At 44.3% G+C, this 137185-nt stretch overlaps 1 protein-coding gene across 5 annotated transcripts; it reads right to left on the bottom strand.

Moving 5' to 3' along the window:
- Positions 1–39598: 39598 nt before the first annotated feature.
- Positions 39599–119472, bottom strand: RHOBTB2 (Rho related BTB domain containing 2). 5 transcript variants are annotated; one of them, XM_073622302.1, is made up of 11 exons: positions 119415–119472; positions 119268–119331; positions 64682–64883; positions 64458–64561; positions 64054–64239; positions 62608–63512; positions 57123–57241; positions 52078–52228; positions 49240–49328; positions 48998–49103; positions 39599–45431 (listed from the first exon to the last, which is right to left on the bottom strand). In XM_073622302.1, exons 2-11 carry the CDS (start codon positions 119318–119320, stop codon positions 45226–45228), a joined length of 2121 nt encoding a protein of 706 aa, XP_073478403.1. In that variant the 5' UTR covers positions 119321–119331; positions 119415–119472; the 3' UTR covers positions 39599–45225. The 5 variants fall into 5 exon arrangements, with proteins under 5 accessions (XP_073478403.1, XP_073478400.1, XP_073478401.1 ...); XM_073622299.1 differs by lacking the exons at positions 119268–119331; positions 119415–119472 and adding exons at positions 74426–74592; positions 75292–75901; XM_073622300.1 differs by lacking the exons at positions 119268–119331; positions 119415–119472 and adding an exon at positions 75255–75901.
- Positions 119473–137185: the final 17713 nt, after the last annotated feature.

Genomic DNA, 137185 nt, shown 5'->3' with positions numbered 1-137185 from the left:
AACAAAAAAAAACAAAACATGTTTTTTTTTCAAAATTTTCGGTCTTTTTTTATTTGTTGTGCAAAAAATAAAAACCGCAGAGGTGATCAAATACCACCAAAAGAAATCTCTATTTGTGGGAAGAGAATGATAAAAAATGTGTTTGTGTACAGTGATGGATGACCGCGCAATTGTCATTTAAACTGCGACAGCGCTGAAAGGTGAAAATTGTCCTGGGCAGGAAGGTATCCAAGTGTCGGGTATTGAAGGGGTTAAAAATACACTTTACAAGTCCCTTAAATCTCGGGGGGTCCTCCTCCTGCACACAACGCAGAATTTATGTCATGACACAAAAGCGCCATTCTGTGGCGGTGTAATAAGAGCCCCTTACGATCCAAATATCGGACGAAAACGGTCGTCCGAGGAAGAATCGCGTGATTTTCGAATCATGTGTACACTACTTTCGAGAGCCGATCATGACAACACATCCGATATTATTCAATCGGGACAAGCACAAAAATTTTCCTCGTATGATACCAGATTTCCGTTTAGTCGGTATAGTTGTCGTCCGAAAATACCTGTTGTTTTTTTTCCTGTTGTACGAGAATTTTCGTGACTTTTAGTAACCTATTCAATCTCTATGTGCGACTATTAAGCGGGAAAAAAAGTTGCACGATCTGTCGTACGATATTCGGGTCGTGGGTACGGGCCATTAGGCTGGGTTTAGATATGTGTGAATTGGATGCGTTTTTCACCACATCCAATTCACATGACAAGTGAGTTGTGACCGGCTCTCTATGGAGCTCTCTATGGAGGGGTTCACACAGGTCTGGGGTGGCCGCGATCCGCATACAAAAAGGGTCCCGTGTGTCTCTTCGGTCTGGTTCTGGAGCGAATTCAGACCCGATTTGCTCCTGAACCAGAGAACAGACACGTCCGGACCCCGCGAGCAAAACACGCGGCCGCACGTATGTGAACCCGGACTCAGGGGTTGTACCTTTCACAGCCGGGGCTCAGTGGGGTGAATGATGCTCTGGGTGTCAACTGTCATTTTTTTCATTACAAATAAAGCTTTATTGGTTAAAGCCCAAAAACCACTTAAATACCGGACACCTTTCACCGGACTCTAATCTAATGGGGGTCTGTAAGTGGTGGGTGCTGATATAAGGTGACTCTGATATAATGGGGGGCTCTAATGGGGGGGGGGGGGGGCTGACTGCTGATCTAATGGTTGCTCAGCAACCACTAAATTGTCAGTCGGCATTCCCCATTAGTTCATCTTATATCAGCACCAGAGGTGACTATAGTGTGAATGAGCCCCCCTGTAGTGACACCACTGATCAGCACCCCTCTTTACAGAGTGACCCCCATTAGATTAGTGTCCCTTTATATTACCAGCATAGACCACCTCCCCCGGCCCCCCCTTTATATTACCAGCATAGACCACCTCCCCCGGGGCCCCCCTAATATTACCAGCATAGACCACCTCCCCCGGGGCCCCCCCTTATATTACCAGCATAGACCACCTCCCCCGGGGCCCCCCCTTATATTACCAGCACAGACCACCTCCCCCGGGGCCCCCCCTTATATTACCAGCACAGACCACCTCCCCCGGGGCCCCCCCTTATATTACCAGCATAGACCACCTCCCCCGGCCCCCCCCTTTATATTACCAGCATAGACCACCTCCCCCGGGGCCCCCCCTTATATTACCACCATAGACCACCTCCCCTGGGGCCCCCCCTTTGTATTACCACCATAGACCACCTCCCCCGCCCCCCTTTATATTACCACCATAGACCACCTCCTCAGAGACCTCCCATAGAGGAAGACACGCCCCCCTTACCTTCCAGGAGCCGTTGTTGTTCTGATGTGAAGTGTCCTCGTATCGGATAGTGTCCGCCCCGTACTGCGCAGGCGCAGCGCTTGCGCAGTACGGAGGAGAAGGAGCTGCCGAAAATGTCCGAATTTGATCAGCTGACCCCGGACCCGGGGAGGGGGAGAGAGAGAGGGGGGAGGGGGTTACTTTACCACATGCCGACCGGGCCAAAGATGGCTGCAGTGCGGTCGGCTTATTCTGGGGGGGCGTCCATGGACGTCCTCCAAGAATCCCGCGCGCCCCCTGGCATAACTCCCAACCGTCCCTGAATGGGCGGGATTGTCCCGCAAAGGGAAGGCTTTCCCGCTGTCCCGCCCCCCGCACGGCGCAGGATTTCACTGTGTGAAAATGTTTTCTTTGATTGGACCTCCCTTCTTCTTGTCCTCATGGTGATTGGCTGCAGCTCATGGCAATCGCCCTCCTGTCATGGCCACTCACTCTGCGCGTGGGGGCGGGTTCAGTTGCCGATCTGTGCTGAAGAGGGGGCGGGGCTTTCACAGGGAGGAGGGCGGAGCTCAGTGTGTGAGAGGAAAGTTCTGTCCTGACAGATGACAGGCGGATCTCTGGTGAAGTGTGTGCCCAGAATCTCATCACATCATTGGGAGACACCGAACACCACTAGATCTGTCTGCTTCATCTGTACAGGACTCTGCAGGAGGAGAGGAGAGCCGAGAACGGGGGAGAGGAGAGCCGGAGAGGAGAGCCGAGAACGGGGGAGAGGAGAGCCGAGAACGGGGAAGAGGAGAGCCGAGAACGGGGGAGAGGAGAGCCGAGAATGGGGGAGAGTTCTGTGTCCCAATCTGAATTCTACTGGTTATGGTTCCCGAGCTCTCCGTCCACCACCATTCATCCTGAACCCTGAGGTCTTCCCGTCCAACCCCCCCCCATCCTGTGACCCCCCCTGCCCCCCCATCCTGAGACCCCCCCGTTCCACCCTGCAACCCCCCCGTCCCCCCATCCTCTGACCCCCCGTCCCCCCTCGTCCCATCCTCTGACCCCCCCCGTCCCCCCTCGTCCCATCCTCTGACCCCCCCCGTCCCCCTCGTCCCATCCTCTGACCCCCTCGTCCCATCCTCTGACCCCCTCGTCCCATCCTCTGACCCCCTCGTCCCATCCTCTGACCCCCCCGTCCCCCTTGTCCCATCCTCTGACCCCCTTGTCCCATCCTCTGACCCCCCCCGTCCCCCCTCGTCCCATCCTCTGACCCCCCCCGTCCCCCTCGTCCCATCCTCTGACCCCCTCGTCCCATCCTCTGACCCCCCCCCCGTCCCCCCTCGTCCCATCCTCTGACCCCCCCCGTCCCCCTCGTCCCATCCTCTGACCCCCTCGTCCCATCCTCTGACCCCCCCGTCCCCCTTGTCCCATCCTCTGACCCCCCCGTCCCCCTTGTCCCATCCTCTGACCCCCCCGTCCCCCTTGTCCCATCCTCTGACCCCCCCGTCCCCCTTGTCCCATCCTCTGACCCCCCCGTCCCCCTTGTCCCATCCTCTGACCCCCCTGTCCCCCCTTGTCCCATCCTCTGACCCCCCGTCCCCCTCGTCCCATCCTCTGACCCCCCCGTCCCATCCTCTGACCCCCCCGTCCCCCCTCGTCCCATCCTCTGACCCCCTCGTCCCCCTCGTCCCATCCTCTGACCCCCTCGTCCCATCCTCTGACCCCCCCGTCCCCCTTGTCCCATCCTCTGACCCCCCTGTCCCCCCTTGTCCCATCCTCTGACCCCCCGTCCCCCTCGTCCCATCCTCTGACCCCCCGTCCCCCTCGTCCCATCCTCTGACCCCCCCGTCCCATCCTCTGACCCCCCCGTCCCCCCTCGTCCCATCCTCTGACCCCCTCGTCCCCCTCGTCCCATCCTCTGACCCCCTCGTCCCATCCTCTGACCCCCCCGTCCCCCTCGTCCCATCCTCTGACCCCCTCGTCCCATCCTCTGACACCCCCATCCACCCTCGTCCCATCCTCTGACCCCCCCGTCCCACCCTGCAACCCCCCGTCCCCCTCGTCCCATCCTCTGACCCCCCCGTCCCATCCTTTGACCCCCCCCGTCCCATCCTTTGACCCCCCCCGTCCCATCCTTTGACCCCCCCCTGTCCCATCCTTTGACCCCCCCTGTCCCATCCTGCGACCCCCCTGTCCCATCCTTTGACCCCCCCTGTCCCATCCTGCGACCCCCTGTCCCATCCTGCGACCCCCCCGTCCCATCCTGCGACCCCCCCGTCCCATCCTGCGACCCCCCCCGTCCCATCCTGTGACCCCCTCCGTCCCATCCTGTGACCCCCTCCGTCCCATCCTGCGATCTCTCTGGCCCCATCCAGTGTGCTGTGTGTTTTCAGAGGTCAGGATGTTGCAGAAACATAAGAGAGTTTCTCAGTCCAACTGTATATAACTACATGACATTCTTCTATTAAACTTTAAGCAAAATACTCTAAAAATAGTCTAAACAGCACCCTGAAAAAGACAGACTTTTGTTAAATTGAGACAGAGATATATTTTTGTCATATTGCTAATGAAGCAAAGTTCATAAAAAAAAGCAACAGGCAATGGAAATGTGCAGCATTGGGAAGGGAGCAGCGGGCCGCCAACAACGCAGGGCACAGGGAAGTGTTATTCACAGCTGGATCGGTACCTCCAGTCACTCGGTCTTTTCTGTCTTGTATTGGAGCTCTGCCGTCTCTCACTAGGAGAAATGATTTCCCTCAATGGAACTTGGGAAGGTAAAGCCTTTAGATCTGGCTGCATGTTAGTCTGATTGTACCCTATGCGACACAGGGGGAAGCCTAGGCAATTTTGGGTAATCGGCACCGCACACAGTGATTAGGGTGTGCCCAAGCACCCCCTGCGCACACCTATGTTTGATATGCAGCCATGAGATTGGAAAAGGGTGTTTTCCTTTTATGTGCAAAAATAAAAATAGATATAAATATAGTCACCCAGCATTCCCTGGGGGCACATCCCCATCTAATTGGCCAGGGCTGTATTTACATCCATGCTCTCATCTGCTAGCTTTCCTCCCACTGTCCAATAGGCCTTCTTGCTATTGGATCCGTGTGAAACCTCAAGAGAGCATGAGCAGCACCAGAGCACACTGAGCGACCTCACTAATCAATCACTGCCCTCCTGTAGTATGTCCGCAGCCTCTGCCCACCTCCTGTAGTATGTCCGCAGCCTCTGTCCACCTCCTGTATTATGTCTGCAGCCTCTGCCCACCTCCTGTATTATGTCCGCAGCCTCTGCCCACCTCCTGTAGTATGTCCGCAGCCTCTGTCCACCTCCTGTATTATGTCTGCAGCCTCTGTCCACCTCCTGTATTATGTCCGCAGCCTCTGCCCACCTCCTGTATTATGTCTGCAGCCTCTGCCCACCTCCTGTATCATGTCTGCAGCCTCTGTCCACCTCCTGTATTATGTCTGCAGCCTCTGTCCACCTCCTGTAATATGTCCGCAGCCTCTGCCCACCTCCTGTAGTATGTCTGCAGCCTCTGCCCACCTCCTGTAGTATGTCCGCAGCCTCTGCCCACCTCCTGTAGTATGTCTGCAGCCTCTGCCCACCTCCTGTAGTATGTCTGCAGCCTCTGCCCACCTCCTGTAGTATGTCTGCAGCCTCTGCCCACCTCCTGTATTATGTCCGCAGCCTCTGCCCACCTCCTGTAGTATGTCCGCAGCCTCTGCCCACCTCCTGTAGTATGTCCGCAGCCTCTGCCCACCTCCTGTAGTATGTCCGCAGCCTCTGCCCACCTCCTGTAGTATGTCTGCAGCCTCTGCCCACCTCCTGTAGTATGTCTGCAGCCTCTGCCCACCTCCTGTAGTATGTCTGCAGCCTCTGCCCACCTCCTGTATTATGTCCGCAGCCTCTGCCCACCTCCTGTAGTATGTCCGCAGCCTCTGTCCACCTCCTGTAGTATGTCTGCAGCCTCTGCCCACCTCCTGTAGTATGTCTGCAGCCTCTGTCCACCTCCTGTAGTATGTCCGCAGCCTCTGCCCACCTCCTGTAGTATGTCTGCAGCCTCTGCCCACCTCCTGTATTATGTCCGCAGCCTCTGCCCACCTCCTGTAGTATGTCTGCAGCCTCTGCCCACCTCCTGTATTATGTCCGCAGCCTCTGCCCACCTCCTGTAGTATGTCTGCAGCCTCTGCCCACCTCCTGTAGTATGTCTGCAGCCTCTGTCCACCTCCTGTAGTATGTCCGCAGCCTCTGCCCACCTCCTGTAGTATGTCTGCAGCCTCTGTCCACCTCCTGTAGTATGTCTGCAGCCTCTGCCCACCTCCTGTAGTATGTCTGCAGCCTCTGCCCACCTCCTGTAGTATGTCTGCAGCCTCTGCCCACCTCCTGTAGTATGTCTGCAGCCTCTGTCCACCTCCTGTAGTATGTCTGCAGCCTCTGCCCACCTCCTGTAGTATGTCTGCAGCCTTTGTCCACCTCCTGTAGTATGTCTGCAGCCTTTGTCCACCTCCTGTAGTATGTCTGCAGCCTTTGTCCACCTCCTGTATCATGCCTCTGTCCTTCTGTATTATGTTCGCAGCCTCTGACCATCTCTTTTCTTTTATCATGTCTGCAGTCTCTGAGGGGATCCTAGAAAGGAGTCAAGAGTGGGAGCACCGCTGGGATGGGGGTTACGGGAAGAGACAGACATGTGTGGACTGTGAAGAGGAGACTATAGAATAGCCGCCAAGCTGGAGCCGTCTGACTAAGCCTTGCAAGGTGCACCTGAGGGGAGGTCAGTGACAGCGCCGCCAGACCAGTCTGGGGGGGTCACTAATGTAAGGGTGGAGTGAATACAATAATGTAAGAGGGCACTGGTATAAAGGCTCCCCCCTATATTAGTAACCCCCCTTACCTTAGTGTATTCATTCTCCGGAAGGTGGTCTCTGGTCACCATCCTGCACACTCTGATGTAAGGGGGAACGCTCTGCTGGCCGGGTTATAGTATCCTGGCCTTCATGTAAATTGAGAAATATGTTTTTTGACTTTTGTTTAACTTAAACACATTGCTAATAGCACTAGCTATGTGTTCATAGTTCAAATATTGATATTTTCACTGTTTAGCACTAAGAACAGTAATTTTAGGTACTTTTTTGCAGTGCCAGTAAAGAATGTGGATCTGCCAGTAAATGTCATGATTTTTTTGCCAGTAAAAAAAAATTGGTGCCCTTTGTAAATTTTGGCGTTCTGCCAGTAAATTTTACTTGGGGGGTTGGCAACACTGCTCCATGGACAGGTAAGTGTCCTAATATTAAAAGTCAGCAGCTACAGTATTTGTAGCTGCTGACGTTTAGTTTTTTTCACCCAGGCTGGACCTCCAGTATTTATCTTGTTATGTGTAGATAAAACATCTTAAGTGGACTAGACTAGAGCATCGCATACAAAAGGGAATCTGTACAATGCCTCAGTCACAGTGACATCTAGAGGTGGGCTAGTGTATTTACCATCTCTAAATAATATTCATCACAATACATTTACACACTCTACAAACATTGAGAATAAAAGATGGGTCATAGACATGGATCTTAAGCATACCTACATCCAACTCCAGCCAAAAAAGTCGGGACCTCTGTAATGTTTTATTGCTCACTTTGGGAAGACTTCTTCTATTTTCCCCTCTACTTTGAATGATGTCAAAATTAACAAAAAATGAAGGAGAAATTTCCCAACAAAGATACTGACAGCAAAAGCATATATTTACCTAGTAGCATTTCCTCCTCTTCCTCCACCCCCACCCCCCACCCCAAAAGTCAGCACAAGCTGGAAGGGCTGATCACGGGATACCTGTGGACCAATGACTAGTGGGCACTAGTGTAAATAAATAATATAAAGACTCCTGCACCACCAAAAAAAAAAAGAAAAATCAGCTTAATCCTGAAAATCTGATCATCAGTGCCCTGATTACAATGAAACGCCACCAGTGCCAGCAATCAGTGCTCACCAGTGCCAGCAATCAGTGCCCATTAGTGATGCCAGTCAGTGCTGCCCATCAGTGCCATCTATTAATGCCCATCAGTGACACCTATCAGTCCCGACACAATGCCACCTATCAGTTGCCCATCAGTGCCACCCATCAGTGCTGCCTATCAGTGCCACATATCAGTGTCACCTATCAGTGCCCATAAGTGTGGCATATTAGTGCCTCCTCATCAATGCCACCTAATCAGTATCCATAAGTACCCCATTGACAATGCCCATAAGTGCCACCTCATCTGTGCCCATCAGTGCAGCCTATCAGTGCCCATCAGTGCAGCCTCATCAGCGCACATCAGTGAAGGAGAAAAAAATTACTTATTTACAAAATTTACTGACAGAAACTAAGAAAACTTAATTTTTTTCAAAATTTTCTGTCTTTTTTTTTTTTTTGTAAAAAAATAAAAAACCCAGCATTGATTAAATAAAACCAAAAGAAAGCTCTATTTGTGTGAAGAAAATTATTGTCATTCAAAATGTGACAGGGCTGAAAGCTGAAAAATGGTCTGGGCAGGAAGGGAGGGGGGGGGGGGGTCAAAGTGCCCTGTATTAAGGTGGTTAAGCTCTGTCAGATTGGATAGAGAGCATCTGTGAACAGCACTTTTCAAGTCTTGCCACAGATTCTTAATTTGTTTTGGATCTGGACTTTGACTGGGCCATTCTAATGCCGCGTACACACGGTCGGACTTTTCGTCTACAAAAGTCCAACGGACGCCGACGGACTAAAGCTGGCTGGTAATCCGATCGTGTGTGGGCTTCTCCGGACTTTCAGCAGACTTTTTCAGCCTCAAATCCGACGGACTTTAGATTTGAAACATGCTTCAAATCTTTACGTCGTAACTACGACGGACCCCGAAATCCGCTCGTCTGTGTGCTAGTCCGACGGACAAAAACCCATGCTAGGGCAGCTATTGGCTACTGGCTATGAACTTCCTTATTTTAGTCCGGTGTACGTCATACGAATCCGTCGGACTTTTGTGTGGTCGTGTGTAGGCAAGTCCATTCGTTAGAAAGTCTGCTGCAAGTCCGCCGAAAGTCCGCAGGAAGTCTGTCGGACAGGCTGTCGGACTTTTGTAGACGAAAAGTCCGACCGTGTGTACGCGGCATAACACATGAATATGCTTTGATCTAAACCATTCCATTGTAGCTCTGGCTGTATGTTTAGGGTCCTGCTGGAAGGTGAACCTCCGCCCCCAGTCTTTTGTAGACTCTAACAGGTTTTCTTCTAAGCTTGCCCTGTATTTGGCTCCATCTACCTTCCCTTCAACTCTGACCATCCTCCCCGTACCTGCTGAAGAAATGCATCTCCACAACATGATGCTGCCACCACCATGTTTCATGGTGGGGATGCTGTGTTCAGGGTAATGTGCAGTGTTGGTTTTCTGCCCCACGTTTTGCTTTTAGGCCAAAAAGTTCAATTTTGGTCTCATCTGACCAGAGCACCTTCTTCCACATGTTTGCTGTGTCCCCGACATGGCTTCACGCAAGCTGCAATCAGGACTTCTTATGGCTTTCTTTCAACAATGACTTTCTTTTTGCTAATCTTCCATAAAGGCCAGATTTGTGGAGTTCACGATTAATAGTTGTCCTGTGGACAGATTCTCCCACCTGAGCTGTGGATCTCTGCAGCTCCTCCAGAGTTACCATGGGCCTCTTGGCTGCTTCTCTGATTAATGCTCTCCTTGCTTGGCCTGTCAGTTTAGGTGGACGGCCATGTCTTGGTAGGTTTGCAGTTGTGCCATATTCTTTCCATTTTCGGATGATGGATTGAACAGTGCTCCGTGAGATGTTCAAAGCTTGGGATATTTTTTTATAACCTAACCCTGCTTTAAACTTCTCCACAACTTTATCCCTGACCTATATAGTGTGTTCCTTGGCCTTCATGATGCTGTTTGTTCACTAAGGTTCTTGAACAAACCTCTGAGGGCTTCACAGAACAGCTGTATATATATGTATATGTGAAACAATACGTGTCACAAATGTGCTCTCAAAACTTGTACCTCCAATCAAAAAAAAATGTGTCTGTATGTAATCAAACAAGGTAATCCCAATCTGTGGATACTCCAAAGCCTCCTCTCCCACTAGGGCAGGGGTCTCAAACTGGCGGCCCTCCAGCTGTTGCGAAACTACAAGTCCCATGAGGCATTGCAAGGCTGACAGTTACAAGCATGACTCCCTCAGGCAGAGGCATGATGGGGCTTGTAGTTCCGCAACAGCTGGAGGGCCACCAGTTTGAGACCCCTGCACTAGGGACTCTCCTACTACCATGCACACTCCCAGCCAACAGATGACGGTATGGTTCCTTTAAGACTCTGAATTCCTTATGTGGCCATTTTCATGTCAAGTAAGATAAAATAGCCACATTTATTATAGAGGAAATGCACTCACAGTTTAAAAACGTGCATACAACCATAAAAAAACATAAGCTTTCATAACTTCTTCCCTTCTACATCATTTCTAGTCCACATCTGCTCACACCCTACGCGTTTAGTCATGGAGGTGACTTCATCAGGGAACTTCTGTACAGGTCCAGGTCATTGCAAATTGGTATCTCCCCCCACCTCCTCACCTCCAGCTCATAAGTCAGCACAAGCTGAAAGGGTTGATCACGAGATACCTGCGGACCAATGACTAGTGGGCACTGGGCACTGACATCATGAAACCCAGACACAGCTGGGAGCTAGTGCATGCACTCCTTTCTCCTCTTCTTCTAGGCAGATGACTGCTTGCTGTAAAAAGGAGACCCCTATCCCAGCCACAGAATGCAAAGAAAGGGGTGGGGTCTCCCAGCTGACGTCTTTGACCAAAAATGGATATAATCATTTTTGGTCAGTGACGTCACTGGGAAACGTCAGCTCATCCCTAGTGATAGGAAATAGTTTTAGTTTGCTTGGGCTGGTTGTTTTTGCTTTCACTTAAACACAATTAGATAGCTAAATATTTAGAGTGTGATTTAACAACATTTTAGTTTAAAATTATTTTATTGGAGAAATCAAGTACCTAGGATGCACACCAGAGAACACTTGCCATACACACAAAGGTGGCGTAGCACATAGGCATTCAGCATTTGAGTGTGGAGGTTAGGGAAGAAAATGTTTCAACAAATTGCCTTTTTCTTTGTTTTATATCACATATTTATGAACTGTAAAAAAATCTCAGCATCTTACTAAGTATCTTATCAGGAATAAAAGCCTTTGGGTTTTGGCCCCCAGGCCCATGTCTCCATAGTGGTCCAGCCAGAGTTATCAGGGTTTTAAGGAGGTCTCTCTAAATTAAGTTTGTATTAAACAGTATTGAAGTGTACTATGGGTAGTTTGCGGGGGCCTAAAGACCAATTTACAACTGTAACACCCTCCTAGGTAGGCCTGAAGTTAGAGAGAGCTTGCTGAAGGGGCTGTCTATTGAAGATCTGGTCTGCTATCACTGGTGTCGAGTGTAACTTGGAAGTTAGAAGCAGGCTTCCAATTGTCCCTGGACATTTTGTGAGTAGATACAACATAAAGGATCCATAGACTTTTGCTCTTAAAGTGGTAGTAAAGTCCTCCTGGACACTTCTACCTACAGGTAAGCTTATAATAAAGCTTATAATAAAGCTTAGCTGTAGGTACAAGGAATATCTCCTAAGCGTGTAGCTGGTGACGTCACAAGGCGAATGCGCGCTGAAGTAACAACATACCTGGGCCGTTCCTTCAGAGCCATGTGATGTAAACAGTGACTCCCGCGCGCATGTGCATCATTGCAGTTCAGCCTCTGAAAGGACCACAGCCCGTGAACCCGGAAGGAGTTTCAAGATACTAGCACATTATGACTTTACCTTGCGGGGAGATTTTTTTTTACTTTTACTTCTACTTTAACCCCTTCTAGCGTTCTATATAGTCGGCTAAGGGTCCAGACAAGGGAACACTGGCTAATGTTCTGAAGAGCTTTGTCCAGCTATTACTGGTACTACGGGACTTTGCTCAAATTTGAAACTCCTTTTTTGCTACTGCCAAGGAGAAGTCCTCTGTCTGAAGTCCTCTATCTGCTATCAGCAAGGACTTCACCAGAGCTTAACCAAGAGATCAGTTAGATGTCCTCAGTTGTGGATAGTTCTATTTCTGGAGTATCTCACTCTAATCCCCTTACCTATCCAAGTTCTCCAAGAATAAAACAACAAAAACTTCTAGAATGGTCATTGAAGACAGCAAGTGGAAGTGTGTTTGCACCTGGCTGTGTGAATCCACCTTGTTCCTAGCTGCAGGGCAAAAGAGGGGAAGACCTGGGCAAGATTCCAGCGGCTCCTACTGGGGTAGCGCTCAAAAAACTGAACTGTGTATGGCCGGCCTAAGTTACCAGCCTTCATGGTGGGCATAAGACATAGAAAAAAAAGGGAAAGGGACAGACAGTGCCACTGCTCTGATGTCGTATATCAGTGTAAGCCTTTATTAAAACAATGTAAAAAGATCCTACCCACAAAGGTATATGCATCAAGAGCAATTAAGGGCAAAACTGTGTGCCGCTGTCAGTGTACTTTTCCGAGCTGCACAGGGAATCAGTCCATTACCCAGCAACTGAATCACTGAGAATGTGCCCGCTCTTCCTAGGCGCTAAGCCGCCGCCTAATGTCCCATTCCCAAAAAGGTCCAGGCAGCAACAGGATGCATTTCAAGGAAATATTATCTTCTTCAGCTGACCTATACTAGGCTACCCGCTCAGAAGTTCGAGCTGTCCCCGCTGGGAGAACAGAGTAACTATAACAGCCGCTAGAAATAATTGCATGTAAAATCCAACAGGCTGGTTATATCCAAGTTGATCGATCAATCAACTTGGATACATTCAGCCTGCCCATACATGATTCGAATCTCAGCCGGTTCCTGCTGAACATCATTTTGCTTTATAAGAGCCAGGAATTTTTAAAGGAGATATTTTATCAAGAGATCTTCTGGAAAATACATAAAGCCAACACTTGATTTAACCTTTGAAGAGCTTTTATATAATATTTAATAAAGAACGCCGTCCAAAGAGCCCAAACTGCTTGTATCTTACTTTCTAAAAATACAGGAAACTGGGGGTGTTGGTTTTCTAGTCCTTGTTTTCCAGTTTGTGTGTTGCATTTACAGTATTTAGCTCAGCAGAAGCAGATAAGGACTACTATTGTGTTTGAAGTATGAAATGTGAGGTCAGATAACACTTAATCTGTAATGGAAATAGAATAAAGATATCGTAATGTGGAATATTTTCCACTAAAGCAGGAAAAGCTGTCTGGAGGAGTGCAAGTTTTCCAAGACCCATCCACATCCTCCCTACTTCCATCTGAAGACAGGATTTCCCCTGTTCTACATGTGTCCATGATACTACTTTACAAGTCTCTGAACACAGTGCAGAAAATATATTCAGTTTAAATACTGAGAACAGACCTGCCTTATGGTTTCCAGGCTAGAAAGATTAACTATAACATAATAAAGAATATTTAAAAACACAGTTGTCCGGTATTATCATATGTCACTGGGTTGCTCCTTGGCTTCTAGCCTGCAAGAAGATCCCCACTATGCTCTGAAAGAGTAAGTGAACAGGAGGCAGTCCTGCCCTGCCAGCATGTATATGTGGAAATGAACAATGATTGTCAGACATTCACTAAGAGAGAAGAACAGTCCAGGTGAATGAAAGATATGATCACATATAGTTGGTGGGTTTGTAGTTGGTAAGCAATGCTTGTCCAAATGATGATAGAGAGGGCAGATGGTTGCCCCTCTCAAAGCGGATGTTCTAAGGGTGGCCTGCTGGTATTTACCTGATTGTCTAATTACACACACAGAAAAACCCTATATATGAAAATACATATCTTTTATTGTACAGAGATTAAAAATTCCCAAAAAACATATCATTGGATCCACATATGAAACCATACAGAAAAAAGGCAGAATTACTGTCCGGTGCAATGGTTCAATTACACGTTTTGTGGTAACGTGGCACTTCTTCAGTTTGACAAATATGCTTGTGACAGTTAATTCAATACAAAATTCATATATCTAAAAAATAAAACATATATCAATATTCATCATATCAGGGGCAGATCCAGAGTCTAGTCTCGGGAGGGGAACTACCAGAAGATAAGGTTTTTCGCGGGCAGTTTGTCGGGACAATGGCTGGTGTTGGCACTTCAATCATCCCGGCACCATGGTTGTAATGGTGTCAGGATGATTGAAGCGCATTATTTCTATTATTACATTGTAATATAAAATGAAATAGTTCAACTCACCATAATGCAGAATCAGTGGGAGCCCTGAGCGTGTCACTTGCCACCGTCACCTACCACCAGATGCGGATTGTCACTTGCCACATTGCCTACCACCAGATGCAGATTGTCACTTGCCACGTTAATTGCCACCAGATGCAGCTTGTCACTTGTCACGTTTATTGCCACCAGATGCTGATTGTCACTTGCCACGTTAATTGCCACCAGATGCGGATTGTCACTTGCCACGTTAATTGCCACCAGATGCAGCTTGTCACTATCCTGCAACAACAGTGACAGCAGAGAAACAGGCTTCTCTCCCCAGTTTTTCAGCACATGTGAGGGCGGGCAGTGAGAGATGATGTCATCTCTCTGCTCCCACATCCACCCGCTCACTGTATTGCCTTCCAGTTCACCCAGCAGCCCGTTTACTTGTCTACTCGCCTGCTTCGCTCACTTGCCGGCCGCCTACTGACCTTACTGCCTGCCAGCTCACCCGCCGGCCACCCGGCCCGCTCACTATTTTCTCGGGGGGAACAATTGCCCCATTGCCCCCCCCCCCCCGGATCCGCTCCTGCATCATATCCATAAGCATTACATTGTAAAACTTTAAAAAAAAAAAAAACACTATCCCCTTACAGAAAAGAAATTTTTTTATACATATATATATGTATATGTGTATATATATATATATATATATATTTTATATATATATATATATATATATATATATATATATATATATATTATATACAGTATTTCACAAAAGTGAGTACACCCCTCACATTTTTGTAAATATTTTATTTTATCTTTTCATGTGACAACACTGAAGAGATGACACTTTGCTACAATGTAAAGTAGTGAGTGTGCAGCTTGTATAACAGTGTAAATTTTCTGTCCCCTCAAAATTACTCAACACATGGCCATTAACCACCTCAATACTGGGCACACTTACACTCCCTTCCTGCCCAGGCCATTTTTCAGATTTCAGCGTTGTCACACTTTGAATGACAATTGCGTGGTCGTGCTACACTGTAACTATGTGAAATTTTTATCATTTTCTTCACACAAATAAAGCTTTCTTTTGGTGGTATTTAATAACTGCTGTTTTTTTATTATCTACAAAAAAAAGACCGAAATTTTGGGAAAAAAAATACGTTTTTCTTAGTTTCTGTCAGTAAATTTTGTAAACAAGTAATTGTTCTCCTTCACTAATGTGCGCTGACGAGGCGGCACTGATGGGCACTGATGAGGTGGCACTTATGGGCACTGATGAGGCAGCACTTATGGGCACTGATTAGGTGGCACTGATGAGGAGGCACTAATATGCCGCACTTATGATAGGTGGCACTAATATGTGGCACTGATGAGCACTGATAGGTGGCACTGATAGGCGGCACTGATGGGCACTGATAGATGGCACTGGTGGGCACTGATAGGCGACACTGATGGGCACTGATAGGCGGCACTGGTGGGCACTGATAGGTGGCATGGGTGGGTGGTACTGATGGGCATTGATGAGTGGCAGTGATGGGCTTCGATGGGCAGCACTGATAGGCAGCACTGATAGCCAGCATTGACTGGCATCACTAATGGGTACTGATTGCTGGCACTGGTGGGGAGTGATCGCTGGCACTGGTGGGCACTGATCACTGGCACTGATTGCTGGCACTGGTGGCGCTATTGTAATCAGGGCACTGACGATCAGTGCCCTGATTACATATGTACATGTCTCCTGCGAGGAGAAGCCGCTGATTGGCTCTCCTCGCCACATACTCTGTCAGTGTGAGGCGAGGAGCGCCGATTACCTGCATCTCCGTGTTTACATGTGACCGGCTGTGATTGTACACAGCCAATCACATGGTTAAAGAGCCACAGCTCTTTACAGAGATCGGGGTCGCGCCGTGTCCTAGGAACATGGTGCGGCCGCGATCGCCACGCTGCGCGCCCCGTGGGCGCCCCCATGGGCTCCCCCATGAACGCATGAGATCGGCCATTCTGGGACGTCATCCCAAAAGGAAAGCTGCACCGCCCCTCCGTCATTTGACGGTGGGCGGGCGGCAAGTGGTTAATGTCTAAACCGCTGGAAACAAAAGTGAGTACACTCGTAAATGTCCAAATTGGGCCCAAAGCGTCAATATTTTGTGTGGCCACCATTATTTTCCAGCACTGCCTTAACCCTCTTGGGCGTAGAGTTCACCAGAGCTTCACAGGTTGCCACTGAGTCCTCTTCCACTCCTCCATGACGACTTCACGGAGCTAATGGATGTTAGAAACCTTGCGCTCCTCCACCTTCCATTTGAGGATGCCCCACAGATGCTCAATAGGGTTTAGGTTTGGAGACATGCTTGGTCAGTCCATCACCTTTACCCTCAGCTTCTTTAGCAAGGCAGTGGTCTTAGACATGTGTTTGGGGTTGTTATCATGTTGGAATACTGCCCTGCGGCCCAGTCTCCGAAAGGAGGGGATCATGCTCTGCTTCAGTATGTCACAGTACATGTTGGCATTCATGGTTCCCTCAATGAACTGTAGCTCCCCAGTGCCAGCAGCACTCATGCAGCCCCAGACCATGACACTCCCACCCCACCACCATGCTTGGCTGTAGGCAAGACACACTTGTCTTTGAACTCCTCACCTGGTTGTCGCCACACATGCTTGACACCATCTGAATCAAAAAATTTTATCTTGGTCTCATCAGACCACAGGACATGGTTCCAGTAATCCATGTCCTTAGTCTGATAGTCTTCAGCAAACTGTTTGTGGGCTTTCTTGTTCATCATCTTTAGAAGAGGCTTCCTTCTGGAACAACAGCCATGCAGACCAATTTGATGTAGTGTGCGGCATAGGGCCTGAGCACTGACAGGTTCACCCCCCACCCCTTCAACCTTTGCAGCAATGCTGGCAGCACTCATACATCTATTTCCCAAAGACAACCTCTGGATATGACGCTGAGCACGTGCACTCAACTTCTTTGGCCGACCTGTTCTGAGTGGTACCTGTCCTGTTAAACCGCTGTATGGTCTTGACCACTGTGCTGCAGCTCAGTTTCAGGGTCTTGGCAATCTTCTTATAGCCTAAGCCATCTTTATGTAGAGCAAGAATTATTTTTTTTAGATCCTCAGAGAGTTCTTTGTCATGAGGTGCCATGTTGAACGTCCAGTGACCAGTATGAGAGAGTGAGAGCGATAACACCAAATTTAACACACCTGCTCCCCATTCACACCTGAGACCTTTTAACACTAACGTGTCACATGATACTGGGGAGGGAAAATGGCTAATTGGGCCCAATTTGGACATTTTCACTTAGGGGGAGGTACTCGCTTTTATTGCCAGCGGTTTTGACATTAATGGCTGTGTGTTGAGTTATTTTGAGGGGACAGCAAATGTACACTGTTATACAAGCTGTACACTCACTACTTTACATTGAAGCAAAGTGTCATCTCTTCAGTGTTGTCACATGAAAAGATATAAAATATTTACAAAAAATGTGAGGGGTGTACTCACTTTTGAGAGATACTGTATGTGTATATATATATCTTCTGAGGGTAAACATCTGCTGGGTATCTGGTACATGATGTGGGATGTTGTGTAGCACTCATCTCTGGAGGGCCCACTGAGAATATGCCTAGGTCTCCATTGTTAGTGCAGGTCTCCCTTGTTAGTACAGGTCTCCCTTGTCTAGTACAGGTCACCCTTGCCTAGTACAGGTCTCCCTTACCTAGTACAGGTCTCCCTTGTCTAGTATAGGTCTCCCTTGCTAGTATAGGCCTTCTTTGTCTAGTACAGGTCAACCTTGTCTAGTATAGGTCTCCTTTACAAATACAGGTCTCCCTTGTCTAGTACAGGTATCCCTTGTCTAGTACAGGTCTCCCTTGTCTAATACAGGTCTCCCTTGCCCAGTACAGGTCTCCCTTGTCTAGTATAGGTCTCCCTTGCTAGTACAGGTCTCTCTTGTCTAGTATAGGTTTCCCTTGTTTAGTACAGGTATCCCTTGTCTAGTACAGGTCTAGTACAGGTCTCCCTTGTCTAGTACAGGTCTATCTTGCTAGTACAGGTCTCCCTTGTCTAGTACAGGTCTCCCTTGCCTAGTACAGGCATCCCTTGTCTAGCATAGGTCTCCCTTGCTAGTACAGGTCTCTCTTGTCTAGTACAGGTCTCCCCTGTCTAGTACAGGTATCCCTTGTCTAGTACAGGTCTAGTACAGGTCTCCCTTGCCTAGTACAGGTCTCCCTTGCCTAGTACAGGCCTTCTTTGTCTAGTACAGGTCAACCTTGTCTAGTACAGGTCTCCCTTACTAGTACAGGTCTCCCTTGTCTAGTACAGGTATCCCTTGTCTAGAACAGGTCTCCCTTGTCTAGTATAGGTCTCCCTTCCTAGTACAGGTTTCCCTTGTTTAGTACAGGTATCCCTTGTCTAGTACAGGTCTAGTACAGGTCTCCCTTGTCTAGTATAGGTCTCCCTTGTCTAGTACAGGTCACGCTTGCTAGTACAGGTCTCCCTTGTCTAGCACAGGTCTCCCTTGCCTAGTACAGGTCTCCCTTGTCTAGTATAGGTCTCCCTTGCTAGTACAGGTCTCTCTTGTCTAGTATAGGTCTCCCTTCCTAGTACAGGTCTCCCTTGTCTAGTACAGGTATCCCTTGTCTAGTACAAGTCTATCTTGTCTAGTACAGGTCTCCCTTGCCTAGTACAGGCATCCCTTGTCTAGTATAGGTCTCCCTTGCTAGTACAGGTCTCCCTTGTCTAGTACAGGTCTCCCTTCCTAGTACAGGCCTCCCCTGTCTAGTACAGGTATCCCTTGTCTAGTACAGGTCTAGTACAGGTCTCCCTTGTCTAGTACAAGTCATCCTTGCCTAGTACAGGTCTCCTTTGTCTAGTACAGGTCTCCCTTGTCTAGTATAGGTCTCCCTTGCTAGCACAGGTCTCCCATGTCTAGTACAGGTCTCCCTTCCTAGTACAGGTCTCCCTTGTCTATTACAGGTATCCCTTGTCTAGTACAGGTCTAGTACAGGTCCCCCTTGTCTAGTACAGGTCTCCCTTATTTAATACAGTTCTCCCTTGCTGGAAAAGGTCTCCGTTGTCTAGTACAGGTCTCCCTTATTTAATACAGGTCTCCCTTGCTAGTACAGGTCTCCCTTGTCTAGTACAAGTATCCCTTGTCTAGTAAAGGTCTAGTACAGGTCCCCCTTGCTGGTAAAGGTCTCCCTTGTCTAGTACAGGTCTCCCTTGTCTGGTACAGGTCTCCCTTGTCTAGTACAGGTCTCCCTTGCTGGTAAAGGTCTCCCTTGTCTAGTACAGGTCTAGTACAGTTATCCCTTGTCTAGTACAGGTCTCCCTTGCTGGTAAAGGCCTCCCTTGTTTAGTACAGGTCTCCCTTGCCTAGGTTTGTTAAAGGTTTAGAGAGCATTTCCTGTCAATAGGTAAGGCTACATTCATATTAGTACTTTAGGGGAATGTGTGGAAAATTGTGTGCTTTCCCACAACAGAAAGAAACATGTGCCCCTTATCAAGATGCATAGCTGTGCCATTAGTTCTTAAAGCGGGGTTCCACCCAAATTTTGAACAATATCTGTATGTATTCTCTTCCTTGCCTAGATGCTGACATGCCGTTTAAAAAAATTTAAATCGCCGTAATTACCTTTTATTTTTCTATTCTTCTTTGCACTTTCTGGTTCTCCTCCCGTGGGAGTAGGCGTGTTTCTAGCCTCTCCCAGACTCCTGGGAGCTAGTCTCAGGCTTCCTAGGATGCCACTGAGCATGTGCGGGAACGAGCGATGAATGCTGGGAGCACAGCATTCACCACATCCAGGAAATAAATGCTTGTGGGCTTCAAATGCCCACAATGAAGATGGAAACCACCTGCAGTGAATAATATAAGTTATTCTTTCCGACGAAATCTGACACAGGCGGACATATTACACACAATATGTGAGTATGTAATGCTGAGAAGAAAAGTTTGTGAATGAACTCAAAAAAAAAAAAACGATAGGTGGACCCCCGCTTTAATAGCAGCCCCCACGCATTTGCAAATGTGTGTGCCCTTCTAACCCTCTTGTTTTGAATTGCATTATTGCTGTATTGTCTCCCTTTATATTTTAACCACTTCCCGACCGCCGCACGACTATATACGTCCTAAGTTTGAACGGGGATATCATTGTTATGGCAGCAGCTAGCTGCCATAACCCCGGTATCCCCGTTTTCGTGCGGCGGCCGGCTTTCAGATAAAAGTGGTCCCTGCGGCAGATTCGCCGCGAGATCACTTTTATCGGTGGCGGGAGAGGGGCCCCCCCCCTCCCGCCGCGATCCGGTGCCCTCCGCCGCTTACCGGAGCCGTCGGTAGCGGCGGAGGCGATCGCGTCCTTCTGCGTGGTGTGTCTGGAGACGAGTGAGGCCAAGATGGCGCTCACTCGTCTCCATGATACTGCTGGGCGGAAGCGACGTCAAAACGTCACTTCCGTCCACGCCTCTTAAAGGCATATTTTTTCAAATGTCATTTTTCTAAATGACTTTTTTTTTTTTTTTTTTTTTTTTTTATTGCATTTTAGTGTAAATATGAGATCTGAGGTCTTTTTGACCCCAGATCTCATATTTAAGAGGTCCTGCCATGCTTTTTTCTATTACAAGGGATGTTTACATTCCTTGTAATAGGAATAAAAGTGACACAATTTTTTTTTTTTTTTAAACAGCGTAAAAATAAATAAAATATTTTAAAATAAATAATAATAAAAAAAAAAAAATGTTTAAAACCCCCCTGTCCCGACGAGCTCGCGCGCAGAAGCGAACGCATACGTGAGTAGCGCCCGCATATGAAAACGGTGGTCAAACCACACATGTGAGGTATCACAGCGACCGGTAGAGCGAGAGCAATAATTCTAGCCCTAGACCTCCTCTGTAGCGTAAAATATGCAACCTGTAGAATTTTTTAAACGTCGCCTATGGAGATTTTTGAGGGTAAAAATTTGACGCCATTCCACGAGCGGGCGCAATTTTCAAGCATGACAGGTTGGGTATCAATTTACTTGGCGTAACATTATATTTCACAATATAAAAAAAAATTGGGATAACTTTACTGTTGTTTTATTTTTTTATTCAAAAAAGTGAATTTTTTCCAAAAAAAGTGCGCTTATAAGACCGCTGCGCAAATACGGTGCAAAAAAAAGTATTGCAATGACCGCCATTGTATTTTCTAGGGTGTTAGAAGAAAAACCATATATAATGTTTGGGTGTTCTAAGTAATTTTCAAGCAGAAAAACCTGTTTTAAACATGTAAACACCTAAAATCCAAAACGAGGCTGGTCCTTAAGTGGTTAAAGTGTTGTGCAAACTGTTAGCGCTATATAAATCCTATATAATAATAATAATAATAATAATAATAAAAATAAAAAAGGTATATGCCATATATCGCATATAGAGTTAAAACAAGCTTGTTTTAATTCTAGACATTTTATGACCGAGCTCCTGACCACAATGTACTGTACAGTAGATGTAATCTAGGTTGCCCAATCCTTTCTTGGTAATATGACCCTCATATCTCACTGTTTATATCCTACTACAGTCATTCAGCCAGTGGTAATGCGGTTTTAAGAAGAACATTTATATATAGTATCTGTACATTGCAAAGGTTAACCTGTACCTGGCAAGACAATAGAATTGCACCATTGTGTTTACCAGTATATCTGAAATCTGTTTCTTTGGAACAGGTTGAGTCAGACCAGACGACGTCAGCAGTAGTCATTTATATTCTGTACATTTTTTGGATACTTTCAATAATACCCACTTCAATGGTTTAAAACTGATCTGCAAAAAACAAAAAAGGCATTTAATGTGCTTGTGTATGCCCTAAAAAAAAAAAAAAAAATTTTTTTACAACTAGCATAAGTGCCTGAATTTGTCCTAATATTAGCCTCATGCCATCCCTTGCACAGCAGCACTCAGACTAGGAGTAGGAGGGACAATACTAAGGGCCTATTCAGTTCTCATACATGCGCATGTGATGAAGAGATCATGCTGACAGGAGGAAAGAGCAGACTGAGCAGAGCTGACAACTTATCAGTGTGTCGCCGTTCCTTCATTGTCCAATCAACTAGTTGTGGGGCGGGGAAGAGGGGGTGGGTTTGGTGGATGATGACACCACTGTATTCTTTAAAGTAGTATTAAACCCAAAAGCAATAATGCTTTTAAATCTGATGGCTGCGTTCCTTTTCTTTTTTTAGCCTTTCTTTGTTTTTTGTCATCTGGTGATCCGTCCAGTGAGTCTGTTGTTTTTCAAAACAGCAAGCTTTCTTCCAGTTTTTTTCAGTTTACAGGGATGGGGCAAACCATTTAAGAGCCATTTAATTTTACAGCAGTGCTTACAATGGTCAGCTTTTATTTATTTATGTAAAAACTTTATTCCAAAAGGAAAAAAAAAAACTTTGCTGTAACTGATTAAATAGTTTTTTCTATTGGGAGAGCATGCAACAAGTGTTACAATGCAGCAGTACAGTTGGAAGACAGGGGCAGAGCATTGTCCCAAGATAGCAGGAAGTGCCTGGACAAGGACTTCCGTGGCAGGATCATCAGGATTTATTGTAATGAAAGCTGCAGAATTAAAAATACTCAACATGACTTTTACATCGTCTCCCTTTACATGCAAATACATCTCGGAAACTTTCTGTATCTTTTTTTTAAACATTTCTGTGAGGGGAATTCAATAAGTCTACATTGATACTTTTCTGGGGCTAGTTTCCTTAACCACTTGCCTACAGGGCACTTTTACCCCCTTCCTGCCCAGGCCAATTTTCAGCTTTCAGCGCTGTCACAATTTGAATGACAATTGCGCAGTCATCCTACACTGTACTCTAATTCATTTTTTATCATTTTCTTCACACAAATAGAGCTTTCTTTTGATGGTAATTATTCACTCCTGGGGTTTTTTTATTTTTTACAAAAAAAAGGAAAAAAGACTAAAAATGTTGAAAAAAAATAAGTTTTTCTTCTGTCAGCAAATTCTGTTAGTAAATTTTGTAAATAAGTAATTTTTCTCCTTCACTGTTGAGCGCTGATGAGGCTACACTGATGGGCACTGAGGAGGCGGCACTTATGGGCACTGTTGAGGAGGCACTAATATGCCGCACTGATAGATGGCACTGATATGTGGCACTGGTGGGCACTGATAGGTGGCACTGGTGGGCACTGATTGGCAGCACTGATGGGCATTGATGGGCGGCACTGATGGGCATTAATGGCAGCACTGATGAGCAGGCACTGATGGACACTGCAAGGCAGCAGTGACTGGCATCACCAATGATGTTCAGTGCCCTGAATTCATGTCCGGCTGTTCCCTGCAAAGAGATGCTGCTGATCGGCTTTATCCCAAAAGAAGAAAACTGTTGCTATAACTGCTTGTATAACTACAGTGTGAGCTGGAGTGTAGCTTCAATTTGTTAGTGTATCTAAATCTGCTAGTACATCTAACGCTCCCCTCCCCCTTGGTGTAGTCTCTGACAGGTACATAAACTGTGTCAATATTCTCATTGCACACGTTCCTGGATTAGGTTTAGAAGTGGTGGGTGCTGCATCAAGCTGGAGACTGGTGGCATTGCAGGTCAGTTTTCATCTTTGCCAGCACACCATGGATCAGCAAGTACCGTCTGAAAGTTTTATTGTAGAATAATCACATCATAATGGACAAGGTGCAACGTTTCGGAATTGTGCAGGACTCCAAAACACTCCACCTTGTCCATTGTGCTGTGATTATTCTACAATAAAACATTTGGACGACACTTGTTGATCCATGGTGTGCTGGCATACATTGAGATACATGAATCAGGCGCTACCACCAACACTTTGTGTGCTGCGCCCTGACAAAATTATAATGGGTGTCTATTACACCCTTCACGTTTTGCATTGTGTATCTTTTAATGATCTGCCTGAAAGTACCCGGATATAAAAGAGAAATCTCTTATATTCTATTGTGGGTCATCTGCACGGCACAGCAGTTTTTATCCACCACCGACTTTCACACTCTAACCTTCTAAGTGGCAGATTAACTTTCTATGTCAATATTAACAACCAAAGTAGGTAAACCTCAGCTGAGTAAACAGATATATCTTCATTAATAAAGGTGCATAAAGGAGATTCCTCCTTTCATTCTCCCATGCTGAAAAAATGTAGAATCTCATTGGCTGTTGAAGGGCAGCATGGACTGTCTGAGACAACGATTTTCTAATTGTGCTAAAAAAAGAAAACTGTTTTCACCCAACAATACTTTGAGCCCACAGTCATGTTAAATAAAAAATGTGATCTTCATTTATCATTTATACCCAACAGGGATAAGTACAGACTAATGCAAGATCATTTACAAGAATCATTTGTTCTATATTGCCAAATATGCATTAATAGCTTTGTCCAGGGCGCAGAGCCAAAAGAGAAGGACGAATGATGATGACAAGGGATACAAAAAAGAATATGGAAGAATAAAGAGAGAGATGGAGGAAGGAGTGGAGAAGTCACTTAACGCTTCCTTGCAAGAAATACACACATAAAACTCATACAATTAACACTACTGCGGACTTATATACAAAATATAGTACATTTAATGATAATTATTTAAAATTAACAACTTCAATAAATCTATTAACTCACCAGTTAACTTGCTTAATCACCTACTCATCTGCCACTGCTGCAATCCCATTTGTTAAGAAGCCCATAAAAAGCTCTGGTGCAACCAATTACCTTCAGAAGTCACATAATTAGTAAAATGATGTAAACCTGTGTGCAATCTAAGTGTCACATGATCTGTCATTACATATACACACCTTTTTGAAAGTCCCCAGAGGCTGCAACACCTAAGCAAGAGGCACCACTAACCAAACTCTGCCATGAAGACAAAGGAACTCTCCAAACAAGTAAGAGACAATGTTGTTGAGAAGTACAAGTCAGGGTTAGGTTATAAAAAAAAATATCCAAATCTTTGATGATCCCTAGGAGCTCAATCAAATCTATCATAACCAAATGGAAAGAACATGGCACAACAGCAAACCTGCCAAGAGACGGCCGCACACCAAAACTCACGGATCGGGCAAGGAGGGTTTTAATTAGAGAGGCAGCATGGAGACCTAAGGTAACCCTGGAGGAGCTGCAGAGTTCCACAGCAGAGACTGGAGTATCTGTACATAGGACAACAATAAGCCATACCCTCCATAGAGTTGGGCTTTATGGCAGAGTGACCAGAAGAAAGCCATTACTTTCAGAAAAAAACAAAATGGCACGTTTTGAGTTTGCGAAAAGGCACGTGGGAGCCTCCCAAAATGTATGGAGGAAGGTGCTGTGGTCTGATGAGACTAAAATTGAACTTTTTGGCCATCAAAGAAAATGCTATGTCTGGCGCAAACCCAACACATCACATCACCCAAAGAACACCATCTCCACAGTGAAACATGGTGGTGGCAGCATCATGCTGTGGGGATGTTTTTCAGCAGTCAGGACTGGGAAACTGGTCAGAGTTGAGGGAAAGATGGATGGTGCTAAATACAGGGATATTCTTGAGCAAAACCTGTACCACTGTGTGTGTGATTTGAGGCTAGGATGGAGGTTCACCTTCCAGCAGGACAATGACCCCAAACACACTGCTAAAGCAACACTTGAGTGGTTTAAGGGGAAACATGTAAATGTGTTGGAATGGCCTAGTCAAAGCCCAGACCTCAATCCAATAGAAAATCTGTGGTCAGACTTAAAGATTGCTGTTCACAAACTCAAACCATCCAACTTGAAGGAGCTGGAGCAGTTTTGCAAGGAGGAATGGGCAAAAATCCCAGTGGTAAGATGTGGCAAGCTCATAGACACTTATCCAAAGCGACTTGGAGCTGTGATAGCCGCAAAAGGTGGCTCTACAAAGTATTGACTTTAGGGGGGTGAATAGTTATGCACACTGACTTTTTCTGTTATTTTGTCCTATTTGTTGTTTGCTTTACAATAAAAAAAAAACATCTTCAAAGTTGTGGTCATGTTCTGTAAATTAAATGATACAAATCCTCAGACAATCCATGTTAATTCCAGGTTGTGAGGCAACAAAACACGAAAAATGCCAAGGGGGGTGAATACTTTTGCAAGGCACTGTACTATAGGGACATACCAGCTTTTACAATTTTTAAGATATTTTTTTCATTTACAAAACAGAAGCATTTCAAGTAGGGTTGCACCAATAACAGTATCGGTATCAGTGTCGATACTAAGCATTTGCACGAGTATCGGTACTTGTGCAAATGCTCCAATATCTGAAACCAATACTTACAGGTTCAATTTTTTCAGCTGTCAGCAGGATTCCCCCAAGCCAGCATTTATTGGTTGTTATGGAGCAGGGCCGCCGTGTCCTTAACAACGGATGACTCATTAAGCTGTCAGTGAGGTTTTTGTATCTTTCTGTTTATTCATCTACAGATCAAAGGTATGAACTTTAATCTGCAGATGAAGTCAGTTTAAAGCAACCTTTCAAGTAAAAAAAAAAAACATTGGGACACAGGGACACAAGCTGCGTTTAAGAATTGTAAGCCTTCGGTGTTGTGCCCCAAGAATCTGACCAGCAGAAAACCCAGCCAGTTTTGGGACCCCGGCGGTGGGGTTCTAAGCCAAACTCCAGACCTTGGCAGTGGGATACCCAGTCGGCCTGCAGACCCCAGTGGTGGGGCCCTATGGCGCGTCCTCCTTAGGGGGGGAATATGTTAGGATTGAGTTCACCTGCTGGTGGCACTGTGCTGCTCTGGGCTGTTTGCTGAATTTCCAGAGTCCACCAGCAGGTGTCCGTAATAATCAGCCACACCTTCATTCAGCCATTAGGTGGATATGTAAGGCTGCTCCTCCCTTACACCGACGCGTCACTATTCTGTTCGCCTCCTTGCTGCCAGAGATCCTGAACCTTCCTGTACCCCTCTGCCTAGCTCCTGCCTCCATCTGCCTTTCTCCTGCTCGAGTACCCAGTCGTACCCCCCCCCTTCCCCTTCCTGGCATCCTTGCTTCCCCTGTACCCTTGTCAGTACCTTGTATATAGTTGTACTTAGTCCGTAGCCATCAGAGCCGGTGAACACCCCAGAACAATCAACATACCTACATATTGCACAGTGACAACATGGGTACATCCCCTTTAATTCTGGAAGATCTGTTAGCCAGTTTCTATTCAGTGTCCTCACATACTCAGATTGGACTAGTGTATCATTCAAATTACTTCCTCGATTAGCTACAAGAAAAGGCCTTGGGCCCACTATGGTTTTCAAATCACTGGACTGTGTAAGTGGCAATGGTTTTGTAAGATTTTTCCCACTTCTTCCCACTGAGCTCCAAACTTAGTAATGATCCTCACCGGACCATCTGGGATTTCTGGTGAAGTCCCTCTGATTTTGAAAAGGTCACCTCTCATTTTTTCCCCTGTGATTTTTTTAGCTCTCCTCAGGGTATGATGTGAATACCCCCTTTCCCTGAAACGCCTATAGAGTTCATCTGCTTCACGTCGATAGTCACTCTCCGTCTAACAATTTATTTTAATCCTTTGAAACTGGCCAACCGGGATCCCCTGGACCAGAGATCTTGGATGGTGATTACTAGCATACAACAAAGTATTAGCGGCAGTTTGTTTCCTTAAGGTTTTGGTAAAAAGATTACCATTTTCAACCCTTATTGAGAGGTCTAGGAAAGAAATTTCCCGTGGATCCACTACATAGGTAAGGTGGATATTCTGTGTATTGCAATTCAACTCTTCAATGAATCATACCCAATATTTTATGGAACCATCCCATAGCATAAGTACATCGTCGCTGTACCTCAGCCACAACCAAGGGTGGCCAAGGTACATTGAAGAGGCATATACTATCTCCTCCTCCCACCAGCCCAGTTGCAGACATGCATAGGCTGGCGCCCATTGAGCTCCCATTGTGGTGTCTCTTTTTTGTTAGTAATTGGAGCCAGTGAATTGAAATAAATTATTCTTAAATGCTAACGCCAATAACTCAATGACAAACTCATTTTGTGCACCCATGGCCGGGAACCTGGCATCCAAAAAATGAATTCATGTGGTATAGATGTATAGAGAGACTCCATGTCTATACCTACAAGGAGCATTTCTCCCCGGGAAGGTAAAGGCAGATATTTTATTGAGGACATCTCCAGTATACCTGGCATAGGATGGCAACTCAGGCACCAAGTCTTTGATGAGAGAGTCAATATATTTTCCCAACCTTTTCACTGGGCCTCTTATTGCTGACACAATCGGCCTTCCAGGGGGATTAGTCTTGTCCTTTTGTATCTTAGGGATGATATGAAAAGTAGGGATATTGAAATCATCCACTCTCAAGTAGCCAAGTTCTTTGCTAGTCAATAGATCCGCTTCAAATGTGAAGTGCAGCTTCTCATTAACCAGAGCGACAAGTTGGGGGAACGGGTTAAAATCTGTTTTTTTTATAAGTCAGCTTATCAGCCAGGAGGCGCCTTACTTCTTTTTCATACATGTCCTCCGACAACAAAACCACGTTTCCCCCCTGTCGATCTTCTTAGTCACAAGCCTTTCTGCCTCCTTTAGTTCACGTAATGCCTTTCATTCATCAGGGGAAAGATTGTCTAGCATGCCCTTCTGCCATTGTATCTTTTGAAGATCTCCTTGCACTGGATCTAGGAAAACCCCCAACCATCTGCTATTTCTAAACTGAGGCAAAGATGTAGACCTGATTTTAAGGTTTGACTTTCTTTTCCAGGGGTTTGTTTCATTTATTTCCTCATCCTCAGATATTTCTCCACCCTCCTCAAGCAAGTGATTCAGAGCTTCCCCATACTGTGTATTTGCAAGCTCATCCTGTTAATCTATCATATCTCTCTCAGAATAGATTTGTTTGTAATAGACCCATTTGAGGAAAAGACAGAGGTCTTTATAGACCTCAAAGTGGTTAATTTGTTATACTGGTGGAAAAGACAGACCTTTGTCTAATAAGGCAATATGCCTCTCTTCCAATTGGAAGTCTGACAAATGTATTACTTTTTTATAGTTTTTCTGGTCATTTCTATCATCAAGGTTCATATTTCCCCCTAAATGAATTCCCAGTGTTTCTAGTCGTTGTATCTCTGACTCCTGTTTGATCGCCTCGTCTGGCTTTTCCGGTCTCTTCGGGCTTTCCCTTTACCCTGCCTTTTCCTCCTTCTATGCCTTCTATTTTGCTTCCTTTTAGGATTGGGTGAGGGGGGGGGGGGTGTCCTTCGCCTGATGTGTTTCCTGATCCTGGTGTGGGATCAAACATCTCTCCCTTTGCCTAATCCTCGAGATCACAATTGAACTTAGATTGTTTTGTGAACTGAAAGTCACTCTGATTTCCAGTACAAACGCCATTCCCCAATGTGTAAAAAGTCTATCACTCTTCAAAAAAACACACACTTCTACAAATTTCAGGTGTCTGGAGAAACCTCTTTATTACCACTAGACGGCCCTAAATGAATGCTCCAGACTGGTTGGTATGGAAACAGGCATTGTCCTCCTTTAAATAGCATGACCAGGGAGCGTTCGTACGTCCTGACGAAGCATACGTGGGCACTTGCGAAACATGTTGACGTAGGCTGCGCAGCGGGGCACTGCATTCCACCATGCGTACCATCTGACTAACGTTGTTTGACACGCGGTCCCATGCATACCTAGATGGTTAGGAGCTGTGACTTGGCAGAGCCACCGAAGCACACACACTCCACAGTGTGAACAGCAACACGGATACGGACAGTGGCACCTGAACCTCTTCATACAGGCCGCCATTACAACAGCGATCTGCAATCACTGCATATTGGCAAGTGATCAGAGGAACAGACAAATACAGAGAGCCAGTACCCCGGAGTGGTGAGAGCCTCCGGCCAGCCCTGTCATTACATGTCTACCTCATCTACCTCGTGTATCAGTTCAAGATACTGCTAGAATTGCAACATAGTGAACTCTGCTGTAGTGGTCATTCAAGTTGGCCCATTCAGAGTGGGATCAAGGTCTTCACTTACATCAGGGCCCCCAGAGAGCCTCCCTTACATCAGGGTCCCCAGAGAGTCCCCCCTTTACATCAGGGTTCCCAGAGAGCCCCATCCATACATCAGGTTCCCCAGAGAGCCCCCCTTACATCAGGGTCCCCAGAGAGCCTCCCCTTACATTAGGGTCCTCAGAGAGCCTCCCCCTTACATCAGGGTCCTCAGAGAGCCCCCCCTTACATCAGGGTCCTCAGAGAGCCCCTACTTACATCAGGGTCCTCAGAGAGCCCCCCCACTTACATCAGGGTCCCCAGAGAGCCCCTACCTACATCATGGTTCCCAGAGAGAGGGCAGGCAGAGGAAAGATGATGTTATCTCTCTCATGCTGCGCCCACTCTCCGGTTCTTCCTTGTCTGTGTCTGGCTGGCTCTCTCATGCTGCCACCTGCTCTCTGGTTCTCCTATGTCTGTCTGGCTGGCTCTCTCATGCTGCCACCTGCTCTCCGGTTCTCCCGTGTCTGTGTCCCTGTGCTGCCCGCCGGCTCTGTCATGCGGCCCGGTGGTTGGGGACCCCTGCAGAGACACGGGGCTATGGGCCTCAGATTCGGGTCTATAGCCCCAGAAGCCACCCCCTAGCGATGCCACTGAACGTCTATCTGCTTGGGATGAGGACTGAATGTCATATCACCATCCACATGTTGGGCAGTTCAAGTAACTAGCCACGTGATCCATTATTTAAGCATTTTCCAAGGACTGGCCGTGGTATTCAATCAACTCATTAATTCTAATCTATATACCATAGCAGATATTGCATATACCAACTGGAGAACTATGGAGGGAATACACAATTATGGACAGACATGCTATCAATTTTGACAGTTATACTCAGTGTCAATTCTGTATTAGTCCATTGCAGCCTGCAGCCAGGCTATGTACTATGAGCCTACTGTTTATATACTTCTTATATGTATATTTATGCAATTTTGTCTTAGTCCAATGCAGCCTATACCTATATACTTCATATAGGTATATTTAGGCATAGAGCAAAGGACTTTCAGGAACTACAATTCCCATCATGCCTAGTCATGTCTGCGAATGTCAGAGTTTTACAATGCCTCATGGGATGTGTAGTTCTGCAACAGCTGGAGGGCCGCAGTTTGAAGATCCCTGCCCTACCCAGTCCTCCCTCTGCTTTGATACCTGGAAGTACTATTGTGGTTTACTGTGGTATGCTTGCATGTGTGGAAGGGGCCCTGCTGTGCCGAATGTATGTGATAACGTTGTCCATTCTTTTTAACCTTTTTTATTGGTGTTTGGAGGTGTTGGCCGTATGTGCCATATTTTTATTTTTATCAAATTTTTCAATAAAGTCATTTATATTCATTTTCACTTTGATATAATCAAATTGTGGTTGGTCCTCTTTATGCAACTTCTTTTCTGTGGGTTAGCCACTATAGCTTTCAGAGTTGAGGTCAGGACTGCAGGCAAGTCAAGTTCCTCCACCACAAACTCGCTCATCCATGTCTTTATGGACCTTGTTTGTGCACTGGTGCGCAGTCATGTTGGAACAGGAAGAAGCCATCCCCAAACTTTTTCCACAAAGTTGGGAGCCTAAAATTATCCAAAATGTCTTTGTATGCTGGCACCTTAAGACTTACATAGTTACATAGTAGCTGAGGTTGAAAAAAGACACACGTCCATCAAGTCCAACCCATGTGTGTGATTATATGTCAGTATTACATTGTATATCAATGTATGTTGCGGTCGTTCAGGTGCTTATGTAATAGTTTCTTGAAACTATCAACGCTCCCCGCTGAGACCACCGCCTGTGGAAGGGAATTCCACATCCTTGCGCTCTTACAGTAAAGAACCCTCTGCGTAGTTTAAGGTTAAACCTCTTTTCTTCTAATTTTAATGAGTGGCCACAAGTCTTGTTAAACTCCCTTCTGCGAAAAAGTTTTATCCCTATTGTGGGGTCACCAGTATGGTATTTGTATATTGAAATCATATCCCCTCTCAAGCGTCTCTTCTCCAGAGAGAATAAGTTCAGTGCTTGCAACCTTTCCTCATAACTAATTTCCTCCAGACCCTTTATTAGCTTTGTTGCTCTTCTTTGTACTCGCTCCATTTCCAGTACATCCTTCCTGAGTACTGATGCCCAGAACTGGACAGCATACTCCAGGTGCGGCCGGACCAGAGTCTTGTAGCGCGGGAGAATTATTGTTTTATCTCTGGAGTTGATACCCTTTTTAATGCATGCCAATATTCTGTTTGCTTTGTTAGCAGCAGCTTGGCATTGCATGCCACTGCCGAGCTGATCATCTACTAGGACCCCCAGGTCCTTTTCCATCCTAGATTCCCCCAGAGGTTCTCCCCCCAGTGTATAGATTGCATTCATATTTTTGCCACTCAATTGCATTATTTTACATTTTTCTACATTGAACCTCATTTGCCATGTAGTTGGCCACCCCATTAATTTGTTCAGATCTTTTTGCAAGGTTTCCACATCCTGTGGAGAAGTTATTGCCCTGCCTAGCTTAGTATTGTCCGCAAATACAGAGATTGATATGTTTACTCCATCCTCCAGGTCATTTATGAACAAATTAAATAGGATTGGTCCCAGCACAGAACTCTGGGGGACCCCACTACCCTCCCCTGACCATTCCGAGTACTCCCCGTTTATTACCACCCTCTGAACCCGCCCTTGTAGCCAGTTTTCTATCCACGTACTTACCCTATGGTCCATGCCAACAGACCTTATTTTGTACAGTAAACGTTTATGGGGAACTGTGTCAAATGCTTTTGCAAAATCCAGATACACAATGTCTACGGGCCTTCCTTTATCTGGATGGCAACTCACCTCCTCATAGAAGATTAATAGTTTGGTTTGGCAAGAATGATTCTTCATAAATCCATGCTGATTACTGCTAATGATACCGTTCTCATTACTAAAATCTTGTATATAGTCCCTTATCATCCCCTCCAAGAGTTTACATACTATTGATGTTAGGCTAACTGATCTTTAATTCCCAGGGATGTATTTTGGGCCCTTTTTAAATATTGGTGCTACATTGGCTTTTCTCCAATCAGCTGGTACCATTCCAGTCAGTAGACTGTCAGTAAAAATGAGGAACAATGGTCTGGCAATTACTTGACTGAGTTCCCTAAGTAACCTCGGGGGCAAGCCATCTGGTCCCGGTGATTTATTAATGTTAAGTTTCCCAAGTCTAATTTTACTTCTGTCCTCTGTTAACCATGGAGGTGCTTACTGTGTTGTGTCATGAGGATAAACACTGCAGTTTTGGTTGCTGAAGCCCCCCGATTCCCTTGTGAAGACTGAGGAGAAGAATACATTCAATACCTTCGCCATCTCCCCATCCTTTGTAACCAGATGTCCTTCCTCATTCTTTATTGGGGCAATATGGTCTGTCCTCCCTTTTTTACTGTTTACATACTTAAAGAATTTCTTGGGATTTTTTTTGCTTTCCTCCGCTATGTGTCTTTCATGTTTTATCTTAGCCGTCCTTATTGCACCCTTACATTTCTTGTTGCATTCTTTATAAAGTCTGAATGCTGATGATGATCCCTCAATCTTGTATTTTTTGAACGCCTTCTCCTTTCCTTTTATATGCATTTTTACATTGGAGTTAAGCCATCCAGGACTTTTGATCGCTTTTTTAAATTTATTACCCAATGGGATGCTGTCAGGGCTGGGCTCAGCCCTTCCTTCTCTGAGCTGGCCACTCAGCTGTTGGCTAATTGCCAGCTCCTTTCTCTCCACAGTGACTCAGCTGTTGTTGATCTACTCGTCAGTCCTGCCTACTTAAAGCCGTCCAGCTCACTTCATCTCTGCCTTCGCCTTTGGTCACATCTCAGAGACCTTTCTCCTGCGTTCCTGTTGAAGACTTGCTCGGCTGACGTCCCTTCTGGCTCCTGATCCTGCTTGCTGTACTACTACATTGATCTCTGGCTCTCTGACATTGGCATTGGCATTGGCTTACTACCCGATCTGGTTACTGAACTCTGGCTATGTATTGACTACGCTTACAAGTGTGATTAACTGTACTTCTGTCTCGGTCTGATTCATGGTTTCTGACAGATGCATTGGCTAATGCCCTTATTTAATATGCTCTTAAAGAAAACCCATCTCTCCTCCGTGTTCTTTGTTCCTAAGATTTTATTCCAATGTATGCCTTCTAGCAAGGCTCGTAGTTTAGGGAAGTTGGCTCTTTTGAAATTCAGTGTCTTTGTATTCCCCTTATGTTTCCTATTTGTGTGATTTATACTAAAGCCAATTGACCTGTGATCGCTGTTACCTAAATTGCCCCGTATTTCCACATCCGTGATCAGGTCTGTATTGTTGGTAATCAGTAGATCCAGTAACGCTTTATTTCTAGTTGGTGCGTCTACCATCTGACCCATAAAATTATCATGCAAGACATTTAGGAACTGGCGAGCCTTAGATGAATGCGCAGTTCTATGTCTGGATAGTTAAAATCCCCCATGATAACACTTCCCATCCTTGCTGCTAATTCAAATTGTGATAGGAGATCTGTCTCCCCTTCCTCCCTCAGGTTAGGGGGCCTATAGCATACTCACAGTATTATTTTCCCCTTAGCTTCATCCCTTTGGAGCTCCACCCATAAGGATTCCACCTCCTCCCTAGCTCCCTTAGTGATGTCATCTCTCACATTCACTTGTACATTATTCTTGATATATAGGCATACCCCTCCCCCTTTTTACCCTCTCTATCCTTGCGATAAATGGTATACCCTTGAATGTTTGCCAGCCAATCATGAGAGCTGTTGAACCAGGTCTCTGAAATTCCCACAAAATCCAAATCCTCCTCGTACAACAGTATCTCTAGTTCATCCATCTTGTCCGTCAGGCTCCTGGCATTGGTGAACATGCCACGTAGTTTAGACCAGTCGCATATTATTAACACCATTGGGTGTTCTGAGATTGCAACTAGGACTTGCTACTATACTTACCTTGGGTTTATGTGCTTTGGTCAACCTACCACTAATGCCCCCAATACTACCCTCTGGAATATGTTCTGCGCTGACTATCTCTACCTCTGGACCCTCCCCCCCATCGCCTAGTTTAAAAACCCCTTTTTTTGGCCATCTTCATTCCCAGTTGATCTGCACCCTCCTCATTAAGGTGCAGTGCGTCCCTTCTATAGTACCGGTTATTGACTGAGAAGTGGGCCCAGTCCTCCAGGAACCCAAACCCCTCCTTACTTTAAGAAGTTTCAGGTCTTGACCTGAAACTTCTTAAACAGGAGGAGGAATTCCGCAGTTGCCATTCTCATGCCATACAGTTGAATGAAAGGCAGCTATGTCATTGAGGAACTTTTTATTCCTGGGTGGAGATCCATCACCTCAAAGCATAACTGTATGTTGTGTAAGGTTATCCCTAAATACTCTCTTCTACCTTAGCATACCTCCAGTGTCTTAGACTTACATGTCCCCACTCCTCTAAGATCTTCATTGTGTGGCCTACTCAAGAATTACACAACCTCTTCATCAAAAGTCGCCCAGCTACACATTCCTTGTGTCCTTGTATTAAATGATAGTCCTTTGCGACTTTCTATATATAATGATATTTCAAGTGCAACACAAAGATTGCAAATTTTTCTTGTTCCAATGTTTTCTCACCTGTAAAATGTTGAAAACTCAAAAAAAAATGTTTGTGTTAACTGCTCTTTTTTGTCTAGGGGAGAGGAAAGCTGAGATATACTCACCTAATCTGCTGATCTTTCCAGCGCAAGACCAGTCTCTGCCACTCCTGCCCCTCTCTGTGGTCTAGCAGTCTTGTGCGGTGGACTGTTCCTGACATCCTCATGCCCATAGACCAGCTCTAGACGTGAGGACAGCAGGAACAGTCCACTGCTGGATGTGGGGCAGCGTCGTTTTCCGAAGGATCAGGTGAGTATAGGCTCTGTGTTCACCCCTAGACAAAAAGGAGCAGTTAACCCATGCAGTATGGACACAGGCCCACTGCATGGGGATTTTTTGCCTCCGGAGTTCTGCTTTAAATGAAACTATTAAAGAAAAAAGTCCCCCAGCCAGGTTTTTGATGCATCCACGAGTGGAAGAACTTCCATTTATTCCTATGAAAACACAGTTTGGAGACAATGCAGGCACAAAAACACTTCACAATGGGGGGCCAGTGCCTGTTTGAATAAAGCCCAAGGGACCCCAGGGGAAAAAAATAAGGGGTATGGGTCACAGAGACAGGAAGGTACCCACAGCAATAATAACTTTAAAAAGGGCTGTAACCTTTCCCTCTCTGCACTAAAAATGTGTTTTTTGTTGCTTTCTCACATTGGTGAGATTTCCCATCACTTCCTGTTCACTGATTTTCTCTAGGCAGGCAAGAAGTGAGAAGTCGTCTGCAATCAAAATCTTAGCAAATTTAAACTGCTTTCTACTGTATGAAAAACAAGAAGAAACATTTAGGCTGGATTTGGGCTTTGTATGGCTATGGAAGTGCATTGTAAGACATCTACAAAGTGTTTGGTAGTTTTGTCATATTATTGCTTTGCCTCCTTCCCTACTAAGGTACAGAAAATTGGTCACCATATTAAAGTCAAATTTTAATGCAGAAACTCAAGGATGGGGAGAGATGAACAGTAACATTTATTTTTGTTGTTTGGATTTCTAATGAGGTTTTCTTATGCTGATCCACTATACATATTGTGACTAGACTTTATAAGCAGCAATGAGGATTAGCAATATACTGCATGTTGGCTCAGGCTGTGCTGCCAATGGAAGAAATGTCATCCATCCATGATAGTTGCAATAAGGATTAAAACTCCTCCAACTGTGAATTATGAACCACAGTCATAACATTTCCTATTTAAATAAGTTTATGTTCATTTTGATTTTTCTCATGATTGTGTGATCCTAAGGAAATTTTTCTTGCAAATGTTACATTTTGGGAGATAGATGGACATTTATTTTGATGCCTGCATGTTTTCTTGAGTTCCTAATTTTGGGTTTTGGTTGGGGTGATCTTTGAGCCTCTAAGTTCTGGGTCTTTGTCTGTCTGGATGTCCTTATATACACACACACATTCGTTTATGTGTTGTGCCAGATGAGTTTTTTTTCCCTTCAAACCATACGCTTTTGTCGATAATGGAACTCTAGAAATTGTTTTTTAAATGTTAACTGGGCCATCGGGTAATAGTGAGCTTGCATTCCTTAATTTGTCCACTGGGTGTCACTTATATTATCATGGGAGTGACCCCTGTGTGAATTTGGGCTGCATTTCTGGCTCTTCGATTTATATCTGATGGCTGTAAATGATTTGGAATTTTACCATTATGGTTTGAGCATTTTTAATTAGATGCTTAATAGGAGTTTTAGTTTTTAGTGTCCTTTTAGATTATCTCAGTGCGTGAGATTGAGATTATGAGCTCTGTAAGTTTTGTCACTGGACATTGGCTTCAGCTCCTAAATATCTCAATGTGATTCATGGTTTGACCACCAGGTGGTGCACGGCATAGTGGCTGCAGGTGACACTGGTGTGAACATCTAACCCATTTACGACCAAGTCGAGTGGTGTAAGGCATTCCGAATGTTTTTTTTATATTTATTTTTCATATATATATTTTTCCCTGTGTCCCTGCCTTTTGGGTTCGGTCAGCAATCGGATGCCTTTGTGTTTTAGAATTTTTATTTTATTTTATTATTCACAATGTTGTGATTTATTACAATTACGGATCCCGACCCTGACCCGTTATTATGTGGCATATGGACCTTCCATAGCGCTATTGCGCATGTCTGTCGGCGGACTAGGGCCCAGGTCGAGGCTTGCTTGGGTTGCCAGAGTACAAAGGGAGGTGACGCAGCGCGCCGCCCGTGCCCCTGGACGATGTAATCTATTATGAAATGCGCAGGGCAGAGCGACGCGCTGACATCACCTTGTGTCTTTGTTGATGGTTCCAGGAGGACGGGTTTGTCTGAGTGTTACCGACCGGCGCACCAAACATAAAGGCGGTTTGTCTGCTTTTTAAATGTAAGTGCGATACTGTGTTTTATTATTCAATAAACTCTGAAGGTTTTACACTATTGGAGCACTTATATCTTTACATGCCATGCACATCCACCCATGAGCTGGGAACAAAATGAGGAGATTTGAGGTGTTATGAGTTATGTTTGGAGTCTCCGAAGACCGCATTATCACCACTAACGTATCAATGTCATTAGATGTATCCGATATGCCCTGGAGGCAGGGCCCGATTTCCCACAAGGCCACCGATGCCAGGCCTGGGGGGGGGGGGGGGGGGGCGGTGGTGCAGGGGCGGCGCCGCTAGGATTGCCACCTGTCCGGTTTTGGACACGTGCCTGTTTTTCAAGCCGCCTGAAATCCGGGCACATATAGCAGCAGTTCAGCATCCTGATTCCCGTGCCATCACTGTTACACATTTATTACTGCCTGTGCGCTCCGCATCCGAACCGAGCTCAGCGATGGGCAGCAGGCGTACCTATTCAGCCTGTGATTGGCTGAATAGGTCACATGCGGGTGGTGGACACGAGAGTCTGTGATTGCTCACATGTGGAGGCGGGGCTGGACTGTGGGTGACCGCGGCCGCCCGGAGTCCCGCCTCCTTGCCTGGTGTGTGCTCTGCTGTGTCTCCTGGAGTCCTCACTGAGGTATCTTTCTCATCTGCCCTATCGCCCCCCTCTGTCAGCAGCTCCCCCTCTCTGTCGGCTACTCTCCCCTCTCTGTCGGCTACTCTCCCCTCTCATTGAAGGACCCGGCCTTGGGGCGGCAAAGGGATTAAATCTGGGCCTGCCTGGAGGGCATTTCTCTATACAGGCTTCCCTTGATCCTCTGTAGCGGGGGATCATGGGCTTCCAGTAAGCAGTAACCCTCTACTTAACGGTGGTGGACTGTGCACAAGTTCTCACAAACTCCGAAGATTCCACTATTTATGGATGGACATTACAATCTATTAATTTTTTAGTTCACGGGTGATACGGTTTAGGTTTTTGGATACAATTATATCACATTTTTCTATTTTGGCCAATTGTTTTTGTTATGCACTTACTTTTGGGCAATATATATAAATTTTTCAGGTGTCATGTCAATTTGAGATTTAGGATTTTCTTTCACAATTTATATGGTTGCACATATGTGGACATTTGACCATTTAAATATCGGGTTGGTGTATGAGAGTACACTCACTTTATGCAAATATTTTGACATGTTTAGCGTGATTCTATGTTTTTCTATTTTTGATCACTGTATTTATGTTGTGCAGGAGAATTGCTGCTCTAATAATTTTTCACATGTCGTTCCACTGGTATTCTTTGGGATTAGGTGTATGTGTTTAGTTGTTTTTACTTTCCCTTAGCGCAGTTTTTATCCCTTTTTTCGTATTTAAATAAGTGATTCGCTGAGTCTCAAATATAAACTGTGTTCTAGGATGCCCACAGCAGCCAATCCGATTTCAGGAATCATGTTTCTAATGCAAGTTACACAAGAAGCAAGCATTGTATTGGCTGGATAGGCCACACCTTAACAATATTTTGTCTTAAGTCTTCAAATTTCAGCTCCATAACTAGTACATTATAGAAGCAACTCACAGATATAATAATAATTAAAACAAACTGATGCTGTTTGTAACTTTATTTAAAAAAAGGAAACATTGCCTTTCTGTAAACAGAAATATCAGTCCAAGTAACCCAAAATATACAATAAACTTTATATATATTTATTTATACAGAAGCAGCCCTCCTGGATACAGCAGCCAGTGACTCCAAGGGAGGCAATATAACTATAACAAACACACTCACACATACAGCTTAACTGTACTCAAAGTATGTACATTCCCAGAATTTCATACACCAGATCGGTACATACTGAATGGACCTGACCTGTACGACCCAAACAAAGAAGTAGACAGACTGCATTTTCTGTATATGTATTTCTGTAGCAAAGGTAGATCTATAACCTTTCAAAGAGACTGGACAGACAGAACCCTAAAGGCTACTTTCACACGGGCGTTCCATATATCCATTTTTCATCCATCCATTGATGGATGAAAAACGTTCAGCAATGCATTGCTATGGGCAGACAGATGTGAACGGATGATCATCTGTTTACATCCTAAAGAGTAAGTCCAGTACAAGCTACTAATTCTGTTATGGGTGGAAGCAAATAGTCTGAACCACACATTGCCTGAGTAATACAATTTCCGATTCTGCAATTTAGAAATATGGATGTATTAATTGACAGTAAGGCAGCCAATATGTAATAAAAGCAGTGATCGGCTGCCTCAAAACTGTCCATGCCTGAATGCATCCCAATGATCAGCATCACTAGACATGCTATTGGCTAGCCAATAGCTATAGTCCAATCCATACTGTCCATTTGATTTTCTGTTATTTAATTAGAATGCAGCATAAGAAGACCCTATAGTGGACATGCTAGATGTGCTACCAGCTGGTCAATAGCTATAGTCCAATCCATACTTTCCATTTGATTCTCTGTTACTTAATTAGAATGCAGCATAAGATGTAAGGCCCTATAGTAGACATGCTAGACGTGCTACCAGCTGGTCAATAGCTATAGTCCAATCCATACTTTCCATTGGATTCCCTGTTATTTAATTAGAATGCAGCATAAGATGTAAGGCCCTATAGTGGACATGCTAGATGTGCTACCAGCTAGCCAATAGCTATAGTCCAATCCATACTATCCATTGGATTTTCTGTTATTTAAATTAGAATGCAGCATAAGTAGTAAGACCCTATAGTGGACATGCTAGAAATACTACCAACTGGCCAATAGCTATAGTCCACTCCATACTTTCCATTGGATTCTCCATTATTTAATTAGAATGCAGAATAAGTAGTAAAACCCTATAGTGGACATGCTAGATGTGCTACCAGCTGGTCAATAGCTGTAGTCCAATCCATACTTTCCATTGGATTCTCTGTTATTTAATTAGAATGCAGCATAAGTTGTAAGACCCTATAGTGGACATGCTACCAGCTAGCCAAAAGCTATAGTCTAATCTATACTTTCCACTGGATTCTCTGTTATTTAATTAGAATGCAGCATAAGAAAACCCTATAGTGGATGAAGTAGAGCCTGAAGCTTCTGTATGCAGTGCTTGAGAGACACAAAATGCTAATCAGTGCTTTAGCCTACCAGTGTCCACTCACTAATTTATCAGTTCTGGATTACATGGACCACATGAGGGCAACCTATGTAGCAGCATGTCCTACCATCAAGTATATTCTTGCTTCACATAATAGTTTGACTGGAATCACAGGAATGCAATAAGGCCTTTAATAAAGACATCATTAACATAATTATGTGATATATGGAACTAATTGCACTACACTGTACAAATATAGTGTATTTGTTAGCCATTTGCTGGTGTATGTCCACTGAGTAAATCTGTAATGCTGGAATGGGGAAACGATCGTAAGTACAATATTTGCACATTTATCAAACATCTTTGGTAAGAACTTTTAATGGATCTTCCAGCAACTCATGAGGTTTAACTTACCTCATCATACACTATGCCATTTTAGCTGAGCACTGCAAGCAACCAACCAAGAGATTTAAGTAGTATAATAATATTAAACCCCCTGGTGTTCGGCACAGAGAATCTCAAACATCCTTAGAAACCTCAGTATAATCTCTTGAGATGAACAGTATTTGTGAGAAGAATCAAAGCCCAGAGTTTGAACCTACAGCCCCAGGATGCACATAGCAATAAGGAAGATGTTAAAGGTTGCTGAATTTGATAAAGGACTTGCCTTTCTATATTAGGTATCTTGCTATCACCACTCACTATGCCTGAAAGATTTTCCAAATCATGTCCTATTACAGCCATAAACACATACACATATACTGTATATTAGGAAGAGTTTTAGGTAGAAGTCAATTTACCTGCCAGTACATTTTTGAAGGCCATCACAGCACACAGAAATTTGGAAAGGATGCACAATCACCATCTAGATAATAAATAGGATGCTACTAAAAATACAGCTTTTTTCTAAGTCTGTTTTTCTTTTTATGACTGTGTCACCCAGTGTCAAATTTAGTAACGAGGTCCTTTATGTTTAAAATGAGATTGCATGATGCAAGTATTCTTGTGATCCCAAAGGCCTGCTACAAAATCACAGCTAGTACTTGGGATGTTATAAATGTTATTAATGTGTAAGAATTATGTGATCACCAATAAAATAGATAAAATGCTAATAAGAAACAAGTGATCACTGTGTATTAATCTCACATGGAATAATGTGCCAAGTTACAGAATCATATCTAGAATTTTGGAACACTGGAGATCCATCAGATTAAAATTTTAATTATATTAAGAACATTGTGTTTGTTAGCTGGTGGCACTTATCTTTTTCTGTGCTAGGATCTTAGGATCATTTCCAATATGGAAAATATCTGCATGGAATAGGCACTATCTTCACATTTGCATGAGTTTTCTCCACTTAATTAAAAAATACAAAATATACAGGCAGAATAATTTCCACTTCTACCCAAATAACCCTACTGTGTTGGTATGCAGAAAGGCAGGGTTGTGTAAGGGCAAGCTTCCCTAGGGCTGGGACTACTATGATTGGTACTTTGCAAAGCTCTGCAGCAATTGTATGGTACTGTAAAAGAGAATAAAATATCTTAACTTCTGTCTTTCCATGAATGCAGCCTGGCCATCCTTTAAAAGTCAAGAAACACTGCCAGTATGTACCATCCACATACAAGGTTTTCACTTTTCATTTACTAATCTGTACACACATTTTTTCTGTACATTTATTTTCAAAGTTGTGCACCTATAGTGATAGGTGTGCAAGAAACCCTGTATTAGTAAAGGTTAGGTACTGAGGGGATGGAAATTTGTGACCGATGATGAAAGGAAGGTCCCAAGAGGCTCTGTAAGTCCATACCATGGCCACCCTGTGACAGAGAGGACAGGTTGGGACAAGCCACAGGCTAGGCTTCTGTAAAGGACGAGCCTTACACCTAAGAATCCTAAGTTAACAAAAAATGCCATAGCAACGTATTCAGGCCCTCATCTTCCAACTGCAGTTGGAGAATGAAAACATGAATGATATTTGTTGCTGCAGGCAACACCTTCACTTTCCCTTTGTTAAAACCGTCATGCTTGAATCAATCCATCTTCCATCCTTACAAGGCAATATGGCTGATTTGTCTTAACTTCAGATACAAATATCAATGCTGTAAAAGAAAATTGATAATGATCAGGTGTCTGGATCCTTCTTTTTACAAGAGTATGGATTCAAATGACACCATAAATCTCGTGTTCATATTTGGATTAAATTTCACCAGCCATTGCCAGAAGTAGGAAAGCTGCATGCATGTTTGGCTAGGGACATCATTATTAAAAACTGTAACTGTAAATATATAAATTACTTGTCATGGAACTTATTTTTGGAATGCAAATCCTGCTACCCTCTGATTGCACCAACTTGCTGGCACAAAGAGTTGGTGTGACCAACCATCCAGATGGCAAACTAAGCCATGATCAGAGGTCCAAGTGTAATTACATTTTATATACCTCCAGTCTGGGTAATTGACTAATGATAGGTTAGTGGTCTCCAAACTGCGGCCCAGGGGACAGATGTGGCCCTTTGCTTGCCTTTATAAGGCGCTTAGGACACATTTCCTCCAACTGACACCAATTATGAGGCACCATTCCTCCCACTGACACAATCAACGGAGCACTATTCCTTCCACTGACACCATCAATGGGGTATTAGTACACCCACTGACACCAACAATGGGGCACCATTCCTCCCACTGACACCATCAATGAGACACTATTCCTTCCACTGACACCAACGATGGGGCACTATTCCTCCCACTGACACCATCGATAGGACACTATTCCTCTCGCTGACACCATAGATGGGGCATTATTCCTCGCACTGACACCATCGATGGGGCACTATTGCTTCCACTGGCACCAACGATGGGGCACTATTCCTCTCGCTGACACCATTGATTGGGCACCATTCCTCCCGCTAAAACCAATGGTCATGGTTTACCCCCCTAAAGCCTGAAAGACCGTAAACTGTCCCTTTATTTAAAAAGTTTGGAGACCCCTGCAGTAGGCCATTAACCACTATAATCCTGGCTGATAGCTTTATATCAAATACAGTTCACCTTCATTTTGCATTCTAGGATGTCAAACTCAGCTGACCATTCTTGGGGTGACCTTTTAAGGAAAAATCATAACTGAGTAATATATAACCCTATATAAGTTGCAGCACAGTTTTAGGCAACAGTGCTTTCAGTTATAAGTTTTACCTACATCAGTTGACCCCTGCTCCCCCAATGTGTTGGCATCATTCTAGCCTATTTTTCAACGCAGGTAAAATGCTTCAACAAGGTTCACCCCAAAGATGCACTGCGTACTAGTGTGCTGAAAAACAATTCCACATGCTGCAATTTGGGTGTGTGACCTGCACCAGCCAGTAAAATCAATTTAAAAGGAACTTCTCCAAAATAAATTTAGTACCATTCTGTACATATAAAAAAAAAGTAGCTTATGAAAATGTTTGGTGTCAGCAATCCCTACAAATTGCTGTAATTACATTGGGAATACAATTTAAAGAGAAGCAAAATAAGGTGAAATTGGTCATATTGCAAAGTTTTATCTTACCAAGTTAACTATAGAAATATAACCTTACACTTATGGTTTGTGGGCTGAAAAGATAAAAATGATGGCATCTGATGAAGGAGAATGGCACCCCAAAACTTTGCTTCATCGTTTTGTACTTCTCACATTTTGAAAGAATCCAAAAGGATTTACACTGCTAAATTAAGGCTTGTTGTTTGTCATTTGTAATCACAGTATGTCTCTGGAGTGGTTGGGCGATCAGCTTTTATCAGATGTGTTTGATTGGGACTTGCCTTCTTCATTATGGTCTATAGACAAGTGATGATACTGTGCAAGTTGGGTTAATCTGGGAAAAGTGGCGTTGTAATACAGATAATGTAAGGTGTGTGTATCGGAAGAGGAACATTCCTGATAATCTAGCTGTGGTTGCATTGCTCAGGCATTCTATTTACAGATAGGGACTTATTTTAGTTAAATCCAGATATGTATTGTATAAATGTCCCCATGTATTTAGTAGGAGAAACAATTGTTCACAATCACACAGAATTAGACACAAGGTACACAAGCTCTCATCCCAGCTTGCACTCATAGCTGCCAGAGGGAGATAATGGAGCCGCAGTAGCAGGCCCTAACCCACCGCGGAGGAGGAAGTAGTAGATGATGCTGGGGATCCTGTATTGGAGCTGTTCCAGAACAACCAGCGTCTCTTGGGCTGTCTCTTCTGGTGCAGAGCTGTCTCCTTCTCACGTTCTCTCTGAGCCCTCTGAAAGTGGTCTTCCTCCTTAAGGTACCATACGGGGGGCCATCGCTGAGCCTCTAGAATCTGCTGATTCTCTGAACATAAAAAAAATAAAAATAATGCAGTGTACATAAAATACAGTTTATATATGTATATTTTTAATGCATTTCATATTTCCTTTCTACTTTATCTCTCCATTTGTCCAATTTTGTCATGTCGCAGTGTGAGAGAAGAAGCCTGTGTCCCGAGGTAAACAGGGCAGTAGACAGGAGAAGAGAAAGCCTTTGGATCTGATGCACCCGGCCTCAATTAGTTCTACTGACAAGATATACAAATAAACTACAAACAAAAAAACAAACCTAGGATGTATAATAAATGGTAGAAACTACCAACCCACGCAAATGGAAGCTAGTTAAATGAATGTAAAATTGATTAAGGAGCAGCAGGTTATAAAAGTAAATAAAAAAGACAATAGTTAACTAATTAATTACAAACCGCGCTCCCTGTAAAGTGCAAGTGCAGATATCACACACTAGTGTAAAGCAAAGTAAAATATGGTGTGAAAAATAATGGGGATACTCATAAATAGCTTTCAACTAAGTGAAATCAGCAAACAATCAAACATCAAAAATTAAAAAATCAAAAGACAAAAACAAGTGAAAACAGTTCAAAATTCAAAATTTAAATTAAAAAAAAAATATTCAAAAATTGTATGTGTTCAAATAGTGTTGAAAACAGACTTCTGGATAAATCCTCCTAGGGTTCAGAAAGGCATCAGACCACAGTAATCCACCATCACCGGCCACACAGCCTACTCACCAGATTGTGGTGACTCCCATGACAGGAGTCAAAAACTCTTCAAGAACAGCCAAAGAAGTTTCACACGATCACGGCTTTGTTCAGGTGCTGGAACTCAGGTGACTCAGGTAACAATGTAGCTGCTTGGATGCATGCAAACTAACTCCCAAATGAAGATGGGTCATTGGAGACCATTAGTGCCATGAATGGGGAGAAAATGGATGGAAAACTCCCATCGTGAAGTATGCCAAAAATGTATTGAACAAGCTAAAAGCAAGCTAAAAACCGCATCACCCACATGTGGGTTCGTGCGGACAAACAAAACAAACTGCGTTACGAACAGAAGTGGCGTGTCACGTTCGGTACGTCCGACCGGTTTCGTCAGTGCATTCTGACATCATCAGGACGCATGAACCCACACGTGGGTGATGCGGTTTTTAGCTTGCACTGACGAAACCGGTCGGACGTACCGAACGTGACGCGCCACTTCCGTTCGTAACGCAGTTTGTTTTGTTTGTCCGCACGAACCCACATGTGGGTGATGCGCCTTTTAGCTTGTTCAATAAATTTTTGCATTCTTCACGATGGGAGTTTTCCATCCATTTTCTCCCCATTCATGGCACTAATGGTCTCCAATGACCTTGGAGACCAATGAAATCTTAATTCGGGAGTTCGTTTACATGCATCCAAGCAGCTACAGTGTTACCTGAGTCACCTGAGTTCCAGCACCTGAACAAAGCCGTGATCGTGTGAAGCTTCTTTGGCTGTTCTTGAAGCGTTTTTGACTCCTGTCATGGGAGTCACCACAATCTGGTGAGTAGGCCGTGTGGCCGGTGATGGTGGTGGATTACTGTTGTCTGATGCCTTGCTGATCCCCGGGAGGATTTATCTAGAAGTCTGATTTCAACACTATTTGAACACTTTTTTGAACACATACAATTTTTGAATATTTTTAGAATTTAAATTTTGAACTGTTGTTTTCACTTGTTTTTGTCTTTTGTTTTTTTAATTTTTGATGTTTGATTGTTTGCGGATTTCACTTAGTTGAAAGTTATTTATGAGTATCCCCATTATTTTTCATACCATATTTTACTTTGCTTTACACTAGTGTGTGATATCTGCACTTGCACTTTACAGGGAGCGCGGTTTGTAATTAATTCGTTAATTGTCTTTTTTTTAAAAAACAAACCTACAGCACAAACAGCACTAACTGTACACAGGACTCCCATTGACAGATAGATACCTACCCAAGAACATAGGGCAAATAAAATCTACCCATCTTTGAACCAGCTGAATGCATGAAGGGAATCTCCAAGGAAATCACAATCTCAAACTGGACAAATTTCAAGCCATGGATGGCCCTGTCAGAAGCACTAAACTTCAACTGAAAAACTGAAGGAGCCAGATGAAAATTTGTCACCAAACATCAAATGCATTCAGTCATCTCTGCTCAACGAATGTATGGCTAGCCTTAGGTTCTTTTCACACGAGGGATCCAATCAGGTCTGCCTGTCAGTTTTTCAGGTAGACCGATCGGACCCTCCATTCTCCTCTTTGGAGCCGCGGGTGTAAACGGACATGTGTCGATTTACACCCGCCGATCTCCAATCCAATCCACTAAACACAAGACAGATAGTGATCCATTCCCCATCCGTCCAGTGGATCGGATGGCAGTCAGGTGTAAACGGACAGGCAGTGCGTTTACATCCAACCGCCCAGCCATGGACACGGATCAGCCATCCACCTGATTCTCCTGCGGACAGATTCCACTGCTGAACAGGCGGACTCCTGGCAGAGTCTGTCCCGTGAGAAAGGGGCCTTTCAGAGATTTTGAAAAGGGAGTGAATTAAGGAAATTCTGTATTTGTAGTCTGGAACAAAGCAATATGATGTAAAGCAGGAAATGGTTAAGACTCCTCTCATTTTTTTTTTTTTTTTGCTGTCTGTTTCCTGTTGGGGAGATTTCCCTTCACTTCCTGTCCCAGAGATAGAGCAGAAAGAGGTAATTTCTTCATACCAAAAGGGATATCCCACGGTTGACACCAAAGCAGGTTTCCCCATTGGAAGATTACAGGTCACCTCTTGTTTCTGTGACAACTCGAAATGTTGAATTTCCCAGTACCTACTATATCAGAAACAATGGTCACTGGGATCAATAGGAAGGGTGAATCTCCCCAGCAGGTAGACAGAAATAAAATGAATCTATATATTATCCAAAACTAAAACAAGGTTATAGAATTACATACACTCTGAGCAAGAATGCTATAAAAATGTTAGACAGGGGAAGATGTTCCTTACTATGACGTGCTGAGGTGGTGAATGGGTCAGATGCTGGTTTTCCAGCATGCCCATTTAACAGAAGCTGGTCATGGGACCTTGTAAATCCCTGTACACATGGGCCTATAGAAACCATCCGATTGTGGACAATTTTCGGCCTGTGTGTACAAGGCTTTAGGGTTCCAAAAGAGAATGGGGCAATCTCCCAGCTAAGCCTGCTCTTAATGTATTTATTGTTATTTATAGAGTATATGTCCCAAGTTAGGGAACACAACTATGCAGATGTGTCTTGATGCAGCAGGGCACCTTCACAGTTGCAAATCTGTACAAGAAAAACATCTGAGTAAAAGTAAGAAGCAGTTTAATTAGACCTTCTGTGCTATTTTTTTTTTTATTTCTGTTTTATTGAACATTAAGCAAGGAAGAACAAGACAAAATGACAAAAACAGTGTACAATACACCATTAGCATTAACAGCTAATACATAACTCCTTCACAGCATTTATTGCTGAAGGACAGGTGCTCTTTAAGTTTACAGGCAATATATCGGTAAGATGTTTACCAGGTTAGATGTTCCAAATGACTCACCTGGGGAGACAAGTTTAATTTCTCGGGGGAATTTTCTGCAGACACGGTTGTAGTTTGTAGAGATGTGATGTAAACACCAGGCTGCCAACTGCTGAGCACCATGGAACTAAAAGAATCAGATGGTAAGAGGGTAAGGAGGAGGTCAGTGTACATTATGCTGGTGGAGATCTGAGTAGAAGAAGCCATGAGTCAGCTGTATAGTCACACTATGAGAAGCTGGCCTAGAACATGCAGTCATTTACCTGGGCAGCCTCCAGTAACATAAGAGCGTCTCCATCTATGTCCTTGTTATTCAGAGAGGCGTCCGTCATCATCGACACCGTGTGTTTCTCTGTTACAGAAGAACCATACATAAGATCAGACCAGAAAATTCCAATACTGACAACAATAAATAATCAGTTAAAAAAGTATGGTGCCTGTATCTGCCCCCAAGACAGTATGTTTGGGGCCATGCACTCCTTCCTGCACAGCTGTCAAATTTTGATAGTTGGCTGTGTCCATGTAGGCGCTGCGTCTGTATCCACTTCCATGGGTTGCCTGCACGAAGCTGGGGGCAGCTACAGACACCAAAATACATTCCTCATGCATGTAGTACGGTTGCCAGCACCTTATTGAACAAAGCTTAAATTAGAACTATAGGCAAAACTTTTTTTTATTTTGGGTAGAGCAAGGATGGGTTATAACCCCTGTTAGATTTTTCTTCACCATCTGTGTTTCATTGTGGAGATTTCCCTTCACTTCCTGTCCCATAGCTGAACATGAAGTGAGAGGCAATCTCTACAAATTAGGGGAATTCTTTGGGGACCCCAGGTCACCAGAACTAGTGTCCCCATTGGAAAATTTCCGCTCTATTACTTTTCAGGGGACAACCCAGAATTTGGGATTCTCTCTTACTTTCACTTTCACTGATAATGTTAAACAGGACAAATAGAAAGGGTGAATCTCCCTAATGGGGGCATAGACAGCAATAAAAACTGACAAGTATTATAATCCCTCTCCACTCTATCCAAAACTAAAAACAAAAGTTTTGCCTTTAGTTATACATTAATTTAAGTCAAAGCATTTTTTTTATAGAGTAAAGAAGGGTTAAAACACCTGCCAGGTTTGTAGGCAGGTGCAGTTAGGTAGTCTAGGTGGCTCGGTGGCAGAACAATATCTGGTCACAGCAGACAGTGTCATCTGTTACCGGGGCCTCTTTTAGGTCGAGCCCCCCCCTTCAGTGATGTTATGAGTGAGTCAGTGCCCAGTTATAAACCAGGTTGTGAGGAGCCTTAGCAACACTTGGGGCATGGGTGCTAAACACCCCACACCTATGTGGATGTAAACAGTGTGTGTAGGTCCTGAACAGGGCAGGAGGTCGGGGAGGAGCAGACATGCACCCAAGAAGAGCCAGCTATAGACTTTCTGTCCCTTATGGAGATAGGGCTAAGGCAGATTGCAAAAGGCAATTTTAGGCAAGGCCAAAAGTTCCCTGAGTGAGGTTACTCCCCTTGAGGGTCCTGGGAGAAAATACCCTATGGAGGAGGTGACTACAGAGAGCACAGAGATACCTGCTAAAAGGGCTGCATATGCTTTCATGTGACTCCTGCAGACCGTCTACTAAATGTGATTGACTGTATTGTCAAGTGACTTCAGAATGTATGTGGAAGTGATGTGACTGTTTTGTCATTTCCAAAATTCCATCAGTAAAGTGCAGCAAACTACTTTATGTGTGGACATTCCTTCCTTTGGGGATGTAAAGGTCAACGTCCGGGAATGTCATGTGGAGACCTCTGGCATGGAGTGGGGCACAAGATGGCGTAGGATTCGGCCTCAGCAGGACAGGACCGGGGGTAGCGACTTGTGCTCATGGCACAAATTTAAGCCAATCACAAAGGCCCTCTTACAGGTTTTTGTTGCTATACCCACTGGATGTCCCGGAGACACAACAGGAAGTAAGAAGAAAACTAAACAAATTAAGTAGAAATCTTCTCTTAGCTGTCACGTCAGAAGATTTCTGCTCGCTTCCTGTTCTGGTAACAACTGTATAATTTTTGATACTATGACTTTGGTAATAAATGACAAACAGAGAGGGTGATTCTCTGTGATTTCAGTGGGGACATCAATAGAAAACTGAGCATTTTCCTAATTCTGGGTGGAAAATTGTCAGCCAAACAGAGGCTGCATCCAATCAGGTGCAGCCACTGTTTAGATTTTTCAACAGCTGGTGGTGATGACTGTCAGAACACAATAGCCCCGCTTTTATCCGCATTGTAAAGTTGGTCATAGATGATTCATTTTTGTTTTTTTTCTGTTCGGCCAGTGGGCTGTATGAAATAAAACAGATTCCTCTATCCACCTTTTTGTGTGTCTCTGTCAGGGCATCATATACTGATAGACGGACCCGTTGAGTGGGGACGGCCACACACCAATTGAAATTCGTCCAATCCCTGCCGAAATGGCCGAATTTTGATCAGTGTATAGCCAGCTTCAGCATGGAAGGAGGAATTTGTTCGATATTTTTTTAGTCTGCTGGCCGATGTAAAAAAGTCTATTTGGGTATAGCTGGCATTGCTGTTGGCTGTTTGCCTTTTACTCGGTCTAAAGATTAATATTTCACACAACCGGTAATGCTGATAAGAAACATATCATACATTTTTACCTCTGTTGAAGGACCTAAAAACAATCATGTGGTTACTGTGTGACCTATGATTCAGACATTTTCAAAGTTACTGGATGCAAAACAGAAGTCTGATTTTATATCGATTTTGCAAGCAGGTCTTAACTGGCTGCCTCCTGCAGCCTGGCATAGAGCCTAGAGATTTATTTTAACGCATTTTTGCCCCTCCCAAGCAGCTTGAAATTACTCATACAGAAGTGTTTACATTTAATGAACTGAATTGATCATATTTAGAATTGGAAAAATTGGTGCTTGTCCAATTTTTGGTCCATTTTGGTACCTTAGCAGCCCATTAAGCTGAATCGGCTGCCCTAATGCAACACATATAAACATGCAAAATGATGAGCATTAAACACATTGCAATGGACTGCCTAGACTTGAACAGGTCCTTAACGTTACTCATCATAAGCACAATATTTACCGGTCAGAGCCACTAAATGTGGCAGGCAAAGCCTGTTTGCCAGTATGACGAGGTCCAGTGGGTCAAGATCAGGTCCTGCGGTGAACTGCCCAGTGTAGAGATACTCAAGCACTGCACGCATACTGGCCTTAGAGGTATAGGGGAGCACCACCTGCAGATGCAGAACAGCCTTGTTTAATAAAAGAACAAGAAGCAATCTACCCAGACCAAAATAGCCATATACACTATATTACCAAAAGTATTGGGACGCCTGCCTTTACACGCACATTTAATGGTATCCCAGTCTTAGTCCGTAGGGTTCAATACTGAGTTGGCCCACCCTTTGCAGCTATAACAGCTTCAACTCTTCTGGGAAGATTGTCCACAAGGTTTAGGAGTGTGTCTATGGGAATGTTTGACCATTCTTCCAGAAGCACATTTGTGAGGTCAGGCACTGATGTTGGACGAGAAGGCCTGGCTCGCAGTCTCCACTCTAATTCATCCCTAAGGTGTTCTATCGGGTTGAGGTCAGAACTCTGTGCAGGCCAGTCAAGTTCCTCCACCCCAAACTCGCTCATCTGTGTCTTTAACCGCTTCAGCCCCGGAAGAATTTACCCCCTTCCTGACCAGAGCACTTTTTGCGATTCGTGACTGCGTCACTTTAACTGACAATTGCGCGGTCGTGCGATGATGTACCCAAACATAATTGATGTCCTTTTTTTCCCCACAAATAGAGCTTTCTTTTGGTGGTATTTGATCATCTCTGCGGTTTTTATTTTTTGCGCTCTAAACAAAAAAATAGTGACAATTTTGAGAAAAACGCATTATTTTTTACTTTTTGCTATAATAAATATCCCCCCCCAAAAAAAAAAAAAACATTTTTTTCCTCAATTTAGGCCAATACCTATTCTTCTACATATTTTTGGTAAAAAAAAAAAAATTTTTTTTTTTACTAGTAATGGCGGTGATCAGCGATTTTTATTGTGACTGCCATATTATGGCGGACACATCGGACATTTTTGACACCTTTTTGGGACCATTGTCATTTATACAGCAATCAGTGCTATAAAAATGCATTGATTCCTGTGTAAATGACACTGGCAGTGAAGGGGTTAACCACTAGGGGGCGGGGAGGGGTTAAGTCAGTACTAGGGAGTGTTTTCTAACTGTAGGGGGGGATGGGCTAGCTGTGACACGTCACTGATCTCTGCTCCGATGACAGGGAGCAGAGATCAGTGAGACTGTCACTAGGCAGAACGGGGAGATGCTTTTTTACATCAGCATCTCCCCGTTCGTCCTCTTTGTGAGGCGATCACGGGTTTCCCCGTGGCGATCGAGTCCGCGGGACCTGCGACCCGACTCACGGAGCTCCCGGCCAGCGCGCACGCTATGCTGGGGAATTCAAATGGGATTTACAGGTACACCCATTTGCCCAGCCGTGCCATTCTGCCGACGTACATCGGCGTGCGCCGGTCAGGAAGTGGTTAAGGACTTTGCTTTGTGCACTGGTCCAAATCATTTGGTGGAGGGGGGATTATGGTGTGGGGTTGTTTTTGAGGGGTTTGGCTTGGCCCCTTAGTTCTAATGAAGGGAACTCTTAAAGTGATTGTAAAGTCTCGTTTTTTTTTCCTCTTTCTCTAAAAATAACAAACATGTTATACTTACCTGCCCTGTGCAGTGGTTTTTCACAGAGCAGCCCAGATCCTCTTCTCAGGTCCCTCTTCTGTGCTCCTGGCCCCTCTCTCCTGTCAAGTGCCCCCACAGCAAGCAGCTTGCTATGGGGGCACCCAAGCTGAGTCACCGCTCCCTGTGCCTATTCAGACATGGAGCCCCAGTTTGGCCCCACCCCCTCTCTTTCCTGATTGGCTAACTGACTTTGATTGAAAGCATCAGGAGCCAATGGCGCCGCTGCTGTGTCTCAGCCAATCAGGAGGAGAGTCCTGGATGACTGAGGCATTCGTGGACATCGCTGGACAGAGATGGGGCTCAGGTAAGTATTTGGGGGGGGGGCTGGGCCGGCTGCTGCACACAGAAGGTTTTTTATCTTAATGCATAGAATGCAGTAAGATATAAAACCTTCTGACTTTACAACCACTTTAAGGCATCAGCATACCAAGACATTTTGGACAATTTCATGCTCCCAACTTTGTGGGATCAGTTTGGGGATGGCTCCTTCCTGTTCCAACATGACTGCGTACCAGTGCACAAAGCAAGGTCCATAAAGACATGGATGAGCGAGTTTTGGGGTGGAGGAACTTGACTGTCCTGCACAGAGTCCTGTTCTCAACCCAATAGAACATTCCAGCAGAGACTGCGAGCCAGACTTTTTCATCCAACATCAGTGCCTGACCTCACAAATGTGCTTCTGGAAGAATGGTCAAACATTCCCATAGACACACTCCTAAACCTTGTGGACAGCCTTCCCAGAAGAGTTGAAACTGTTATAGTTGCCAAGGGTGGGCCAACTCAATATTGAACCCTACGGACTAAAACTGGGATGCCATTAAAGTTCATGCGCGTGTAAAGGCAGGCATCCCAATACGTTTGGTAACATAGTGTATGTTGTTAAAAAACATGTACAGTATATCATGTATACAATCACACTGTAGATTGACATTTACAGTAGGCCTATACTCAACCACTTCCTTACCTGCCCATTGTCATATGACTTCTGCAAGAACACTCTGTCCCTCCGGGTGGTAATATGACGTCCTTGACATCCCGGCAGTATAGGGGGCGCGCTCGCGCCGCCTTGTCACCCGCGATTGCTGGTGACAGAACAGGAATGTGGATCTGTGTGTGTAAACACACAAATCCACGTCCTGTCAGGGGAGAGGAGACAGATCATGTGTTCCTAGTATATAGGAACACTGATCAGTCCCTTCCCCTCGTCAGTCCCCTCCCCCCACAGTTAGAATCACTCCCTAGGTAACACAGTTAACCCCTTGATCGCTAATAGCACTGATCGCTCTATAAATGCTACTGGTCCCATAATAGTGTCAAAAGTGTCTGATGTGTCCGCCGCAATGTCGCAGTCACGATAAAAAAAAAAAAAATCACAGGATTGCCTCCATTACTAGTAAAAAAAAAAAAATTTATAATAAAAATGCCATAAATCTATCCCCTATTTTGTAGGCGCTATAACTTTTGCGCAAACCAAAAATATGTTTACCAAAAATACGTAGAAGAATACATATCAGCCTAAACTGGAAAAAATTTTATTTATTTGTTTGTAAATTTGGATATTTATTATAGCAAAAAGTAAAAAATGATTTTTTTCAAAATTGTTGCTTTTTTTTGTTTATAGCGCAAAAAATAAAAAATGCAGAGGTGATCAAATACCACCAAAAGAAAGCTCTATTTGTGGGGAAAAAAAAGATAAACATTTCCTTTGGGTACAGTGTTGCATGACCTCGCAACTGTCATTCAAAATGTTACAGCGCTGAAAGCTGAAAATTGGCCTGGGCAGGAAGGGGGTGAAAATGCCCTGTATGGAAATTGTTAAAGATATGGAAACCCTCACAGCAAACTTTGTTATGTCATCATTGTTTTGTTATATTTGTTCAATATGTGCAATAATGACCGTTGATCTTGCCAGATAACTTATGAGTAGATAACTTTGTGCTCACTGCCTGTACTGCATTCTTATCACAATACCTCCCAACGTTTTGGGATGGAAACGAGGGACACCTATAAAAAGGTGAATAATACAAAAAAATCATTAGTTAAACCCACAAGTGTTTTTTTTACCACTACTATTCCTTTATACTGGCTTTTGAAATTTACAAATGCAACAATTTAAAAATTGGATGAAAGGTTTAGCGCTGGAAAACACTTTTTGAAAAATAAAAAGGCATTTTATATACAACTATATAGATCAGACCAATATGAGGGACAAATGAGGAGGAATGAGGGACATTGTTCCAAATCAGGGACAGTCCCTCAAAATCAGGGACAGTTGGGAGCTATGTTATCCCTTATGTAATTCCCAGCTATCTCTAAGCACTACAGAAACCCTTCCCCCTATGTTATGGAAAAGATATGAGGGGGAGGTGTTCTCAGCACATTGCTAAACTGCATACTGCATCTATGACAACAGCATGGCTTCGTAGTAGAAGAGTCCAGGTGCTTAACTGGCCTGCCTGTAGTCCAGACCTTTCATTAATGGAAAATATTTAGTGCATCTTGAAATGAAAAATACGATTATAAGCCAGCACAGTGGCTAGCACTCCTGCCTGGCTAGTTCAAATCCCAACAATGGTGCTACCTGTATAGAGTTTACATGTTCTCCCTGTGCCTGCATGGGTTTCCAAAGACATGCTGGTAGGCATAGTAAGGTAAGTGGTGTCTCTCTAAATTGGCCCTAGTATGTGTATGTATGAATGTGAGTTAGGGACCTTAGATTATCTGCTCCTGGAGGGCAGGTACTGAAGTGAATATATAATAAACATGTAAAGTGCTGTGTAAATTATTGGTGCTATATTAATACCTGTAATAATAAATAGGCAGTCTCCTTAATGAACTGTGACAACCTTGACCTGAGGAAGGAGGCCATGCCTCCGAAACGCATTGTCATGGCAATGGTGTGACGTCCTCACTCTCTTCCCTCCTGTATCCTGCTCATGTGGCTTTGTGTGTTCTCGAAGAGCAGTGCCGGCTGGACCGGATGCATGTGCATTAGGATCTGCACGTCAAGCGTGGTGGTGGAGAGCCTCGGATGTGCTGCCAGGATCTGGGCAGCTAGGTTGACCATCCACGGCTCCCCCTTCCCCTGTCGGGATCTTGAGGTGGTCATAGGCCACAGTGGAATCCTTATGCTGTATCTATCTTCACACAATGTGAGTTTGACCATTGTAGTGTTTTTAACTTTACCATATTAAAGCCGAGTTACACTAGGGCGGCTTTACACTCTTCTTTTGTGTTTTATGAACTGCATTAACCCTGCCCCACCTGGATTCCTTTCTCCATCTCTGACACACCCTTTACCAGACATAAATCAAACATCTTCCAAATAAAATCATCTTCCTCTTGGCATGAATATAATCCACAGCTTTACAGACGCTCACCTCAGCCGTGCTGCTCTCCAAAAAGGGGCCCCCAAACATGGCTGCCATCCAGTCACAGCCAGAGATCAGGAGAGGCTTGTGGGCCTTTATACTTCCGTCATCCAACACGAAAGTGACATCTGATGAATGGAAGAAAGGATCAGTAGACAGAAAAGGAGAATGGAAGGAATTTATTTTTTTTTCTAAGTAAGGAGAAAATATTACACAAAACTAAAAAAAAAAAAAAAAAAGCCTATATTTATTTTTCAGCCTGAATTTGAGGTAAGATGAATCATATAGCAATTGCAATACATAAAATGCATGACAAATATGCACTGTACTCCCTGGTCAATTTAAAGTATGATGAGCAAAGTCCTGCTGATGCCGCGGCCAATGGAGTGACACTATGGGGAGAAAAATTAACTACATTATTATTGGGATATGTACTCTTATCCCTGACTATATTTATTCAGATGAGCCCCATATGACCACCTCTATTATAAAGCATGAGATGTTCTAAGCTAATAAAAGTCAACCTTCGTCCTGGGGCCCCGTTACTTGCCTTTATCAAGCCTTTGGAGCACTATTCAAACCACTGACACCAACAACTGAGCATAATTCCTGTCAAAAGACACCATTTGTGGGGCATCATCTGTTCCTTTCACTAACACCAATGAAGGGGCAACATTCCTTTCACTGGCACCAACGAGGGGGCACAATTCCTTCTACTGACACCAATAAGGTGGCACAATTCCTTCCAGAGGTGGGGCATTGTTTACTCCTACTGATGTTAGGACATCTTCTACTCCCACTGGCCACAGTCGCTTCCCCTAAAGTCTGAAGGTCAGTAAACTCGCTCTTTGTTCAGAATGTTTGGAGTCCCCTGCTCTCGGCAGATGCAAGATATTTAGGGCTATCCATGAGCATGCGAGTAGCCAATTTATTAGCAAAGAACATGCTTTTAAAAAAGTTTCCCAGAAGACACCAGAAACTCCTGATTGTCTTTCAGAAGTAATACAGTAAAACTTTGATTTGAGAGTAACTTGGTTTGAGAACGTTTTGCAAGACAAGCAAAATTTTTAAATAAATTTTGACTTGATATACAAGCGATGTCTTGATATAAAAGTAGCGTCACATCACAACTGAGTATAAAAGAGGAGAGAGGCGCCTCAAAGTGTAGCAATATGGTTACATTTAATGAAGGTACAACATTTAGCAACATATTGCTACACTTAGAGGCACCTCTCTTCTCTTTTATACTTTGTAGCTCCTGCTGGATTTTGCTTCTAATCCCCTTGTGGAGGATTCCATTTGTGGATGGACATTTTATGGTTACACAACCTGGTCACATTGCTATAATCTTTTTATATGGACTATAAACTGAAGGACCTATGAATAAATGGTTGTGGAGGTAATCATTTGAGTTTCCATTATTTCTTATGGAGAAAATCGCTTTGCTATACAAGTGCTTTGGATTACAAGCATGTTTCTGGAACGAATTATGCTCGCAATCCAAGGTTTTACTGTATATAGATTGGTAGCATAGGCCATCTCCCATGTATGTGTATTATGTATACTTTACACATCAGCATTTTTGGTGGATGCATATTAATTACTAAATGTGGAGGACACATTATCTTGCCTATATCTTGCCTGCTATTGTCAGTTATGGATTTCCCGTGTCAGGAACAGGAGATGAATGCAAATTAGAATGTTAGAGATTTAGGTCGAACTCCAGACAAAATATTTTCAAGCTTTGGACAAAATGAAGAAGCCAAAAAACATTTGTCACAATTCTGTGCTGTGTTGGCACTGTGTAAAGACTGTTGTGTCACCAGGACTTGAAACAAGGAGTATCTCCCCAGTGGGGACACAGTTAGCAATGCAGCACATTTCTGAATGGAAAGGTAAAAGTATAACTAAAAGGCAAAACGTTTTTTTTTTTTTTCGTTTAGAGTGGGGAGGGATTAGAACAGCTGTCAGTTTTTATTGCTGTGTCCCTGTTAAGGAGATCCACCCTCTATTTGTCCTATTTATCATTATCATTGAAAGTGAAATTAAAAGAAGAGGGACAATCTTCCAACAGGGATACTAGTTCTGGTGACCTGGGGTTCCCCAGGGAATTCCCTTAATTTGCAGGGATTTCCTTTCACTTCCTGTTTGGCTATGAGAAAAGGAAGTGATAGTAAATCTTTGCAATGGGACACAGATGGTGAAAAAAAAAAAAATCTGACAGGAGTATAACCCTTATGCCCCGTACACACGGTCGGATTTTCCGATGGAAAATGTCCGATCGGAGCGTGTGGTCGGAAATTCCGACCGTGTGTAGGCTCCATCGGACATTTTCCATCGGATTTTCTGACACACAAAGTTTGAGAGCAGGAGATAAAATTTTCCGACAACAAAATCCGTTGTTGGAAATTCCGATCGTGTGTACACAAATCCGACGGACAAAGTGCCACGCATGCTCAGAATAAATAAAGAAATGAAAGCTATTGGCCACTGCCCCGTTTATAGTCCCGACGTACGTGTTTTATGTCACCGCGTTCAAAATGATCGGATTTTCCGACAACTTTGTGTGACCGTGTGTATGCAAGACAAGTTTGAGCCAACATCCGTCGGAAAAAATCCTAGGATTTTGTTGTCGGAATGTCCGAACAAAGTCCGACCGTGTGTACGCCCTATTACTCTATCCAAAATGAAAAAGAAAAAAGGATTTGTCTATAGTTCTAGTAATACACACGAACGTACACACGATTGGAAATTCGGCTAGCAAAAGACCGATGAGAGCTTTTGGTCGGAAAATGCGACCGTGTGTATGCTTCATCGAACTTTTGCTGGCCGAATTCCAGCCAGCAAAAGATTGAGAACATGTTCTCAATTTTTCAGTCGGAAAAAGTTCCTATCCGAAAATGCGATCGTCTGTAGCAATTCCAACGCGCAAAATTCCTACGCATGCTCGGAAACAATTCAATGCATGCTCGGAAGCATTGAACTTCATTTTCTCGGCTCGTCGTAGTGTTGTACCTCACCGCGTTCTTGACGGTCGAAAGTTCAGCGAACTTTTGTGTGATCGTGTGTATGCAAGGCAAGATTGAGCAGAATCCCGTCGGAAAAGCCATCACATCTTTTTCCGACCAAAATCTCGATCGTGTGTACGCGGCATTAGGCTGGGTTCACACAGACAACAGATGCAGCTGACAGCAGGGGTTCGGTGCGTCCATGTTCTCTGTTTCAGGGACGAATCAGGCCTGAATTTTTGCCTGAATCTGGACCTGAAAAGGAGCCAAAGATGCTTAGGACCTCTGTGCAATTCGCTCCAAGGGGAGGGTAGAAACTGGCAGAATCAGCCAGGTATTACAGGTGATACAGGGGGGCAAATGACGCAGAACAAGCACTGTGCTCTATAAACTGCTCGCTAAAAAGATATACAAAAATAAGTCAGACCTAACAGCTGCTACAGTTGCCATATTATAACTGTACACATGTCACATTTAAAGCGGACCTTCAGTCATTTTTTTATCTTTCCATCTATTAAATCCTCTGCTCTTGTTGTTTTAACTTTGGATAGTAAAACATTTTTTTTCTTTCAGTAAATACCTTATACAGCCCACTTCCTGTTTCTTGTCTGGTAAAAAGCCTAGGCTTATGATATGCACAGCTCTCTCTCACGCTCATGAAAGTTTGCCAGGCAGGGAGGGAGATGAATCATACGAGGGCCAATGAGAGCTGCAGAGCTGGGAGTGTGCCTCTGTGTGTCTGTGTAAATCCAGCAAGTGAACAGGCAGCAGCTTCAGCTGCCCACAGTTAAAATGGTTGCAGCCAGACTCAGTGGAGGGAGATTTCTGCAGCATATTTAGCAAGTACAGAATCACAGTATATATAAAATAAATATACAAAGTGGTTGGAGAGAAGCTTCAGAATGGCAAAGATGTTTTTATTACAAATTATGTGAGCAGAATGCAGTCCCTTTTTAGTATATTAAAGCTTACAAGACATTATCCATTGAACAATGGGAAACCTAGATATCAAGTCAAAGCAACCTGATCTAGCCAAGGTGCTGGCAGTGAATGCGATTAACTTATAACTATGGCAAAATAATAAAGAGACAAACATTTGGTGCTTTACTAATATGCCCCTAAGTCTGAAATTTTAATGGCAGATTTCTCAGTGTTGCTTGTAAAAGCTCCTGTGTTAAAAGAATAAGAAGCTTTGGATTATAAAGCTGCCAAACACTTCTGAACATAGTTTGCCTTAACTTTTTCTAATTGTGTCAAGTTACAAGCCTTGTAAAATCAGCGGGTTTTATTACCATTTCTCTATTCATAGTAGAAAGTTAGAAGGAGGTAGTAACTCTTGATGTTGCACACATTAATCACTAATTACAAAATGTAGCTTATCTGAGCATAGATTCAGCAGTATCAGGTTATTTTATGCATGCAGTTAACACCTGAAAGTGTGGAATTTAAGTGAAAGCAGGATCTGAGATTATTCTACAGCAGTGGTGCTCAACCTTTTTTTTTTTTTCTTTTAACAGAACGTGGTGCTCAACCTTTTGAAGAGTGAAGGCCACTTAAGTGATTTGGTACACAAGCCCCTACTGTCCTGAGCCCCCTGTAAGGCTGCTTTCACATTCATGCACTGCGGTTTACTCACAATGCGGGTGCAGTGCAGTGCACCTGCGGCTTTCCTGCAAGGTAGCTGTGCTTTGCAATGGACACCTATTACATTTTGTGGGCCTGGTACCCATTCTGAAAGCGCACCAAAACTTAGGAATTTTGATGCACTTTCAGAGAATGCACGAAACCCTTGGGACATTAAAGATGTAGAAGTAGCCTAATGACCCCTTTTTCTAAGTGCTAATATTCCCTAGCAAAAGTGCAGTGTATGTGAAGTTTAATACACTAACCTTTTCCTCTTCACTTCACCAGAGACAGGAGCCAGTGCTACAGAGGAAGCATCGGTTATGTGGCTTCCTGCTCCCTCTATGGCTGCCTGCTTCCTCTGCTGGCACTGGCATCATGTACTCTGATGCTTTGGGACGGCTGTTGATCATGATCAGGGCTTGCCGACCTGCCATCCCAGAACATAGGCAAGTGCTTCCCTGGTTTGAGGTCGCAGGCCACATCAAAAGGCTCCAGAGCCACACATTGCTCACCCCTGGTCTACAGCCTGCTTATGCCATGAATTTATACACTAGCTTGAGTCAACACAGTGGGAAGGAGGGTAGAGTAGACAGCCCCTCTTGATGCCAGCTTCCCTCAGGGAAAAAGTGTTGTGATTGAATAAAGTTATCAAGCCTGTCCATCTGATCTTTATCTCTAAAAATAGTTGTCCAAAAGTGTCTTGTGTTGCGCACAAACACAAATCTGCCTGCGATCCTGCAAAAGACATTGGTATTTGGCAACTGCCATTTTATATCAATGCTAACTGCACAACTGTCTATGCCTAACCCACACAGTGCAGCCATAATCTCTATCAAGCTATTCTATGTTCATCAACTCACCAGAGAAGATCCCCTTTGCTAGACACTCCTTAATGCGATTGCTCCTCCTGACATGGAAAGCCCTGGTGATTTCTTGGTTCATGAAGGCCTCTCTATTCAGAATGTTTGCCACCATCATTCGCAGGTCAAACACCTCCAGCAGTTCTGCAATATGGGCAACTTCCATAAGCTCTTTTTCCCGTTCATCCAGTCGCCCAGTGTATAAATATTTAAGGACTGCTCTGAAAGGTCCAGACCTCACTGAGCTGTCCATCTTTACAACAGTCACTCTTCTGGCCCTGTAACCAGGTGGCTCTTCCAGAACACCACTTCGTATGCTTTCAAAGGCCCTGCTCCATCCTGATAAGTCTCTGTCCCCTTCCCTGCCCAATGTGCCATCACTGGCTGAGGTTCTCATTCCACCTCCCTCAGTTTCTCCTGAAGCCTCACAAGCGTCAAAGCTGGAGGCACGTAGAAGGGGGTCCCTGGCTTGGGCAGGTGGGTCTCCATCTTCCATGAGGAAAAGGTCACAAAATTTAGAGGAAGCAGTGGAGAGGTAGATGCGGTGGGCATAAATACGAATCCTTTCTTGGACCACCAGCACCACATCAGCACAAGATGCCTCCTCCAGAAGGTGCCCAGGATGATCCTCACTTTGTGCTGGGGGATCTGGAACAACAATAACGGGTGGAGGAGGCCGTGGAGGAAGAAAAGGAGCCTGTGGTAGAGGTTTACGCACAGTTCGTAAATGTGACTTCCAAAATTGTAAATGGCGGCGGGAGATAAGTGCTGATCGGATGGCATTATCAAAAACCTCCTTGATGCCACACTGAGCAACCACACTAGTTTCATAGTATGGAATGCCCAGCTCTTTGGCTACTTCCCGACCTTTCTCAGGTGGAAGAATCTCCTGAGCGCGGATTGGCCTGTTACAAAGAAAAAACAAATGTTAGAAGCAGTTGAGCAATAAATTAGTTTAAATAAGCAAGAGGACACACCTTTTCCAGATTTAGCATGAAAGCTAGGCAACTAGTGTATTCAGGAGGAGTGATCAGTAATATCACACAAGAATAGAATGAAAATTTCGTTTGTTAGGGACCTTGGTGACTCCCAGGGATTTTCCTCAATTTGTAGGGATTTCTTGTTGTGGCTATGGGACAAGAAGTGAAGGAAAATCCCCACAATGGAACAAATATGCCCAAAAAAACTTTTGCCTTCAGTTCTACTGAACTGCATTAGAGAAGTAACACTAGAATAGTGATAATAACATAGAAAGATCATTTTTGACAAGTAAAAGAAGTTTTAAAGCAAACCTTCCGCTTTACATTCAGTCTTGCACAGTTGTACAGGCTGCTCTCCTGTACTGAAATTGCTTCCTCTGGATACTGGCACTGAGGTTGAAAACTATTGCCCTATTAAAATAATACCAATGCTAAATAAATTGCAGGCAAAGGGACATAAACACACCTGGCTAAAGGGCGGCGAGCGCGATTCACAGCTTCCAAATCGGCGTAGCGCAGGTCCAACTGACATCCAACCAAAATAACAGGGGCACGGGGACAGAAGTGCTTTATTTCTGGGTACCACATAGTTTGTACATGCTGGAGGGAATTGGGGTTAGCAATTGAGAAACAGAGAACGACCACATCAGACCTAAAACAAGGGAGATAAATCGAAGTGTATGAGCAGGGGACATTAGTAAAAGGCATACAAAAGTAATCCTATTTAAACTGGTATTTCATGATTGGCTGGCCAGTGGTGGGTTGAATTACCTGGCAGCTTTTTGTGCCCCTTGGAGACTCCTGTAGTTAGATTATCACTACAGGAGTCCAAGGGTGAGCACTACACAAGCATGAATGTGACAGTCCTACCTTCCATAAGCAAACCGCCGGTCTTTATGATGGTCTCCAAATGTGTCCCAAAGCCTGAGGGACACACTGACATCATCAACCACATCCCGGGAACGTTCCAATACCTAAACCAGAAAATAACATATATAAAACATAATAAAAAAGGGATAACCTTTTAGGAGAATTAGCACTTCTACCCAAAATCCTTAGCTAAACATGGTCATGTACACACAGAGTATGCTCACCTCCTGGCACACACGATATTGATCTATGGCCCACACAGTTGGCACATGTGTAGCAAGAAGTTGATATTGAGTAAGAGTGGCATTACATGCTCTTGCACAGATGAGGCGTGTCTTTCCAACAGCGTTGTCTCCAACTACTACACACTTTATCGTCTCAACATTGGGACGCTCATAATCCATATCAGTGTCCAACAGCTGGGATCTAAGGAAGAGTAAAAAGAAAGGAAATACATTGAGCAAAGGACATGGCTTTTTCTTTCACACTATTCTCACCCTAATCCCGCCATTCCTCGGGAAAGATAAGTAAAGTGATGCCAAATAATGGATGTGGTCAGGGCTCACCTTCCCCCCCATCCACAACTCATCCCCCCCCCACCCCATTCACAGCTCACCCTCTCCCCCCTGTCCACAGCTCACCCGCCCCCCATCCTCCAGGTGGGAGCAGAAGCTGCCTCGGAAATCCCCAATTTAAAAAAATGCAGACAGTTGTGGCGTTTGGACCTGGGAAACTCATCAACAGATGTGGGGCAGGTGCACTGGGTGCCAGCGTTAGCACACAGAAGCCGATGGAGGAAGTGAGCAGTATAGAAAACTTTCTCTTCTGGCTTCTGTGTTAAGTGACAGGCTGGAGATAAACCACATGAGAAAGTAACAATTGCTACAAACAAACAACCAACACCCATCAGTTACCATCAAGGTTGCCAACCTCCTGCAGCATTTGTTACTGACAAAACCTGGAAAATTTACTGATGGAGCACATTTTTTACTGACAACCTGAAAAATGACAGAACTCCTATTGAAAACCAACCAATCAATATTTCAACAGTATAAACATGATATGGAAAACACTGGCAATGCCCATACCAAGTAATTTGCATGGTTTACACTTAAAAAGTCAACATAGCATGACAAATTATCAGCCCCTGATATTTACTGATAGTTGTAAAAAAAAATCACTGATTTTTAGTAACTGTCAGTAAATTTACAACCCTTGTTTCCATTACAGTTCATGAGCAGATAAAATGATTGAACAATCATAGACACTTGCAAAGACCTTCCTACTCCTTAGGCTGGGTTCACACTTGAGAAGGCAGCAGCTCACAGCAGGAGTCCGGTGCGTCTCCATTAACTGTTTCAGGTCCGATTTCAGCCCGAATTTTGGTCTGAATTCGGACCTGAAATGGATCAAAAGACGCACATTACTCTTGTGCAATTTGCATTGGAGCCGCTGCGGAGACGTGTGAACGGGCTCCATAGAGAGCCGGTTACAATCTTTGCGAAAGTTATAGACAAGCCATATAATACAAGAGAAGTAATAAAAGCAAGAATAAGCAAGGACATTTTGCTCAACTTAAAAAAAAAAAAAAAAACATTGGTGGAAAATCTGTCTACAAATTAATCAAAAATGGAAGACATGGCCCTAGCTGAAAGCAAGCAATTAAACTAAGAGAAGTGAACTGGGAGAATCTGTCAAGATTGGAAAAATTACACAGATAAGGAACACTATCTTCTAAAAGACAAAGGAGCATCTAAATAATCAGTGTACCCTTTCAACACATTGGCTCCTAAATGATATCCAATGAAGTCAATCAAGTTTACTAATACAGCCTCACATCATTTTAAAGTCGTAAGAATTTCATAGTTGTACCTATGTAAGTGTAGGGATTAGTATTTTTGCCAAATTCCTTTTAGTATTTTTGGGAATTCTGTAGTCAGCAGTGGGCTGTAGTCAGCGAAACCAAACATGATCAGGAGTGTTTCTTTACAGGAGAAGTGCTAGAAGCTTAAAAAAAATAAAAATGAAAACACATACTCACCGATATGGCTAGAGCATCGGTGTGATCCTGCAGCCTGTGAACTTAGCAATCACAGGACCACTGATCACTCAGTTCTCAAGTCTGCTCTGAGCACAAAACGGTGACTGTCAGTCACCGCTTTGTGCTCTGCTCCTCCAGTGCACGCTGAAGTGCCAGTGTTCTATCGAATAGTGCCCTTCGCTAAAAAGTGCCTGCGCATACGGTGTACGGAAGGGCACTCCAGCTGATTTCCCGATCAGCTGGAGTGACGTCACCATGACGCATGCACACATCGTAGGAGGCATTTTTGGACGGGAGATACCATTTGATGGCCACAATTGAAAGCTATGCAAAGAGCGGAGGGAGACCGTAGTTGTCAGATTGAGCCTCGCTGTTGCAGGGCGGGTTGTGGCTGTGTTAAAGGGCGGGTTTTGTCTGCGTTGCAACCCACCCTTAGACACAGGCAAAACCCGCCGTTTAACACACCAAACCCGTCCCGCAACACAGACATGGTATCCGTGAAAAATGGCACCTACGATGTGCGCATGCGCTATGGTGACGTCACGCCAGCTGATCAGGAAATCAGCTGGTGTGCCCTTCCATTCTGCGCATGCGCGGGCACTTTTCAACGGAGGACACTATTCAATAGAACACCGGACTGTGGTGGAAGCAGCTGGCTCAGGCTCTTAGTGGCGTGGTGAGAGGCTGAGCCAGCTGACAATCATGTATATGGGTAGATACCGACATTATTGTTGGGAAACATCCAGAAACTGGAGTGGCTCTGTGATGTCAACCAATGGAGGGCTAATAAGTGCACTCCTGTGACCCGCAAGAGTAGAATGGCCAAAAAAAGCTTTGGCCATACTTCTTTTTTTAAGTATAAAATGTACCGGTATTTTATCTGCTATATGTTTTGTATGCACCCAGCAGGGTGTGCCAGAGAGACATGATTTTGTGTTATGGATTTGCTAGCCTGGTCACTCAGTGGGCATGGGGAATCTACTGAAGTATGCTGGGAAAAGTAATAAATATCCAAGGCAGTTCCTGTTCTCTTCTCTCCCAGGTGCATGCACTCTAAGTCAGATAGGGTGAGGAATAATTAAGTGGGAAGTTATACACAGAAACCTTTCTGTGCAGTCCTGCCTTGGGAGTAGAGATTAGGATACCACTTGAACCTCAACTGGCAAGAAGCCAGAGCTTTGCAGGATTCTAGCCAGTGCAGTCAGTGATCCAGAAGGTAACAATGGGAAACGTTAGAGAAAGACCTAAAGAAACTGAGGCCTAGAGTATGAAATCCAGTTTACTTGGGGATATTCTGACCCAAACCTCACCTTCTTTTCCATATTGCCATGTCCAAAAAACTTTTTTCTATTGTAAAAATCTACTAAAGTGACTGGTGCCCATCAATTCTGAACATCCAGTGGAAAAAAAACACACCTCAGATAAAGGTTTCTGGGAGTTTACTGTAAATAATTGGCCTTAGAAAATTTGCAATGTTAGTCACAGAAGGACTGAAGAACATTATTTAGTGTTAAATGTTGACCGTGCAGCCACCCTTACATATGTATTTACATATCTGTTGAATGAAAATAGCATCAAATTGTATGGTGAAAATCCCTATTTGGACTTTCTCACTTAAGACATGTCGTCATTCAACAGCATCTTTTTGGAACAGGGAGTAAAGCTAAAACCTTATTGGCTGCTAGTCGCATCTCTTATACCCAACCTTCCTCCTGTTCTACCATGACCGCAATGTGATTTTTGGTGCATGTCTAACCTCAGAACCTTACTTTTTCTGCAGCGCCATGCCTGAAATTTACATTACAATAATTCAATCTACATTAGTCACTAAAAAGGAGTGTTACCAGGGTCTACCGCTGGAGGCTGCAACTGCGATTTGTAGACCAGCACACACAGAGAAGTACAATTTGGATGATAACCAATTAACCTATTAGCTTGGCTTTTGGAGGGGGTACCCAAAGGAAACCCAGGCAAGTACAGGGAGAACATACAAACTCCATACAGCTAGTATCCTGCTTGGAATTCAAACCAACAACCCCAGAGCTGTAAGGCATAAGTGCTAACCACTATATTACTGTGCTGCCACATTCCTTCCCTTTAGTTTTACTAAATGCCACTGTTATCAAGAGGATATTATCAAGATGCCCTTCTTGTTATAAAGCTTGAGTAGACTGGATACTTGCAGATAAACCTTACTGGCTAATGTGCTAGTCTATGTACAGTTACTCTTTAAGGTTACATTCAGCCTTACTTATCATAGTGTCTGAAGGACAATTTCACCTGACAGGACAACAAACTTGGTTAGACCTTACTCTTTAGGTCCAGTTGGACTGCACCATTTGCTGTGACCTCCAGAAAATGTATGTCCTCCATGCTCAAGTTGCCCACTGGCATGACAGTCGATCTCATATCTATTTTATGAGGCAGACACCTACCACCTGCAGCCAAATTAATATAGGTCTGCTAGGAACGGCAGAGGGAGTCCCACTGCCATCCTCTCTGGGCACCTTTAGGCTACCCTGGACAGACAAGCAATCGCATTCATGGCAACAGCTACATCTCTCATAATACAAATATAAAAAAAATATGGCCAAAAGGAAAAGGATACTCCATCGAACTATGGAGATCTGGTTTCCAGTGAGGGGTATTGTTTTTGCTACTAACCTTGTGGCAACAATTTTCTGCATGTCTGCGCCCTTGTACACAAAACCAGCTCCATAAAGACATGATATGACAAATTTGGGGTGGAGGAACTGTGTGGCCTGCACAAAGCCCTAATCTCAACCCTACTGAACACCTTTTGGATTAGTTGGAACATCACTCAAAAGCTTATCCAACATCAGTACCTGATCTCACAAATGGGCACAAATCTCCACAGACACACTCCAAAATTTTCACCCATCCAAGTCTTTATGGACCTTGCTTTGTGCACTGGTCCAAATCATTTCGTGGAGGGGGGGGGGGGGGGATTATGGTGTGGGGTTGTTTTTCAGGGCTTGGGCTTGGCCCCTTAGTTACAGTGAAGGGAACTCTTAAGGCGTCAGCATACCAAGACATTTTGAACAATTTCATGCTCTAAAACTTTGTGGGAACAGTTTGGGGATGGCCCTTCCTGTTCCATCATGACTGCACACCAGTGCACAAAGCAAGGTCCATAAAGACAAGGATGAGCGAGTTTGGGGTGGAGGAACTTGACTGGCCTGCACAGTGTCCTGATCTCAACCCAATAGAACACCTTTGGGATGAATTAGAGCAGAGACTGTGAGCCAGGCCTTCTCGTCCACATCAGTGCCTGACCTGACAAATGCGCTTCTGGAAGAATGGTCAAACATTCCCATAGACACACTTCTAAACCTTGTGGACAGCCTTCCCAGAAGAGTTGAAGCCATTATAGCTGCAAAGGGTGGGCCAAATCAATATTGAACCCTATGGACTAAGACTGGGATACCATTAAAGTTCATGTGCATGTAAAGGCAGGCGTCCCAATACTTTTTACAATATAGTGTGTAGCGCCTACCCTGATTTTCTGCATGCCTGATGGTGACTACCAGGGGTAGGGATGGCTGACATACATTCTCAGGGTGCAGGTTTGTGGGCATGGTGGGTGATGAACAAGAAAAAAAATTGGGTGCCAGTCACTTTTATGCTTTAAACAATAGAGAAGTTTATTTCTCAGAACAGGAAAAATGTGGGAGAGAGGGGATTAGGGCACAGGACACCCTTAATAACTATCAGCAACAGGCAGATTGGCAAATTCCTTAGACAAAAATAGGCGAGATAGACAGCAGTACAGAAAAAAACAGCCTTTAAGCTGAACCAGCACATCTGTACTTTGTAGGATAGGCCATACCTCCCAACCGTCCCGGATTGCCCGTGAAAGTCCCGCTGTGGGAGGTCTGTCCCGCGTCCCGGGCACCTTCATTCCGGGACAATACAATGTCCCGGAATTGCCCCACTGGTCGATCTGATGCCCCCCTAAAAATTGCCGCCGCATTTCCGCTGTCCCTCACTGGCCGCTGTACTAGATTTGGCCGAGACCGCTTCATTTCACCCCCAGACACAGCCTGGCTCCCTGCCAAAACAACTGGTTGCTAGGCATGGCCCGCCTGGCGTCTAACAACCAGTGACGTCACGACAAGGAGAATGGAGCCCCAGCATTTAGCCAAAGGAGGAGTCCTCTTCGCGCCTAAGCTCCACCCCGGCCCCGCCCCTGACTCCGCCCCCGAGTCTTCCCTGAGTGGAGCCCCAGCATTTAGCCAAAGGAGGATTCCTCCTCGCGCCTAAGCTCCGCCCCCGGCTCCGCCCCTGACTCCGGGTCTTCCCGAAGGCTGTTCCTGCGCTGGAATAAAGGTAGGAGAAATGCTCCCTGCACTGCCCTGACTCGGAGTACACTCATGGTCACTCTGCTCCCTCCCATACACTGCCCCTCTCCAGTCATGCTGTACAGTCCCCCCATACTGCCCTCCACTACCCCCCCATTATACTGCCCCCCTCCCATTTTACTGCCCTCCACTACCCCCCCCAATATACTGCCCTCTACTACCACCCCTCCCATCATACTGCCCCATTTCCCATCATACTGCCCCCCCCTCCTATTATACTGCCCTCCACTAACCCCCCCATTATACTGCCTTTCACTGCCACCCCCACCCATCATACTGCCCCCCTCCAATTATACTGCCCTCCACTGCCACCCCTCCTATTATACTGCCCTCCACTAACCCCCCTCCCATTATACTGCCCTCCACTACCACCCCTCCCATCATACTGCCCTCCACTACCACCCTTCCCATCATACTGCCCTCAACTACCACCCTTCCCATCATACTGCTCTCCCTCCCATCATACTGCCCTCCACTAAACCCCCTCCCATTATATTGCCCTCCACTACCATCCCTCCCATCATACTGCCCTGCACTAACCCCCCTCCCATGATACTGCCCTCCACTACCGCCTCCTCCCATCATACTGCCCTCCACTACCTCCTCTCCCATCATACTGCCCTCCACCCCATCATACTGCCCTCCGCTGCCTCCCCTCCCATCAGAATGCCTTCCACTGCCTCCGCCCCCAACATACTGCCTTCCACTGCCACCCCTCCCATCATTCTGCCCTCCACTGACACCCCTTCCCATCATACTGCCCTCCACCCCATCATACTGCCCTCCACTGCCACCAACTCCCATCAAAAACTCTAAAAAAAAAACAATGGATAAAATATAATGGTAAAAAATAATAAAAAAAAAAAAAAAAAAAAAAAACTACTGATCCTGTCCACTGCCCTGCTGATTATGTCTACTGCCCTACTGACCACGTCCACTGCCCTACTGACCACGTCCACTGCCCTACTGACCACGTCCACTGCCCTACTGACCATTTTCTCTGCCATACTGACCACTTCCACTGCTCTACTGACCATGTCCACTGCCCTACTGACTGACACCATTCACAGTCCACACTGACACCACTGGCGGAACTACCAGCAAAGGTTGCACTTGCAACTAGGCCCTGGCCTTCTGCCACCATGGCCGGGCCCAATCTGCTGTGGGACCATGAAGGGTGATGGGATCAGTGGGAAGGGCTCTGGGCTCAAGGGAATGGCCCAGGTTGGAGGTCGGGGGGCCCTTCATGGTTTCTTGCACCAGGGCCCCTGAAGGTTCTAATTACACCTCTGCTGCACCCTGTATATAGCTCGTCTCAGAACCCCGCACCCTGTATATAGCTCATCCCAGAACCCTGTATATAGCTCATCTCAGATCCCTGGACCCTGTATATAGCTCATCCCAGATCCCTGGACCCTGTATATAGCTCATCCCAGATCCCTGGACCCTGTATATAGCTCATCCCAGATCCCTGGACCCTGTATATAGCTCATCCCAGATCCCTGGACCCTGTATATAGCTCATCCCAGATCCCTGGACCCTGTATATAGCTCATCCCAGATCCCTGGACCCTGTATATAGCTCATCCCAGATCCCTGGACCCTGTATATAGCTCATCCCAGATCCCTGGACCCTGTATATAGCTCATCCCAGATCCCTGGACCCTGTATATAGCTCATCCCAGATCCCTGGACCCTGTATATATCTCATCTCAGAACCCTGCACTCTGCACGCAGCTCATGCCAGAACCCTGCACGCAGCTCATGCCAGAACCCTGCACGCAGCTCATGCCAGAACCCTGCACGCAGCTCATGCCAGAACCCTGCACGCAGCTCATGCCAGAACCCTGCACGCAGCTCATGCCAGAACCCTGCACTCTGTACGCAGCTCATGCCAGAACCCTGCACTCTGTACGCAGCTCATGCCAGAACCCTGCACTCTGTACGCAGCTCATGCCAGAACCCTGCACTCTGTACGCAGCTCATGCCAGAACCCTGCACTCTGTACGCAGCTCATGCCAGAACCCTGCACTCTGTACGCAGCTCATGCCAGAACCCTGCACTCTGTACGCAGCTCATGCCAGAACCCTGCACTCTGTACGCAGCTCATGCCAGAACCCTGCACTCTGTACGCAGCTCATGCCAGAACCCTGCACTCTGTACGCAGCTCATGCCAGAACCCTGCACTCTGTACGCAGCTCATGCCAGAACCCTGCACTCTGTACGCAGCTCATGCCAGAACCCTGCACTCTGTACGCAGCTCATGCCAGAACCCTGCACTCTGTACGCAGCTCATGCCAGAACCCTGCACTCTGTACGCAGCTCATGCCAGAACCCTGCACTCTGTACGCAGCTCATGCCAGAACCCTGCACTCTGTACATAGCTCATCCTACAACCCTGCACTCTGTACATAGCTCATCCTACAACCCTGCACTCTGTATATAGCTCATCCTACAACCCTGCACTTTGTACGTAATGCACTCCAAACACTGCATTCTTTTATCCTTTTTTTTAAATGAATGTGCTGGGGTATGTATGTATCCATGAGACTCTTGCTTGTGGAACAATAATAAAAGCATATTTTATAGATACAAGGAAGCCCAAGTTTTGTTTAATGATGCCCATTAAGCTCCTCCCACTGTCAAAAGTTTGACCACGCCCACATTTGCCGCAGCGCGCTATGCAAGGTTACTTCCTTCCTCAAGTGTTTCTCATTCTGAAGTTCAAAAGTTGGGAGGTATGGGATAGGCTGTCTCCTATAGTAACGGAACTTTAGTCACAGCTTCATACACTGATTCCCTTGGATGAGTTCTCTCTTAAAGTCCTCCCAGCTATTTCATAGCCTCCAGCTACATGAAGAGTCACCTCTGGTACTTCCTTAAAACTCCATCCCTCTAGAATCGTTTCCAGATCTTTTCTCTGCATAAACTTGAACACCCGGATAGGCCTTGGACAGGCCTAGCAGCCGGTAGCCACCTGGATAGGTCTCAGGCTTAAGGCCTAGTAGCCAGGAACTGTACACACATCCACCCAGGCCAAAGCCCTGGGCGGGAACACTAAACCTGATCACCTTCCATTAAATAGCTTTTCCCAGCATTCATAGCAGATTGGCTGAGAAAAGTATGTTTATCCATAACTGAAAATGTACTGTAGCTCATCATACTAATGTCAAAGGCAACAGTGCCACCTACTGACAAAAACACAATTGAATGGAATTAAACAGAAGTCATGTAATCACTAAACACTACAAATTAGCCAGGCTGGCTACCACCCAGCACAACTAAATTTACCTGTAACCCTATTCATAACCCTAGGGACAAGGGTATATTATATATTTTACACACACAGTATATACATTCATAATAAGAACCAGAGCTACATTTTAAGCAACCCCTCCCAGTATATAAAGCCAGAGATTTGAAGAAACCCTTAAAGCCGAACTCCAGGAAACCTATAAATTCTCCCTTGCATTGGAGCTGCGCCCACACTGTAAGGGTTAATTGCTCCTTTAGTCTATGGGGCACAGTGAAAGCATTTTTACTTACCCCATCCTCTGTTCCCCTGGCTTAGGTGGTAGACTGTCCTTTGGTGTCCTCACATCCAATGTAGGGCTATGGTTTCTGCATCGGTCTTAATGATGTAAAAGGACCTTAGACTGCTGCAGCATAGGAAAGAAGAGGCTGCAAGGACCAGTCTAGCAGTCCAGAGGAGCCTGCAGGAGTGGAGGATCGGGTAAATAAATCTGCTTTTCCAAATATGTAGAGTGGCATTGCTGGCTTTCTAAATACTAATCACATGGTTGTTATGCTGATCCAAAGGCTTTAAAAGCTCTGACTTTCCTCTTACTTCATTGGCTGCCTCCTTGTTCCAGTTTGGACAGAGATAGCCAGGTAACTGTAAATTTCAGACAGAAGTCAGAAATGGAAATCTCTGTATTTCTCTACAGTGCCAAGACAGAAGGAAACAACAGATCTTATTTCATGCACATTATTGCAGTACTTTAAGTGGGACAAATAATAAAAAGCCTGCCGCATCTATAACGCGACGATCGGTGCTACAACCCAATTACTGGAAACCAGGACATAACACACTTTGAAGTGCCGTATCTCCAGGGCAAGGAGCCATGTTAAAAATTAATCTTTGACTATTCCTTAACTGCAGTCAGACATCTGTGGAAATCAGGCCGCGGTCATGAGACCTAAGATCAAAGTTCAAGTTCTGCACAAAAGGGCAATTATATCAGGAAAATGGAATGCAATACAGTAAAGCTATAAGATACGGTATAAATACACAAATACAGGTACATGTACACTGCTAATACCCTACAAGTGGAAATCACCCCCAATTCTGCAACCATCAACCGCAGCCACACACAGCTTATACTACACCCAATCCAGGCCTTGTCCCGTACATCGCCGCCATGATGTCATCACTGGTGCATCTTCTCGGTAGGTTTCAAATCGAAAAGGCCGAGGCTATGTGTATAGGTGTCTAGCTATAAATATATAATGTAACACTATGCTGTGCGTGCCTTTTATCTCCATCTATACCCTGAAATGTGTGTGTGCCCTCATCTGCGTGGGTTAGTCATGTCCCATGGGTATATGTGTCTTTTTCTGTACAGATCCTAGCATGTGCATGAATTTGTGATTTTTTTTGCAGACTGGTGCTAAAATTAGCCTCTCTAATGACGTGTTTAATAGACTGATTTATGTTAATGTATGATTGCATGTGCATCTGCCTGTGCGGTGTGAGCGAGCATGGCTGTGCAGGGTCCCTATGTCACATCGTCAGTGTTCCTCTGTCACAGATGCTGTGCCTGTGTGTGTTGCCTGGATAGAGATCAGTGTGTCCTTCTCAGTGTTGGTGCTTGTGTACCACAGCATGGAGCTGCCTGTGTCATCCTGAGCGTGGATCCCTAGCAGTGATGGTTGCCGGTTGCGACTCCTGGTTTCCAGCACAGAGGTGTGTGTGTGTGTATGTGTGTGTGTGTTTCTAACAACAGGGAGGAATTAATTTTAGCTGGAAGCGAGTCTTCAGCACCGCCTGCAGGTCCTATTGCACAAGTACAAGCGCTGGAGATTGCAGATGCAGCAGCTGCTGAATAGGGGCTGATGACGAGGGCGATCGCACTGCATTCACCCAAGAGTGAAGCCGAATGTCATTAGAATATTTGGTTGCACGATCATTTGTGGTTTTTGTTTTTACACTCACAGCTTGATTCTTAAAGGCCCCTTTCACACGGGTGGATAGAATTCAGCTTTTAGCTGCAGATAGATCAAGTTATCTACCGCAGCTAAACTCAGACAATGCTTTCCTATGGGCCCCATTCACACACTGCATTTAGCAACAGTTTCCTTACATGGGGTTTGGTTAAAAAAAAAATAATTTGACTGCGTCCAGGACCGATTTTATTGCAGATATTTGCAGCTTTCTGCACAGAACCGCAGGTAATCGCAGTGTACTATTTCACCTGCAGATAGCAGCGGCAACAAGGAAAGAAAAACAACAGGAAGCACTTCAGAAATGGCAAGAATGTTCCAACGCACGTAAACGCAGCTAATCGCAATGAACAACTGCAAGTGAACGCTGTGCCAGGATTCTCTGAATTTCAAAAGAATAAAACATGCTTTTAACATCGGCAGAACAGCCGCCCGTGTGAAAGGGACCTAAATGTGTTCCAACCTTAAGAGCTCCTTCATACTATTTGCAATGATCTGCATTTTTCTGCTCAATTAGGACACTGCTAGGAAACATAGAAAACAATTGATTGCCATGTGTCCCATTCATATGGCAATGCTGGTGTAATGTGCAGTGCGCATAAAACGCACCACGTCACTGGATGACGCCACGTCATCGCACGGAAGCAAAACGCACTTACAGTAGAGTTGACTAAAGAAAAAAAAAAAAAGAACAAACAAGCTAAAACGTGCATCACACTGCTACCTGCCACAGCCGGCACTTCACTAGTCGGCATGGGGAAATACTACATTTTACCACACAGGCTAGTGTGAACATAGCCTAAAGCCTCGTACACATGATCGGATTGTTGGCCAACAAAGCGTCAGACTTTTGTCCGAAGGGCGTGTGCCAGAAACTTGTCTTGCATACAAAACGGTACACAATTGTCAGCCAACAAACACGAACGTAGTGACGTACTACGTGGAATTTCAGCTCTTGAGAGCCACCCTTTGGGCCCCTTCTGCTAATGTCGTGTTTGGTGAGCATTGATTCCGAGCATGCGTGTTTGTACTTTGGACTTTTGTGTGACGGACTTGTGTACACACGATTTACTAACCTGTCATCCAACATTTGTTGGCGGAAAGTTGGACAACAATTGTCTGATGGAGCGTACTAACGGTCGGATTTTAGGCAAACAGTCTGTCATCACACAATTCCCTGTCGAAAATCTGATCGTGTGTACGAGGCTTTAGGCTAGCCATACAATATACAATTTTCTTGTACAATTTTCCTTTAGATTTACCAAAACCATATAATATGAGGTCAAACCTAAACACTTTCCATTTGTATGCAATCAGGCAGGCTCTTAACCACTTCAGCACCGGAAGATTTTCCCCCTTAATGATGGGCCATTTTTTGCGATACGGCACTGCGTCACTTTAACTGACAATTGCACGGTCGTGCGATGTTGTACCCAAGCAAAATTGACGTCCTTTTTTCACCAGAAATAGAGCTTTCTTTTGGTAGTATTTGATTACCTCTGCGGTTTTTATTTTTTGCGCTATAAACAAAAAAAGAGCAACAATTTAAAAAAATTTTTTTTTTTACTTTTTGCTATAATAAATACCCCCAACAATGTTTTTAAAAAACAATTTTCTTCATCAGTTTAGGCCGATATGTATTCTACATATTTTTGGTAAAAAAACTAAATAAATAAATAAATTCGCAATAAGCGTATATTGATTGGTTTGCCTAAAAGTTATAGCGTCTACAAAATAAGGAATAAATTTATGGCATTTTTATTATTATTTATTTTACTAGTAATGGTGTTGATCTGCGATTAGCGGTACTGCAACACTGCGGCAGGCAGATCGGATACTTGACACATATTTGGAACCATTGACATTTATACAGCGATCAGAGCTATAAAACAACAACAAAAAAAAAAAAAAAAATTAACAGGCAGCAGCTTCAGCTGCCCACAGTTAAAATGGCTGCAGCCAGACTCAGTAGAGGGAGATTTCTGTAGCATATTTGGCAAGTACAGAATCACAGTATATATAAAATAATATGCAAAGTGGTTGGAGAGAAGCTTCAGAATGGCAGAGATGTTTTAGCAGACTGCAGAGATGTTGTGAGCAGACTGCAGTTCCTCTTTAACCACTTGCCTACAGGGCACTTTTACCCCCTTCCTGACCAGGCCAATTTTCAGCTTTATGCTCTGTCGCACTTTGAATGACAATTGCGCAGTCTTGCAACACTGTACCCAAACAACATTTTTATCACTTTTTTGAGACAGATAGAGCTTTCTTTTGGTGGTATTTAATCACCACTTTTTTTTTTCCTCTAAACAAAAAAAAAAAAAAGAATTACAATTTTGAAAAAAAAAAAGAAGTTTTTCTTAGATTCGGTTATAAAATTTTGAAACTAAGTAATATTTCTCCTTCACTGATGCGTGCTGGTGAGGCTGCACTGATAGGCACTGATATGCTACACTCATGAGGAGGCACTGATAGGCATCACTGATAGGCACTGATTAGCAGCACTGGCGGGCACTGATAGGCATCACTGATAGGCACTGATTAGCAGCACTGATGAGGAGGCACTGATGGGCACTGATGATCAGTGCCCTTGTCACGTCACATTCGGCTACCCATCACATTTTGCTACCCGCTGGAGTGCACATGCGCGATGCCGCCATATGCGTTCCAACACTGTTGTAAGACCTCTTTGCCACAGGGTCGCTCGCCACACTTCGTGCACGGCCTCGCTTCGCTCTGCATAATTATAAGCTGACTCGATGTCCACTTGGATGGTGGGGCTTGAACCTGGACTCAGGGGTGTGGCCACAAAATTCTGCACAAGCGCAGATCGCCACAGTGTTGGAAAGCATATGGCAGCGGCGTCGTGCATGCGCAGTCAAGCGGGTAGCCAAATGTGATGGGTCGCCATATGTGATGCTACACCCTGGCTATCAGTGTAGATGTCCCCTGTGTGGATTTGCCAGTTATCAGCTCTCCTTTCTTCACACACTGTCAGTGATTGGACACAGCTAATCAAGTGGTAAAAAAACCTCCGTAATTGGCCTGCCTTTACACACACACACATGAACTTTAATGGCATCCTAGTCTTATTCCGTAGGGTTCAATATTAAGTTGGCCCACCCTTTGTAGCTATAACAGCTTCAACTCTTCTGAGAAGGCTGTCCACAAGGTTTAGGAGTGTATATAAAAAGAACAGTGCAGCGCTGGATATATATCCCAAATGTGAAAATGTGTTGAATCAATATATCAAAACATAAAATGGCAACAACAATGAGTGACAACCAATAAAAATATAGATCAACTGGTATACGGTTAATCGACCATAATTGATTATATAAACGTGAACAGCAATAAATATAAAAGGGTGAAGGTGAAAAATAAAGTCCCAAAAAATATTGATGTTCAAATATGGAATCCTGGATCTACGTTCCAACGCAGGTGCTGCCCACCACCTAGCGAATAGTATTGGAGGCTTACCAGACAGCCGGCGACCGCCCTTATTCGGGGGGGTCAAAACGGGCTCAGTAGAGATATGCAGACCTCAGAATGTGTCCCGCGGGGAGCTCTGTGGATGTTTCTCCAGCCTCCTTTCAGGAGGGCTAGCCAGCGACACCAAGGTACGGTCCGAAGGGTGCAATCCCGGGGATGTTCCTTATATAGCAATCAAGGCTTTGTCTCCAGCGGAATCCAGCAAGGGTTACCCCTCCTTGCTGCAGTGCTTCTCTACCTGATATCTTTCACATGTGTGGTTTGGTTGTGCTCACCTTGAGCACAACCAAAGCACACATGTGAAAGGAATCAGGTAGAGAAGCACTGCAGCAAGGAGGGGTAACCCTTGCTGGATTCCGCTGGAGACAAAACCTTGATTGCTATATAAGGAACATCCCCGGGATTGCACCCTTCGGACCGTACCTTGGTGTCGCTGGCTAGCCCTCCTGAAAGGAGGCTGGAGAAACATCCACAGAGCTCCCCGCGGGACACATTCTGAGGTCTGCATATCTCTACTGAGCCCGTTTTGACCCCCCCGAATAAGGGCGGTCGCCGGCTGTCTGGTAAGCCTCCAATACTATTCGCTAGGTGGTGGGCAGCACCTGCGTTGGAACGTAGATCCAGGATTCCATATTTGAACACCAATATTTTTTGGGACTTTATTTTTCACCTTCACCCTTTTTATATTTATTGCTTTTCACGTTTATATGATCTATTATGGTCGATTAACCGTATACCGGTTGATCTATATTTTTATTGGTTGTCACTCATTGTTGTTGCCATTTTATGTTTTGATATATTGATTCAACACATTTCACATCTGGGATATATATATCCATCGCTGCACTGTTCTTTTTATATCTACTTTCTGTGCCCTCTTATATTGGGGTTATAGTGTTCAGCAGCAGGATTCCTTTCACGGTATTTATTTATAATACTTTTTCACGTACTGTGTATGCACCTAGCGCAAATCTTTTTTATATTTAAGGTTTAGAAGTGTGTCTATGAGAATGTTTGAGCAGTCTTCCAAAAGCAAATTTGTGAGGTCAGGCACTGATGTTGGACGAGAAGGCCTGGCTTGCAGTCTCCGCTCTAATTCATCCCAAAGGTGTTCTATTGGGTTGATGTCAGGACTCTGTGCAGGACAGTTAAGTTCCTCCACCCCAAACTCGCTCATCCATGTCTTTATGGACCTTGCTTTGTGCACTGGTGCTCAGTCATGTTGAAACAGGAAGGGCCCATCCCCAAACTGTTCCCACAAAGTTGGGAGCACAAAATTGTCCAAAATGTCTTGATATGCTGACACCTTAAGAGTTGTCTTTACTGTAACTAAGGGGCCAAGCCTAACCTCTGAAAAACAACCCCACACCATAATCTCCCCTCCACCAAATGATTTGGACGAGTGCACAAAGCAAGGAAGACATGGATGAGCGAGTTTGGGATGGAGGAACTTGACTGGCCTGCACAGAGTCCTGCCCTATACCCGATAGAACACCTTTGGGATGAATTAGAGCAGAGACTGCAAACCAGGCCTTCTCATCCAACATCAGTGCCTGACCTCACACATTCTGGAAGAATGGTCAAACATTTCCATAGGCACACTCCTAAACCTTGTGGACCGCCTTCCCAGAAGAGTTGAAGCAATGAGTGGGCCAGCTCAATATTGAACCCTATGGAGTAGGACTAGGATGCCATTAAAGTCCATGTGGGTGTAAAGGCAGGCACCCCAATACTTTTTGGTAATATAGTGCATCTCTGCATCAACCTCCTTTACTTTTCCTTTACTTTTTTTTTGGAGCGAATAGAGTCTCGGACCGACCCTGGACACAGACAGTGCATGCCCAAGATTGGCCTTTCTGCGGAGTTGTGGCCGCACAAAAACTGACTGCAGCTTGCTAAATACACAGACAGTGATTAGCCACCTCTCAATGCAGTAAACTATTGGCACCCCCACAGCCATGTTACTGAAGCCTTATATCCAAGTTTGACTGCTGCTTTGACTTTTGTACCTGTAGGGACACAGAGGGCTACAAGCGCACACCCTTGGTTAGGATGTCCCCAAATGATAGACGCGGTTTTGTACTTGTCTCCTCATCTGTCTCTTGGTTACACTCTCAGATATTAGGTAACCACATTGCAGTTGGTGTTTCTGTGGATATGTACTTGAATATACTGTATATCTATTACAGAGATACAGTGCCTTGCAAAAGTATTCACCCCCTTGGCTTTTTACCTATTTTGTTACATTCCAATGTTTTTTTTAATCTGAACTATATGTGATGGATCAGAACACAATAGTCTAAGTTGGTGAAGTAAAATTAGAAAAATATACAGTACATAAAACTATTTTTCAGAAATAAAAAAAACTGATAATTGGCATGTGTGTATGTATTCACCCCCTTTGTTATGAAGCCCTTAAAAAGCTCTGGTGCAATCAATTACCTTCAGAAGTCACATAATTAGTGAAATGATGTCCCCCTGTGTGCAATCTAAGTGTCACATGATCTGTCATTACATATACACACCTTTTTGAAAGGCCCCAGAGGCTGCAACACCTAAGCAAGAGGCACCACTAACCAAACACTGCCAAGAAGATTAAGGAACTCTCCAAACAAGTACAGGCAGTCCCCGAGTTAGGAACACCCGAGTTACAAACGACTCCTACTTACGAACGGCCTCAAACGCCGGCCACTTGTGCTCCACGCTGGTCCTGGATACCTCTGGACACATCCCATACTGCAGTACTAAATTTACTGCATGGCCAGAAGAGCCCCAGATAACATAACAAGCGCCCGGAACATCCCACATCCATGCACAGGCGGATGTTACTTATGAATGCAGTGTTCTGACCAGAAGTTACACTTACAAATGCAGTGTTGCGACTTACGAACAAACCTACAGTCCCTATTGTGTTCGTAACTCGGGGACTTCCTGTAAGGGACAATGTTGTTGAGAAGTACAAGTCAGGGTTAGGTTATAAAAAAATATCCAAATCTTTGATGATCCCTAGGAGCACCATCAAATCTATCATAACCAAATGTAAAGAACATGGCACAACAGCAAACCTGCCAAGAGACGGCCGCACTCCAAAGCTCACAGACCGGGCAAGGAGGGCATTAATCAGAGAGGCAGCACAGAGACATAAGGTAACCCTGGAGGAGCTGCAGAGTTCTACAGCAGAGACTGGAGTATCTGTACATAGGACGACAATAAGCCGTACGCTCCATAGAGTTGGGCTTTATGGCAGAGTGGCCAGAAGAAAGCCATTACTTTCAGCAAAAAAAGTTTGCGAAAAGGCATGTGGGAGACTCCCAAAATGTATGAAGGAAGGTGCTCTGGTCTGATGAGACTAAAATTGAACTTTTTGCCCATCAAAGAAAACGCTATGTCTGGCGCAAACCCAACACATCACATCACCCAAAGAACACCATCCCCACAGTGAAACATGGTGGTGGCAGCATCATGCTGTGGGGATGTTTTTCAGCAGTCCGGACTGGGAAACTGGTCAGAGTTGAGGGAAAGATGGATGGTGCTAAATACAGGTATATCTATGAGCAAAACCTGTACCACTCTGTGTGTGATTTGAGGTTAGGATGGAGGTTCACTTTCCAGCAGGACAAAGACCCCAAACACACTGCTAAAGCAACACTTCAGTGGTTTAAGGGGAAAGATATAAATGTGTTGGAATGGCCTAGTCAAAGCCCAGACCTCAATCCAATAGAAAATCTGTGGTCAGACTTAAAGATTGCTGTTCACAAGAGCAAACCATCCAACTTGAAGCAGCAGGAGCAGTTTTGCAAGGAGGAATGGGCAAAAATCCCAGTGGTAAGATGTGGCAAGCAATGTGGCAAGCTCATAGAGACTTATCCAAAGTGACTTGGAGCTGTGATAGCCACAAAAGGTGGCTCAACTATTGACTTTAGGGGGGTAAATAGTTATGCACATTGACTTTTTCTGTTGTTTTGTCCTATTTGTTGTTTGCTTAACCAAAAAAAAATCAGTTGTGGGCATGTTCTTGTAAATTAAATGATGCAAATCCTCAAACAATCCATGTAAATCCAGGTTATGAAGCAACAAAATACAAAAAATGCCAAGTGGGTGAATACTTTTGCAAGGCACTGTAGTATTCCATTTAAGAGTGCTCTTTGGATATGGAGCTTTATGCCAGAAATATGTACTGCGAACATGTATCTGATTTCTCCTTTAAATTCAATAAAGATGGGATTAAACATAAAGGGCCCTAAGCGGCCAGCACTATGTTGATTTAACTATTTGCCTTCTGCATTATGTATATTCATTTTGATATTAAAATGAATTAATTTTTTTATCAGTGAAAATAAATCTTGGTATCTGTAAATGTGTTTTTACAAACACAAAGTATATAAAAACACGTATTCAGTTGCTGCTGTTTCACACCAGTTCATTATTGTAGACAGCTAAACAATAAATCATTTAGCTGCAGCTCATTACTTAACATGTGCAGACAGGGTCAAAAAGTTTAGTTGTTGGCAACCACGGGAGAAGTGCCAACTCCTACGGGTTCATCTAAACCTCCCGATTAGACTGGAGAAGATGCATGAACTGAAATGAATTTGACTGAGAAATGATTGTTGGTTCCAGACTTGGTGGCTGCTGTACCACAGAAACTGCTGACCACTTGGATTTTCACACAATATGGAGGGTACTATTTCTTTGGTTGAAGTGATTGTAAAGGTTTGATGCATGTTATACTTACCTGCTCTGTGCAATGGTCCCCCGCTGGCATTTCTGGCTACTCCTCCCTTCCAAGGAGCTTGCTATGGGGGCACTTATGCAGACTCAATCCCAAGCCAGGCCGTGTATGTTTATTGACACACACAACCCTGCTCAGCTTGGCCCCCCCTTGTGAGGGAGCCCTCCACAACAGTATACTCAAAAGCAAAACCCAAGGCAGAATATGGATATGGGCTCTACCCCTCCATCATTTATGTACATATCTCAAAAGTTAATTTTAAGGAAGGAGAAATTATACTAAAAATTCTTAGTATCTGTTGTTATAAAATGTATGCATGGACACTGCACACTGCTACAGTAGAGTTGGTCCTCTTGGACCAAATTTTACAATGCTGGTGAACTGTGGATCAGGGATTATTATTAGTATTATTATTATTATACACAATTTATATAGTGCCAACAGTTTATGCAGCGCTTTACAATGTAGGGGGGACGGCACATTTACAGTACAGTTCAATACAGAAGGGACAGGAGGGCCCTGCTCGTAGAGCTTACATTCTAAAGGGAGGGGGTGGTGGTACAAACGTTAATAGATGCGGGGAATGATTTGATGGGGTTGGCTCGAGGACAGTTGTTAGGTGGTTGTGGGATAGGATTCCCTGAATAAGTGAGTTTTCAGGGATCTCCTAAAGGTGGACAGGTTAGGGGCTGATCAGCTATACCGGGGCAGGGAGTTCCAGAGGATAGGAGAGGCTTTGGAGAAGACCTGAAGGCAAGCATGAGATGTAACAAGCGAGCTAGAGTGCAGGAGGTCCTGGGAGGAAGCAGAGGGGACGATTTGGGCGATATCTGCAGATGAGGTTGGTGATGTAGTTGGGGGCAATGTTGTGGATGGCCTTGTAGGTTGTGGTTAGTATTTTGAATTTTATATGGTGGGGTAGGTGAAGCCAGTGAAGGGATTGGCAGAGGAGGGCAGCATAGGGGATCATGAGAATCTAAGGTAAGATATCAAAAATCTAAAGAAAACCCTTCCACAATTGTTAAAGAAAGGTGTGGGGAGTCTATGAATGTACTGCATATCATTATTCACATGTGCCTAGGATACCATGTCCTTCTGCCTGAATTCACACTTAAGCATGTGTGTTTTCATTTTTTTTTTTTTTTTTTTTTTTTTTACAAATTTTTATGTTTTCAGGCTTGAGTGTTTGTGTTTTAGCCAACAGACAGCTTGTTACTAGGTGGAGGAGATGCATTTTTCAGAAGGTTTTCAATGTACTCTCATTGAAATCTATGTGGACAAAAACGCGCTTCAAAATGCTCAGATGTAAGTAGAACTTGAAGTGGAATTTCACCCTACTAGAATTACTCATTGAATATTCTTTTTGGTTAAATTCTTTTTATTACTCAATGAATATTAAACAGTCATATAACACATGTACCTTGATAAATGTATATTACATTGTTTGATGTAAGTCCATGCTATGGTTGTCCAGTAATCATGATAACGGTCAGTTCAGCAGTTTCCCCATAACTAAGCTCCGGGTGGCGGAGAGAAACGCATTGAGACCTTGGTCAGCTTGGAGTCCAGAGTAAGGTTGCCACTCCATTCATTGCAGCAGGACACCATAGATGTCCGACTTCCAGGGGTCACCCTTCTTGATCAGTTCAGCAGGAACTGACTTTCAGGCTGTGTGTACAACTCCCTGTCCGACAGAAGCCAGTGTAATGACCAGCTTCTGTCGAACAGGCATCCTGGAAAACGAGAATCCGATGAGTGCTCACAGCATATGGCTGAGAGCGATAATCAGTGTGTTCTGGCAGGGGGGGGCGGTCCCCCTATCAGAATCCAATAGCTCAGTGGAGGTGAGCACCGCACCAACAATGCTTATGTTAGTATAGCAATCTGTATATTTTTTGTTGTTTTGTTCTCTTCAGCCCGTCATGCAGTTTTGGTATCTCAGAAGGATGCCAAACTGAGTCTTGATGCCTGGATAGAAAAGGCAGCATCCCTCTGGCATAAAGGACTTATTTTTGTTTCAGGGTCACATTCAGTCACGTAATGTTATTTACTATAAGACTATGTGGGCTTCTGCACCCAGCTACATTAGAATGACATGACAGATCATTGTCTCAATAATTGTCATGGGTGACCTGGAAATGTCACAATTTTTTATAGCAGGGGTAGGTTTACACTCTGCTTGCAGAGGGCCTTTGGCGATATAAGTTCTGTCCCTTCATCTACCCAACAGGGTAAAGTTATGCATTAAAACAATGTATTTGCTCATGATCGGGTGCCAAATCACATCAGTAATTCACATACAGTAAACCAGGCCTCAGAAAGAGATGTGCTGCCATTCTCAAGTCTGTGGGTATACGGCAGAACCCTTAACTCCTTGTATATGTTCAGATCACTTAAAACTTAGTAAAAGTAAACTCAAATGACCTGACTACAGTACTAAATATATGTGTAGTGGTATTGCTTCAGGCAATGCTCTCTGAAAGAATTCTTTACCAAATATTGTTCTGCATTACTAACACCAGGGCCATACTCCGATTATTGGAGCCTGTGGGCACACAACCTTTGGAATCCCCCCACTGCTAGGATCACCTGCATCTTTCCAATGTTCCCTACTGAGCCAAAGTCAATATTAAGGACCCTTATGATGCACAACCCTCTCCCTATTATTAAACTGCTGTCAATACTACACACTGGGACTCTTTGACATGGGGTGGGGCTAAATCTCGACTTGCTGAGAAGTCGAGGAACTGTTTACAGTACAATGAGGAATCTAAAGAGCTGCACAGGACACTGGAATCCGAGGTGCCTGTACTACAGCACTGCTGTGCATAGATTTCCCATAACCCCTTTATGCCCAGCCTGGTGTCCCTATAAATGGATCTTTATGCCCAGGAAGTGGGATGGTCTTTCAAACCATATGACTACTGTTATTGGCTGTCACAGTGGTCACATGATCGGGTGTCCGTCCAGCCAGTTCCTGATCATGACTAGAGACTGAGAGCTGTCTAGAATAGTTTGCTCACTGTTCTGGAAAACCTTGGACGTCCATGGATGCATATGTGCGGTATGTGGGCTTGAAAGCCCAGCCTCTTTGCCACCGCATGTATGCATTACGAGGGTGGCAAGAGGTTACAAACTAAAAAGGTGCCTGCAGCTGTCTTGGTAAAAGTGTATTGTGGGAAATGGACAAAGGCCAAATAATGTAGGAAAACTACCAGCTATAAATGGGAAGTAATGACAACAAGAAAGCAGAAAGCAAGGGCAGATGGCATTGCAGGGATCTATGAGACGTGACTGCGCTGCGCATATAAGGTAGCCTCAGGCTGCATATTGTAGAAACAATAAATAGACCTCATTTAAATGGATTCAAGCGTGGGCGAGTCTTGAACAGGTCATTTGGAATGGTGCCTGATGATATAATTCCTCTCAGACTTGGCTCCCCACTGAAGAATAGCCTTTTATTTTTATCAATGAATACAAGGCTTCCTCTGATTGGCCAAGGTAGAGATAGTGATGTCATCTGCCTGCCTCTCCAACTCGGCCAATTAGAGGAAGCCTTGTATTCATTGATAAAAATGCAAGGCTTCTACTGGTGGAGAACCACTCACCTCGGCTCCTTTTAAAGCCGAACTAAACTGAAAGCAATGTTCACCTCCTCATTCCAGCGATGCAGTGGTTAAATCCCTTTCCGGGTGCCAGGTTTTCGGCCTCTTGATTGGCCAGTGGCGGAATGATGTCATCCCACTGATGCACACAGGAGTTCATCATTCTAGCATAGCCGGAGTGTGCCGAGAATACACCCTGAGCTGCGCATGTGCAACTCTGTGTGCATTTAATAGAAGACTGCGAGCAGGCAGGTAAGATAGGCAATATTTGTTATTGTACAAAAAACATTGCACCTCTCTTCTACAATAAAGAGCTGCCTGCTCGCAGTTTTTTATTTGTCACCTTGAGTTCTGCTCTAATTCCGACAGCAAATGAGAATTCACCTGTATGTTCTCAGAACACAGTGCTGCATAGTGTTGGTCACATAAAAAAGTTTGCCATATATGTTACAATAGGACTGTACAATCCACTAAGTTTGGGCTAAATGGTTTATTTTAATTTTATAGTGGTTTATTTTCCATGCACATAATGGAAAATCGGCAAAATACATAAATCTGGAAATTCTTGCTTCACCTTAGAGAGATCAAGATATGTTTATTAATGCAGTTTACAACTGGTCACTATGGAGCTTAATGATCCCTTTGTTAACAAGTGATGTGTGTATACATTATATTCTTGCAGTGACTGTGTACAAATGGAGCATGAATGCTTAGGTTAACACAGGCTCTTCACGTACAGTAGAGATGAATTATTTCTACGCTGACCTGCGACCGCTCAGGGACAACTCATAACAACTTGATAAAAACATACATTCCACATTAATAGTTATACTACCAAACTGAGTATGTGCTGTAAATGGCCTCCTGCATTGCTCCTGTTCCTTCTTGCTGGAGGCTGCCATTTTGCTGAGGTCCAGAGACCCAGAACAGAAGTAAATCATAAAGCAGAACTAAACCCATTGATTTTATGGGTTTCAAAAAACAGTTACATTCCAGTATAGGCCAGGAGCTCGGGTGCAGCATAAGCGTAGGGCCTACATGATGGGGTTTGTCCTAAAGGATATAGTAAGGTGGGGGTTTTGAAAAATAAGTACAGCTAATAGGAGGAATAATAATTAGGGAGGGATAATGATTAGTATTACCCCATTGGAGGATATTGGGGTGTGGACTGGGTGGTCCTAAGGGGTTGCTAGGTGGGAGGCTGCTTCTAACACCACTTGGACTTTGGAGCAGCAACGGACAAGATCCTTTATGTCCTGCAGTGCTAAAATCTAGGATGGAGGATCTCGAGGCTATGTTGGCCAACATTCGCGTGGCGGCGGTTGCCAATGGGCCGCAATGGCTGCGTGCACAGCTTTCTGGACTATTGCGGGGTTGGGGCAAGTGACTGCTGCACCTGCCCCTGAACTTCCACGCGCTAGGAGGTCACGGCCTCCTGTGCGCTTGAGCCCTGAACTGACCCGTAGGGGTTGTCGCCACTCTGGGAGCCCAGTTATGGACCCTTCAGCTTCCGTGGCCAAGAGAACGCCTTCTCGATCGGCTGGCGGAGCTGGGAGGAATCCCCTTCCTAGGCGTGCCCCCGGGGGGGGGAAAGCGTGGGTCCTCTACCCGCTCCTACCCCCCCTTCTGATGTGCAGGACCATGCGGCCGTCTCAGCGGGTCCCCTGCCCACCACTAGAGTGGCCCTGCGAGGGAGAGACAGATCACCCAGTGCCGGCCGGATGCCTGGGGCGGCCGGGACTGCCAGTGGGAGAAGCGGAGGTATTCGTGGAGGAGCCATCACTGTGCCTACAACACAGCGGGACCAGCGCACCCCTCCTGTCAGGTCAGCTAGGCAGAGGGTGCAGCGGGGGAGAAGGAACGAGCGGGAGCAAAGAGCGGCGGCCGCGAGTGACGTCATGTAATGTTATTTCCTATAGGGCTATGTGGGCTTCTGCACCCAGCTACATTAGAATGACATGACAGATCATTGTCTCAATAATTGTCATGGGTGACCTGGAAATGTCACAATTTTTTATAGCAGGGGTAGGTTTACACTCTGTTTGCAGAGTTCCTTTGGCGATATAAGTTCTGTCCCTTCATCTACCCAACAGGGTAAAGTTATGCATTATAACAATGTATTTGCTCATGATCGGGTGCCAAATCACATGTTGATTCACATACAATAAACCAGGCCTCAGAAAGAGATGTGCTGCCATTCTCAAGTTGTGTGGGTATACGGCAGAACCCTTAACTCCTTGTATATATTCAGATCACTTAAAACTTAGTAAAAGTAAACTCAAATGACCTGACTACAGTACTAAATATATGTGTAGTGGTATTGCTTCAGGCAATGCTCTCTGAAAGCAAGTGGCGGCAGCCACGGGGGGTAGTGTCACCAGCTTCCTGCAGGCATTTATGGCCGGATTCAGCGAGGTGCTGGCTTATTGTGAAACGGGTGCAGGTCCTGCGGGGGTGGTTTCCCCCGGCGCCTGCGTGGTCGGCTGCGCAAGCCCCAGTGACCCAATCTGGGGCGGCGGGCAGCCTGGGATCGCCGGTGGGCCCTGCAGGAAGGCGGGGTCCTGGCGTCGTCATCTTCTCCATCAGGGGCTGGGCAGCAAGTAGTGGCAACGGCTTCCGCAGAGGCTCTGTCGCATGCTCCGGACAAGACGGCTGATGAGAGCAAGAAGGCAACGGGGGACGCGGAGAGTGTGCGCTTGGCGGATGCGGCGAAATGAGAGGTCTTACTTGTGCTTCGAGGGACCGCTGGGACCGCTGGGAGTTCATTTGAAACTGGAGGTGCGAGAGAGGATTTGGAAGGGTGAGTATGTGGAGATATTCTCCCTTTTGCCCCTGAAAAAATTAAGCTAAGATAAGGTCAAGCCAGACAAGAGTAAGAAAGAAGAGGAAGAAAAGCGGCGTTATTGGCTTATTCCCAGGACGTTTGGTAATTGGCTCCAAGCGTTTAATATACTGGCTATAAGTCTCCCGAGCAGTGCTCTGCACTTTTTTGCTATGCGGACGCGATTGGCGAGGCTCAGAGGGTGTATGGGGGTGTGTCCTGGTTGCGTTACGACGAACACGGCGGAAGGCGCTCAGGCCCTCGATTAGGTGGGACCACAAGGATATCAGTTTGTGGATGAAGTTGATGACTCAGGCACGGGCCACTAACACCCCTTTCAAGGGGGGGCTGGTGGTGGCGCGGGAACCTCGTCACTATCGGCCGGAAAGCGTAAGGGTTTCTGTTGGCAGCTCAATGAGGGGAACTGCAGATTCGGCGGATCCTGTCATTTCCGCCACTAATGCTCCGGCTGCGGGGGCTCTCATCCGCTCACAAAGTGCTTGAAGCAAAACAAAAGTCCGGTGAGGCTGGCAAGAGGGAGGACTCCAGTGAAGGTGGAAAGGTTGGCTCCCTTGTTTAGAATCAGAGTGGCCACTGAAGCGGCCCACTGGGGCCTAGAGGACAAGCTGGTACGTCAGCTCGGGTGCTGAGAGTCGCAATGTTTTAGGTTATACGTGCGGCCTCACCTGTTGTAGTGGCAGTTGGGGTCCTGGTGGGAGTACTCTCATCATAAGTCTGAGCTGGGTTGTGGTGTTTGTCTGTTTTATGTTTCATTGTGTTTTTGTGTTCTGTTTCGTCTTTCTGTGTTGGTGTAGTTAGGGTTTTTAACGGGGTTCGTGTGGGTTTTATGTTTTTGTCTTGTTTTACAGGTTCTAAATGTTTGGTGTGGATCCTGAGCAATTCTTATGTGTTTTATGGGGCAAAGAGGGCTGAGGTTAGGCCCAAGGGTCAGCAGTTGGGCATTCCCGGGGACCAGGTCAGGATCAGGTGGATCGGGGTCCCGGGTATGTTATGGTCCAGGGTTCTCCTGGAAGTACATCACTGTGCCAGGCTTGATAGGCCCCTGGACGTGCTTCTGCTACACGTGGGGGGAAATGATTTGGGGCTCCAGGCCTCTAGGGAATTGTGCAGGGACATAAAATATGATTTTCTACTATTGCGGTCCCTATTCCCAGACACCATTGTGGTATGGTCAGACATGGTGGCTAGGACGTCCTGGCGTTTAGCGGCGGTGTCAGTGGAGTGGGTTAATAAAAGCAGGATAAAGGTGAATAAGGTGGTAGCAAAATTCTTTGTCCGTAATGGAGGTTTGGCGATCCGTCACCGGGATTTGGAGAAGGAAACGTGGCTGCTCTTGAGAGGGGACGGGGTTCATTTGAGTGCGGTGGGGATTGACCTTTGGTTTTTGGGCCTGCAGGATGGTATTCAGCAAGCCCTGCGGGTGTGGCGGGCCGCCCAGGTGTAAAGTTTTACGCTGGGCGTCTATGGCAGAGGTCGTAGGGTTTTTGAAGGCGGGGATGGTTAAGTTCTTTGGAGAACGATGGGTTGGGCCCATCTTTGGTATGGGTGTAGGGCCTACATGATGGGGTTTGTCGTAAAAGGCTATAGTAAGGTGGGGGTTTTGAAAAATAAGTACAGCTAATAGTAGGAATAATAATTGGGGAGGGATAATGATTAGTATTACCCCATTTGGGGGATATTAGGGTGGTGCAGGGTGTGGACTGGGTGGTCCTAAGGGGTTGCTAGGTGGGAGGTGATCTTCTAACACCACTTGGACTTTGGGTCAGCAACGGACAAGATTCTCCCGCCCCCTTTTTTGTGATGTGGTGGGCAGTGAGATGTTTCTGTAGCCATTTATGTTAGTGTCATCATGGACGGGATTGCACTATGTCATAGCAGCAGGCAGAGGTCGTAGGGTTTTTGAAAGCAGGGATGGTTAAGTTCTTTGGAAAACGATGGGTTGGGCCCATCTTTGGTATGGATGTACCTGCCCTAATAAGGGCGGAAGTAATAGTTGGCTGTATTGGCTGGTGAATTTGCCAAACAATTGTCCCAGAGCTGGCGTAAGTTACGGCTGGGGGCCGTGGAAAAGCAAGGTGGTGCCAGATACAGATAGGTTTTTTTATTGCATTTAAGTGTAAATATGAGATCTGAGGTCTTTTTGACCCCAGATCTCATATTTTACCCATCCGCGCCCGCGCTATAGCCGAAAGATGGCTACAGCGCGGACGCCAATTGCCGGGAGGGCGTCCCTGGACGTCCTCCTGTTTAATTCCGCAATGCGCGCTCCCGCGGGCACGCATCTGTGAAATTCTGTGCTGGCCATGTCCCTTGGACACAGCCAGTCACAGATCACTGTAAATGGCCAATCACAGCGGCCGTTTACAGGGCGATCAGAGCTTCCAATGAGAGATGATCTCATATGTAAACATATGAGATCATCTCTCCTCGCCGGCTCTCCGTCCTCAAACAGAGACAGCGTGTGAGGAGGGAGAGCTAACGGCTGCAGACTGTGAGTGTCAGGAAAAAAAAAACAGCAAACAAAGTGATCTCAGTGCCATCTGTCCCCTGTGCCACGTATCAGTGCCACGTGTCATCAGTGCCACGTGTCATCAGTGTCACGTGTCATCAGTGCCACGTATTAGTGCCATCTGTCATCAGTGTCACGTGTCATCAGTGCCACGTATTAGTGCCATCTGTCATCAGTGTCACGTGTCATCAGTGCCACGTATTAGTGCCATCTGTCATCAGTGTCACGTGTCATCAGTGCCACGTATTAGTGCCATCTGTCATCAGTGTCACGTGTCATCAGTGCCACATATTAGTGCATCTGTCATCAGTGCCACGTATTAGTGCCATCTGTCATCAGTGCCACATATTAGTGCCACCTGTCATCAGTGTCGCGTGTCATCAGTGCCACGTAATCGTGCCATCTGTCATCAGTGTCAGGTGACATTAGTGCCATCTGTCATCAGTGCCACATCAGTGTCACGTGTCATCAGTGTCACGTATCAGTGCCATCTGTCATCAGTGCCACGTCAGTGTCACGTGTCATTGTTCTGGTGTTCCAGGGCCTTCAAAAGTGTAATAGATAGTCAACAAGTTAGTTGTGTAATTTATGCTCCTAGAACACATGATGGTGCTCCCTGCATGTTGGGCCTCTCTATGTGGCCAGGCTGTGAAAAAGTCCCACACATGTGGTATCGTAATACTCAGGAGTAGCAGAATATATTTTGGGGCGTTATTTGTAGTATACACATGCCATGTGAGAGAAATAACCTATTACAATGACAATTTTGTGGGGGAAAAAAAATCTTTGTTTTGTAAAGAATTGTGGGGAAAAAATGACAACATCAAAAACCTCACCATGCATCTTACTAAATACCTTGGAATGTCTACTTTCAAAAAAGGGGTCATTTGGGGGGTATTTGTACTTTCCTGACTTGTTCGGGTCGCAAGAAATGAGATAGGCCGTCAGTACATCAGGTGTCATCAATTTTTTATGATTTGCACCATAGCTTGTAGACTCTCTAACTTTCACAAAGACCAAATAATATCCACTAATTTGGGTTATTTTTACCAAAGATATGTAGCAGTATAAATTGTGGCCAAAATGTATGAAAGAAAATTAATAATTTGCAAAATTTTATCACAGAAACTAAGAAAAATGCGTTTTTTTTTTTTTTTTAATTTTTCAGTCTTTTTTTCATTTATAGCGCAAAAAATAAAAAACCCAGAGGTGATCAAATACCACCAAAAGAAAGCTCTATTTGTATGAAAAAAAGAACACGAAATTCGTTTGGTTACAGTATTACATGACTGAATAATTGTCATTCAAAGTGTGAGTGTACTGAAAGCTGAAAATTGGTCTGGGCAAGTTGTTAAGAGGTCCTGTCATGCTTTATTTCTATTACAAGGGATGTTTACATTCCTTGTAATAGGAATAAAAATGACACAATTTTTTTTTCTTTTTTTAAACTGTGTAAAAATAAAAGGTAAGATAAATAAGAAAAAAAAAAATTTTAAACGTGCCCTGTCCCGCCGAGCTCGCGTGCAGAAGCGAATGCATACGTGACTAGCAAACGATGTTCAAACCACACATGTGAGGTATCGCTAAATTGGTAGAGTGAGAGCAATAATTCTAGCCCTGGACCTCCTCTGTAACTTAACCACTTCAGCCCCGGAAGGATTTACCCCCTTCCTGACCAGAGCACTTTTTACAATTTGGCACTGCGTCGCTTTAACTGCTAATTGCGCGGTCATGCAATGCTGTAACCAAACGAAATTTGCGTCCTTTTCTTCCCACAAATAGAGCTTTCTTTTGATGGTATTTGATCACCTCTGCCGTTTTTATTTTTTGCGCTATACACGGAAAAAGACCGAAAATTTTGAAAAAAAATGATATTTTCTACTTTTTGTTCTAAAAAAAATCCAATAAACTCAATTTTAGTCATACATTTAGGCCAAAATGTATTTGGCCACATGTCTTTGGTAAAAAAAATGTCAATAAGTGTATATTTATTGGTTTGCGCAAAAGTTATAGCACCTGCAAACTAGGGTACATTTTCTGGAATTTACACAGTCTTTAATTTATGACTGCCTATGTCATTTCTTGAGGTGCTAAAATGACAGGGCAGTACAAAACCCCCACAAATGACCCCATTTTGGAAAGTAGACACCCCAAGGAAATTGCTGAGAGGCATGTTGAGCCCATTGAATATTCATTTTTTTTGTCCCAAGTGATTGAATAATGAAAAAAAAAAAAAAAAAATTACAAAAAGTTGTCACTAAATGATATATTGCTCACACAGGCCATGGGCATATGTGGAATTGCACCCCAAAATACATTTAGCTGCTTCTCCTGAGTATGGGGATACCACATGTGTGGGACTTTTTGGGAGCCTAGCCGCATACGGGGCCCCGAAAACCAATCACTGCCTTCAGGATTTCTAAGGGCGTACATTTTTGATTTTACTCCTCACTACCTATCACAGTTTTGAAGGCCATAAAATGCCCAGATGGCACAAACCCCCCCCAAATGACCCCATTTTGGAAAGTAGACACCCCAAGCTATTTGCTGAGAGGCATGTTGAGTCCATGGAATATTTTATATTTTGACACAAGTTGCGGGAAAGTGACAATTTATTTTTTTATTTTTTTTTTTTTTGCACAAAGTTGTCACTAAATGATATATTGCTCACACAGGTCATGGGCATATGTGGAATTGCACCCCAAAATACATTCTGCTGCTTCTCTTGAGTATGGGGATACCACATGTGTGGGACTTTTTAGGAGCCTAGCCGCGTACGGGACCCCGAAAACCAATCACCGCCTTCAGGATTTCTAAGGGTGTACATTTTTGATTTCACTCTTCACTGCCTATCACAGTTTCGGAGGCCATGGAATGCCCAGGTGGCACAAACCCCCCCAAATGACCCCATTTTGGAAAGTAGACACCCCAAGCTATTTGCTGAGAGGCATGGTGAGTATTTTGCAGCTCTCATTTGTTTTTGAAAATGAAGAAAGACAAAAAAAAAAATTTTTTTTTTCTTTTTTTAATTTTCAAAACTTTGTGACAAAAAGTGAGGTCTGCAAAATACTCACTATACCTCTCAGCAAATAGCTTGGGGTGTCTACTTTCCAAAATGGGGTCATTTGGGGGGGTTTGTGCCACCTGGGCATTCCATGGCCTCCGAGACTGTGATAGGCAGTGAAGAGTGAAATCAAAAATTTACGCCCTTAGAAAGCCTGAAGGCGGTGCTTGGTTTTCGGGGTCCCATACGTGGCTAGGCTCCCAAAAAGTCTCACACATGTGGTATCCCCGTACTCAGGAGAAGCAACAGAATGTATTTTGGGGTGTAATTTCACATATTCCCATGGCATGTTTGAGCAATATATAATTTAGTGACAACTTTGTGCAAAAAAAAAAAAAAAAAATAATAATTTGTCTCTTTCCCGCAACTTGTGTCACAATATAAAATATTCCATGGACTCGACATGCCTCTCAGCAAATAGCTTGGGGTGTCTACTTTCCAAAATGGGGTCATTTGGGGGGGTTTGAACTGTCCTGGCATTTTATGCACAACATTTAGAAGCTTATGTCACACATCACCCACTCTTCTAACCACTTGAAGACAAAGCCCTTTCTGACACTTTTTGATTACATGAAAAAATTATTTTTTTTTGCAAGAAAATTACTTTGAACCCCCACACATTATATATTTTTTTAAAGCAAATGCCCTACAGATTAAAATGGTGGGTGTTTTATTTTTTTTTTCACACAGTATTTGCGCAGCGATTTTTCAAACGCATTTTTTGGGGAAAAAACACACTTTTTTACATTTTAATGCACTAAAACACACTATATTGCCCAAATGTTTGATGAAATAAAAAAGATGATCTTAGGCCGAGTACATGGATACCAAACATGACATGCTTTACAATTGCGCACAAACGTGCAGTGACAACAAAATAAATACATTTTTAAAAGCCTTTAAAAGCCTTTACAGGTTACCACTTTAGATTTACAGAGGAGGTCTACTGCTAAAATTACTGCCCTCGATCTGACCGTCGCGGTGATACCTCACATGCATGGTGCAATTGCTGTTTACATTTGACGCCAGACCGACGCTTGCGTTCGCCTTAGCGCGAGAGCAGGGGGGACAGGGGTGCTTTTTTTTTTCTTTATTATTTTTTTGCTTTTTTATCTTATTTTAAAACTGTTCCTTTCATTTTTTTTTTTTTTTTAATCATTTTTATTGTTATCTCAGGGAATGTAAATATCCCCTATGATAGCAATAGGTAGTGACAGGTACTCTTTTTTGAAAAAATTGGGGTCTATTAGACCCTAGATTTCTCCTCTGCCCTCAAAGCATCTGACCACACCAAGATCGGTATGATAAAATGCTTTCCCAATTTCCCAATGGCGCTATTTACATCCGGCGAAATCTAAGTCATAAAATGCTCGTAGCTTCCGGTTTCTTAGGTCATAGAGATGTTTGGAGCCACTCTGGTCTCTGATCAGCTCTATGGTCAGCTGGTTGAATCACCGGCTGCATTCTCAGGTTCCCTGTTGAGACAGGAGAGCCAGAGAAAAACACGGAAGACGGTGGGGGGGGGGGGACATTCTCTCCCACTGCTTGTAAAAGCAGTCTAGAGGCTAATTAGCCGCTAGGATTGCTTTTACATGAAAGCCGACCGCTGGCTGAAAAGAATGATACCAAGATGATACCTAAACCTGCAGGCATCATTCTGGTATAACCACTCAAAGTCGTGAATGCTGTACCTGAAGACAAAAATATGGTTAACAATAAAGCACAGTAAACGGTAAAGTATAAAAAATTGCAGACCTGAAAAGCAAACATGATAAAACATAATAACAATAAAACATTGCAGAATAGAATACAGTAAAAAAGAGCAGAACAATAGAGAGAATAGAGAGAGAGAGAGAATAGAGAGAGAACAATAAAACTACAACTATTATTTTTTATTTTATATTTTTGTTTGTGTTTTTTTTTTTTTTTTCTTTTTTTACACTTTTTTTGTAACTGTAACTTTTATAACTGTAACCGGTTCCAGGTTCGGGTCTCTCAAAATGCGATGGCATCTTGGGAGACCCTGTGAAAGTGTGTCCTAGTCTGTGCAATGCTGTACCCTACGCTAATACTCAACTAGTGAATGGTAGCGTTCAAAACATTCACCAATGCAAAGACCAGGATTGTCAGGACAGGAGGGACAATAATAGCGGGTGTCACGCCTATATCCGCACTTGCTGCAGACACGACATCTTTTTTGGGGGGGTTCGTTGGGTAGGGGTACTCGGGAGGACATAAAAATGCCTCTCATGCAGCCGACTGCATTTGGTTGGGGATGTGAATGGGGGAAGTACGGGCGCTGCAGAAGTGGTGGGTTCCCAATTAGGATTGGCGAATGCAGCAGGAAGGGCACTATGGGCATGACGGGCCTGTGTTTGTCTTCTTGGTGGCAGCGGGACACTATTTGTGCTTGCCACCTCACCAGCTTGAACTGCACTTATGGGACTCGCCACGTCACCAAGTGTTACTGCAGTGCTGGTTTGACTACGACCGGGGTGTACTAGGCCGCTGGCGCTTGCCAGTTCACCAAAATGCTACCAAAAAAACTGTTAACGATCGCAGGGATCAGGCCTGACTCTGCGAACGCTGCAGTTATGCATTTAGTGTTTTGTAAGTGACAGTGATCGATCGATACTGCACTTGGGTGGGCTGGGCTGGGCCGGGCGGAGGGGCAAAACGCAGGTGCTAGCAGGTATCTGGGCTGATCCCGCTGACACTGCGTTTTTGGGAACCCTAAACTGCTGGGGACGCCAGTATAGATCTGATCGGATCAGATATTGATCAGTTCAGATACTATACCACTAAGGGAGGTGTACGGTGCGTGCGTGGGTGTTAGCGCTACTGGCACTAACCTGACGCTGCCTGGGGCTGGTGCTTGCCAGTTCACCAAAACGCTACCAAAAAAAACTGTTAGCGATCGCAGGGATCAGGCCTGACTCTGCGAACGCTGCAGTTATGCGTTTAGTGTTTTGTAAGTGACAGTGATCGATCGATACTGCACTTGGGTGGGCTGGGCTGGGCCGGGCGGAGGGGCAAAACACAGGTGCTAGCAGGTATCTGGGTTGATCCCGCTAACACTGCGTTTTTGGGAACCCTAAACTGCTGGGGACGCTAGTATAGATCTGATCGGATCAGATATTGATCCGTTCAGATACTATACCACTAAGGGAGGTGTACGGTGCGTGGGTGTTAGCGGTACTGGCACTAACCTGACGCTGCCTGGGGCTGGTGCTTGCCATTTCACCAAAATGCTACCAAAAAAACTGTTAGCGATCGCAGGGATCAGGCCTGACTCTGCGAACGCTGCAGTTATGCGTTTAGTGTTTTGTAAGTGACAGTGATCGATCGATACTGCACTTGGGTGGGCTGGGCCGAACTGGGCGGAGGGGCAAAATGCAGGTGCTAGCAGGTATCTGGGCTGATCCCGCTAACACTGCGTTTTTGGGAACCCTAAACTGCTGGGGACGCTAGTATAGATCTGATCGGATCAGATATTGATCTGTACAGATACTATACCACTAAGGGAGGCGTATGCTGCGTGCGTGGGTGTTAGCGGTACTGGCGCTAATCTGACGCTGCCTGGGGCGACGCATATCACCGTCGGGTGATCAGGGGGCTAAATCTTTATTCGGTAATAAACGGCGGGTGCCCTGACACTATAAAAAATAAACAAACTAACCAGCGTCACCCGTAACACTTATACGGTGATCAGTGGTGAAAGGGTTAACTAGGGGGCAATCAAGGGGTTAAAACCTTTATTAGGTAGTATATGGGGGTCCCTGTCGCTATAAAACGCTGACGGCGAACCTAAATATTTAGGTCCCTAACTAGCGTCACCAGCGACACTAATACAGCGATCAGAAAAATGATCGCTTAGCGACACTGGTGACAAGGGGTGATCAAGGGGTTAAAACTTTATTAGGGGGGGTTAGGGGGGTACCCTAGACCTACAGGGGGCCTAACACTCACTGCCCTGACACTGTAACTGTCACAAACTGACACCAATACAGTAATCAGAAAAAAAAAAAAAAAAAAAAAAAAAAACCTGCTTGGTGTCAGTTTGTGACAGGGGGGGGTGATTGGGGGGGGATCGGGGGGCGATCGGGGGGGGGGATCGGGGTGTTTTGTGTGCCTGGCATGTTCTACTGTGTGTAGTGTGTTGGTGCACTCACATTACAGTCTTCTCTCCTCGGCCCGGAACGGAAAATACCGAGCCGAGGAGAGATGACATCATTTCCTCTGCCTCTGTGTACAATACAGAGGCAGGGAAATGATCCCATTGGCTGAGAGCGATCGCGAGGGGGGGGCCACGAATGGATGGCCTCCCCCTCGCCACCGATCGCCGGGAGAGATTTGCCGACCACCGCAGGCACCGGGGGGGGGTCCGATCGGACCCCCCACCCGCGGGCAGGCAAGGACGTACATACACGTCCTTTTGCCTGCCCGTGCCATTCTGCCGACGTATATAGTCGTGCGGCGGTCGGCAAGTGGTTAAAACATGCAACCTTGTATAATTTTTTTTAAACGTTACCTATGGAGATTTTTAAGGGTAAAAGTTTGTCACCATTCCACGAGCGGGCGCAATTTTGAAGCGTGACATGTTGGGTGTAATATTATCATGTCGTTACATGTTAATGTTACATGTCGGCATAACATTATCTTTCACAATATAAAAAAAATTGGGCTAACTTTACTGTTGTCTTATTTTTTAATTCGAAAGAGTGTTTTTTTTCCAAAAAAAAGTGTGCTTGTAAGACCGCTGCACAAATACGGTGTGACAGAAAGTATTGCAACTACCGCCATTTTATTCTCTAGGGTGTTAGAAAAAAAATGTATAATGTTTGGGAGTTCTAAGTAATTTTCTAGCAAAAAAAATGTTTTTAACACATCTCAAAAAGAGGCTCGGTCCTTAAAGTGGAAGTGAACCCTCCTATAGTTTTCAGACAAGGAAGTTGCCATTTTGGCCTCTGTTTAATCTTCAACTGCCATGGTGCTGTACATGTGATCAGTTATGACACCAGCCATTGGATGGTTTGACTTTGGTTGAGAGCAAAACAATGTGATAGTTACATTCCCGGCACGGTAGTTTTTTTTAAACTGTTAAATCGATGTGTTTACTTTACGACCTTAAGGTTGTCAGCAGATCAGCCTCTACAAATTCGGTAGTGCCTAAAAATATAGGGCAAGGCCATGTGCGGAGCAGGGTGAGACGGTGTATTACTTGATTTTAAACAGTATAGGTACTTATTTTTAATGGTTTACATAGCTATACCCGCAAAAGGGGCCGGACTGAAGTAATACAGAAGACTTCATTTTTCTGACAAAAATTCCACTTTAATGCATTCTCTGCATTAAAGTGGTAATATTTTATACTTACCTGCTCTGTGCAGTGGTTTTGCACAGAGCAGCCCTGATCCTCTTCTTCTCGAGTCCCTCACTGGCACTCCTGGCTTCTCCCTCTTGACCAGTGCCCTCAATAGCAAGCCGCTTGCTATTGGTGCAATGGTGTGTGCTTGCTCCCGAGCTCTGTTTAATGCATCTATAAGACACATAGAACTGTGATATGGCCCCGCCCACGCTCTCTCCTCATTGGCTCACTGACTGTGATTGACAGCAGCGGGAGCCAATGAGGAGAGGGAGTCCCAGGACAGCCAAGGTTTCGTACACATCGCTGGATTGAGAAGGAGCTCAGGTGAGTATTAAGGAGGGCTGTGGGGGGAAGCTGCACATAGAAGGTTTCTTACCTTCATGCATAGAATGCATGAAGGTAAGAAACCTTCAGCCTCATAATTACCTGAGGCTGATCTCGATCTAGCTCTTTGCCCCAGAGCAGCAGCTCTCTCCGTTCTCTCTCTTCTCATACGTTCAGACACAGCAGAGTCTCGGGGCGCAGAGTTTGACAAGTGGCACCGCCTGTCAAACTCCCCCACTGAGTTCAATGGGGCTGTGCTGTAACAGCCTTCAATGCACATGATTGCGGCACAGTAGTGCGGCATTGCAAGGAAGTATCGGGCAGGGCAGGAGTTATCTGGCCTCATCAATGCCTGTCAAATACCCTCTGCAAAGGGATCCCAATACGGATAGCTCCTCAGAGGGTACCACAAATGCAAAAGAGCTCTTAGTAAGTCAGCATTCAGATTTTGTGTCCCATCTAAAAGGGATAACTACAACTAAGAACAAAGATTGAAGCTAAAATTCCAAAAGTATTTTGTTTTAGGTGGACTTATCCTTTAGTTAGACAATGTATAAAGTACCGTACGTCAAAAGTGTTAAAAGCCAACTTTTCATTGGCTGCCATGGGTTGAACATCCCAGCGCTTATCACAACGATGTTATATAACGTCTTGTTTTTGCTGTGTGGGTGACCCAGAACAAGCTCTGATTACAGGTAGAAATTAGATCAGTGGCGCATCTTGTAAAAGCTTTTTAATCCAGTTACAGATTGGGTAGTACATATCACTTTTCATCCAAATGCACAACCGTGCCAAAAGCTTCTATACGTAATATGAATCTGAACTATAAAAAGAACCTCTACTAGTTTCAGCACTAGCCACCAGGGTTAGATTGGCTGGGAAAAGGCAGCACCTACTGCTTTACATAGAGTAGAACCGTGGTGCTACACAGTGGCCGAGCTACAAATACAGTACTGTATGGGCAAAGGTGTGCAGTGACCCACTACCATCACATCTCAGCTTCTGACAAAACTTTCTGACTTGTATGTGCATACATCGTTGCTCTTTGCACTGCGTTAGTAACTAAGAAACTTGGTATCGATGACACCACGAAAAATAAAAGTAACCTTATAGGTCCTTGAGCCCCTATTCATGCATATGCACGTTACTGCTCATCGTTCTGCTTTGTGCATATAGCACTCTATTCATTTTAATGAGCTTCCCTACATGTGACAAATGTGACAAAGAAGCTCAATCAGCTTTTTGAGCTTTGAGTATTTTTAGCTGCTTGTTTCTTTACATGCAAAACTGTGCATTTTTCTTGCTGCATTTGGGGTTCCATTATTAATGATTGCACAGAACCCATTACACCCCCAGGCAGAAAATGAGGCAAACTCTTTCTGACTTTAATGCACATTGTTTATGCCCTGTACACGCGGTCCGATTTTCCGACGGAAAATGTTCGATGGGAGCTTGTCGGAAATTCTGACCGTGTGTATGCTCAATCGGACATTTTCCATCAGAAATTCCGTCACACAAAATTTGAGATCTGGATCTCAAATTTTCCGACAACAAAATCCGTTGTAAATTCCGATCGTGTGTACACAATTCTCACGCACAAAGTTCCACGCATGCTCGGAATCAAGAAGAAGAGCCACACTGGCTATTGAATTTCATTTTTCTCAGCTTGTCGTACGTGTTGTATGTCACAGCTTTCTTGACGTTCGGAATTTCCGACAAACTTTGTGTGACTGTGTGCATGCAAGACAAGTTTGAGCCAACATCCATCGGAAAAAATCCATGGATTTTGTTGTTGGAATGTCCGATCGTGTGTACGCGGCATTAGAAGCTTACAGTGTTATCTTTTCCAATGCAACTTAAAAATAGCTATAGAGGTGGCGTAAGCTTTCCCAATTTACATAATTACCACTATAAGGCCCTCCTGGACCAAATGAAAACTTGGTTTTAAACTTCTTTGGAGAAACTCTGGGTACAAATAAAAAAGCTGTGTTGGCTAACAGAGAGTTGCCAGCAGTGTTATTAGCAAAATCCACATGTGTAAAGGTATCCCACCCAACACTCCCCTCTATAGATGCTACCCTATTTGCATGGGACAAACTTAATACCAAGTTACCTATAGAATCCATGATGACTTGCACTAATTTACCATTTCAAATTTATGAATACCTAATACCCAATTTAAAGGTACTCCCCTGGTTACATAGAGATATAATGACATACAAAGAATTATTGTCAAAACAACCTACTCCCCCATCTTAAGCTAACATTCAACTGCATAATTTCCACACCAACCATCCAGATATACAATACAAAGTCCATGAGGCAGCATGGAATTACCTCCTAATCAACCACAAAAAGCCCAAAGGTCTTGCCAGGTTTTATTCTCTTATCCATTACGATGAGAAATTCACTGAAAACACTAATATGATCAATTGGGAAAAAGAACTGGGCTCTGCTTTTACCACTATGGAATGTCAACACGCCATCCAATCATACTACAGCCATTCCCACTGTGCCAACCATTGAGGACATATGCTAAAAATCTTGTACAGAAGATTTAACACCAGTTAGGATCTCACAAATGTTTCCATCATCTTCAGAAGGTTGTTGGAGACAATGCAGTGCGAGAGGGGGGATTTTGCATATACTGTGGGAATGCAAGGGGTGCAGAGTTTCTGGAACACAATTTACACCCTAATCACATCAGTCACTGGACTCATCATTCACCCCACTCCCCATCTGGCATTGCTTAATCGTGGGATCCATAATATACCTACACAATTCAGAGCTATCATAACCCATATACTCATTGCAGCTTGATTGACTATTACATCAAAGTGAAAAACACCTACTGCCCCTAATGTATCCAAAGTAATATACAGGATCAAGACACAACACTCGTATGAAAAAAAAAATTTGCAGCCCGATCCAACACCTTAGGTACTTTCAATACACGCTGGAACCCCTGGGCTCTTAAAGTGGTTGTAAACCCTGTTACACCACTTTTCACTACAGATAAGCCTATAACAAGGCTTACCTGTAGGTACCGTGAATATCTCCTAAACTTGCACAGTTTAGGAGATATTCACTGTATTCGCATGTGCCGACGTCATCGAACACATGCGCACTGAAGAAACGGCCCGCTCGTGCTGTTTCTTCAGTAGCCGTGCCATGACCGGCGGGAGTGATGTCATTGCGGCTTAGGCCAATCACAGCGCTGGAGCCCACGAATCCGGAAATAACTCCGGAAGACTTGTCGCCGGTCACAGCGGTGTGCGTGGACCACTGCAACAGCTTCGATCTAAGGTAGGTATTTCATAATGAGCTAGTATGCAATGCAAACTAGCTCATTATGCCTTTGTCTTGCAGGTTTGTTTTTTTTGTTTGTTTGTTTGTTTGTTTTTTTTTGTTTTTTTAGTTTACAACCACTTTAACTTACCAGATGATAACTGAGTGAAACTTAAGGCATATCCAAACACATATGGTATTAAAGCATCTCTCAATGTTCTGGTACTGAATATTTGTTATTGTTGTTAGTTCTTTTCTGTATTATCTTTATTCATAAATAATTTGATACTTAGCTCTAGATTAGGCAGTATGAGAGATTTGTATCTTGAAATGTGTACTTGTCTAGCAGATGTCTATATGCAAACTCTTTCTAAAATGCAAAATTATGTGATTTTTTTTTTTTTTTTTTCTGTAAGTTGAATACTTCCTTCTTGTTAAATGTGCAAATGCAACTCACATGTCTACTTTTCAATAAAAAAAAAAAACAATTAAAAGAAGCTTACAGTGTGCAGTGAAATAAGAGTAAGCAAGTTCAGGAGAAGAGCCTGTACTACTGTGAAAGATTGAAGGGAAGGCTGGAGCTCAAATCGCTTTGTCAAATCGGACTTATAGTTTGTGGCCTTAGATCATGGGGGATCCAGAGTAGTGCTTTTCAAGTTCATAGAAGAGCAAGATTTGGCCTCTACGTTCACCCACAGAGGAGCCTCTTTGGTTCAGTACAAGGCAGTGAAGGAAGTAACTTGGGCGGCTTGACAATATTTTAGGAAATTTCGGACTCCCAGACCTCCTTGACAACTATAAATGTACATGTTCCATTTGGGAATCCTTGGCCTGAGGTCACGCCAGACAAAGGACATGACATGGTTTTGAAAACACGTAACAGCAAAGGAAGTCACAGGAATCGGAAGGGTACAAAATAAATATAAAAGTTTTGGTAGAACATTATATTTTAATATTGTTGATTTTCCTACATCAAAGATACAGTTAGATACCATATATATTTGGACACAAGCACAATGTTCATACTTTTGGCTCTGTATGCCACCAGAATAAAATGAAAATGAAACAATCCAAATGAATTTGTAGTACAGACTTTCAGCTTTAATTCAAGGGGTTGAACATAGAAATCAAGTACAAATTTTAGTAACTGCAACCATTGTTTTTACACAGTTTTAAAGGGTTTAAATGTAATTGGACACATGAATATAATCATAAATAAAATATTCATTTTTTATATTTTGTTGGGAATCCGTTACTGGCAATGACTGCCTGAAGTCTGGAACCCATGGACATTACCAAAGACTGGGTTTCCTCCTTTCTGATGCTTTGCCAGGCTCTAACTGCAGCTGTCTTCAGTTGTTTTTTGTTTGTGTGTCTTTCTGCCTTTAGTTTTTGCCTTCAGCAAGTGAAATGCATGCTCAATTGGGTTGAGATCAGGTGACTGACTCGGCCATTGCAGAATATTCCACTTCTTTTCCTCCAAAAGCTCCTGGGTTGCTTTTGCAGTGTGTTTTGGATCATTGTCCATCTGTACTGTGAAGCACCGTCCAATCAACTTTGCTGAATTTGGCTGAATCTGGGCTGACAGTATAACGCTAAACACTGCAAAATTCATCCGGCTGCTTCTGTCTTCTGTCACATCATCAGTAAACAACAATGACCCAGTGCCCCTGGAAGCCATGCATGCCCATGCCATCACACTGCGTTCACCATGTTTTACAAATGACGTTGTGTGCTTTGGCTCATGAGCTGTTCCAAGCCTTCTCCACACATTTTTCTTCTCATCATTCTTGTACAGATTAATCTTTGTTTCATCCACCCAAAGAATGCTTTTCCAGAACTGGTTTTGCTTTTTTTTTAGATTTTTTTTGGCAAAGTCTAATTTGGCTTTTCTATTCTTCAGGCTTATGAATAGCCTGCACCTTGTGGTGAACCCTCTGTATTTGTTCTCGTGAAGTCTTCTCTTAATTGTAGACTTTGACAATGATACTCCCACCTCCTGGAGTGTACTTCACTTGTCTCGATGTTGTGAATGGGTTTTTCTTTACCATAAAGAGGATCCTGTGATCATCCACCACTGTTGTCTTTCGTGGACGTCCAGGCCTTTTTATGTTGCTGAGCTCACCAGTGCGTTTTTTTCCTCAGAATGTACCAAACTGTTGATTTGGCCACTCCTAATATTTCTGCTATGGATTTGTTTCATTTTTGAAGCCTTACAATGGCCTGTTTCACTTGCATGGAAAGCTCCTTTGAATGCATGATGTAGGTTCACAGCAATAGATTCCAAATGCAAATACCACATTTAGAATCAACTCCAGACCTTTTTCCTGCTTAACTGATGAACAAATAACGAAGGAGTAGCCCACTCCTGGCCATGAAACAGCTTTTCATTTAATTGTCCAATTACTTTTGGTCCCTTGAAAAAGTAGGGATGGCTATTCTTAAGAGGTTTAATTCCTAAACCCCTCCTCCAATTTGGATGTGCATACCCTCAAATTAAACCTGAGAGTGTGCACGTTCAGCCCATATCAATTATATAACTATAGCTTTAATATGTTTTGGTAAATACCTGACATAATCTAAAATTCTGCCTGTGTCCAAATATATATGGACCTAACTGTATGTTTTGTTGGGTCCAGGACGTTATTTTAGCTTATGGATAGTGTGAATATAATAAGCTGAATATAAGTCAAAGTAACTAGAGGTCAGTTGATTCCTGGGTATTTCATCTGGTCATCGGCCCAAGTGAATTTGAAAGAACATGTAAAAGTAGAATGAAGAGCCGGTGTTCTGCCGAGAAAGTTCCCCCTTGGATAAGGACCACCCTCTATTGCGCAGGCGCTGCGCCTGCGCAGTAGGAGTCGCCGGAAATAGCCGAAGCGGAACAGTTGGAAATCAGCTGTACACGGCGCCTGTAAAAGGGCCCCTCGCGGGCTCGCTTCGCTCGCCACGCTTCGCTCGCCACGCTTCAGGCACAGCCTCGCTTTGCTCGGCACTTTTTTATTCCCCCTCTAGGTCCACTTGGATGGTGGGGCTTGAACCTGGACCCAGGGCGCAGGCGCCGTGTACAGCTGATTGAAGATTTTCTGCTTCGGCGGCTCCTAGTAGTTCGTACTGAGCAAGAGCTGCGCCTGTGCAGTACGGGGGGGTCCTTATCCGTCGAGGGAACTTTCTCGGCAAGACACCGGCAACTCATTCTTCCGAATGTAGTACTTTATTATAATAGGCAGAGTGTACAAAATACAGTGGCTTACACATTTCGGCTATATGCCCTAATCCTAGTCATTGGCTGAGGAAAAACCTAAGCCTCTGCATTTTGTACATTCTCCCTGTAATAATAAAGTACCACATTCGGAGGATCAAGTTTTTGGCTCTCCATTCTGCTTTTCCATGTTGTGCTTGGTTGCTAGGAAGACACCATGAGGTGGTGCACCGTTTGCCTACCTCCCTGGGGATTTTATGTGGTTGTTGTCCCTCTCCTTCCATGAATTTGAAAGATGATTTAAGTGTTTCAAGCATTTAATTGGGCAAAGAGATGTTAAGAGCTACTGACCTCTCTTATTTATAGATTGGAAACCTTGGCATATAATTTTAAAGCAGTTAAGTTGGGTGGGGATATAAGAGGCTGGGTTAGGGTCAATAATAGGTTGCCTCAAAGAAACTAACTTTTTAAGTATGGGGACCAGAGCTCAAGCCATGAATGCTAGAGTTTACCCTGACAAGGTGTGTCAAAGGTTCCAAGGCGAGCACAAACTGAATTGGGGATAGAGGACAGCCTCTGCGAATTCCTCTATCTATGGGGAAGGGGGTGCAATGTTGATTTAGGTATTTATTGCTAGCTGAGGGACGAGAATAAAGTGACTTTACGCAGGATAGAAAGCCGTTATCCAGTTCCCATTTCTGTAATATGTAGTGCAGATAGTCCCAGGAGATAGCGTTGAAAGCCTTGTGTAAAACTAGTGATAATGGCATTGAAGTTTGTTTTGATGGAGAAGGTGGATTAAGTGGATCTCCTCTGGGTATTGGGGGCTGTCTATTTGGGATAAAACCCACTTGATCTTTGTGGATCAGGGCAGAAAGGAAGGTGTTTTGTCTAGTAGCTAGCACTTTGGATAACAGTTTGATATCAACATTTAATAAAGAGATAGCGAGGGTAAAAGTTGTGTGGGTCTAGGTGGTCCTTGCCTGGTTTTAGCAGCATTGCTATAAGTGCCCTTAAGGGAGGTAGGGTCTTGGTGGGATTTTAGGTGATTGCAAAGATCAGTTAGATACAGAGCCAGGATTTAGGCGTATGTTTTGTAATAGGGGGCTGAAAAGCCACCCCGGTCCAGAAGTTTTGGAAGGTTAAAGAGATTTAATGGTGAGGAGTATTTCAGGGATCATACCGTCTGCTTCCATTTTGTCCCTCATCTCCTGTGTTAAGGTTGGAAGGGAGACATCTTTAAAGAGTTGGTCTGTCAAAGTGGATCAGAAATATGGAGGCTTTTTGTAGAAGTTATGCCGCGTACACACGGTCGGACTTTTCAGCTACAAAAGTCCGACGGCCCGTCCGACAGACTTTCGACGGACTTTTGGCGGACTTTCAACAGACTTTCTAACGACCGGACTTGCCTACACACGATCACACAAGTCAGACGGATTCGTACGTGATGACGTACACCAGACTAAAATAAGGAAGTTGATAGCCAGTAGCCAATAGCTGCCCTAGCGTTGGTTTTTGTCCGTCGGAATAGCATACAGACGAGCGGATTTCTGGGTCCGGCGGAGTTACGACGTAAAGATTTGAAGCATGTTCCAAATCTAAAGTCCGTCAGATTTGCGACTGGAAAAGCCAGCTGAAGGTCCAGTGAAGCCCACACACGATCGGATTGTCCGCCGGATTTGGTCCGTCGGACAAGTCCGGTCGAAAAGTCCGACCGTGTGTACGCGGCATTAGAGTATTAATATAAAGTGTTTTACAATAGTAGCATGATGTGCTGTAATAAAACCATTAGTAAGACTTAATCTAATGGAAGCAGAGTGAGGCGAGTATTTAATAGGTGGGACAACATAGAGCCTGATTTGTTTGCTCAAGCATAAAACTTCCGCCTTGTTCATTTGATCTAATTTTCCACTTTGTCATTAAGTAATAGGTTAAGTTCTACTTTACCAGTGGCTACTTGTTTGCTGACAGATGTAGATGAGTGTTTTTTCCAGGTTTAGTTCTACATTAACTTTTTTTTTTTTTAATCTGGAACCCTACAGTAACACAAAACAATATCCTTATTCTCCAAAGATAATCCATACACATTCAAGTAATGGCCTGTAATCTATTTTTCATTAAATCATTTCTTCCTGCATTTTTCTGCCTCCTTGTAATGTCCTCCGTGACCTCCCAAAACTTTTCTGTTCCCCCTCACTTGTTTCCTTGGATCGAGCAGTGCATGTCAATTTTGGTCACGGGCAGGGGCGTAACTACCACCATAGCGACCCATGCGGGCGCTATGGGGCCCGCAGCCAAGTGGGGCCCAGTGAGGATGAGAGCACCGCCGGCACAGTCTCCCAGCCAGGGGAAGGGAGAGGAAGAGGCAAGCTGTGACCTGTGCCCAGTGCAGCGTGACCTGTGCCCAATACAGCGTTGCCTGTGCCCAATACAGCCTGGTCTGCCTGTGCCCCATACAGCCACACCTGTGCAGAGGAAGAGGCAAGCCACCTGGATCAGCAGAGAGCTGAATTGCCCGATGTAAGAGCTTTCATTAGAACTTCCAGTGTTTCCGGGGCTCACGTTACATAGCTCCACCTCTTGGCCCGGCGCCTTTGATAGACAGAACGCCAATCCAATGCGGGACGTGTGACGTCATCAAAGGCGTCAGGCCAAGAGGTGGGGCTATGTGACGATGAGCCCCGGGAAGACGGGAAATTCAAATGAAAGCTATTACAGCGGGCAATCCTGCTCTCTGCTGATCCGGGTGGCTTGCCTCTTCCTCTGCACAGGTGAGGCTGTATGGGGCACAGGCAGACCAGGCTGTATTGGGAACAGGCAACGCTGTATTGGGCACAGGCAACGCTGTATTGGGCACAGGCAACGCTGTATTGGGCACAGGCAACGCTGTATTGGGCACAGGTCACATTGTATGGGGCACAGGTCACGCTGCATTGGGCACAGGTCACGCTGCATTGGGCACAGGTCACGCTGCATGGGGCACAGGTCACGCTGCATGGGGCACAGGTCACGCTGCATGGGGCACAGGTCACGCTGCATGGGGCACAGGTCACGCTGCATTGTGCACAGGTCAGGCTGCATGGGGCACAGGTCAGGCTGCATGGGGCACAGGTCACGCTGCATGGGGCACAGGTCACGCTGCATGGGGCACAGGTCACGCTGCATTGTGCACAGGTCACGCTGCATTGTGCACAGGTCACGCTGCATTGACACTAGGGCAGCTGTGGGGGGGGGGCTGTTTGCAGGGGGGCCCCATACAACATTTTGCTATGGGGCCCTGCTATTTCTAGTTACGCCCCTGGTCACGTGCACTGCTCTATGCTCACTACAAATCCCATAGTCCATAGTTCATAGTCCAACTAGCGAGGAAGGGAGCCCTAGAAATATAAGTCCTTTCCACAAAGGACCAAGCAAGTTGGTGTGCTTATCACTCACCTTGTAGTATATTAAATACTCTAATCTAGTAAATCAGCCAGAGTTTTATGTATAATGATTATATTATACCACTCACAGGGTGCCCATAATTCGGACATTACTAAATGGAGGACTGTGGTTCCTACATACAGTGGGAACATTGAGAATGAACATAGCGCCACCTTCTTACAGGAAGGGAAATAATTGCTTCACCTTTACATTTTTACCCATACTACAACAGGTCAACCGTGTGCTCTCTTGCCTGTGTGTAACTACAGGTCCCAGCATGCCCAGATAGTATGACCAAGGTATCTTTGTCCTTGCAGATCCTGGGAAGCTGGAATCCTTACTACAATATTACTACTCTTAGATTACTTACTTGTACAACACGTAACATAAATGTAAATTAGATTCTTTTACTGCCAGGTGTTCACACCCTCTATTAAATACAACGTGTTTCTTCTCTTATTACATATATTATTATGCACGCATTGTGCAGTCAGCACCCATATCCAGCTTTGTCCAGAATGTCTGTCCAGAATCCGCCAGTCTGCTCCTGTGTGTGACGCAGGCACGGTACAGTAGAACAGTGGTGACTATAATATGCCGGAGAGGGAGGAGGGGGATCAATGGACAGGGAGTACAACATGAACTGATTTTCTCCAGCTTGATCTTATCAGGAATCAGAAGCAGCTGGGCGACATTCTGTTACATGCCAAACTTGCAACCTGTTCTCGCTGCCAGTCACTTAACTGTGCTGTCCCCGGAAGGCACCATCAGGTCATCATCTGGTATGTGAATGCATACTGGATCTGAAGAGCTTAGCCCTAGAAATATAAGTCCTTTCCACAAAGGACCAAGCAAGTTGGTGTGCTTATCACTCACCTTGTAGTATATTAAATACTCTAATCTAGTAAATCAGCCAGAGTTTTATGTATAATGATTATATTATACCACTCACAGGGTGCCCATAATTCGGACATTACTAGATGGAGGACTGTGGTCTGGACTGAGTGACACTCCTACCCAGACCTTTAGCTATCTATTTACCAGCGCATTTCACCCACCCCCACTACCTTGGCAGTCATTGGATGCTAGGACCGCTGGTGTACTAACAATAAATAATGTCACATGTGTATCCCATATCCAGTCTCACAAGAGGACCATACGGCATTGGAAGGTTGGGGGGGCTGTGAAGGGGACACTTGATGCAGGGGGGCACTGAGATGGGGACACCTGATGTAAGGAGGCACTGTAGTGGGGGCACCTGATGTAAGGAGATACTGTGGCGGAGTTACCTGATGTAAGGGGGCACTGTGATGGGGGGACATTCGATGTAAGAGGGCACTGTGATGGGGATATCTGATGTAGGGGGCACTATGATGGGGAATATTATCGCACTTCAGTTTAACATGGTATGAGTAATGGAGGGTTGTGGCAGGGTGTGTACTTTGTCTTAATAATCTGTGCTAAGAGGTATTCCTCCATTTCAGAAGGTTGGAAGGTATGGCTGGGAGTGTGCAGCTCAACACACCACCAACTTCTCACTGCACAATTTTCCCACATTATTAGGACAGTATGCACATCACAGCCATTAAGTGAATGATCACTCAGTGTACTAGGTGCACAAATAGCTTTTACACCCGAAGGCAGTAAATTAAAAAAGCAGGTCAAATTTTTTTCTGTGGAGTTCATTCTTATTGAGTATCCTGGAAAGATGCCCTTGTGTAACCACTTCTAATTTTTTTTTTTTTTTTGCATAATATTCTGGCAGAACCTTAAATAAAACAGAGATGGTGCCCTGACAGCAAACAGATACATGCAAAGTTCTTATTAGTATCTTTTTATAAAAATGTCCAATATCTGGTGCTTAACTCCATGCAAATAGCTATATTTGGCTTTTTACCTATTTTGTTACATTATAGCCTTTAGTTCAATGTTTTTTTAATCTGAATTTTATGTAATGGATCAGAACACAATAGCCTAAGTTGGTGAAGTAAAATTAGAAAAAAATATACATAAAACTATTTTTCAGAAATAAAAAAATGAAAATTGGCATGTGCGTATGTATTCACCCCCTTTGTTAAGCCCATAAAAAGGTCTGGTGCAACCAATTACCTTCAGAAGTCACATAATTAGTGAAATGATGTCCACCTGTGTGCAATCTAAGTGTCTCATGATCTGTCATTACATATACACACCTTTTTGAAAGGCCCCAGAGGCTGCAACACCTAAGCAAGAGGCACCATTAACCAAACACTGCCATGAAGACCGAAGAACTCTCCAAACAAGTAAGGGACAATGTTGTTGAGAAGTACAAGTCAGGATTAGGTTATAAAAAAATATTCAAATCTTTGATGATCCCTAGGAGCACCATCAAATCTATCATAACCAAATGGGAAGAACATGGCACAACAGCAAACCTGCCAAGAGACGGCCGTACACCAAAACTCACGGACCGGGCAAGGAGGGCATTAATCAGAGAGGCAGCACAGAGACCTAAGGTAACCCTGGAGGAGCTGCAGAGTTCCACAGCAGAGACTGGAGTATCTGTACATAGGACGACAATAAGCCGTATGCTCCATAGAGTTGGGCTTTATAGCAGAGTGGCCAGAAGAAAGCCATTACTTTCAGCAAAAAACAAAATGGCATGTTTTGAGTTTGCGAAAAAGGCATGTGGGAGACTCCCAAAATGTATGGAGGAAGGTGCTCTGGTCTGATGAGACTGAAATTGAACTTTTTGGCCATCAAAGAAAACGCTATGTGTGGCGCAAACCCAACACATCACATCACCCAAAGAACACCATCCCCACAGTGAAACATGGTGGTGGTAGCATCATGCTGTGGGGATGTTTTTCAGCAGCCGGGACTGGGAAATTGGACAGAGTTGAGGGAAAGATGGATGGTGCTAAATACAGGGATATTCTTGAGCAAAACCTGTACCACTCTGTGTGTGATTTGAGGCTAGGATGGAGGTTCACCTTCCAGCAGGACAATGACCCCAAACACATTGCTAAAGCAACACTTGAGTGGTTTAAGGGGAAACATGTAAATGTGTTGGAATGGCCTAGTCAAAGCCCAGACCTCAATCCAATAGAAAATCTGTGGTCCGACTTAAAGATTGCTGTTCACAAGGGCAAACCATCCAACCTGAAGGAGCTGGAGCAGTATTGCAAGGAGGAATGGGCATTGACTTTTTCTGTTATTTTGTCCTATTTGTTGTTTGCTTCACAATAAAAAAAAACATCTTCTGCATATTCTGTAAATTAAATGATGCAAATCCTCAAACAATACATGTTAATTCCAGGTTGTGAAGCAACAAAACACGAAAAATGCCAAGGGGGTGAATACTTTTTGCAAGGCACTGGCTGTGTCCATAGACGCAGACAGCAGGACTCGGGGGGCCCCCCCCCCCCCCCGGCGCCCACGTCAATGGATTTGATCGACTGTGCTGCCATCAATCTATCCAATCAAGAGCCGAGACACCAGCCAGATAGGGTTCTGTGTCTCCGGCGTGGGAACGGAGGGGCTCCGGTGAGTAAAACGGGGGGGGGGCTGGGCTGGGGCCTGGTGCACTACAATAGGTTTTTCACCTCAGTGCATAGAACTGCACTGAGGTGAAAAACTGGGAGGGCTTACAACCCCTTTAATGCAAGTCTATGAGAGTCACTAAGCCAATGACAGCTCCCTCTAATGGCTAATCTACACATTTCTACACCTGTTGCAATATGGAATAGCAAAGGTCTTAAAATAGAAAACTATATCATTAAATGTAACAACTATGAAATTAAATATTGCGTAATATAAATATGTGCTCACACAGAAATGAAAGCCGATAAATCTGTAATTAATGGGTAAATATTAATAGCAAGGAATGCCTGTTGTTAGGCTAAAGGTGCTGCATGATAGATCAGTGTGCCTGTGAAGCTTTGGCAGGAGCAGGCAAATGTAATGCAAATCACAAGAGCGGTCATGAAAGCTGAAAACTGTCCTTAATTTCCAGGAACAGACATTGATGGTTTGTTCCGGGTAAAATGGTCCACGACTTTTAAGAATGAAGAAATGTACTTTATGAAACACAAAGGTTCTAAATGTTAGATTCTGGTTGTTGGCCCTTCAGTGAGATGAACATCTATAATAAACAGTAGAGTGGGAGAGTGGACAGCCGGGACTCTAAGACAAAGTCACTATTTGCATAACTAATGCTGGCTATACATAGTTCGATTTGCGTTTGAATGTCCAATGAAAGTTTGTTTGTCATTCTTTGTTGTAATCAAGTCAACTAATTTTGTCTGAAAGCCTTTAAAATCTCACCCAGACCTGCTATTTCAACAAAATCCCAGATTACAAGAAATATTTTTCTTGAACAAGAACCACATTCACAGTTAGAATTTTGTTAATTCGAGAAACATTTTCCATCCTGCTCCTTTCATTACAACTGCTGATCAAACAGGGGCTAAAATGGACGCTTCCTTGGAGGTAAAGGAGAGGAGGGTTTAGTTCCACCTTACAGACCTTGCAAGTAGTGGAAAATGCCTGTTGATCTGCCAGAAATGACCTTTTGTAGAGCATTTTTGTGGACTGAGTGGTGTCAGCCATGCCCAGTGCCTTTTGCTAAATTACTCAACCACTTCCAGTTTAGATCCCTACAACATAAAAGCTAATCCATCTCTAGGCCAGGATAAGAACTAGGAGAACTCTTTCAGATAACACCAGAAGTGTACAGAAGACACAGGACAGCTCTGACTTTCTGGCATGACCAACGGGTATTTTTGGCAATGATCAAACATATATAACACTTTGCTTTCAATGGTATTCTAAACAGACTAAATGAGAGCAAATAAGAGAAGTGCATTGTTGGGGTTTACATACACTTTAATTATTGGGAGACTGTTACCTGGGAAATCCTAAATAATTCGCTCATAACATAAAAAAAAAAAAAAAAAATCAAGTTTCTATTACTATCCCTTGTCCCAGAGCTTCTTGTTCTGCTGGTATTTGTGCGGTTTGGTGGGTATCTCTGCTAGAAAGCATTTGTCTTAGAGCATTACACCTGACTGAGGGGGCCATCATAACATGGCAATCTGGAGCTTCAGCTCAAGTTACAGTATAATGGGCAACTGCAGAGATGAATCCCTCTCTTATTTACTACCATAAGGGGTTAAATGCATTTAAACCATTTCCACTTCAACTGGAAATCCTGTTACACAACATGCTCAACACAAGAACAGGTTTTGTTTCAGTCTCATAATAAACACATGCTCTTATCACTTACTCACAAGCAAACCCAACACTGAACGGACCGTCAAAAAGGATAAACATTCATAAATTACTAAAAGCATCCATGCACACTTTAATCCCCATTCACATTTAAGCGTTTTCAGCCAATTTTGAAGCTTTTTTTTGCCATCTTTGTACATATGTTTTTGGGATTTTTTTTTGGCATTCGAGCATTTCTGCTTTGAGCTGCAATGATATGTATTGCCCTAAGTTGTGATGGAACATTCTTCACTGAACAGTGATGGCAAATTCTGTCTAACCCTTCCACCTATTTGATATTGGACATTGCTCGGGCAGACTAAAAATCTGATCATCCAATAACAGCACTAGCACTGTGTGACTTTACTGGGCTTGTGTCACCCCGGGTGACCCAGTGTCTGCATGCATAGCGAGCTATGGATATTAGCTATTATACAATGAACAATTGTGCTGTTACTGGTGCTGGAAAAATGTTCATGCACTAGGCTGATGAGAAATCAGACACACTATGCAGAATAAAAAAAAAAAAAAAAAAAAAAAAAAGAATACACCATGACAACTCGGGAAAAATGGCTTATAGAGAATGTTCGTTGACAGATCAAGGTAGAATGTACCATCACTGTCCAGAGCAACATGCACCATCACAGGTCAGGGCAAAATGTATCAATACTACTCAGGGAAAAATGTGCCATTGCTGTTCAGGGTGGTATGTGCCATTTCCCCTGGTGGCAGTCTGCCATCACAGCTCAGGGAAGAACGAAACATAATTGCTCAGGGCAAAATGTACGATCACAGCTCAGGGCAGAATGTGCCATCACTGTTCGGGATGAAAAGCTCCATCACAGCTTTGGCAAATATGTACAACTTCAGCTTAAGGAAGATACACCATCACAGATCAGGGCAGAATATGCCATAGTAACTCAGGGTAGAATATGTGTATGTTTTTTATATATGTTATCACACCTAAGAGTAGAATGTGTTATTACTGCTCAGGGAAAAAAGGTGCCATCATAGCTCAGGGAAGAGTGTGCCATTACTGCTCAAGGTAGAATGTACCATCACACCTAAGAGTAGAACGCGCCAGTACTGCTCAGGGTTAAATTTGCCATTGCTGCTCAGAGTAAAATGTGCCATTACTGCTCAGAGTAAAATGTGCCATTACTGCTCAGAGTAAAATGTGCCATTACTGCTCAGAGTAAAATGTGCCATTACTGCTCAAAGTAGAATGTGCCATTACTGCTCAGTGTAGCCATTACTGTTCAGGATAGAATGTGCTATCACACCTAAGAGTAGAATTTGCTATTATTGTTTAGGGAAAAAGGTGCCATCACAACTCAGGGAGGAGTGTGCCATTACTGCTCAGGGTAAAATGTGCCATCATAGCTCAGGCTAGAAGGTGCCATTACTGCAGAGGGCAGAATGTGCCATCACAGCTCAGGGTAAAATGTGCCACCACAGCTCAGGGTAGAATGTGCCATCACAGCTTAGGGTAAAATGTGCCACCACAGCTCAGGGTAGAATGTGCTATCACAGCTTAGTGTATTGTGCCATTACTGCTCATTGTAAAGTTTGCCATCAGTGCTCAGGGAAGAGTGGGTCATCGCTACTCAGGGAAAAATGCACCATTACCGGTCATGGTGGATTATGCCATCACTGCTTGGGGGCAGCAGAATCCACCATCACAGATCAGGGTATGTGTGTTATAGCTGCTCAGGGCAGAGCACACTATCACAGCCCATGGAGGATTGCACTGTCCAACCTTAAGGCACAATGTACCAGTGCTGCTCAGGGAAAAATTTACCATTACCGCTCATGACGGATTATGCCATCACTGCTGATAGAAGAATCAACCATCACAGATCAGGGTACATGTTTCATAGCTGCTCAGGACAGAACGTACCGTCAGAGCTCAAGGCACAATATACCAGTACTAATCAGGGTAAAATGTGCCACTGCTGTTCGGGTGAAATGCACAATGTGTTGACCCTGCTCAGTGCAAGTATATAGGGTAATCACAGGTCATCAGAGCCAATATAGTTGGTAGTGCTGCAGGGTACAATACTCACTCATTATACTGGAAGTCTGTTAACTCCATCAGGTCTGTCACCCCTTCCTCCATCCTCGGGGAGTCTGTACAGAGAACATATCATGAGAAAATCAACTATAAAAACTTGCAATGCATTAGGAAGCTCAGACTGGCTTACATACTATACCTGTGAGTTCTGAAACGTCCAAGGAATTGTCTGAAGTTAGTAGCCTTGTATTCAGAAATCTGTGCAGACAGTTGTTTGTATTCAGAGCCCCACAGATGCATACAGGTGTGTATGGGCAGCAGACGGAATGACAGGTGGATTGGATCTAGTGTTGTATACAGTCCTCCCTCCTACTCCTCAAACGTCACTCACATTGGACAATGAATGTGGAGGGCGTGAACAGCCCGTATAGCTAACCTGATCTGCCACAATCTCAGACATGCAGGTGAGAGCTCCATGTCTCCGATCAGCCTATTTCTCAACTCCATCAACTCCAATGTGACATTTTGGCATGTGTGTTATTAAAAATGACTACCCTGTAAAATATTAAAGGCAAAGGTTACTTACTGTTCAATCCATAACAAAATCCGTTGTCGTAAATTCCGATCGCGTGTACACAATTCCAATGCACAAAGTTTCACGCAATGCTCGGAATCAAGCAGAAGAACCGCACTAGCTATTGAACTTCATTTTTCTCGGCTCTTCGTACGTGTTGTAGGTCACCGCGTTCTTGAAGTTAAGAATTTCCGCAAACATTTGTGCGACCGTGTGTATGCAAGACAACTTTGAGCCAACATCCGTCAGAAATAAATCCAGGATTTTGTTGGTGGAATGTCCGATCGTGTGTACGCGGCATAAGTGTTACCGCAATCACTCCCTACTGGACCCACTCTCACCTGATGTGCTGGACCTTAAAATTATAAAAGGTTTAAAGCCAGTGCCTCCAGTGTGCAAACCCACCTAAACGATCCCACTGGGAAACTGTCAAAGCAGCAGTGGAGGTGTTTCCTACCCCAAAGCCACACATACTGCATACACAACCCTTCCATACATACACCTGCGGAGCACGGAATGCCTTCATCGCCTATGATTGGTTCACTACTTTGACACCTTCCTGCCGGGAAAGCTCAGGCAGGTTCTAACTCGTGTCAGAACATACCTGAACTCATCCCTAGTGTCTACCGCCCACTGCCGATGAACTATAAGTCTCAGAATGGCTGGGCCCAGTTTAGTACATGTGCTGACCATATCACACTAATGCTGAAAAATGGTGAATGCAAACTCATCCATCTCCTGGAATATAAATCCCAGCAAGACTATTTCAAATTTAATGCAAGACATATTAAAGTAGAACTATGGGGGGAAAAATGTATTTTCATATTGGATAGAACAAGGGAGGTAGTAACCCGTCAGATTTATTTTCGCAATCTGTGTCCCATTGCAGAGATCTCCCTTCACTTCCTGCCCTATAGCCAAACAGGAAGTGAGAGGAAATCCCTGCAAATTAAGGAAATTCCTTGATGTCATTCACTCACTTTACATACATGAAACGTGTGACAAATATCCATAAAAGATATAATATATTACAATGAACTAAAATACAATAATAATTACAGTATATATACACAGTATGTCACAAAAGTGAGTACACCTCTCACATTTTTGTAAATATTTTATTATATCTTTTTATGTGACAACACTGAAGAAATGACACTTTGCTACAATGTAAAGTAGTGAGTGTAAAGCTTGTATAACAGTGTAAATTTGCTGTCACCTCAAAATAACTCAACACACATCCATTAATGTCTATACCGCTGGCAACAAAAGTGAATACACCCCTAAGTGAAAATGTCCAAATTGGGCCCAAAGTGTCAATATTTTGTGTGGCCACCATTATTTTCCAGCACTGCCTTAACCCACTTTGGAGTTCACCAGAGCTTCACAGGCTGCCACTGGAGTCCTCTTCCACTCCTCCATGACAAAATTCTGCATTCTGGTGCGTTGAACTATTTTATTTTATATTCCAATGTAATAATAGAAATAATGAGCTTCAATCATCCTGACACCATAACAACCATGGTGCCATGATGATTGAAACGCCAACACCAGCCATTTCCCCAATAAATTGCCTGCAAGAAAACATATTTTCTGGCAGTGCCCCTCCCGAGATTAGACTCTGGATCTGCCCCTGACTCCAATGGCTTTTACAGTCACCAGATTCCAATCCAACAGAGCCCCTTTGGGATGTGGTGGAAGGGGATATTCGCATCATGGATGTGCAGCCGACAAATCTGCAGCAACTGCATGATGCCACCATGTCCAATATGGACCAAAATCTCTAAGGAATATTTTCAACACCTTGTTGAATCTTTGCCACAAAGAATTAAGGTAGTTCTGAAGGTAAAAGGGGTCCAACTCGGTACTAGCAAGTTGTACCTAATAAAGTGGCTGGTGAGTGTATATACAGTGAGGGAAAAAAGTATTTGATCCCCTGCTGATTTTGTGCATTTGCCCACTGACAAAGAAATGATCAGTCTATTTTCAAGAGTGCTCCTAATCTCAGCTTGTTACCTGTATAAAAGACACCTGTCCACAGAAGCAATCAATCAGTTTCCAATCTCCCCTTCATGGCCATGACCAGAGAGCTGTCCAAGAATGTCAGGGACAAGATTGTAGACCTACACAAGGCTGGAATGGGCTACAAGACCATCGCCAAACAGCTTGGTGAGAGGGTGACAACAGTTGGTGCGATTATTCGCAAATGGAAGAAACACAAAATAACTTAATCTCCCTCGGTCTGGGGCTCAGAGGCGGCTCTCTAATTCGGCAAATTAGGCGGTCGCCTTAGGCCTTGCACTCACAGGGGTCTCGTGGTCGCCTAATTTGCCTAGCACATGTAGTGGGTGCTGCGGATCCCCATCCCGCTAGCTTTCTCCGCCGGTAACTGACAGGAGTGGATCAGAGGAGGAGAGACTGTTAGCAACGGGAAGAGGGCTATCTGTTTCCTGCCCATCCCCCTCCTTCTACCTGTCAGAGGAGGAGAGTGCAACAGCAGGAGATCGGATCGCCTTTATCTCTATGCGGGGGGGAGCAGCTGCTCACTCTTCTCCCCCCCCCTCCCTCTCCTTGCGATGCTGTTCTCGTGCGTGGCGCTTGCCAGCACAGCTGCCCACTATGTTTCTTCCCCCTCCTTCATATTGGCCATGGAAGAAATATGATAAAAAAGGAGCAGAGAAGAGGATTGTGGGACATGTAGTCCCAAGGACTGGCAGCCCCATTGTAACCCGGAAACTGCAGCCCCCCGCATGCCCAGCTGAATAGGAGGGAGAGAGAGAGCCAGGAGCCCGGGAAAGCATTCAGGGAAGTGCACACAGGACTCCAGAGGGAGAGAATTGTGCTGAGGGAACACCATCAGAGAGAGAGAACCCCACTGCACTGTGCCAGAGAGAAAGCCACACAGCCTAGCGCCGTCCCTGATGAAGAAAGGAATGGAGTCATTGCCAGAATACAGATCTGGGCGCTACCCAGCGGAGTCACCACGGGCAACCCAGAGTGAGCTGACTCCTGATCAGAGGAACTGTTGTTGCTGTATCGCTGGGTCAAGTGAGAGGGCCAGTCGGCCATTACCTACTGCCATCCATAGGAACATCCATAGGATCTGCAGTCTCTGATTGTCTCCTGTAGTATGCCCGCAGTCTCTGATTGTCTCCTGTAGTATGCCCGTAGTCTCTGATTGTCTCCTGTAGTATGCCCGCAGTCTCTGATTGTCTCCTATAGTATGCCCGTAGTCTCTGGCCGTCTCCTGTAGTATGCCCGCAGTCTCTGACCATCTCCTGTAGTATGCCCGCAGTCTCTGACCATCTCCTGTACTATGTCTGCAGTCTCTGACCATCTCCTGTAGTATGTCTCTGACCGTCTCCTGTGGTATGCCCGCAGTCCCTGACCGTCTCCTGTAGTATGCCCGTAGTCTCTGACCGTCTCCTGTAGTATGCCTGCAGTCTCTGACCCTCTCCTGTAGTATGCCTGCAGTTTCTGACCATCTTCTGATGCATGCCTGCAGTCTCTGACCCTCTCCTGTACTATGTCTTTAGTCTCTGACCCTCTCCTGTAGTATGTGTATTAATGTGCCACTTTACTTGCTCAATAATTTCATTACCCCAAAGCAGCTGAAACTGATTACCAACCCCCTCTTCTACTTAACTGATCATATATTAATAAATATATATATATATATTTAAAAGAATAGGTGTCTCACCAGACCTGCAGAAACACCGCTCAGCGCCAGGCACCCAAACAGACCCAGAGTGTAGATTTTAAATGTTTAAAATTCTAGTGAACATTCAAAAATGCATAGACGTAAATATACATCAATATGTAACCATAAATTATTCACAAACACATGAATGATATTAAACTCCACTTAGTCTGTTTAAGCAGAGAAAAAATATCTAATATAAGCAGCTGTCTCAAACAAAAAATACCAATAGTAACTCTGTGTAAAAAATATCAAATTATCACACTAGACAGCGCTCATGTTGAGCAATTGAAACATGTGGCCAACAACACATAACAGGACATTCATAAAACAAAGCAGTCCTTAAAAAGTCCCTTAAAAGAGAGTCCCTTATATAGGGTAGTGCTGTAAAGGTTTAGGGTGTAGTTTAAATTAGCAGGTGATCACAGCAACAGTCCTCTACATGCACCTTCCACCGATCACTCCGAAATCCACCCGGTGACAGACACTCTCCCCCTAGGGGGTTAAACTCACCAGAAATGGGGAGTAATAGAGCCTTCAGAGTCAGCACTCTTTAACAGCCATTTGTTCCCATCATCACTATACATAGGGCTCATAATGAATCAAAGAAAACAGAAAAAAAAGGGGTGCACATAGCGTAATCCTGTTTATTGACTCAGACTCCCTTACACAAAGACAGACAGAGAACCCCCCTTCAATAAAAATACGTACATCAAGTAAAATCACAAGTAAGCAATCAATCGAACAGGCAGGTAATGTAAGTATGTCAACTTCACCATAGGATGTCAGCGCCGCTACACAGGAAAGGGTGAATACTTCCTGGTTGTGTGGATGACTCTGGTGGATCGCACACCTCACTTCCTACGTCGCGTTAGCCACGCTCTGACGCGTTTCGTCATATCCTTTGACTTCAACAGAGGGCGTGGCTACACGACGAAATGGCCAGCTTATATATCCCTCTGCAGCCCATCCGGCCAATCACCGCAAGGCTCGGGTGCCGGCGGGTGCACGTCGCCGGGCCCCAGCCTCACTAGCGGCTTAGCAAAGACAGCGCAGAGGGACAAAAGGGCGCTGCACTAATCTAACATATAAATCTTATATAAAATAAAGCTGATTATAAACTCAGTATAGACAGACATGTAGTAAATACATTTGTCAATAACATCAGCGTTATCTTCTTAGCGTTTGACATTCACCAGCAGCAAGTGCTAATCTAAAGACGCACCATACATAAATACCACTGATGCGTTTTTAAATCATTTTTAAAAAATCTAAAACCCACACAATAATTAAAACTACATATAAAAGGAAATCCTGACAGAATTGTATTCCAAAGACATTCATGAACTTTTGCGCACATGTATACAATGGATACAGTGCCTTATTATATAAATGTAAGAGGAGAGAGGGGACATCAAAGCATTGATAATGCTAGATAAAGTCCTCTCACAATCTTCCTCAAGCTGTGAGGCTAATGCTAGTTTTAATAATTAAACTAAAACCAGAGAGTGATTAAAGAAAAAACGAAATATAAATACAAGAAGCTACAAAATCGCATATAGCAAGTAAATTAAAAAAAAAAAAATAATCGCAAAAAATATATATTGCGAAAGTAAACTTAATCAATATCTTATTTCTAAAAAGACAATTGTCAAATAGGAGGCACTACTGTAAAGAGAGCAGGAATGTGCCATAATAAAGGAGGCTAGAAAAACGCATAATGATATGAAAACAAAATTGGTCCAAATCTTTTTGTAAAGATTGGATAACCGTACAAAATGTACTAGTGTAAGAAACCCAAGCATATAACAGAGGCATAAGACACCTGAACAACCCAAAATTAGTGCAAAACCACTAATAATAAATAAGATCAACCGTTAATCGCAGATATTAGTAATCGTTTATAAAGCAGTTGTTATCTAGATATTAGTAATCGCTTATAAAGCAGTTGATGTCTAGATCCACGTTTAGTCCCCTTGGCGATAAAGTATCAGCCAAGTAGATCCACTGGGTCTCTCTTCTTGACAGATCCCGAACTAAGTTGGAACCCCTCCATTTTGGCTTCAAATGATCTATACCCCAAAACTTGAGGCCCGAAGGATCTTGATTATGTTTTAGCTTGAAATGAAGCGATACATTGCGGTCTTTAAACCCAATTTTTATGTTTGCTATGTGTTCTGCGATTCTGACCTTCAACAACCTTTTGGTGCGCCCTATATACATAAGGCCACAAGGGCATTGCATAGCGTACACAACATATGCCGTATTGCACGTAATGAATTCATTTATAGTGAAATCTTTACCATTAGACGTAGATGTAAAGCTTTCCAAAGCCCTCATTGGTCTACCAACTTCCCTACATGCCCGGCATCTCCTACAGCTATAGAACCCTTTTTTGTCCCAGAAGGTTAAAGGCCTGGAAGGGGGATCAAGTACTTTCCGTACTATCCTATCCGCAAAGCTGTGAGATCTTCTATAGATAAATTTAGGCCTACATGGTAGGGATGGGCCTAATGTTTTGTCCATGCATAACACATGCCAATGGGCATTGAAAATGTCTTCCACCTCCCTGTATTGGGAGTGAAAACCTGAGATGAAACTCCACTCATGGTTGTCACTGTTCTGGACCTTAGGTCGATCCACTAAAAAGGAATCTCTGGGCAATACAGCCAACTCCTGGATAGTGGAGTCCAAAGCCCCCTCCACATATCCTTTTTCTATAAACTTTTTTTTAACAACTTGGGCCTGCCTAAGGAAGTCAGCATCCTCAGAACAGTTTCTTTTTACCCTAGTGAGCTGACCCTTAGGTATGTTTTTCAGCCACTTAGGGTGATGCCCGCTACTGGTAGGCAAATAACTGTTGGAGTCTGTGGGTTTAAAATAAATTTTAGTACCCAGTACGTCACCTTGTCTGAAGATGTTTACATCCAAAAAATGAATGTCATTTTGACTGAAATCGCTGGTCAGCCTGATGTTGTTGTTATTAGAGTTAAGTTCATTCAGGAATTCCTGCAAGCTATCCCTGGACCCTTCCCAAATAAAAAACAGATCATATATGTACCTTTTATATAACAGAAGCTGAGTGCGGGCAATGGAGAATATTTTTTTATCTTCCCATTCCCCCATAAACAAATTTGCTATGCTTGGGGCAAATTTTGCCCCCCATAGCAACACCTCTACGTTGGGAGAAAAAATGTCCATCAAACCAGAAAAAGTTATGGCTTAGGCAAAAGTCTAATGCGTCTCTAATAAAGACTTTCTGATTATGTGGCAAGTCATCCCGCTGGCAAAGAGCCCAATTGAGGGCTAAAAGGGCATCATCATGTTGTATGATTGAATAGAGAGATGCCACATCAGCTGTCACTAAGTAGAGTTCTTGTTTCCCTGTTAAATCCACCTGTTGCAGGATCTGCAGGAGCCTCTTAGTGTCTCTCAAATACGCCTTTTTGCGTATAACACTTTCCTGAAGGAAGTGGTCAAGGTACTGCCCATTCGAGATGTGATGGAGCCAATACCATTGACTATTGGTCTTCCTGGAGGCTTAATCAGATCCTTGTGGATCTCGGGCAAGGTGTAAATCGTGGGGATTCTGCTATCACTTGGTACCAGATACCTTTTTTCTTTGCTAGACAGAACCCCCATTGAGAAACCCTTTTCAACTAAATTCCTGAGATCCTTTTCATACTGTACAGTAGGGTCTTTAGATAATCTCACATATGTTTCATCATCCTTTAGCATCTCAGTGAGCTGATTCACATAAAAATCTTTACTCAAAATAACTACCCCCCCCCCCCCCCCCCCCTTGTCAGCAGGCCTGATGACTATCTCCTTCCTTTTTTCAAGCAAGGAGATCCCATCTATAATATGCTGGGGATTTACTTTCTTTTTTGGTACAAGCTGCTCTAATTCACGCAGCACCAACCCCTTAAAGACCTCGACGTGTTGGTTAGCGCTATTGGGGGGGTTGAACAAGGACTTGTTCTTAAGCCCACTGTTCAAAGGTCCTGCCTCATTCACAGCAGGCAATCGGGGCGCTTTATTTAGAAAATACTTTTTAATGTTAACTTTCCTCATGTACTTATGCACATCAATGAAAACATCGAACTTATTAACGGGTCTTTTCAGGCCACATTTTAAACCTAAATGTAAGATATTCATTTCTTTGTGAGAAAGAGTCGCATTACTCAGATTAAAAATGCCTCCTATTCCTGCTCTCTCCTTCTTTTTTTGGGCCCTTCTCCCTGCCCTGCAGCCCCTTGCTCTTCTCTCCACTGATTGGGGTAATAGGGATACTCGTCTTCCCGCCATGGATGCTCCCTCCGTGGAGGTGCATGATGTTCCTGTCTCACCCATCCCTGACCTGGAGGTCTCCCCCTTCGATGAGAATTCCCTCGGCCCCGTTTCTGCCACCCCCTCCCTCTCCCTAAAAAAGGACGGGGTGATTGATCAGCAGTTCTCTCTCCATTATCCCTTAAAGGGCCAAATCTATTATGTACAGGGACCTGATAATTGCTAATATTAGGTGAATGACTATATGGTTGATAGGGTCTATTCATCCCATCATCCCTTCTACCATAACCAGCGTCCCCCCTATTAGGGGTGGTAAAAGCATCAATAGGGTGATTGGGTTTCTCACCTTTCTTATTACCACCAGCATGAGTACCCATGCTTGGTGGTTTACTTATGCGATTATTTGGGCCATCTACAGATGCCCCAATAACGCGGTTAGTCCCACTCACAGGTATTTTAGATTGTTGCCAGATATACACAGAATTGGTCCTGAAATCATTCAGGTCCCTATGAAACTTCTTTGCTTTCTTCTTCTGTGTATCCCTGTCAATCTTTTCAAGCTTCTTTTTGTCCCTCTGCGCTGTCTTTGCTAAGCCGCTAGTGAGGCTGGGGCCGGCGACGTGCACCCGCCGGCACCCGAGCCTTGCGGTGATTGGCCGGATGGGCTGCAGAGGGATATATAAGCTGGCCATTTCGTCGTGTAGCCACGCCCTCTGTTGAAGTCAAAGGATATGACGAAACGCGTCAGGGCGTGGCTAACGCGACGTAGGAAGTGACGTGTGCGCTCCACCAGAGTCATCCACACAACCAGGAAGTATTCACCCTTTCCTGTTGACAAGGGGGGGGGGTAGTTATTTTAAGTAAAGATTTTTATGTGAATCAGCTCACTGAGATGCTAAAGGATGATGAAACATATGTGAGATTATCTAAAGACCCTACTGTACAGTATGAAAAGGATCTCAGGAATGAGTTGAAAAGGGTTTCTCAATGGGGGTTCTGTCTAGCAAAGAAAGAAGGTATCTGGTACCAAGTGATAGCAGAATCCCCACGATTTACACCTTGCCCAAGATCCACAAGGATCTGATTAAGCCTCCAGGAAGACCAATAGTCAATGGTATTGGCTCCATCACATCTCGAATGGGCCAGTACCTTGACCACTTCCTTCAGGAAAGTGTTATACGCACTAAGGCGTATTTGAGAGACACTAAGAGTCTCCTGCAGATCCTGCAACAGGTGGATTTAACAGGGAAACAAGAACTCTACTTAGTGACAGCTGATGTGGCATCTCTCTATTCAATCATACAACATGATGATGCCCTTTTAGCCCTCAATTGGGCTCTCTGCCAGCGGGATGACTTGCCACATAATCAGAAAGTCTTTATTAGAGACGCATTAGACTTTTGCCTAAGCCATAACTTTTTCTGGTTTGATGGACATTTTTTCTCCCAACGTAGAGGTGTTGCTATGGGGGCAAAATTTGCCCCAAGCATAGCAAATTTGTTTATGGGGGAATGAGAAGATAAAAAAATATTCTCCATTGCCCGCACTCAGCTTCTGTTATATAAAAGGTACATAGATGATCTGTTTTTTATTTGGGAAGGGTCCAGGGATAGCTTGCAGGAATTCCTGAATGAACTTAACTCTAATAACAACAACATCAGGCTGACCAGCGATTTCAGTCAAAATGACATTCATTTTTTGGACGTAAACATCTTCAGACAAGGTGACGTACTGGGTACTAAAATTTATTTTAAACCCACAGACTCCAACAGTTATTTGCCTACCAGTAGCGGGCATCACCCTAAGTGGCTGAAAAACATACCTAAGGGTCAGCTCACTAGGGTAAAAAGAAACTGTTCTGAGGATGCTGACTTCCTTAGGCAGGCCCAAGTTGTTAAAAAAAAGTTTATAGAAAAAGGATATGTGGAGGGGGCTTTGGACTCCACTATCCAGGAGTTGGCTGTATTGCCCAGAGATTCCTTTTTAGTGGATCGACCTAAGGTCCAGAACAGTGACAACCATGAGTGGAGTTTCATCTCAGGTTTTCACTCCCAATACAGGGAGGTGGAAGACATTTTCAATGCCCATTGGCATGTGTTATGCATGGACAAAACATTAGGCCCATCCCTACCATGTAGGCCTAAATTTATCTATAGAAGATCTCACAGCTTTGCGGATAGGATAGTACGGAAAGTACTTGATCCCCCTTCCAGGCCTTTAACCTTCTGGGACAAAAAAGGGTTCTATAGCTGTAGGAGATGCCGGGCATGTAGGGAAGTTGGTAGACCAATGAGGGCTTTGGAAAGCTTTACATCTACGTCTAATGGTAAAGATTTCACTATAAATGAATTCATTACGTGCAATACGGCATATGTTGTGTACGCTATGCAATGCCCTTGTGGCCTTATGTATATAGGGCGCACCAAAAGGTTGTTGAAGGTCAGAATCGCAGAACACATAGCAAACATAAAAATTGGGTTTAAAGACCGCAATGTATCGCTTCATTTCAAGCTAAAACATAATCAAGATCCTTCGGGCCTCAAGTTTTGGGGTATAGATCATTTGAAGCCAAAATGGAGGGGTTCCAACTTAGTTCGGGATCTGTCAAGAAGAGAGACCCAGTGGATCTACTTGGCTGATACTTTATCGCCAAGGGGACTAAACGTGGATCTAGACATCAACTGCTTTATAAGCGAATACTAATATCTAGATAACAACTGCTTTATAAACGATTACTAATATCTGCGATTAACGGTTGATCTTATTTATTATTAGTGGTTTTGCACTAATTTTGGGTTGTTCAGGTGTCTTATGCCTCTGTTATATGCTTGGGTTTCTTACACTAGTACATTTTGTACGGTTATCCAATCTTTACAAAAAGATTTGGACCAATTTTGTTTTCATATCATTATGCGTTTTTCTAGCCTCCTTTATTATGGCACATTCCTGCTCTCTTTACAGTAGTGCCTCCTATTTGACAATTATCTTTTTAGAAATAAGATATTGATTAAGTTTACCTTCGCAATATATATTTTTTGCGATTATTTTTTTTTTTTATTTACTTGCTATATGCGATTTTGTAGCTTCTTGTATTTATATTTCGTTTTTTCTTTAATCACTCTCTGGTTTTAGTTTAATTATTAAAACTAGCATTAGCCTCACAGCTTGAGGAAGATTGTGAGAGGACTTTATCTAGCATTATCAATGCTTTGATGTCCCCTCTCTCCTCTTACATTTATATAATAAGGCACTGTATCCATTGTATACATGTGCGCAAAAGTTCATGAATGTCTTTGGAATACAATTCTGTCAGGATTTCCTTTTATATGTAGTTTTAATTATTGTGTGGGTTTTAGATTTTTTAAAAATGATTTAAAAACGCATCAGTGGTATTTATGTATGGTGCGTCTTTAGATTAGCACTTGCTGCTGGTGAATGTCAAACGCTAAGAAGCTTACGCTGATGTTATTGACAAATGTATTTACTACATGTCTGTCTATACTGAGTTTATAATCAGCTTTATTTTATATAAGATTTATATGTTAGATTAGTGCAGCGCCCTTTTGTCCCTTTGCGCTGTCTTTGCTAAGCCGCTAGTGAGGCTGGGGCCGGCGACGTGCACCCGCCGGCACCCGAGCCTTGCGGTGACTGGCCGGATGGGCTGCAGAGGGATATATAAGCTGGCCATTTCGTCGTGTAGCCACGCCCTCTGTTGAAGTCAAAGGATATGACGAAACGCATCAGAGCGTGGCTAACGCGACGTAGGAAGTGACGTGTGCGATCCACCAGAGTCATCCACACAACCAGGAAGTATTCACCCTTTCCTGTGTAGCGGCGCTGACATCCTATGGTGAAGTTGACATACTTACATTACCTGCCTGTTCGATTGATTGCTTACTTGTGATTTTACTTGATGTACGTATTTTTATTGAAGGGGGGTTCTCTGTCTGTCTTTGTGTAAGGGAGTCTGAGTCAATAAACAGGATTACGCTATGTGCACCCCTTTTTTTTCTGTTTTCTTTGATTCATTATGAGCCCTATGTATAGTGATGATGGGAACAAATGGCTGTTAAAGAGTGCTGACTCTGAAGGCTCTATTACTCCCCATTTCTGGTGAGTTTAACCCCCTAGGGGGAGAGTGTCTGTCACGGGGTGGATTTCGGAGTGATCGGTGGAAGGTGCATGTAGAGGACTGTTGCTGTGATCACCTGCTAATTTAAACTACACCCTAAACCTTTACAGCACTACCCTATATAAGGGACTCTCTTTTAAGGGACTTTTTAAGGACTGCTTTGTTTTATGAATGTCCTGTTATGTGTTGTTGGCCACATGTTTCAATTGCTCAACATGAGCGCTGTCTAGTGTGATAATTTGATATTTTTTACACAGAGTTAATATATATATATATATATATAGATATAGATATAGATAGATAGATATATAGATAGAGATATATATATATATATATATATATATATATATATCTATCTTACTAAAATAAGCATTGTTATATGCCCACAATGTAAAGTCGCATAACTGAAGAGTTACTTCTAATTGCTACCCATCCAACGTCTATGTATCCTTTCAAAAGCCCTGACTTGTAGACCTCTAGAGGTTTTTTTTTTTTGTAGCAAGGGCTTCGACCTCTAGAGGCCTAATGGTGACCTGCAGAGTCAGGGAGAGCTGACATCCTTCTTTGTAGAGTGGGTTACTAGGCATAGTGGGTGTAATGCAAGATAGATTGGGTACCAGTCACTTTTTTGAATGCGAACAAAAGAGATTTATCGTCTCTTAGCAACTGGGGGAGATAGGGTTAGGGCCTGAACACCCTTAGGCAGATGCAATAGCAATTGGCTGACCCCGAGACAAAATAGGCAGACAGCTATACAGGTTGAGGGCGTTTTAAGCTGGTTGCAGCACTGTATTTGTAGAACTGCTGTCTTCCTATGGCAACTGAACTTGTAGGTTGACTTCAACATGGATCTGTACACATACCAGACTTGGTAACCCCGTTGTGTAGGACCTGGCCTCCATCTCACAGCCTCCCGCTGTAGCTTTTCTCACTGAGCTCCCAGTCTTCTCACCAGACCTTCAGATCCCAGCCATCCGCTGGATCCCCTGAGCTCCTCCACAGCTAACCCGCTGTACACTCCAAGCATCACCCACGCTACCCGCTGGGTCCCTGGCTTGCCTCTTACCTGATTAGTAAATAGAGTCCACCTGTGTGTAATTTAAGCTCAGTATAAATCCAGCTGTTCTATGAAGCCCTCGGAGGTTTGTTAGAGAACCTTAGTGAACAAACAGCATCATGAAAGCCAAGGAACACACCAGACAGGTCAGAGATAAAGTTGCAGAGAAGTTAAAAGCAGGGTTAGGTTATAGAATAATATCCGAAGCTTTAAACATCTCAGGGAGCACTGTTCAATCCATCATCCAAAAATAAGAGTATGGCACAACTGCAAACCTACCAAGACATGGACGTCCACCTAAACTGACAGACCGGGCAAGGAGAGAGAAGCAGCTAAGAGGCCCATGGTAACTCTGGAGGAGCTGCAGAGATCCACAGCTCAGGTGGGAGAATCTGTCCACAAGACAACGATTAGTCATGCACTGCACAAGTCTGGCCTTTATGGAAGAGTGTCAAGAAGAAAGCCATTGTTGAAAGTAAGCGATTGTTGAAAGAAAGCCATAAGAAGTCCTGTTTGCAGTTTGCGAGAAGCCACGTGGAAGAAGGTGCTCTGGTCAGATGAGACCAAAATTGAACTTTTTGGCCTAAAAGCAAAATGCTATGTGTAGCGGAAAGCTAACACTGCACATCACCCTGAACACACCATCCCCACCGTGAAACATGGTGGTGGAAGCATCATGTTGTGGGGCTTATTTTCTTTAGCTGGGGCAGGGAAGCTGGTCAGAGTTGATGGGAAGATGGATGAAGCCAAATACAGGGCAAACTTAGAAGAAAACCTGTTTGCAAAAGAGTCTGCAAAGGACTTGAGACTGGGGTGGAGGTTCGCCTTTCAGCAGGACAAAGACCCTAAACATACAACCAGAGCTACAATGGAATGGTTTAGGTAAAAGCATATTCATGTGTTAGAATGACCCAGTCAAAGTCCAGAGCTAAATCCAATTAAGAATCCGTGGCAAGACTTGAAAATTGCTGTTCACAGACGCTCTCCATCCAATCTGACAGCTCTTGATCTATTTTGCAAAGAAGAATGGGCAAAAATTTCACTCTCTAGATGTGCAAAGCAGGTAGAGACATCCCCAAAAGGCCTTGCAGCTGTAATTGCAGTGAAAGATGGTTCTACAAAGTATTGACTCTGGGGGGCTAAATACAAATGCATGCCACACTTATCACATATTCATTTGTAAAAAAATTGAAAAACATTTATCATTTTCCTTCCATTTCACAATTATGTGTTTTTTTGTATTGGTCTATTGCATAAAATCCCAATAAAATACATTTATGTTTTTGGTTGCAACATGACAAAATGTGGAACATTTTAAGGGGTATGAGTACTTTTTCAAGGTACTGTGTATACAGTATGTTCCCTAATGCAAGTCCCCAGTTTTCTTGTCGTCCGTCCACTATATTGGAGATCACAGGGACATTGCAATAAATTTATGACACCCTCAGTGTCACAAGAGATAAAATCATCAATATTTATTCATGTGCAAATATTATTATCCATAGTAAACATTTAAGCTGGCCCTTTCAAGAGACGTTGATCTAATGATAGGGCTTGTAGAAAAATTTGTGTTCGATCAGCGTTGCAACCAATTGGCTACATTGCTGATCAGTGTATTCTAAAAGTAGAGGAGTCCCCACTGTCAAAATACAAAAGCACAGTGGGAAGGATTCCCCCATCCACCTCGCTTGTGTGGGGACCCATTCAGGGCAATAAATGGCAGTTACTCAAGTCTATTGTTAAATTAAGCCATCATGTCCATCACAGTGCAGAAAGTAATATTAATTGTAACATGCACACACTTTTTGGTGCAATCAGGTACTTGCCTATGTCTTCAAGTCAGTTCTTTCTGTAGGGGGAGAACCCAGGATACTAGACTTAGGCTGTATACAGGACCTTGACTTCTTTCCAAGTCAAGATTAAGCTCCTCCCCATGGCAATAAGCCCTACACCTTAGCTCTCAAATGCCAGTGCCTCTATGGCCAATGGAGCTTCTCATATTTTAACATATTGAAGGCTTAGCGTAATAAGGTGAAGGTGGTTAGTCTTTATTTGGAAGCTGAGGCACTGTATAAAGGCTGGCCACAGCCTGGCACAATGGACGGGTTAACCTTGATGTCACTTGTAATATACTCATGCCACAGAGTTTATGGTTTTAAATTCTACTGTGACTGTACCAGTTCCCGAGGCATTTTTTTACACAGATATCATGTCATACAGGTTCAGAAACAATCAAACATTGATAAATATGTCCCTGAAACCTTCCAGCTTCCAAAAGAAACCTGCGTCTTGTGAATTACGAGATCCACCAAGGTCAACCAGACTGTGTTTGTATGATATGCTGGGAGTCGCATTTCCTCTACAGAATAGGCCCCACAGCCTGCCACAACTGCCTTATGCAATCCTTTTTTTTTTTTTTTTTTTTTTCTTATAACAATTTTTATTGGTCATAGCAACAAATAAATGAACATGAGTCAAGCACAGTAGTGTACAGGTAGCACTGGAGGAGTAAAAGAGCCAGTGCATGTATAAAAGCAATAAACAGTATATTATGTTGTAGGTGTATGCAGCAGACACATTACTTGTGCTGTCAACCGGTAAGTAGCATCTGCCATAGGCCGTTACTAGGCCAGAGAAAGATCGAAAGAGGAGAAAGGAGAGAAGAAATATAGAGAGGGGGGGGAGAGGGTTAGGGAGATAGGACAGGAGGGAGGAGGTGGAAGTCAGGGGTGGGGGCTCAACCATCGGCTCAAGGCGGATATTCCCGTCGATGCCATTCTGCCCAGACCTTGGCGTGCATGTCCAGTCTGTCTTGAAGCCTGGCTGTCATTTTTTCCATTAGTTCTACATCTTTAATTCTAGCATATAGGTCTACCTGGGAGGGTCGTTTCCAGTGAAGGGCCACCAGGCATCTTGCGGCTGTTAGAATGTGTCTAAGCAATCTTTTGGATGATTTGGAAATTTGTAGGGGCGAAAAAGACCTAGGAGGAATAGTTTTGGGGACATGGGAACCTGTACCCCCAGGAGGTGAGACGGCAGGGACTGAGTCTCCATCCAGAAAGGCACAATCTTGGAGCAGTTCCAGTAAATGTGGTATAGGGTGCCTTTGTCACCCCGACAGCGCCAGCACCTATCTGAGCAGGAGGGATAGATAAGTGTGGAGGACATCTGGCATCATGTACCAGAAGTAGAGAATTTTTTATGCGTTCTCCTTGTAGAGCGTGCACAAGGAGCATTTAGCCACCTGAGACCAGATTGTCCGCCACGTTGCCTCCGGAATATTTTCTCCAAGTGCTTTTTCCCAGCGAAGCATGTAGGCATTGAGCATCTGGCAAATGTCAGAGATCAGGCCTCGGCGTGCAGACCCCTTTATTATAATGCTCTCGAAGGGGGATGGCGCTGAGAATTGGAAATTGGGGGCAAAAGATTGAGCATAGTGCCGTATTTGCAAATAACCACAAAATACCTGGCAGGGTAAGTCATTTTTCTCTGAAGCTCAGTAAACAATAGTAGTTTGCATGATCTAGGGTCCACCAGGTGGCCAAAGCGGAACAAATTTCGTGTTGCCCAGGGTAAAGACATCTGGCGAGTGAGACCAGCGTGCATCTCAAGGTTATAGAGAAAAGAGGTCAGCAACAAATTCTTGGAGCTGAGCCCATGGGCACGGGAGAGTTTGCGCCAAAGAGATCTAAGTAACGTCATAGATCCCAGAAGCCTCTCTGGGTCTAGCGCCACGCTCGCACTCCAGAGTAAGCTATTTGGATGGGTGGGTGCTAGCCAAATTTTTTTTTTAGATTTCTGTCCATTTGTTGTATGAGCGTTGGGGGGACCAGGAAGTCAGGGCACGTAGTTGTGTCGCTTGGTAGTATTTTACTAAATCGGGGAACGCCAGCCCCCCATCCAAGTGGGAAGTCAGCAGGAATGAGCAGGGTATTCTATGCCTCTTATAATTCCAGACAAAGCGCACCAGATCCGCTTGAAGCTTTCTTAGCTGTATATAAGGTATTGGCATAGGCAATGTCTGGGATAGATATAAGAGTTTGGGAAGAATGGTCATCTTCACTGAGGTCACTCTCCCCAAAAGGGATATGTGGTGGACTTTCCAATTCTGTATAAGGTCTCTTATGGAGCAGAACAAAGGAGGGAAATTTGCCTGATATAGAGAGGTAAAGGACGAGGTGATCTGGACTCCCAGGTATTTCAGACCTGAAGTTTTC

This window comes from Aquarana catesbeiana, linkage group LG03 (genome assembly GCF_042186555.1).
Source record: "Aquarana catesbeiana isolate 2022-GZ linkage group LG03, ASM4218655v1, whole genome shotgun sequence".
NCBI classification, from domain to species: domain Eukaryota; kingdom Metazoa; phylum Chordata; class Amphibia; order Anura; family Ranidae; genus Aquarana; species Aquarana catesbeiana.
The sequence above is the reverse complement of the archived record's forward strand: the minus strand, read 5'-3'. Positions and strand labels throughout refer to the sequence as shown.

Excerpts from the sequence above, each read along its gene's own strand:
- RHOBTB2 (XM_073622302.1), bottom strand. The coding sequence starts at position 119,320 with ATGGAGGAAGGGGTGACAGACCTGATGGAGTTAACAGACTTCCAGTAT. Across the intron at positions 57,242-62,607 it reads AGCAAAGGGGATCTTCTCTG|ATGTCACTTTCGTGTTGGAT; the intron begins GTGAGTTGATGA and ends TCCATTCATCAG. Across the intron at positions 49,104-49,239 it reads TGTTACTGGAGGCTGCCCAG|TTCCATGGTGCTCAGCAGTT; the intron begins GTAAATGACTGC and ends TGATTCTTTTAG.